General features: G+C 50.9%; 8 protein-coding genes across 10 annotated transcripts in view; 6 read left to right on the top strand and 2 right to left on the bottom strand.

Annotated features, from left to right (window-relative positions):
• The first annotated feature begins 12,855 nt into the window (after positions 1 to 12,855).
• LOC128273851 (uncharacterized) lies at positions 12,856 to 14,199 on the top strand. Its single transcript, XM_053011907.1, has one exon. The coding sequence runs from the start codon at positions 12,856 to 12,858 to the stop codon at positions 14,197 to 14,199; it is 1,344 nt and encodes a 447-aa protein (XP_052867867.1).
• A 939-nt stretch (positions 14,200 to 15,138) lies between these two features.
• On the top strand, positions 15,139 to 16,263 carry LOC128273700 (uncharacterized). The gene is made up of 3 exons (XM_053011726.1): positions 15,139 to 15,255; positions 15,328 to 15,739; positions 15,804 to 16,263. Exons 1-2 carry the CDS (start codon positions 15,155 to 15,157, stop codon positions 15,707 to 15,709), a joined length of 483 nt encoding a protein of 160 aa, XP_052867686.1. The 5' UTR covers positions 15,139 to 15,154; the 3' UTR covers positions 15,710 to 15,739; positions 15,804 to 16,263.
• Positions 16,264 to 16,375: 112 nt separating this feature from the next.
• Positions 16,376 to 26,078, bottom strand: LOC128274560 (DNA polymerase zeta catalytic subunit). Its single transcript, XM_053012790.1, has 9 exons — positions 25,723 to 26,078; positions 24,241 to 25,656; positions 24,072 to 24,182; positions 21,931 to 23,995; positions 19,193 to 20,244; positions 18,559 to 19,129; positions 17,159 to 17,463; positions 16,598 to 17,096; positions 16,376 to 16,521 (listed from the first exon to the last, which is right to left on the bottom strand). Exons 1-9 carry the CDS (start codon positions 26,076 to 26,078, stop codon positions 16,381 to 16,383), a joined length of 6,516 nt encoding a protein of 2,171 aa, XP_052868750.1. The 3' UTR covers positions 16,376 to 16,380.
• On the top strand, positions 17,610 to 18,525 carry LOC128273845 (chymotrypsin-like protease CTRL-1). Its single transcript, XM_053011901.1, has 3 exons — positions 17,610 to 17,973; positions 18,038 to 18,193; positions 18,249 to 18,525. The coding sequence occupies exons 1-3, from the start codon at positions 17,614 to 17,616 to the stop codon at positions 18,513 to 18,515; spliced, it is 783 nt and encodes a 260-aa protein (XP_052867861.1). The 5' UTR covers positions 17,610 to 17,613; the 3' UTR covers positions 18,516 to 18,525.
• Positions 20,755 to 21,734, top strand: LOC128273844 (trypsin-1-like). The gene is made up of 2 exons (XM_053011900.1): positions 20,755 to 21,314; positions 21,382 to 21,734. The coding sequence occupies exons 1-2, from the start codon at positions 20,787 to 20,789 to the stop codon at positions 21,664 to 21,666; spliced, it is 813 nt and encodes a 270-aa protein (XP_052867860.1). The 5' UTR covers positions 20,755 to 20,786; the 3' UTR covers positions 21,667 to 21,734.
• A 419-nt stretch (positions 26,079 to 26,497) lies between the features above and the next one.
• LOC128275560 (glycogen debranching enzyme) lies at positions 26,498 to 32,616 on the top strand. Of its 3 annotated transcripts, none has more exons than XM_053014107.1 (7): positions 26,498 to 26,550; positions 27,299 to 27,491; positions 27,558 to 29,216; positions 29,376 to 29,641; positions 29,716 to 30,565; positions 30,629 to 31,284; positions 31,346 to 32,616. In XM_053014107.1, exons 2-7 carry the CDS (start codon positions 27,332 to 27,334, stop codon positions 32,354 to 32,356), a joined length of 4,602 nt encoding a protein of 1,533 aa, XP_052870067.1. In that variant the 5' UTR covers positions 26,498 to 26,550; positions 27,299 to 27,331; the 3' UTR covers positions 32,357 to 32,616. The 3 variants fall into 3 exon arrangements, with proteins under 3 accessions (XP_052870067.1, XP_052870065.1, XP_052870066.1); XM_053014105.1 differs by lacking the exon at positions 26,498 to 26,550 and adding an exon at positions 27,173 to 27,217 and having other exon boundaries at positions 27,299 to 27,499; positions 27,569 to 29,216; XM_053014106.1 differs by lacking the exon at positions 26,498 to 26,550 and adding an exon at positions 27,181 to 27,217.
• A 7,102-nt stretch (positions 32,617 to 39,718) lies between these two features.
• LOC128274550 (uncharacterized) lies at positions 39,719 to 98,269 on the bottom strand. The gene is made up of 7 exons (XM_053012779.1): positions 97,978 to 98,269; positions 83,111 to 83,385; positions 58,539 to 58,749; positions 56,268 to 56,351; positions 40,568 to 40,685; positions 40,306 to 40,493; positions 39,719 to 40,086 (listed from the first exon to the last, which is right to left on the bottom strand). Exons 1-7 carry the CDS (start codon positions 98,267 to 98,269, stop codon positions 39,719 to 39,721), a joined length of 1,536 nt encoding a protein of 511 aa, XP_052868739.1.
• Positions 98,270 to 133,380: 35,111 nt separating this feature from the next.
• LOC128274545 (solute carrier family 22 member 4-like) overlaps positions 133,381 to 134,483 on the top strand; it is a 1,906-nt gene continuing 803 nt past the window's right edge. Inside the window, exons 1-3 of the mRNA XM_053012774.1 lie at positions 133,381 to 133,547; positions 133,615 to 133,870; positions 133,934 to 134,483. The exon at positions 133,934 to 134,483 is cut by the window's right edge and continues 336 nt beyond it. Coding sequence (XP_052868734.1) covers positions 133,381 to 133,547; positions 133,615 to 133,870; positions 133,934 to 134,483 — 973 coding nt within the window. The remainder of the gene's footprint in view (positions 133,548 to 133,614; positions 133,871 to 133,933) is intronic.

Below are 134,483 nucleotides of genomic sequence, written 5' to 3'. Positions count from 1 at the left end.
AATCTTTAGGTTAGATGACCGTGCGAACATTGATGAACAATAAGGACACTGATGCTGTTGTTCCTTATTGTGAATTATCGAATGAAGTGCCAGACTAGTTGATGAATAGAAGGCCTTGTCACAGACTTTACACTGGTATGGCCTTTCGCCAGTGTGAGTCCGAATGTGATTCTTTAGAGAAGCTAATTGTGCGAACATTGATGAACAATGAGGACACTGATGGTGTTGGTCCTTATTATGAATTTTCGAATGTTGTGTCAGCTTGCATGATGTCCTGAACGCTTTGTCACATATTTTACACTGGTATGGCTTTTCGCCAGTGTGATAACGGATGTGTACCTTCAGCGAGCTTAAAAATGGATATGTTGCCGAACAATGAGGGCAGTGGTGCTTGTGGTTTTTGGAATGGCTTTTACTATGGGCGTTCTGGGTTCCGGGCCTCAACACGTTTTGATTTGATTCTGCTGTTGATCCCTCACCACACGTATTGTCTGCCACGGTCACGGAATGATCTTTCTGATCCTGACAGATCGATTCCAAAGGATTTGTTTTTTGGTTATCCTGTGCATGATCGATAATATCATTCGTTGTTTGCAGCTGATGCTGCTCGTCGACCTCTTCGTCTTCTGATTTGATTGCAATTGGATTTTCCTCTGCCTCGAATAAATCATTGTCATAACATTCATATTTCCAGTTCGCTTCATGGACAGTACAACACCTCTGATTCAAGTTCAAATCCGTCGCTGAATCCGGTGAGGTAACTTCAGTTTTGATTAACAATTCTGTGCCATCTCCACAAATGTTATTCGATATAGAGTGATTTTCTCGATCCTGACAGTCCAATTCTAAAGGATTTGTTCGCAGGTCGTCCTGTTCATGATCCAGTATAGCATTCGTTTGCAGCCGATACAGCTCATCGACATCTACATACTCTAATTTGATTGGATTTTCTTCTGCTTCGAATGGTTCGTCCCCAGCTGTACAGTTCCTCTGAGTCAAATGCAAATCGTTCGCTGCATCCGGTGAGGCAACTTCGGTTTTAATTACCATTTCTGCGCCACACGGTTCGGCAGATTGATCAAGATGCTCTTGAGTGATTTCTGATTCGTTCTTCACTGTGGTCTGCCGTTTGATAAATTTATCGACCAAATCATTCTTTTCACTGCATCGCCAGCGAAACTGATCCATCTCTTTCAAACGCGATCCGCACATCGTACACAAATACGATGGAACTCCAGGAGAGAATTCAATCTGTAAAAGTAAAATACACATAGACCAGTTTTTATTGTGGAACAAAGTGAGATGTCTGTTGCTACAATTTTACTACCTGTAGACCGGTAAACTGTCCGGATTCGTCGCGCGTTAGAGCTTCCAAAGCATCATTAGTCGACATGCACCGTCTACATATGTTTGCGCTTCTGGAAAATAATTCGCTTTTATACCTGTTAATCCTTATTGAACACCAACTTACTCAACACCATCCTCTTGTTTAATCAAGGCCGAAGACTCCATTTTGACTGCAATCGTTTATTTAAGCGATTTTGTAAAAGCGTCCACTTTGCACTTGTTTGTTTATTAAACAGAGCTGGATTCTGCCTTTTGACAATCGATCGATTTTTGACAGCTTCGGAGCGTCGAATTTCGGCGCTCCTGTGAGTAGGGGTTTTTGAGTGGCACTGAGGGCACTCATTTCGGTTGGTTTATTTAAAACGCTTCTATGATTTGGGGTCAGGGTTGCTTTTAATTTGAATCGGATTCGGAGTCCTCCATTTATTAAAGAAAAGCCATCGTGGTCTACAATACCTGGTGCATCTGGTTCTAAAGCCTGTTCAATGCCTGGTAGTAACAGCCATTCACGATTGCGCCCGAGTTCGTTACTTTTACAGCTTCCGTTCCACTTCCGATCGTTTGTTAAGATTCTTCAGAAATATTGCATGAAAGTTCTACTTCGCTGATTTTCTTTGTCGCTTCGTTCCTGTTATTGTTTCAGGTTCTTCCTTTAGATAACTAGCTAACCCTTTTCAGAGAACGTAACTTTATGTGCGCCTTCAAATATCGTCGCTTACTTCGGTAATGGTTCGAAGTTTGTCTGATCTCCATCAAGCCTACAAAGGGATTGGGAAAGATGCGGACAATGTCATGAGCCATGGGAATGGCGAAAGTCCAGGTTATCCGCGTTTGAGATGGCAGGACTGCATCTACAGCTAAGCGAGAACGGCGAGGGTAACGAGTTGGTGGACGAAGGCGCTTAACCGCGAGTGGTGGTGGCTGTGATAAACTTGATAGTGATTTGTGTATACCAAAGTGTGAAAAGGACACATGGCACGCCATTGTCCACGGTTCAATTCCGGGCTTCGAATTCAAATTTCCGTTTCCATAGCAACACTAAAGCGCTATAAGTTACGATCACTAACCCCGCTCGGCGTCGTAACAGGTGTATGGGATGGATTTTCTGGGCCAAATAAAGCGATAAGCTTCCACGTGTCCCTGGTAGGATCCTTCCCTTGGCAAAACAATCCCGTCGTCGCAATCGGTTGCGTTGACAATATGTTTTCAACACAAACAGTGGTTTGTGCGTGGTTTGTGTATCGTCATCTGTGCTCTAAATTCTGCTTATTACCAAGATTCTGCCCCGTTCGATGGGAATCAAAGCAGGCCACAGGATAGGAGATGGAGCAACAAAAAATAAAACAGTCTCGTCCACACGTCAACAGTATCTCCCCAGGCGATGCTGGAAAATCCGTTCCGTTACTTCCGGGAAGAGGCGAAGGTGGGAAGCTGTTACCACGGATTATTTCAATTCATACAGTGAGCTACACAACACACGGAACCACTGCTGTAAGTCCTCACGCGTGTGTGTGTGTTTGTGCTAGCAAAGTAGGCGCCCCACTTGGTTTCCCTCGCGTTACCGTGGAGGTGCCACGGTACAATTGAAAACAGATGAAAATCGTAAGCCGGAGAACGGATTTGCTTTGGAAGGTTTTTTTATGTACGGGCACTGCGGAAAACTCGTCAACTCTCGTTCGTTTTTCGTTCCGTGGAAAAAAGAGACAATGCGCCGCGAGTGGAACTCCCGGCGCGGTGTGTTTACAGTGAAGCGTATGGGGAGAAGGATATAAAGGGTATTGAGTTTTTTGCGTCCTCCTTCGGCTCACCCTGGCTACACTTTTATCCGGATTCTATTCCATTAGCAATGCGTTTGTTTGATTTAATCCTCCGTATGGAAATGCCGTGTACTCAGGGAAAGAGAAAAAATTAAATCTAACTGAAAAAATATTTCCCACTTTTAGTGTCCTGCATTTGCGGTTATTTCAGGTACGACTATCGATTTCCTCACAACAAAGGAGGCCCCGATGCAATGGCGGTGCATCGGTTTCAATTTCTAATAACGCCCTGACGCAAGATCGATAGCAACGGCGATCGAATTAATGCCCGCCGGAACCGGCATGGTGAGTGACGATGAAGTTGTCATGGCAACAGGACAGGACATTCTTCCCAAGACTCGCCAAAACGGGATTGAATGGAAGGACGAAACTGCCGATGATGATGATGATGATGGCGCGGATACGATAATTGTCTCTGATTGAAGCGCGCACTCCGCGCGCCAACCCATGATAGGGAACGCACGTGGTCGCGCTGTGTGATTTATGATGGACATTTTGCGCCCATTTCTCCCCATCGGAGATGATCACCGTTTGCTTTCAGGATTCCGCCGGATTTCTCGCAAGCGGCTGTGTGGATGATGATGGCTTGTAGATTGATGAACGAATGGTACGCCTTTTTATGCGGTTTGTTTGAGTTTTCAGCGAATCTCCGCGAAAGGAAACGGGGCTTTTTTTCATCTTCACTTCTTCGAATTTTTTCGCTCCCGGTTTTCATGGAGAAGAAAAAAAAAACATGGAATCAATTTCAATCAAGCACTTTAAATTAATGGAAATGAGGCGCCTCTCGGGCTTCTTTTTTTCCCACCGCTTAGCCGTTCATCAACACGAAGGAATTTATGCGACGAGCGAAAATCTATTCCACATTTTGTCACCGTTTTATTTGTCCTTGTTCCACCCCCCCCGCCACTGCGAAGGTGCGTTGAATATTCATGATTTAGAGGCGAGTGCAGACAAAAAAGTTGACGCCAGCAGACACCAGCCGCCGCACTGCTCTAGGCCTTCGCAACGGGCGTGCAAAGTGTGGTGCAAAGTGACAGTTGTCGTCACGTGGATGGACAGCGGCGGTCCAATGGCAACCCGGGTGTCCTTTAAAAAAAAAAGTAATGAAAAGCGTGGCCACACCAGACCAAATGAGCGCCAGGACATTCGGAGGCACACGGTGCAAACCGCTGCTCGGTAGACCGCAATTGTCCCGTCGTCAGCCGCCGGGAGTCGCCTTCTGGGAACGCAAGAACTCCAATCACAGTACCGGGACGGATGGCGACGAATGCCGCTGGTGGAATCGGCAGAAACATATTTTCATCAACGAGAAACGGAGCCCCCGCGAGGGGTGGGTTTTATGCTCCAATTCAGAATCCTTTCCGCAGTCACGCTGGTGTGGGATTGTCAGATATGTTTTTTCTAAGCGCCCTGAACGTTTTATGGATAAATTTTCTATTTTAAATATCGTTAAGCTATTCGAATAAAGTTGTTCATAATAACACATTTTTCAAAGTAAGTTTCTAAATATTATATTTACAACATGTTTTCCAAGTTTCACTCAACAGAGCATAACCCTCGCACGCTCCATTAAATTCTCTATGCCACCGCCGCCAGCCGTAAGGACCCAAGGGAGGAAGTGACCATTTTTTTTTCGCGTCACTCTTGTGCTTCCGATGAACGATAATGGGAGATTTGTACCATGAAATTGTCCCCAAATTGGTTTTCGACGGAGTGTGGTGATTGTGGCATTTTGAATACTTCCGCCCTCTTTCTGTTTGGGTGCTGGAGCTTTCGCCGAAAATGGGTTCGCGGGGAAAGGCATGAAAAATTGTTCCACCGTGACGTTGCATCAATCAAGTTTAATTGATTTAAAATAGAATTTAGTCCCGTTTTGAAGAAGATTAATTGAATGCTAATTAAATTGAAGCAAACAAAAGGAAAAAAACGTGAGCCTTTTCGAGTAACTGAATGGCCACGCAATCGAATCGAATGCTGCTCGCCACAGTGGTTCTGCTTAATTTACTAGAAAACCTGCCTCCGTTGTAAATCGGAGCCCTGGGCCGCGTGTCTTCCCACGGGCGGGCTCTGAGTGCATCCGATCGGGATAAATCGTGCCTTCCATTCTTCCCGAAATTTATTTGCCCATTTTGTGTGCATCTCCGTGTAACGCTTGTTTTAAAAACAGCCACATCGATAGTTGTGTTGCACCGGGGACATAGCGGGACGAAGAGAGAGAGAGAGCGACTTTATGGCCTGCCGCCGAAGCAAACAGTGGCACAGTAATTAACGATTGAAAAAGGACACGGTTCTTTGGCTAGTGGTGCGCGCGCCCCGTCCAAACATTTCGCGTCACGTGCCATTGAGCAGAGAAGATTTATTGGCTTTTTTTCGGGGAAAAAGGCAACACCCGCCAAAGACTAGCAGCGCGCGGGCGTCACGGGCTCATAAATCATCGGTGGAGATGCTTGATTTACATTTCCCGTCCTGCGGCCGACGTGGGACGTAAAAAAGTGGACGAATTTCCGTTCGAAACTTGACCGGACCCCGCGCCTTTCCACTGATGAGCTCCGTTTTGGCGAATCAAGTTGCAGAAGTGACTTAAAATTAATGAAGCACCGTGCTCCTTCTGAGGAGCCAATCTTGGAGGATCACCGTGTTGTTGTGAGAAGATGAAAGCGGGGTGAAATATTACCATAGTTCTGCTGACTCCCAAACCATTGTTACAAATTTTAATATCAGCCCTTTTTTTCTCTAAATGTTTTTTAGATAAAACACACACCACGGCCCACGCAACCCACTCGGAAGGGATATTTTTCGTTTCATCATTATTCTCGAAGGAACGTTGCAATCACTGAAAGCATTCTCAGGGCGCCTTCGTCCTGCTCCCCGGAAGTTCGCTGACGTTCGCTGATGGATTCCTTTTATCCACTCCACTCCAAGCCCTATCTGCGCCACAATCCGTCCACTTTTTTCAAATTATGCACTCCGTCTTCGCCGTGCTCTCTCCGGAAGGACGGTCCGCGTCCGACAGGTACACCGGGGCCCTGACAATAAGCCGACCGGAAGGAAGAAACGATTGTCGATGCTGCTATCATCGCCGGCATCATCACCGCCGCCGTCACCGATATGCACCAGTCCGACGGCGTGTTCAGCGTAGCGGAAGCGGCTTAACAGTTTCCGAAAAGCCGTCCTTCGCCCGGCAACGTTGGCAGATTGTCGAACGCCGCTCACTCACGCCGTCGGTGAAGATATTTAGAACGGATCGGTTTCGGTCGGCATCCGTGCCGAGAACATTCTTTCAATCGGCCAACCGGCGGGGACACAAAAAAGCCTCACCAACCGAACCACTAATGCTTCCACTGGTCCTGCTGGGAGCTCAGCAGCGCGAAGTTTCGCTGCAACCCGGAACAGTGGTGGCAGAATAAACAGCAGCTTACGGGACAGTTTGTGATGTAATAACGAACTCAGTTATGGCATAAATAAATAAAAAAAAACATTTAAAAAAACACTAAATATTGAATTAAAATTGGAATTGAATAGTTTCTATCAAGAAATCGGTCGTCGTGTAATGGAGCTGCTCTCGTCGAGGTGCTTTGAATGCCATAGCAACCACTGTGGGCATTATCCCTTCTCACGGCATGCTGCGGTCGGGGCGGCTCACCAGTTGCTGCAGATCCTGCCGAAGGGGGGAACGCGCGCCACAATGACGTTATTCTGCTCCGGTTCGTCCTATTGTGCCGTCGTCGTCGTCTCGGGCGTCGCGCGTGTGGTTTGCAAATGCGCGCGCTATATTGACGGAAAATCTCTCCAAATCTCTGTCCTCCGGTGGTGGCCGCTCCGTTCGCTGTCTCACTCGCTCCCGCTGGGACCGAGCGAGAGAGCACTTGTGGCGTTTACTTTATTTTTCCATCCCTAGCAGGTTAGAACTGGCGGCGGCGGTGGCGCTCGGATTTTATAATGATTGGTCGGGAGCGCAAAGGACGTGTGGTGGTCTGTTGCCAGGATTTTTCCCCGGGCAAGCGGACGGAGGGAGGGAGCGCGAGTGCGGCGCGTTGCGGTTTGTTTGCCGGTGTGATTTTCCTTCTCGGAGCCGTCGCCGGAACGGATCTCGCCAATCGTCACCCTCCCATCCCACGTGGGCCGCGCTCTTGCGGCATTCATTTGTTCGGCCGCAGAGGGACTGCCGACGACGACGTGGTTTGGTCGATTTTGCGTAAGTGGCAGCTGGAGAGCTTCATTCCATTTTAAACCGCCCGACGGGTCGGTCGTAGTCCCGGTGGACGATCGCCTGTGCGCTGTTTCACGGTACACCGTCCGGTTCGGTGTGATTTGAACGGTGGTCCACCCGGCGAACGAACCGTTTGGTGGTGTGAAAGTGATCTTTTATTGAATCGCGCCGGAAGTCGAGCGAAGTGAGTGATTTTTATTCTACATCAAGAAACAAACCGGCAGCGGCCACGAGTGTCAAGTGTTGACTATTTTACGCAGCTACTCGAAGGTTTGTGCATTTTTCGTTTTATTTTTCAATAATTCCATTCGATGGCCCATAAATTAAAACATCATTCATGGTAAGAAATGTGAATATTACATCAAAATCCGTAATGCAGAAAAACGCTTATCAGTCGATTTTTTGAAACGCGCTCCAATTACCAGTCGAGCACAATGGGAACCGATAAGCGCGGGGACGCGCTTCCTAATCGCCAAATTTGTGCAACTTCAATGATTACATCAAACAGTTTCCCCCGGTACGCACGGGAACGGGGTGGCCTCCCTCGGCGATGGCCTGCCGCGGCCGCAACAGCGTGTAGCACTTGATTTATGAGGAAAACCACTAACACCGATACCCCCGCTAATGGAAGGGTTAACACATGAGCCTCTCCACCGTCATCGGGCGCTGATGGTGATGATGGTGATGATGATGGACGGGATTCAGGTTACACGGCCGTGGTGAAGAAGGATGGGTGGTGGCCTCGTGCCCTTGCTCCCATTAACTTCCCTTCACATGCTGCCCGCCATGTGCCATGTTGGCGTAACGGAACACGTGTGTGAGCAGGTTTTTTCAGGACACGACCATCGAATAAAACAGTAGGAGACCGACGGTACCGGGAATTCAAATCCTTTCCATGGGGGAAACTTCGCCATGGGAATTGGTGCTGAGGACGTTCGGTTTATTATTTTCTAATGATCCCGCAAGCCGCATTGTAAATATTTATTAGTTTACATTATTCGCGCTACTTTTGAAGGTTTAATATCTTTATTGGAAAGCAAGAACTTCTAAAATCATTTTTCGATTAATCTGTGGATTGTGAACCGTGTGTAAAATTGAGTTAGGCTGAGTGTTGCCCATCCGTGATCAATTAGCAAAAGGAAGTCCAAAGTTAGCAAAACATGAACCAACTTTTGAAAATTTTGTAGTAATAAGCAATATAACAAATCTGAATTAAAAAAGGATTGATGTAATTGAATTCCTTTAATTGAGTTCGTAGAAAGTAATATAATGTACTTCTTTCTGGACAGACAAATCATTAAAAAAGGCCGAACGGATCTTTATCTTGCCCATCGATTATCGGATTTTATTTGCGAAAAGAATAAAACAAGGCCCGACACTCCGACAGCCATCAATTGTTCATTACCCCGTCACTCGGAATCTGTGGCGCGCATCGGCAGGAATCGCACTCCGCAAAGGGAACGACATTTTCGGATGTAATTGAATTTCTCGCACGCATAAATTTACCATTTTGCTATCTGTGTGTGTGTCTGTGACCCTTGTATGTGTGCCGATGGGTGGTGTGTGTGCGCGTCAATCACTTGTTCGTGTCATCAGCCCGAGGGGGGCGCACAGGTAGCGGGCGAATATCGGGAACGAGCCGACAACATCCTGTGTGACAAATTTCGAATGTCCTCGCACCGCACCGGGGACAACAAAAAAGAAGCTAGGAACCGCCGTGCCAAGGGGTGTCCTCGGGCCGTCGGCAGGAGTTCATTTTTTTAATCATTATCTCTTGCCGTAGGAAGGGACGGATTGAAATCACTCACGCGGCCTAGGCGGACTTTTAAATTTGGTTGATAGCGATTTAAAAGAGTGCTTCGGTGGACGGGGCGCACGGGTTTTTTGTCCCTTGCCATCTTAGCTACCCCGGGGGGGAGAATCGACCACCGCGGAGGGCTCGGAACACAAGATGACGAAAAGGAATGGAGAGAATGTCAAATGTGAGGACCCTAATTGGGAATTGATTCGTCCTGCCGACGAAGACAAACAACCGACGGCGCGGTCCGCGGTTGCGAGGAACGGGTGAACCTTTCAGCGGGGTGATATTTTCAGCCGACAAGGCTGATTTATGGTCCGCTGGAATCGGGGAATTGAAACTTTCGTCTCAACAGAAAGGACAAATATGGTAATCCCGCCCGGGGAACAAAAATCCGCTTCCATTAAGGGAACCGCGTAGCGAAGTAAATTTATGGTGATTAAAAAGGATTTCTTTGTTTTTTACTTTTACAGCCCAGTCTCCTCGGTTGGCCAGAAACTTTCTTACGCCCGAGAGACTTCGGGAACCATCGGGCTGATACGTAAAACTAAGAAAATGAAAGATGCGTGGATTCGAGCGCAACGAATTCGCAGCTTTTTATTTGAGTTTTATTGCTGTTCCTTCGTCCGTTCGCGACATCCGCGGTTCGCGTGAGACCAACTTGTGCTTTTAATTGTGGAAAAGTGTTGAAAACTGCATCCCCAGTCCGCTCTATTTTTATGGCCACGTGATAAATCTTGCTCGGTTCGTGGTCGTGGTTCTGTGCATCGATTTTTGTGCCACAAACAAACGCCTCGCCTGTAATCTGTGGCAGCAGCTATAATTTCAAAATCACTCAAACTGACGGTGCCGGTAGGGATCAGAGGCGCAGTGCGAATGACTCCTTGTCAGCTTGTCGGCGGCAAACAAGGCCAATACTCCGATTTCGGAAGCCCACTAAATTAACACGTTTATAAGGACACACGATGGGAATGGTTTTGCTAACGGAATACTCAAGGAATACACCTTTCAGCCGAACGTGTCCTCGAGATCCCCATGAGCATCGGCACCATCGGGGGTGGAGAAACTAAATTTATTTTAAGACTCCCCCAAACCATCCGGCACCGAGAAGATGTCTTAAGTGTGAAGATAATGGGTCCTGGGTCTTCCCGGAAAGACAAACTATCTCCATTTTTGGTACGGTTCCAAGTTCCCATTGTGTTTCTTAGCCGCAGGGAACACTCTCTTCGGCCTTCTTCTGGTCGGTCGGCCACCGGAAACCCCTCGGCGATTCTAATCTGCTAAACAAATAATGACTTGCCGGGTGGACAATGGACACCGAATGCTGATTGTTTTTGCTGAGGTACTCGGCTATCATTTCCTCATCTTCGGACACACACACACCGGACATCATCGGATCTACGTATTGTGAATTAGTCATCCATCTTAATGCGCATTTCATAGACAACATTCCATTCCGTACGAATCCCTGCCGGAGGCAGAATGGCTGACCGAGTTTACGAGCCCGAGACAAGCATAAGTTTATGAGTCCCATCAAACGGAATCATAAAACGCGTGGCCCGCGCCCAGAGATTTATCTGGAGCCGTTAAGAGCGACTTTTAATTTCGTGGAAACACGCTCCGTGCTGGGAAAATCCTGGCAACACCAAGGAACGACGATCGAAGTGGTGATAAGAGAATCGCGTCACAAGCGCGAGGGTTACCGAACCGCGTGTTTGCCGAAACGCAGCCGAAGCGGAACTAATTAACTCCAAATTAACTTAGCATCTGCGTCCTTTGCCGTCGCGCGGGACGAGTGCCAATCGGCATCGACACGGATGCTCCACTAACTGGCAAACAATTGTGGAAGTTTTATTTTATCCCGTTCCCGTCCCGTCGAAAGCTGCTCCGCCACACACAAAGTAAAAGGACCATTTTTTGGAACAACCCCCGACCACGAACCAACAAAATTAAAATTAGCATTGCAAAACGCCATTTTCCATGTTGTGTCTCCCCGTCGACGAGCGTCGCCTACTGCGGTACAGGGTGGCTATGGTGGGCGATGAACAGGGTGTTTATTCTCCGCGCCCAACTCGGCGGCACGGGCGAAAGGGACAAGTTTCGGAATTTTATTTACAACGTGCGGTGTGGTGGTGTACCTCCACAACAAGGAGGAGGAGGACGAGGCAAACCACCAAACAACGGACACCTACTCCGCCTTCGCGGTGGAGATGCGCGAGCAGAAAATCCAAGGAGCCCGAGTCGAGTTTTTCCATTTTTCCGTGGAGCACCGAGCGGTTCGCAAAAAGTGGGAGGAGAATAGGTCCGTCTTTGGGCGCCTCCTACCCGGTGGCGTTGGAAAAGTGCAGATTCCTGTCCCTGGGGCCCGGCGGAAAACCGTTTTGTCCGTGCAAGTTTCTGGAGAACATATGCTTCGGTTCCATCCGCAGTGATGCCGAGGGATGAATCATACTTAAAATTGTTACCGCAAAATGTGAAACAATGTAAATATTACCCTTTTATTTGAGGCACTGGATCGATGGGGGATCAAATTTTCATTTTCAAATTAAAAGGCTTTTAAGATAACTATGCTATTTAGTTATGAGACTATTTAGTCGACTATGGACGTCGTACTATTTAGAGACTATGGACGAGCTACTACTCCGTATCAAATACGATAACTATATATATAGATAACTTGCTTCACCAATTCATCCCCGAACCGAACCCTGACAGTGAATTACCTTAAGTGTAAAACGTTAAGTTGGTGCTTACAGATTATTGTTACGCTAAAAAACCTTTAAATTAACCTAACTTTTCTTAACAAGGGTAGAAGATGTGTCCTGTAAATTAGATACAACTTATTAAGCTAATAAAGATAAACAGTGAAGTCAGAATCACGGACAGCTGTATGATAGTATTTCATCTTTTGATGTCATGTGCGATGCACTATAAGTTTGGAGTTTTCAGTTTTGATACACTTGAGTTTTCGGAATCAAACATGTTAATATTCTTTGACAACTGAATGAAACAATCTTTTCCAAAACCTTATCAATAGCAAAAAAGTTATAAAAGATTATATAAAATAAATAATAATCATTGTCTCTTGCTAGTACTACAACATTATTAATGAAGACCTAAAAGATGGGCAAAATATTGATTAATTAGTTTTGCATTACCGGAATAAATTTAAATTAAAACCTGTCCCTCGAAGCCTTCGAATGAGCAGAAAACTAATTTACTAACATTCATTTTAAACCCTCCATTTCGATTCAATCCTGGGTGGGGTCCCCTCTTCCTGTTGGTGTCAATCAAAACCGATGCAATTCCCGGCTGGAAGGAGCTGTCGCTACGAGGACCAACGAGAAGCCCTCGGTACTCGGTCATTGGTTTACGGTTTGTTTCGCTGGAAACGGCACTCATTCCAACTGCGGATTGTTGCATCCGGTCCCCCTATCATACGTGTGTGTTCGATTGTGAATGGATTGAAATGACATGTTAAGCGCGATAGCCCATCGTCACTTCCGTCCGGTCCGTCGGTCCGTTGCTATCTCATGTCGGTGAACAGCCATTTGATTGAATTTTATATTTTATTCAAATTATACAAAAACATCCACACGTCTGCCTGCGACCGTGCAGGTGTTGTAATTTGCTCCTCCATGTTGAATTGGCAATTTAATTCTGTTTTAGGAAAACCTTCCAAGATGACGGAAGAATTGCAAACGCAGCAGCAGCCGCAGCAGACCCCGATGCAGCAACCGCAGCCAAAGACCCGACTCGGACCGCAGGATTACCGCAACTCGGAGCTCGTCACTAAGTTTATGGCCGCCAATCCTCCCTATCTGTACTCTCCGGCCGTCGGGCCGCACAATTTTTTCTTCAGCGAAATGCTTCGCTCGTTGGTGGCCAATAAGCGCAACGAGAGTCTGCGAAACGCCACCGAGCAACTGCATCACCATCAGCAGCAACAGCACCAACAACAGGCACAAGCCCAATCACAACATCTTCAGCAGGGTCACCTGGCCCTGCAAGCTGCATCTACTCGGCGGCCCCGCAAGCGATCCTGGAGTCAGCACCGGTACTATCCGGAACTCGCCGCACCGAAGGAGGGCAAAGATGGCGAAGATCGACCGACCACACACCCAGAAAAGCCGCTCGAGTTGACCAACAAACTGTCCGCGTTCGGTGGTCGCAGCTTGCTGCCGTCCGGAATCGGCTCTGCAGGATCCAAGGTGTATGCTGAAGAACCTCGGGAAGGTTTTAAGACCCCTTCGTACCCGGAACGCAAACAGGAGCACCCATCGTCGGCGAGTGCGTCCGAGAAATCGATCATCAACCATCAGTCCTCCATGCTGCCGGAGCCACCGACCGGTTCGATGCCCCCTTCCGACCTGATTCTGCCGCCGCCACCGCCGGTCTGGTATCCACCGTTGTACCCGCCGTACGGTATCGATCCGCTGCATTTCTTCATCGATCTGCGTGTCTCGGGACACATATACGATCGCAAAAAGGACTCCAACTCACCCGGATCCGAGGGATCGCAATTGTCGGTAAAGAGCGAACACTCGAAGCTGATCGGTACCGGCGGTGATCGGCAGGGCTCGGCGTTCAGTGTGCCGAAGCCCCGCTCGGATGCGCCCCCGGTCGCGGCCGAGACGAGTTCGGCCATCAACCTGGCGGCCGCGATTGACGAGGGAAACTCCGTCACTGATGCTGATGGGGCACCGGAGCCATGTGGGGCTCCGCTTTTTGGAGACGACCCGAAGCTGGACGCGATCACGAAGAATACGCACTATGTGCTGCAAAATTTGCCCCGCATCTACGAGGATCTGAACGGGAACCACAAGATGACCGGCGATCGCTGCCTGACGGACGACGACACGAACGGGAACGTGAGTTGCGACGAGCAGGATACACCGGAACACGAACAGGACAGCAAATCGGTTGGTTCCGCGAGCGAGGATGTGGCGGGTGAGGAGAATAAATACAAAGATGCCGATTTGAACGTGATTTCGGATGAAGAATCGATCGCGGTCGATGAGAATTAGTGGTTTTCGTTTAATGGTGTTAACCTTTGAATCGAGTGAATAAAGAAAGTGAGTAAATGTGCAAACCATATTTCAATCTCGTTGTCGAGTTACTTACTAGGTAAACAAAAAAGTAGATACGTTAGTGCACGTTTGAGAGCAATCCGGTAATTACGTAAAGTACGGCGAATGTTGCCCAAATGGGCGACCTTCGAATCGTCTGGAGAAATGCGCTAAAGGTAATCTGCCTCAAACGTAGGGTTTGCACAGAGCATTGACAATTTAGTGGAATAAAAGAACACGAATTTCAAAAAACACCATGCGGCTCCATTTGAACGTTGGCCACGGATAGCATCGCTAAGCAACCCTGCTTCGTATGTTCAGTTTCCCGCGAGAGCGAAACAAATAGCTCACACGAAGTAAGCGAATGAAGCGAGATGGCAACATCACACTGGAGTAGTCAACCGCTTGCCATAAACGCCATCGCCGTGGAAAGTGGAAGTGTCATAGAAATGAAAATCCAAACAAATGTTCGAGGTGTGTTCAAAAAGTATCGCGACATTTGAATTTCCGCGGGCAACGTATATCCGATTTTCGATTTTCACATGCCAGTGGCTTATGATGAAAAGTTACGCCATTTTGAGTGATCAGTCAATTTTTGACAGCTGTTTTTCTGTTTTTTGTGTAGCAATCTAACGTCACCAAAAAATCGATACTCGAATATACGTAACCCGCGAAAATTCCAATGTCGCGATACTTTTAGAACACACCTCGTAGCAAGCGATGCAATGTGTACTACTTAGTTCCGCTTTAGTAGTTGTTAGTAGTAAGTTCGGTTGCCGCGTAACGCCTCGTGACGAGACGCGCGCGCGTGACTCCGTACAGTATTAAACGCCCGGTTGTGGCCATATTCCTGGAACCGTTTAACCTCGAGTAGCAGTGGTCACTCGTTGTGCCCGGCCAAGGACAGATTAAAATGGTGTCGCCTCCACACAAATTTGTAGCCCACTTTCCGCAGGAACCGGACGACTGGGACGAGGTGTCTTTAAGATGCAAGCTGCAAGATAATGCCCGCCAGTAAGTATCGGTTGAAGGTCGTGCGCGCCAATTCTGGGTACATTTTCCGCAATTGACCGTATGTTACGTCAGGTTTTCAGTTAATTTCTGCGTCAAGGCACCGGACGCGTGGCAGGCATCCAAGATCGACGCGATGCCCATAATGTACCAGTTCAAGATTGTCTTTCCGGACAAGCCGACCGGAAAGAGCGAGGTGGTGCAGAACTGGTGGCACTTGAACTGGATGAAGGAGAAGAAGGTGGACAATACCAAGCTCATGGACCGCACAAAACCCTTCACGCTCGTGTTTCGAATGTTCGAGGCCAAGATGAAGGTGTTTGTCGGTGCCATTAACCATCCGCCCGATTACGAGTACGACCTGACGCTACCGCTTCGAGATGTCCGCACGGTCGAAGTGTGGGAAGACTTTCAGCACGTGGAGGAGCTCTCCTTTCGCTATCCATGTAAGAAGTAGCCGCGGACACTTGAATTGAATTCAAGCAATGTAAGCATCTGACCGAAGATCGTTACCCAAACACAATTCTAAGAACGTGCCCTTCTATTTGTAGCAACGAGCGAACGCACGAACTTTACATCATGCGTGACTGCGGCACCGTGTTATGGCCGTGATCGTGATCGTTATTCCCCTGGCGTCGTTCCAGGAGACGTGCAATTATTGAACGTTCTCGATCACGCTCACGATTAAATGTTCTTCGTCTAGTCTTAATTTAAACTTGGGCAACATCTCGCCGAACTTTGGACCGCGCCCCACGTGGATAATCATTGATATCAATTTCGACGCACGCACAGAAGCCATCACAATCGACACTATTAAACCTATTCGATAAAACCCGACTAAACCCGACTTTTAAACCCATTCGATGGTAGTTTAGTACGTAAGACTCGTGTTTGTATCTTATCAGCAACAGGCAGCAGCAGCTGCTCACCTTCGCACAGGCCCCTGCACAGATAACGCTCTGAGTGGGGAGCAAAGCAAAATGCACCAATAACCTTTGCCGGTACCGTCCTCGTGCTTTTAAAGTGCCTTACACACCGAAGAGGAAGATGTTGTCAAACGATCGGTGACTAATAAAAACGCGCTTATTTAACTACTTATTTATTAGTGAAGTATTTTGAGTACTCCGTTCAGTACAACTTCTCCACAAGGTCGAGATAATGCCGTGTCTGCTTGTGTTCCACGTGGCGTCGGTTGAGAGAAAACATTACCGGACAGTCGAGCGATACGCAACCCGTCGCAAACGCCCGTTGGCAGCAGGACCGACACATCTGTTGGGTTGTGCAGAGAAAGAAAACGATTAAACGTGCGTCCGGCGCGGCGACATTGGGTCGCGGGTTCTGTTACCTTCTCGGTTAGTTCTAGTTTCCGTTCAAGTTTGTTCACCTTGTTCATGAGGTGAGCCACCGCGTACTGAGGCCGTTGGCAACACTCTTTGCACACTCCCTGGTGCGTTTGTCTCCCGCAATCCACGACGCAACTGGTCGTAGAGAAGTACTGCGAGATCGTGCTCTTCTTCGCGCCCTTTCGCTGCTCGGTGGTCACTGCCTTGCTGGCGCCATCAGCCGGTCCGGCCGTATTGTGGAGCATCAACGTTTTGCGTGGCAGTTCGTTGTACCAGCGATTTACATCGGCCCCGATCAACAGTAAGCACCGGTTGAGCGGTGGGATGATCGCTTTCACAATGTAGTAATTGGCGTTAATTTTAAGGCCCTCGTTCGCCAGCACTTCATCCGGACTGCGCACAAGCCGGATGAGCGGTACCAGTGGTGGGCCATTGACTATCACATACGGTACACGCTGACCCCGGCGAGGTTCCCTCCGAGGATCGGTTAATTTCCACTTCCTGCGCAGATAGGAAAGTAAATGAGCACGCTGAACACACCGCATCCGACAGCGGCAACGCACCTGGAGAGTTCGAGTGCCGGCACGCAGGCCCCCGGCTTGTAGCCATCCGCACCGCGGAACTCCTTGGCGAAGATGAAATCCTGCAGGTTGACGCGGCCTTCGAGAATTTTGGCAAACTGGCGGCACGTGTACTGTTTCACCTTCGACACGTCGCACGTTTCGAACAGAATGCGTAGCACCTTTTCGAGCATTTTCGACACCACCGGACAGCCATCGCGGCGCACCGTTTCGATGCCTTTCGCCTCGTACGTCGGCTGCTTCTGATCGGCCGATTCGTACATGAATCCCACGTACCGTTTCTTGGTCTGCAACAGATACACAACACGCAAGGATTACACACGCGCCGTTTGAGTGGCGAACACTTGAGAGATAAATAAATCGGCGGTTGGTCAATCGGTCCACTATAAATCGGGCGGGCTTCCGTGCGGTGGGACACAAAAGTCAAAGGTAGCGCCATGAAGAGATTACTTTTTATAGCAGCAACAATCATTGCGATCGTCCACGGGGGCCGAGTGCGCATTATCGAAGGGACGATCGCCACAGCCCACGAGTTCCCGTATCAGGTTTCGATCCAGTGGAACTACGCCAACGGCTCGCGGCCGGCACACTTCTGCTCCGGATCGATCCTCAACCGTCGCTGGATTCTAACGGCGGCCCATTGCGAGGGAAACTTCACCCCCGAAGGGTGGATGGAAGTCGTAGCGGGAGTGAACAATATTGCCACCGAAGAGACCGGAGCCCAGCGTCGGAACGTGTCCCGGTTTGTGGCGCACGAACGGTACAGCTCCGGCACCCTTCGGAACGATATCGCCGTAGTGAGTTCGTAGTGCGTACGTATTCGGTCCACAAGCCGATATTAACCTCCGCGTTTGTCTCAAGATTCGGCTATCGAAGCCACTACATTTCGGGTCCACGATTGCTACGATCCGTTTGGCGAACAACGACACCGTGATCGACCACACGGCGGCGGCCAAGTTTGCTGGCTGGGGTTCGATTTCTAAGACTTGGGACGACATTTTCCCCGATGAGCTGAGGGTAAGGAGCATCGAAAGTGATCGTTCACAGATTGACTAACAAATTCTATTCACAGAGAGTGGACCTGCCACTGCGCACGATGAAGGATTGCGAAAAAATGCGACCCTCCGTGGATAGCTCGGTCATTTGCGCCGGCGGCTACCGTAACGTGTCCGGCTGTACGGCGGACTCCGGTGGGCCGCTAGCCATCACCGTCAGCGATCGCACGGCACAGATCGGGCTCTTGTCGTACGGGGAAAAACCGTGCCGAGCCACCATGCCGGTCGTGTTTACGAGTGTGCCACACTTTCACGCGTGGATTCAGAGTAAAATTGCGAAATAAACTGTAAAATACTGAGACGGATCGGTGTCGCAGTCGCACTTACTTGCAGGATCGCCGGCTGGTAGACCTTCTCCAGCTTCAGCTTAACCGGTGGCGGATTATCGGCCGTCACGGTGGCCGCAATTTCTTCCCCAATCCGAAACGCCTCCTCCCGGGTGCGCCCCGGACACAGCACAAACAGTGAGTCCGTATCGCCGTAGACAACCTTCGCTCCCCACCGCTCCGTGCCTTCCACGAGCTTGATGGCCCGTTCCAGTGTTTCGCGGCCCTTCGCCACCACACTGTCGCCGATTTCGACACACGGCATGCGGCCACTAAAGTTGGCCGCCGTGTACCCGTACGTTACGTTGGCGATCAGCTTTAGGCCTAGCTGGCGCGAGTGAAGCACCCGCTGCAGGATACTGTCGTCTTTGTGCAGTTTCATCGATTTCTTCACCATCAGCCGGGTGTTGAGGATTTCGCTCAACATGCGCGGCAGGACGCCCTCCCGGACGGCCGATTTGACAAACGCCACCCCGCACGGGGAGCAAGTGATGAGGTTTCGGTCCAGCAAGCTCTGCACCATCTGGCGGGGTGCGCGCAAATGCGTGGCCCCAAACTCAAACTCGGACGACCTGCGCGGGAAGGGCGGGAATTAAAACGTGGACGACGCGGCGGTGACTTGTAACGGCACTTACTCTCCTCCCAAATGCTCGATACGTCCCAGGCACGTCGAGAAGCAGTAGTTGTACGCAATGATCACGCTCGGGTACAGGCTCTGGAAGTCCAACACGATCATCGGATCGGCGTAGAAGCGTGACTGTGGCTCCAGGATCAGCGGTAGGTACTCGGGGGCTCGCATATGCGCCCGCTGTTGGATGCTGGGCGATACGGACACAAGGTTGCGTGGTTTCGCGATCCGCAGCATCATACTTTCGACGCGGAACTGAGACCCACGCGACAGTACCTCGTAGAACTGGATACCGAACAGTTTGGCCAGCTCCGCCGTGCGACCGATCAGATCGAGCTGGTTGAGGATCGCAAAGTTTCCGTTCACCCGCTCGAGATAGTAATCCAGCACGATCCAACGGGTGTGCGGTTTGGTCCACAGGTCGGAGAGTTGCCGGTACGAGTGGCACGGTACGCGCCGGTGCAGGATGTGGTAGGCCACGTTCTCGAACGTGTACGAGGTGAGCGCGATTTCGTGACGCATCAGGCGCCAAATGTCCAGCAGAATGCGCCCGGGAATCTTCAGACCCGCACTGTAGTCGTGCATCTCGAGCAGCTCTTGCTGCTCTTCCTCCGAGACGACGTGCACCTTCTCGGAGGCGGTCGGCACGCGCGACAGCATCTTCATGAGGTTCATCTCCAGGGCGTACCCACGCTCGATGAGGTAGCCCCAGGAGACGCTTTCGATCTCGTAGCCGGCGAAAATGTCCGGATCCCAGAACGAAATGAGTAGCAGAAACTTCTCGTACAGATCGCGCTCACTCTGCACCACCAGCACGTCGGCCACGGTCGGGCACAGATTGTACCGGTACGAGCTTGCCGCCCGGCCGGCGGTCGGGTCGGCCGTTTGCTCCTGGTTCAAAATGATCCCGCACACCGACGATGCCCTCGGGTGGTCGGGCGGCACGTCGTTGTGGACGCGATAGAAGATCGCCGCCAGCGGATCCGTGCTCGGGTTCGGTCTCAGATCGCCCCGGGTTTGCACGTGCACCTCAAGCGACAGTATCGTGAGACAGTTGTACTGCAAAAATGACCAGAAAAATGAAATTCAAAAACATAGACCAGCGGCCGCGCCACGCTCCGCACGAAGGTTTAGGAAGGTTTTATTATGACGCAGATTACACCGAACCAGAACGAGAAGCAGAAGCAGGTAAAGCACACACAAAAGCAATAGTCCCAACAAAAGCGAATTACATGAAACCTGTGTTAGTTTTTTTGGCCATTTTACAACAAAAAAAACATCTCCGGGGGGGGGGTTAAGTGGCCAACAGTAGCCAAACACCACACGTGCCTAGCACATATTAATAGCGCAATGAATAATTCTTAAGCCATTCACCGGCTTATCTGCAGTGGTTTAAGCCACTTCTTGCGAAAGTCGGAGAGGCTTTCCATAAATTACTGCGCCTCGTGCTCAATGACCACTTGAGATGGCTTTCCCTCGGGGGAATACAGAAATCGTGACGTCCGGATCTTCAACTTGGCCGGTATAAAATGTAGTTCCACCGTCCGGCAAAGCATTCAGTCCACAGCTCGGTTCGCTTCGATTCGGAACGCACGCGCAAAATGGCAGGACAACTGGTCGCAATTCTTCTCGCCCTGGCCGCGCTGGCTGCGGCAAAGCCCTCCAGCTCCAACCGTATCGTTGGCGGCGAAGAAGCCATCCCGCACGAGTTCCCGTACCAAATTTCGCTGCAAATCAACTACAACAAACCGGGCCGTCGACCGTTTCACTTCTGCGGCGGTTCACTGATTGCCGCACGCTTCGTCCTGACGGCCGCTCACTGTGTTCCGGAAGATCTCGAGCATGGCTCGGTGCCGGAAGCCGTCGCGGGAGAGCATGACCTTCGCAAGGACGACGAGCAGGTCCAGCGCCGGAAAATCGTAAAGTTCTACGCCCACAAGGGATACACCGGAGGAATCGGTCCGAACGACATTGCCGTGTTCCGCGTTGACCGTCCGTTCCATCTGAACGAGAACGTGCAGCTGATCAACCTACCGGAAGCGGACGTCGTGCCGACCGGCATGTGCACCATCAGTGGCTGGGGATCAACGTCGTTCTCTCCGTTCCCCAGCTACCCCAACGCTCTGATGGTAAGTGACCTGCGGACCTCCTTTTACCGACCTGAGTTCGCTTACACGATTGTGTTCCCGTTTACAGAAAACCTCCATTCCGGTGATGGATCTGGACGAGTGCCGTGAGATCTACTACAACAGTGACATTGCCGACAGCAACCTGTGCGCCGGCACGATCGAGGGCCTGTCGAGTGTCTGCTCGGGCGATTCCGGTGGTCCGTTGGTGCAGATCGACGACGAGGACGGTTCGTTCGTACAGGTGGGCACCGTTTCCTGGGGAGGCATACCGTGCGGAGGCTTCCGGAATCCCGGAGTGTTTGTTCGGGTATCATCGTTTATTGATTGGATTAATGAGCAACTCGCCCACTAGAGAGCGTTTCGAACGATTACATGTGTCGGTTTCGAGTTAAGCGCCTACGAATAAACTTGTCAAGTACAGACAAACGACTGTTTCTGTGCGGATCGTGCGTCCCTCTAATCTCCTGACGGTTCTCGACGGTGTATCGACTAAAAGTACGGAGGTCACTGCAGACGATGGACAAACAGACGAAACAACAGAAGACACAACATAAATCTATTCTCCTGCGCCACAGCCCCGCGCTCTAACGGATCCTCCGGCTTAACATTAACTTACCTCGCATCCGGCTTTCGCTTTTTGTAAATTTTCAAAGTCCACCTTGAAGCCGTACGTGTTGTTGACCGGCGTCGCCATCGAAATGTTGGCGTTGCTGTGCTCCACAAAATCCGCCGTCGGTTCGATGGCTTCGTCATCAAGTGCGGTGCCCTGGTCCTGCGGTTCCGTGGGCAAGTTTTCCTGAAAGCGGAACGGATTAAGACCTGATCTGCGCCGCAATTGTCTCTCCCCACTTACGTTGACCGGGTCCGACGTTTCTGGTTCCGTTTCCTCTTCCTCGATGAGGCCCAATATTTGTTCGTGGAGCTGCGAGGTATCGACCATCTCCTCCGCGGGTTCCGGTGCCTCATCATCACCGTCTGGCTTTTCGGAAGTTTTGGGGCGAGCCTTAAAAAGACGACTCCGTACGAGACTGTTGTGCTGCTTACGAGCCTTGTAGCCGACGAACTGGCCCCCGGTGGCCGACGATTTATCCGCCGCGTCGTCCGCGGGCGAACCGGTGAAGGTATTCATGGTCATATTTTTCGTCACCAGAGACTGCAAACCGGGCGCTTCGCCGGCCACCAGGACACTCAGGTTGAACGTCGAATCGCTATCGATCTTTGGCGGTGCGGAAAGCAGAACTTCGCCGGAATCGCCGCCACCCTCGAGGTTTGCGGTCATGATTGTTCCGGCTTTCTTCACCTTCACCGGATGCACTTCGGGTGCATCGCCGATCGGTGCCGCTAGACGACCGCGACATCTGGCGTCAAGCCACGAGACCGCTTCCCGATGGGTTGGAGGAAGTTCGGCCGGCCGGATGCGAACGGTGGCATCCGAGGACAGCAGTTCCAGCATCCGATCGCTCCTCGGTACACCGGTGCCCAGCGCTTGGTGAATGCTGTCACCGTAGACACGCTGCAGATTGTCGTAGCGTAAGGTATTCAACGACCGCAACCCACCGATCGCACTCCGAAAGTCTTCCACATCGTTCAGACTGTTGCCGGGGATGTGCAACACCGTGTGGCCTACCTCTTTCTTGCCGGTCACATCGGCGGGGTCACCGTAGAAGGGGGTCCGATTGACGACGGCCGGAATTTCAAACGATTCAATCGCCCGGGAAGCATCCTCGTACGATGGTGCCGATGCAGTCGGTGTGATCGTGACGATTGGATCGTCCTCTTTCGGTGCGTAGACACACGAAAGGCTATCCGAGTCCGAGTCCGTTTGGATGTCGTCCAGTTCGCACACCAGAGTTCTCTCACAGAAGCTCACAATATTCGGGGAATCGTCCTCTTCCCCATTCTCCTCTGTCACCGCGGCCGGGCCGGAAACTAGAGGCTCATCGTCACTGGAAGCGCTCGTTCCGGCACCGCCATCGCCATCGACTTGATGGTCCATCAGAATCGGTGCCTCCGCGGCGTGCCCGCGGCCGGACACTAGAGGTTCATCGTCACTGGAAGCGCTCGTTCCTGTACCGCCATCGCCATCGATTTGATTCCGAGGGGACATTAGAGGTTCTTCGTCACTGGAAGCGCTCGTTCCTGTTCCGCCATCGCCATCCACTTGACGCCGAGGGGACATTAGAGGTTCATCGTCACTGGAAGCGCTCGATCCTGTACCGCCATCGCCATCGACTTGATGGTCCATCAGAGTCGGTGCCTCCGCTACGGCCACTTTATCGTCCTCCATTGTTTCTATCTGCTCGATAGCTTTCGGTGAACCTTGTCCCTCAACGTCCATCGTCTCGTTGTCCACGGATACGGTAGCAGTTTCGATCGATTGGTCCAAACTCTGCTCGATCTTTTCGAGCGGGGCCATCGTTGCGTTCCGTTTGACTGCCATCGAGAGTGGCTCAATGCGCACCTTCGGCGAGAGTCGGATGATGTTTTGGAACCGTTCCGACAAAATCAGCTCCACCTTTTGGGGTTCGTATTTCGGGCGCTTCGGTGTCGGTGTCCTCAAGGAAGCAAGTGCAAGCTTCCGGCCCCGTTTCCGATGAGAACAGCCCTCCATTGGATCGTACTCATCGGCGGACCCTTGCGGTGAGAAGCTCCGATATGTGTCCATTGACATTTTTTCTAACCTAAAAAATCGGGTTACGTCGGGTCAGTATTCCGAGTCGACAACCAAACGCCGGTTCCCACAGGAAGCAAACTTACTGAACAAACACATTCTTCAGTTTGAAATCTGGGCTTTTGACACTTGTGCTCCGGGTTGGAGTCGAAACGGGTGAATCGAGCGATGCGCTTGACACGTCCAGCTTGGGAATACTGAAAGAGAAGAGGACTGATTTTTGTGGGTCTTTTCAAATTTGCAAAACTAAGTTACCGGATGACACAAGTTTTGATCGATACCGGTGACGATGCTTGAAAACGCGTTATTAACGAGGTGCGTTTGGCAGATACCACATCGACCGAAATGGGATTGGCAAACGAAACTCGGCGCGGAGTAGACACTGGAGACGGGCAAGCACTACGCAGATCCCTGCGGGGCCGTTTGCATGGTGTCTCACAGATCGATTGTGTTTCTGATGCGTCCGCCGGTTCCTTGGTGCGCTTGGCCGACTTGGTACACGGAGTTGAGTCATCGCCACCGTCCAGCTGAGGAATCGTGAAGCTGCCATCGAGCGAATCGTCTTCACTGCTGCTGTCGCTAAGACACGTTTCTAGGTCGCGGTTCCCCAGTAGGCTTTGCTTTTGAGTTAAATCCAACAGAAACTCATCGTCCGAGTCGAAGCCTTCGGCATCGTGCTGCTGCTGCTGCTCGTTGGGTCCACTTTGCTCGTCCATCAAACAAACCGCTTCCAAGTCTCCGCACAACGACGCGTTCAGGCGTTTTTGGGCCTGGGAAGCGCTCAAAATGGTCCCGCTGCTTCTCTGTGTCAGCGGCGCCAGCACGCAGTCGCCCTCGTACTGCTGGTTCTCGTTTTCCTCCAGTTCGCGCATGATTTCGATCATCTGCATGTCCTCTTCGCAAAGCGTTACGTCCGAATTCCGGTTCTGCGACAGCAAGATAATTTTCTCCTCATCCACCACCGAACTGGGGCCGGCCAATTGAAAGCTGTGCTGCGACGAATACGACGGGCTATGGCTACTATGATGCGATATGAACGATGCGTCGGCCAGCGTCGATTCGCCTTCCGTTACCTCCGACGGGTAACTTGATGCTGGTGGTGGTTTGGTGTGACTTCCGACTTCGCCTACTGTGTTCGGCGGTTGGTCTTTCGAAAGTTTTGACGCAAGCAGTGCACGGTAAAAGCGATCGCTTTCTGTAACAACCTCGCACAGGCCACTGCTTTGAGAAAGATTCGAACTCTCCGGTTGCTCCAAACCGCACAGGCGTCGCCGGGCCTGTTCGTCTGCCCAGATGGACGCGATTCCAGGATTGGCAAACTCGGAGGAATCGTTTTTGTGCGGTTTACGATTCAAAATGGCACTTGCCAGCGCATCGATTTCGTACTCTGAGGTTGACATTTTCGGTGTACCGCCGGCGAGCTTGCTGGAAGACGACGCCTCCTGTCGTTGCCGCAATCCTTTCGATTCCAGGTGCATAAAGCTCATACCGTACAGGTTGTAGTCGATAAAGAACTGTAAAATGTACGGCACGTGGGTTTCGTGCACCTGGTACGTCGTTGAAAGGATCGTTCCGTTCATCAGCAACTGTGTGGCCTTTCGAATCAACATCGGGTTGTACATATGAACCTTGAGAAAGTGGTGCTCATACTTGTGGTAACCGTAGATGGGACTGAAATGGGGAACAAGCGGGATTAGGAAGCGACCAAAGAGATAATGAACCGGCCCCGGCACTTACGTTCCTTTCACCAGCGTTATGTTAAAAACATGCATCGCCCGCGAATTGGACTGCCCTAGCGAGATGTTGATGGCTTTGTCGAGGGCGGAAGCAAGTTGATAGATGCGTTGGTCTACCGCAAGCCGGTCCGCGGTAGATCCCTCGTAGGGGATGTAGAAATAAGGCAAAACACCATGAATGTGCACGCAACTGTGGGTGCCGGTTGCGCTGGACCCAAACAAACGCACCACCGGAACCTGTTTCACTTCCGAGCCGCGAAACTCCGAGTAGCAACTATCGAACTGCGGATCCGGTTTGCTCATGTAGTAATCGACGCTCACGATCCGGATGGATGTTTTATCGTCCTGGTGAGGCATTGTGTCGTGGTTTTTTCACCCTTTTTCACGTCGAGTGCAAATCGATTGACGTTGTACTTTCCGGCGTCCAATTACCGCGACCACAGCAAAGCAAAGCAAAAGGCGCGTCCGTTTGAAAGGAAAGTGACAGGAGAGTGCTGTCACGGTGAAAGCCTGCGTAACGCAACGCAAAAAAGCGCGAACCTCGCAGCTGGATTTCCAGAACTGATAACACAAAAGTTGTAGTATGATATAATAAGAAACAAGAATTCCGTACGATTTGGGCGACTTTTAATGTAAAAGAATCTTATTGGGAGAAAAAACATTTCTTCAAAACAGCCATTGGCACACCCCTCGGTTCAATGTTTTGATTTTGCAGCGTTACGGGTGTAACGCCAACATAAGGGTCACCTTGAGTTTTGAAAATTCTCTTTAGTTCGACCGATTCCGATACCGATTCTTGCGGAGTGGTCGGTTAAGTTAGCTGGAAAAGGTAAGTTTAAGTGAGTCGCAACGGTTTATTTACCACGATAAAAGTAAGTTATAACTCGCCGTAGTGCCTCAGATTGGTAATATTGACTCGCCATCGCCAACTTTGACCGGTTCAAGTAACTCGCTTCGAAGTGAACCTTTCGGAAGACCGAATCGGAATCGTTTGTAAATTGGCTCTTATTCGGTTAATTGTGCTTTTGCAAATTCTACGCGAAAAGTTCTTTCTTCCCAAAATAATCGGTCGACAAAGAATCATACGTTTGGGTGCTGATGCTGGCCTAACAAATTGTGTTTTGATGGACGGTGGTAGAGCACGTGAATTATATTTAGCCGACAGACGAGAAACACCTGTGTGTTGCAGGGAATGTGTAAGCGTGCATGTTTGTAATCAATCGGATCGTCCCAATGGCCGAGGTTGAGTTCAACACCATTGACACACTGGCGATCAGCTGAGCAGGCTGCGAACACGCTGGTGTTGGCGATCCTCGCCTTCTTTGATTTGTAAACATTCGCGATGGCGCCTCTCTGATAAGGGTGATCCGGCACAGCCGGCTATCAGCGTAACGGGCGCTGGCCACGGGCGGACCGGTCAGTAGTGTTGCATCCGTTGCCCGTTGCGTAGTATGTCCGCGGTACCCCGAAGACTCTCCAGTGCCTTCACTTCGCTGGTGATCCTCCGAGCCACCTAAGAGTGCAAAAGCCGCACGATCGTCTGATCGTCTGATTTACCACCGTCCTTCCCTTTCCAGAGCGTAATCGAGGAAGTGACCGAATTCAACGCAATGGCCGACGGAGTGCTCTCGATTAAGCTCGCCATTCATGACTCCAACCTCGGCGAGGGTGCCCTGTATCGGTTGAAAAAGAACTCGCTCGTCCATGTGCACCCCGGCGCCTCGCTGCTGGGCCGGCGCGTGGCTCTCTACTGCAATTACCCGGCCGATGGTAAGTGGGTTGGTGTGGCGAAGCGTGTGTGAAGCCTTTGAAGGTGACCCCGACGATTCGTTGCAGATAAGACCGAGTTCGATCGGAAGGCGTACCGACGGCTTGAATGGTGCTCGGCCACGGGATCACCGCTCGGCCCGCCAGCAGACGGTTCGAAGTATACGGCCATCAAGGACATCGATTATTACTGCAATGTGCACTTTACGCACTCCGGAGCGTACCATTTCTACGCCGTGTACGAGGACTGCCCGGACGCGGGTCCGCAGGCCGGTTTGTACGTACAAATCGAACCGCAGCTCACCGTTGGCAAGGGTGAAACGGCCACCAACTTACCGCTCGATGCAATCCGCTGTCAGACGGTAATCTCGAAGCTTCTGGGCCCTCTCGGCAGCTGGGAAGCGAAGTTGCGCGTGGCCAAGGAGTCGGGCTACAACATGGTGCACTTCACGCCGATTCAGGAGCTCGGTGGATCGCGATCGGCGTACTCGCTACGAAATCAGCTCAAGGTCAATCCGGAGTTTCACGACGCCCCGGGCAAGGAGGTTACGTACGATGATGTGGCTGCGGTGGTGCGCAAAATGCGCGAAGAATCACACGTGACCTCGATCTGCGATATCGTCCTGAACCACACGGCGAACGAGTCGATCTGGATCCGGGAGTATCCGGAGTGTAGCTACAATTCTTTCACCTGTCCGCATCTGCGGCCAGCGTTTTTGCTCGATGCGCTGCTGGCCCGAGTCAGCGATGACGTGAAGGATGGCATGTTGGCGCACGTCGGTGTGCCGGAAGTGGTGGAAACCGAGGACCATCTGCAGGCGATCCGTTGGCAGATTCACTCGAACTATCTGCCCCAGGTCAAGCTGCACGAACTGTTCCAGTGCGATGTGGATCGGTACGTGGGGCGCTTCAACGACGAGTGTGCCAAACGGAGTCCCAACGCGGCTCAGGACGTCCCGGAGGGAACGGTTAAGCTGCGCATGGACACGGAGTATCGGCGGCTCGGGGCCGAGATTGACTTTGAGCGGGCCATGCGCATCTACAACGTGTTCCGGCAGGACAGCTTCGACGAGGACAGTCGCAAGCGCAAGTGCACCGAAGCGTTCCGGGCTCGGTTGCAGCACCTGAACGAGGAGGTCCGGCAGGAGATTCAGGATCACCTCGATTACGCCATCGACAACTGTCTCGCCGGAACGCGGTACGAACGCGTCCAGGCGGATGGACCGCGCGTGAAGGGTGTCTCGCTGAAGTACCCGCTGTTCATGAAGTACTTTACGCACTACGGCTGTCAGGGCAAGTCGCTGAAGGACATCGAAGCCGCGATGTACGGGGGGGCCGGTAAGCTGTTCATGGCCCACAATGGGTGGGTCATCAACAGTGACCCGTTGAAGGACTTTGCCCGTCCGCAACCCGGCACCGGGAACGTGTATCTGCGGCGTGAACTGATCGCTTGGGGTGACAGCGTGAAGCTGCGGTACGGGGACAAGCCGGAGGACAGTCCGTACCTGTGGAAGCACATGCAGCAGTACGTCGACACGACGGCCCGTATCTTCGATGGCGTGCGGTTGGACAACTGCCACTCGACACCGCTGCACGTGGCCGAATATTTGCTGGACTCCGCGCGCAAGGTCAACCCGGAGCTGTACGTGGCGGCCGAGCTGTTTACCAACTCGGACCACACGGACAACATCTTCGTGAACCGTCTCGGCATTACGTCACTGATACGCGGTGAGTACGGATCGGATTTAATTGGCCGCCCCAGTGCCACGATCGGTGCTTTATCAGCTTAATTGCATCGAGCTGATTGTCGATCGCGAATTAATCACCACCGATCACCGTGTTCCGTGTTTATGCTTTGACTTGATCGCTCCCTGTCTCCCTTTTCAGAGGCCCTATCGGCGTGGGATTCGCACGAGGAAGGACGGCTGGTGTATCGGTACGGTGGGGCACCCGTTGGGGCCTTTTTCCCCTGTCCGAAGCGCATCCTCGCGCCAACGATCGCGCACGCCCTGTTCATGGACCTCACGCACGACAATCCGTCGCCGGTGGAGAAGCGATCGATCTTCGATCTCATCCCGTCGGCGGCCCTCGTGTCGATGGCATGCTGCGCCACGGGCAGCAACCGTGGCTACGACGAGTTTGTGCCACATCACGTGAGTACCGAGTGGCCACGGACAGCGAGTAGCGATTACGGTTTACGGTTACCGGTTTTGTTACGGTTCCACAGATTCACGTGGTCGATGAAGAGCGCCAGTACCAGGAGTGGGGCAAACAGGTGGACAAGAGCACCGGGCTGATCGCGGTGAAGGAAGCGCTGAACGTGCTGCACGGTGGACTGGCCACGCGCGGGTTCGATCAGGTGTTTGTCGATCAGATGAATCCGGAAATTGTGGCCGTAACGCGTCATTCGATCACGAACCATGAAACGGTCATTCTGGTGGCACACACGGCCTTTGGCTATCCGAACCCGTGGGCCGGACCGACCGGGGTCCGTGCACTGGAGTTCGAGGGCGAGTTCAAGGAGATCGTGCTGGAGGTGCAGATCTACAAGAAAACGGGTCAAACGTTCGAACGGCCCACGGAGTTTGTGAAGAACCAGGAGTACATCAACGGTGTCTGCGAGTACGTGGTGGATCTGAAGCGGAATCTCAAGCTGGAAGAATCGGACATCTTCAGCAAGGAGGCGGTGGTGAAGGGCAACGTAACGCAGCTACACTTTGCCAACCTCAAGCCTGGCTCGGTGGTGGCGGTTCGCGTGGCGCTCAAGGAATCGGTGAGGGCGCACTTCGACAACCTGCAGGCGTTGGTCCACGAGTTCCACCAGGACCGGGGCTCACGGTACGCCGAGTTGCAGCACATTCTCTCGAAGCTGGATCTGGTGGACTTTAACAAGCTGCTGTACTGCTGTGCCGAAGAGGAGCGCGACAATGGCGGTGGTCCGTACACGGTCGATGGTTACGGTGACCTCGTGTACTGTGGACTGCAGGGCGTGATGTCCATCCTGTCCGACATCGGACCGAACAACGATCTGGGCCACCCGTTGGCAAACAATCTTCGCAACGGCGACTGGTTGATCGGTAGGTTTGGAACTCGTGCCGCCCGGGTGGGGCCATTCTGATGCGCTGCTTTCCATTCGACAGATTATTGCTCTCAGCGGCTGTTGAAGTACGAGAAGCTGGTTCCGATGGCCAAGTGGTTGGAGGCGAACCTGCGCTCGGTGAAGGAAATCCCGCGCTACATGATTCCGAGCTACTTCGATGTGATCATCACGAACGTGCACCGGTTGGCGGTCAGTGCGGCCTGCAATCTGATGTCGGACTTTGTGCGCCACGGGTCCAACTTTGGCCGTCGCCTGGCGCTGGGGTCGGTGCAGTGTGTGAGCGTTTGCCCGTCGGCGAACCTTCCCAAGCTGAGTCCGCACGTAAACGATCCAAAACCACCGGGTCACTGCGCGACAATGGCCGCTGGGTTGCCTCACTTTGCGACGGGCTACATGCGGTGCTGGGGTCGCGACACGTTCATCGCAATCCGGGGTCTGACGTTGTTGACGGGCCGGCACGATGAGACACGTTACATGATACTCGGTTTCGGAGGGTGTTTGCGTCACGGATTGATCCCGAACTTGCTCGACGGTGGCCAGAATGCACGGTTCAACTGTCGCGATGCCGTTTGGTGGTGGCTGTACACGATAAAGCAGTACGCCGAAGAGGTTCCGAATGGGAAGAGCATCCTCAAGGACAAGGTGTCCCGGTTGTACCCGACGGATGACTCCGAAGCCAAGGCTCCCGGTGAATGCGTAAGTAACTGACGGTGGTGATGATCGCGTGTGATCGCTCACATTTCCTCTCCTTTTATAGGATCAACTGCTGTACGAAACGATCCAGGAAGCGTTGACGGTGCACTTCCAAGGCCTGGCGTACCGGGAGCGGAACGCCGGCACCCGGATCGATGCGCACATGAAGGACAAAGGGTTCAACAATCGCATCGGCGTTCGCCCGGAGACGGGCTTCGTGTTCGGGGGCAACAATGCCAACTGTGGCACGTGGATGGACAAAATGGGCTCATCGGATAAGGCCGGCAACCGAGGCGTTCCGTCGACTCCGCGCGATGGTTCGGCGGTCGAGCTGGTCGGGCTGCAGATGGCGGGTTTGCGCTTCATGCAGCAGATGGCCGAACAGAAGGTGATTCCGGTGGCGTCCGTTGAGCGAACGGCGTACAATGGCACCAAGACGGTGTGGACGTACAAGGAGTGGGCCAACCGGATTGCGGCCAGCTTTGATCGCGAGTTTTACGTGGACGAATCCACCGACAGCTCGTACGCGAACAAGCGGGGCATGTACAAGGATACGGTCGGATCGGAGATCCCGTGGACCGACTTTCAGTTGCGGTGCAACTTTCCGATCGCACTGGTGGCCGCACCGGAGCTGGCCGACCCGAAGCGGGCCTGGCGTGCGCTGGAGACTGCCAAGAAGTATCTCCTCGGCCCGCTGGGCATGAAGACGCTCGACTACGAGGACTGGGGCTACCGGGGAAACTACGATAATTCGATCGACTCCGACGACAAAACGGTGTCCCACGGCGCCAACTACCACAATGGCCCCGAGTGGGTGTGGCCCATCGGGTTTTACCTGCGCGCCCGGCTTATTTTCGCCAAAGCGAACGGGCTGCTGAAGGAAACGGTGGCCGAGACGTGGAAAATCCTGCAAACCCACCTGAACGAGCTGCAGCGTTCCCATTGGCGCGGATTGGCCGAGTTGACGAACGAAAACGGAGCGTTTTGCAGCGACTCATGCCGGACGCAGGCCTGGAGCATGGCCTGCGTGCTCGAGGTAGTGCACGATCTGGAAATGTACGAAAAGGAGCTCTAAGCACTGGCGCTAGCCACCTTATCCATACTGCCTCTGCCTCCGCTTTGCGAGCGAGCAGATTGTTTTTTGTTTTCGTTTCCGTGTCATATCGATGCCATATTTACTCAATCAGATGTTGTTTATTTTATAGCGATAGTTTTGTTTTGCTGTTTTGAGTAAACTGGACCGGCCCGTGAGATTATTAAATTAAAAGCGAAGCTATATATTGTTGAATTTGTGGGACATATGGTGTAGTAGTTGAAATAAAGCATCAATACTCAATTCGCCCCCCGGTTGGTTTATAGTTCACCATAGTAAGAAAAATCTAGTAATCATAGAGCGAACGTCAAACGATAATAATAAGGCGATAATTGGGTAAGTTAGAAAATATCCCGATCAAAGTAATCTATCAATTTCCTAAAACGTCTCTCTGTCATCGCTCTCACCAGGGATGCCTGTTTTCCCCATCACCCTTTTTTAAACAAATTCTTTTCAAATTTTCTGAGCGTTAACACGTTTTACTCCTTCTACGGAACGCACTTTTTCGGGGACTACTGGGATATTTCCTATTCGATGCCGCGTCCGTTCGAACGTGACAAAATTGCACCACGCCGAGGCACGCTGACGAGCACGATTACGACGTACACAAGAGAGGGATTTCGAAAAAGGGTCAGAGTGGCTTTGTCATGGCCACTGTGGAGGGTAGTCCCAGGAACCATCGGGAGATAAAAAAAAACCCGGCCACGATCCGCAACGCGAAGTGCATGTGACAATGTTAATTAAAACGAAATGCATCATCCCATCCGGCGGCCGCTGCGGCGGCGACGGCGGCCGGGAATCCGCTTGTGGGAAGGGCCTCGATAGGGCGCGGTTGAAGCGTGGTTTAAGCGGTGGTTTGCTTTGAGTAGGTCAATTTTTCGCACTGGCCACTGCTGCTGCTGCTGCAATAATCCAGCGAAAAGTGTGACGATAAATTATCACTTTCCAATTACTATTAACAAGCGAGCGGTGACCATCCCCCGGAAGGGGTCAGTACGGGCCCGGTTCGGTTCGATTTATAGAGTGCGCATCGAATTTCGATTTCGTTTTTCGGGTCGCCACTCCGGCCTGGAGTTCCCGGCGAAATAGGCGAATATTTATGCAGTGGCATGACACGCAGAAATAAAGCTTTATTAAAATGAGTGTAAAATGGTCAGTCCGTGTGGCCTCCTTGGTCACGGGCACCGGTGGCACCGGTTACTGTGCGAAGTTTATGTGTGCCCGAAAAGGGATTTATTTTGGTGCACATGTTACGAGAGCGTTGCATAGCGGCTTTCCATTTACATTTTTTCGGAACACCCCACCGGTTGGAGGTGTTCCCAGCAGTTGCCAATAAATAATAGTGATTTAAATAAACTAAAGATAAGAATGTGATGGAAAAACTGTGCCACGCTTCCACGGCTGGAAGCTAATTGGCATAAGACGGCAAATGATACGCACTTTCCGAACCACGGATTTCATTGGAACGTTTAATCGTTAAAACCTGAACTGTTTTTTGATATCGAAAACCAACGACGTTGGGTTGGCCACGGTTTCAATTTGCACCAGCATCAGCATACGATTACTGCGAACTGCAACTTCACGGCTCCCTTTCAGCCCTTTGCGGCTCTCGACGATTAACACAAACCGAGTACCGAACAAAAGCGACCGAAAGCTTCCCAACGTCCCATGCGCATTAAAATCTGGTGGCGTTCCGTGCCAGCGTGCCGAAAAACTGCACCCAAAAAGTTACATCATTTTCAAACTCAATTATCCTGGACTGCGATGGCTGCGGCGGCAGCCCCCTTCGCTGTGCTGGCCAACTTTTGGCCTCCACCCCGACGTGAGGAGCAAGAAATTAAATGTTGGCGCTGGAACTGGGGCGTGAGGCCGTTGGCTGATTTTTCGGCTCCTTTTTTGCGCTCGCCACTGTTGACAAAAGTTCCCGAAATCCTGCCTGCCCCATGTTCGCTCCGGCTACGAGGTTTGCGTGGCCGTGTTTGCCGTAGTGCGTTTCTTGGGCTGCTTCTTAGAAGGCCGGGATTTGACTGGCAAGGAACTGATTGGAGGGGCTAAAAAAAGACGTACACAACACAGCGCCCGGGGGCGTTGGATGGAAAAGTTCGCAGCTATTCAATAATTAATTCTAATTACGATGTAGCCACGGTCAAACGGTGACTTCAGGCGGCTTCCGGTGTCACGTTAGCTGTTGATTTCTAACTTCGAAGTTGCCGCCGGACTGGCGTCGGATCGTTTCCACAAGCTTAACCAATAATACAGGAACCTTTAATGGGAACCGAATGTCACGGGGCGCTTTTCAACTGTCCCCCTTCACTCACCGGAGACATGATGGGTTGTTGGACCGACCGACCAACAAATAGGGCCCCGGGCGCCAGCAGCCGACAATGAAAATAGAAAGGAAACAGTTGGGCCCGCCGGGAGCAAAGGGATTTTCCGGCGAATATTTTCGGATTCCGACGACGAGCGACGGAATTAAGGTGCAAATGGGACACATAATCAAATTATGTTCGAACGAACTCGCCAGAACATGAGCCACATAAAGTGGGACACAATACTAGAGAGCGCGCGCGTTCCCTGGGAACACAGCCCTGGAGAAAGTTTATTTTCCAACCCCGGGCCCCGCCGGCGCATGCTGCGATGGCAAATGGAGTAGCAAAAGGGACCTGCCTGCCGCTACCGAACGGTGCCGATTGTGTGCAGGTGTGCAGGCACTCCGCCGGTACTACGAAAACCTTTTTAGCATTCGTGTCGACCGGCGCCGTTTGCAAGGGCCTTGGAATCGGTATCCTTAATAAGTGAACCGCCCAAAAAATGATGTCCAAAATCAATTTCTTTAAACCACATTAGTACGGGTCGGTAGCAAACGACGATTATCGGTCTGTGCAGCTCCGTGCGGTAATTGACTTGGTTTTTAATGAAAGGTTGTTACTTTCGACGCAAAACAGTCAATTGGCCGATTGCACGTAAAAAACTCATCATCATCAAATAGTATAAAAATACATCAAGCTACTGTTTATGGACAGCGTGTCTATTTTGAAGTAAATTGAAAGTGAGTCTACTCAGAATGTGGCCAAAATTTAATAAAACCCTAGTGTTTTTCTAATACATCCAAGATGGCTTTAAAAATGTTGATGGGATTAATTTGGATTTTTAATTGTTTTTGAGAGTTTTGAACAATGGTTTTCAGTTCTTCCCAACTTTATTATGTAATACGAGAGAGAGAGAACTGAGAAGACTAGCTGGAAAGTAATGGCGGCTCAAGGCAGATCCCATTGATTAGTTCAATGCCTTATCCCTAAGGTTCTTTTCTTGTCTCTTTTGCATAAGAAACAGGTATCCCAGATACAAGCGATGGTCCAAGCGATTGTCCAGGAGATGAAGGTAGTATTGGCTCCTTCCTGAACAAAAAAAACAGGAACCTTATTTGAAAACGAAGCCATGCGATGTATCACGGAGTGACGATGTAGAGACGTCCGCTTTCGAACATCCTGGCAACCAGGAACATCCGGGGCCAGTGCAGGACCACCGACAGGATCCTGGAGCAAGAAATAGCGTACTTAGGGAACGGAGCAATAAACACTTGACGTACGTGCCGAGGCGACAACAAAGTGCAAATCTCGAGCCGGCTCTCCGGCAACGTCGGCAATGGACGCATCCAGCTTCCTGCCGCCGGATGATACCTGCACACGGATCAGATTCGTTCGCTGCTTCCGGCCTCCTCCAGGCCGATCCGGGTGTAACGGGCCAATTGCATTCACAGTCAGCAATCAGCAGCAAGCTCCCCGAAGAGGTGGCCAGGAGAGAATCGCAAAGGTGTCTGTGTGACCATGCTCCTGGTCGCCACGGGAAACGGATCGATGGCCTGGGTGGGGATTTAAATGAAAATTGATATGGAAATCGTTTGCACGTGCCATATTCTCATGGCGGTTTGGCATCCGGGCGCCCGTTTCGGGCATCGGGCCAATCGGGTAGCTTCAGGGTGGGATGAAAATGTGTTCCGGATGAAAGGCCGGCTCCGGGATTAAGCTGGCCGGTTGTCGAATGCGCTGACCAATCATTGCGTGCGGGCCGAAGGGACGACGACGATACACACCCGTAATGGAGTCGAGAAAAATGAGCTAACGCCTATTGACCTCACCGTTGAGTGGGCGGCCACACTTCCGGGTCTCGGCCACGGAAAACAAGCACACAGTGCGGTGGGAAGGTCAATCGTATCAGAACCGTTCTCATCTTCATCATTTTTGAGCCCATCCCCCCTGAGCCATTGAGTCAAGGATGAGCTTCGGCCAAGGAGCCAATTAGAGGCTCAAGAGGGAACGAGCGGGCTCGGCGCGTCCTTTCCGATCTTTGGGGCAGCCTGAAGCGTCAAGAAATGTATCTAGAACTGGGGCGCCGGATACTTTCTGGGAAGAAAAACGTCCGACCGTTCCCGATCGCGCCGTGAAAATGGAAATTTATTCAATCATCTTCGCATTGATATTCATGCGTAATGAACCTCTCGAAGGACGCCAATCCAGGAGCGGACAGGAATCGCCAAGGTGCCGAATGCAGTAGACGTTCGTTCAGTCGGAGACAGTGGCCGCGAAGGGGAAAACTATGGGCGATGCGAAACCTTCGCTGGGTGTGGTTGAAAAATCAAGGAATTAAATCAACGGAATTATGTAAGCAGATGAGGGCACCGGGCGGAGAAGGCTGCACGAGGTGCGCGCGTCCTGGCCTGATTCGGAATAAATTATGGGGCCACATCCTTCGTGTGGATACGTGTGTGTAGTCGGTTCCTTGATGAGGATTTTACAGAACCCGAACCCGGGTGTGGGCTTTGTTTGCCGGCATGAATTAAGGACTGTTAACGCGAGCGCGGAGAAGGGAGCGCCGACACACACACACACTCAGGGAACCGTATCGAATCCCGGTTGAGGCCCGTACACGGTTACGGTTTGTTTGAGTAACACAAGAGGGTCCAAGTTGACCCCGGGAAGCCGGAATGGCTACAAAGTTTGCGGGGCAAAAGGTACGATGTTTGAACTATGTTTCCTGCTTTGTAGTAGTTTGTAGTTTGTGTTTATCGAGAAAGCGTCGTCCCCGAAAGGATAAGGGACTCAAAGGTTGCCATTATTTTTGGAAAGTATTGCGTGACAAAAGTGAGTAATACTTTTTTCAACAGGTTCCGTCGCCGTTGCCCAGCAGATGTGGTTTCATCCGGAGGTCCTGTTTTGAGGTAGGACTGGAAAATTTAAGTTTAAAGCAAGAAAAAGTAATGCCGGCGAAGATTGTTTAAGAAAATATGGAACAGAAAAAGCAGAATTTCCATCATCAGGAGTGGGACAGTAAGTTGATTTAGTTTCAAGTGCGGCGCGGTTTGTTTGGCCTCGAACAGAAATTATTGATTGCCGCCCAGATATTGAATTGAGAAATGTGTTTTTCGTCGTCCTCGCCTTCTCGGCATTTTCGGTGCGGCACGCAGGGACCATGGCCACCGCCGGCAGCAGCAGATGGCATAATTCAGATGGATTGCAGCACAATTTTTATCATTAGAATAATGTTGTTTACCGTCCGGATTGCTGCTTATGCTCCAACGCAAACGCATGGCAGCTGCCAAAAATCTTCTCCAGGACTGCTTTTTGGCATCGACACAGCCTTCTGTGGTTCACACAAATCGCAAGAACAATAATCGAGTGATGCTTGGGGAAAAGTTGGGAGCCGGATCCGGAATGATATCGATCGTACGTTACATATTTACGTTGTTCGGTGGGCGGATGAGTACGGATTGATTCCGGCGCCCATTTTATGACCTTCCTCCCACACAACCGACTCGCGACATAAAAGACGAAACCCCCGGGTAGTTCAATTTCTCCTACGCATTAGTCGTTTATTTTCAATTTTTATGAACCTTCACACATGAATCATGCTGCCCTCTCAACGCCACCCTCTGCGCCACCCTCTGTGATGATAATGATTTTCGATTCCGAGCGATCCTGACCTTCGACCCCGAAGAAGACCTGGAAGCCCCATGCCCTTTGTCTTGTTCGGGTTTTCTCGACTCCTCACGCCGACTCCGACTCCACACAATGATTGTAGGTTTTGTTTTGTTAAATGTTTAGTTCCATTGTTTGTTTTTCTGTTTGGTTTCGCTCACTTTTGATTTATACAGAGATTATTTGATTTATTCATCCTGCTCTGCTCCTTCACCGGCACCGACACCGGTCGGGTTGCCGTTTTTGGGGCTAAAATATTTCAAAACAAACCGAACAGAGTTTCTCGTTGATCTAACGCTTACGATACGCGCATGTCTGCCGGGGTTGAACGACGCGAAGGAAGGTCGTTGCGCCGGGTGGATCCTTAACCTTAGTTGGTATCTGTGGGGAATTCGACACGACCGAGTTGAGTTCACTTCATGTTCACTGTTCATGTTTTGGTTTTTTATGAGATTTCCTGTATTGCCTACGATTTCGAACTAATCTTTAGCCTCTTTTCTTACAGCTTAACTCCGCTCCGCTATAGTGTCGTAGTTGCCTAACTCAATTCGTATGGATTCGCTAAAAGGGAAGGAAAACCGTGGGGCCACCGTGCTTTCTCGTTCCCTCGCTCTCAATAATTACACACCCTCCCCGTTCGTTTGTTTGATTCAATCATCAACCGCTCATCATGTTCATTTGAGTGGTTTTGTCACCCATTCTGTTTAATGTAAGAGTTTGCCAGCGTCCGGCTTTTACTAAAATTTATTACAGTACAAGCGTAACGCTTCATGGGTTTGCCGCTCTGGTTCAACTAATTACTTTACACACGCCACTCGTTCCGACTGGGAAATTCAATTCAAACGGTACCACCACGCTGTAGTGTCCTTCAGTCCTGCATTAGGACACACATTCGCTCGCTCGGAGCAGCATCCACCAGCATCCTAAAACGTATTCGCTGGGACTCTATGAATCCCGCCACTTTATATCATTGTCCGGTACAGCCGCACTCGCTCGTTCGGTCGCTCCGACGTGGCCCTCTTCGCCTATTAATTATTAATTTTATTTTATTTTATCTGTAGTTTTAGTACTATGAAGTAGAAACTTAACATTTATACATTTACAGTTTTTCGGAACGAAAAACACACAGCTCGGTGAGTGTCCGGTGTCCGGCAGGGACCTGCCTAAACCCTGCATCTCGCAACCATCCAGTGCCTACCTCAGTGCCCTCGAATTCTCACTAGACTTTTACGGGACACACTATCTGTCTCTCACTAGTCCAAAGGTCATTTGCTGGAGATTCGGCACTGGCTCCGTAGCCCCGACACAACAACAACGTTCAGCGGATTCAGTGAAAGTTAGCTCGCAGTTCGATCAACGCTGGCGCCGATCATCTCCTCTGAGTCCGACTCTGATCCGGATCCGACGGAGCGATCGGTGCGGCGGGTCGGTGTAGTGGTCCGAGTGGAACGAACTCGCTACTCGGTGCAAAGCGGATCGCACGATGCCAGGTGTTGGCAATGGAAGCTGCCACAGCCCGCGGCTGCCGCCCTTCCAGATTGGCTAACCTTCGCAGGTGGAGCAGTAGAGTGGTGGTCGTCGCAGCGAGCAGGAAACGGGCCGCTACGAGCAGGTTTGATATGAAGTAGATCAACTTACTTAGATTACAACTATTCAATGATACAAAGAGAAGGATAAGTGCTTGATGTGTCGGACACGGCACGCCGCTGCTCGTCTGCATGGCAGCTGGGTGTTCACCTGCGGATGAGGCCAGAAGAAAAGGAATTATTTGGAAAACCTTGCGAAGTAAGGATCGAAACGATAGATAGAGTCAGTTCAAATTTCTAGATGAGTAACTCGTTCCGTTGCCATGACGGTGACGGAGTCGGCACTTCTTTCTAGAATGTCAGCGCCTACTCGTGGCATGCTGTCAGTTGCTAACAACATCATAAAAGACCACAGTCTACGCTTACTTACCGTTCAGAACGTGAACCTGTACACTGGCGGATATTGCACCGGTCGGAACGCAGGTGTAGTTGCCGGAGTCGCGCAGGGTGGCCCGGGTAAGCATGAGCCGGCTGCTGGTACCCCCTTCGGTCTTCTCCGTCTCGAGGCTAATGCCACCGCGAGCGGAATCAAAGTCAACGATCGACGATCCATGGTACCTAGAGAGAGGGACGAGTCGAAGTTGAGGAGTTGCCATGCTGGGAGTCAGATTGTCGGTCGCCGCATCACCTACCATGAAATGGACGATGCGTGGACATTCACAACACATGATAAGGAGATGGTGCTGCCCTTCTTGACGTGCACCTCCTGGGAGCCGATTATCTTTGCACGGGCCGCTGTTGAGAGAAAGTCTATAAGTGACGTGCAGCCGTGCCATGTTGGGGCCATGTTTTCGAGGGGGGGGCAGGGAAAAGAACGGACTGTTACTATATATTGGTGGCAGTCAGTGTGATTTAGTGGTGTACAATTCAAGGAATAATTAGCATGGCGCGCTGGGAGAATGGAGTAAATAATAAAATGGAAAATTCGAACACCTAAACAACGGCGCGGTCGGTCACTTCTGGTCCTCTGACATCAAACGGACGGATCACAAATTTGGTTGTAATTACAAAAATTAATGCACTTCCACGGCTGCAGCCAGGTCCCAGCTGCTCCGAACGACGCCGGCGCATTTGGTGCTCCCTCACTGGTTGGTCACTGAATTCATTCATTTAATTGGTAATTCCGGAGAAGCGTCTGGGGAGGGTCGGCTCTTGCGAACCGATTGGTTCCGGACGCCGGAGCACGAAAAGTGTCAATCGCGAATCAATCCCAGACACCAGCTGCAGCATCCAGGGTCCAGCTGTGGCACTTTTCACCAGCAACTGGCCAGGCTTTGGCCCCGTCATGCGGAAATATGAATCGCTGCGCGTTTGCCGGAAAAGCTGCAAGCTTGATATTTATCGTCGATCCTCGTCGAACCACGGCATGTCGACAGCTAGCCTGCAGGGCCACTCTGGACTCGCGCGGCCACTGAGCCCGGTCAGTGGAGAGTGCGCGAAAACTCGAGGGTCGATGCCACTCAAGCGTCCACCCGGCTGGAAACTGAAGAACGATGAATCTGGAATTTCCCTTTGAATGGTTTCCCCGAATGCAGTGGTCGCCGCCGCCCGCGTGGACATCATCACCGGGCGCACGGTCCGTTGCGTCAGTTGAAAGCTGGCAGGATCAGCTTTCAGAAAACTGCAACTTTTTGCACATTGCGTTTTTTTGTCCCCTTTTTTGTTTTGCAAAATCTGTGGCCATCCAATCTGAAGAGGAAAGTTTGTGAGAACATCGCCCGGAACGGAGCGGCACGTTGGGTCGCAGTTGGCTGCAGTAATTTCGACACGTTTCACAATCCCCACAGCCGTTCGACTTTTGAACGACGACGACGACTGGAACAACTGGCACGGAACCGGATTGCGTCCGTTGCGTCTGGTCTGCGCTGCGATGGTGCTTGTCGCAAAGGACTTCCCCCTTTTGCGCACCGATCCCTGGTGTTGCGCAAGCAATTGACCATCAACGCCAACGTACGCGTCCATGTTCCGGGGGGGGGGGGGGGCTCTGATCCGGATTTGAAGCCGGGTCCTAGACACGCCAGACGGCGACGCCAGAGCCGGCCCCTGTATCCTGTATTGATGAGTCTGTTCATATGACAGATTTGTTACGGTGGTTTTGCTAATCGAACTACGGTGGACACGAAACTATGCTACACGGGCAGGCGCCGGGAATGGGTTGGGTTTTCTCGAAATTTTCATTACGACAAATGGACCAGAGCGGGCGCACTGTAACCGTCTGACCCTGACGGACCGGAGCCGGACTGATTGACCGGAACCGGGCGGACAAAGTTTCCCTGGAACAGCCGAGAAGAATGTTTAATCAATTGCCCGGCAGTGTGTTCGGCAGTGTTCGGTGCCGGAGCCGCATGATTAGCCCTCAACAAGTCCAACAAGTGCCCCTGGAATGCCAGTTAATATTCAATTGAGTTGGATTGAGTTCGCCTGTTGACCGGCCCCGAGTGCGGACCTTTAGACACAGCAAATAGTTGCCGTCGTGCCTGGCGCTGGTGAGCCGTAGCGAACTATTTGGGCACGGCAACTTTCGAAGCTATCGGATTGTGTGTTTATTGGAAAAATGGGGCCATGCAAATGGATGAATTCCGCATGAGAGGAGCATTGCGTAGGTTTTGCTGCTGCTGGCGATCCTTTGTGCAGAAATCAGTTTAGTGAGAACAATGAGCTTAACCATGATTTCTAAATCGTATTTATTCGGAATGCCCATACCTTTCTCATTTTGTTCGGGTCCTAATCGATCGAGGACACATAGCTTTGATATTTTTCGTATTCGAAAACCCTTGACTGAACCAGAGCCAGATCGTAGCCAATCAAAAGGGCCATCTCTCCAGCGCTACTCCAATCGAAGGCCAATAGAACACTGGTGTACGTGGTTAGCCCGAAAGAAAGAACACTCAAACCTAATAAAGATTACCGCACTTTGTTCGCCGCGGCGAATGCAGCTTATCGATCTGCAGAACGATGCTTATGGTGGCGTCGGCGTGGCTCACGTTCCTCATTAGAGAGTGGCACGCCACGAAATTTCCGATGTCACGCCAGAAGTGTGATAAAAGACGGATAATGGCAAGATAAAGCAGTGGTTGGCGCACCAAAGTGGAGGCGAAATGGGACGCTGCTGGCCCAGTCTGGCTAGGACAGTCGCTGTAACAATAATGGAGCGCATTAAAAGTTCCCCTGCGCGGGCGGTGCCGAGGAGCACTCCCGATTTGTCGCGCCCTTGTCGCCAATGGACCCATTGGCTGAGGCCATGCAACAGCAGAAGCAACATGCGTGCAGGACTCACTCGCCAGGACGACGTGCCGCTGTGGCGTGCAACCCGGCGGCGCGCACGGTCCTGATCGATGATCTTCGCCGGGATAACGATAGCGGTCCTGTGGGTTGTGGGGGGGCCACAGTCGGAACAAAAGATAGACACAAACGCCATCCAAAACGGCAACAACACTAACGACAGAGAGAGAGAGAGAGAGCGGGTAAAGCATGACTGAACATAAAAATGCTTATCCCTCGCCTCGGTTTGCGCTCTGGATTATGAGCTTTTATTTGGCCGCAGGACGCAAGGGTGCAGCAGCGCAGGGAGCTGGGGCCGGCGGTTGTACTTTTTATATCTTTTAATATATGATTTACGATTGTCGTTTGGTGGAGATAGCACAAACAATAAATGGTTTTAAAAGCTACCCCCTCGAGTCGGGTTGCGGCCCCGGCGGAGAGGGGTCCAAGGAACGAGTCCTCGTCGTCGGTGAATCGATGTCGTTGCTCGGTCTGCGACTACGGGGACGGTTTGCAAACAGACCCCACCCGTGGGGGGCGACTGGTGAAGAGAAATGAAAAATACTTCAACAATCCTGCCGGCCGGGTTGTGGCGTGGCGACGGGGGGTTCGTTGTGAATGATTCTAATGGAGTTATAAAGCCGGCACAGCATCGGAGTGGAAAGATTTCCGAGTTCGGATGCGATCGATTGGCGGCTTTATCCTTTTGCGTGTGGGACTTTTCTCGCCTCCGTCGGGGAGTGTTTATAAATCATGATTGGATTATGCTGCGAACGGTGCGTGCGTGGAAATACGTGAGCCGCCGATGGTTGGTCACAGATTTGTCTACGTTCATTCAACAAAGAACACCCCGGCCAGCCCCGGGGAGTTAGAATGATGGCAACTCCGCTTCCAACACCCGGGGACAGGACAGTAAATGAGTCAAGCTAAGCTTGGCATAGAAAACCGGGGTTGTCTACGGCTTGAGCCTTTGGTTATGGATTATTCTTCGAATGGATTCGGAGCTTTTGTTCTAAACATTCGCACGTTTGTTTGGGGTAGTTAATCCCCTGTTATTTTCACCCTTCACAGTGCTTGTTGATTGCTGCTTGAATCATAAAAAGTGATTGTTTATACATGAGCCAACGACACCAAATTTACTTTATATTTCATTAATTAATTCATTAATTAAGAAAGGCAAGAGTTGCACATAAAACAATTTTAAATAGTTTGATTGATTTTTGTTTCTAAGATGACAGTTCGAACCCTGACAGTGCATCAACTTGTAGTACAAAACTTTAGGCTAAACTAACAAACTACTAAAAAAAAGTAAGTAGTAACAAAACAAAAATTAACACCCATCAATAAACTGACTGCTTGAATTATTTGCTTTTTATTTCTTCCACAAAAACGCCCAAAAAGAGTTCATAATTGAAAAAAGAGTTTTTTGCTCCAAGAGTTGTTCCAATGGCCGATTAAATCCTGAATATAATTGAAAAAAATGCCTTCCTTTGTGTTTGACAACCAACTGACATTTGATTACTACCAACGCGTTTTTGAATCAAAGCAACCATCGACCGTTTTCAGCCATTTCACGTGAACCTTCTAGCGTTACCGAACAGCCCAATTAAATTTTTGTTAATTCCCACGAAACGGTTAACGGTGAGTTCGATTTTAATTAAAATTCCTCAAAAATATCTCCATTTCCGATGTCTACTTGTCTATGATTCGTTCCTGAACGCTATCATCATCATTGTACGGCTCCCGGAATCGACGGAACCAAATTGCAGCGTATCGTAGGGCTCGGTTGGGTTTTTGTTTATAGTCCATTACTACTAAACGAGTCCATCTGAGCACGCAGTTAGCCCGGCACGTGATGACTGCAATCTGCTCCGACTCCGCTCCGACGACCCCGAGTCCGAGGCCCCTAACCCGGGTTTTCCGGGAAAATTGCAAATGCATCCGTTTGCCCAAAAGTTGCTGATGTACGCCGGAAAGCAGAGCCCGACTCCGGGAGACGAGCGACTTTCGGGATTCGGAGTGTGTGTGTGTGCATCAAACCGAAATAAGCACCGGTATGAGCGGGATGCGGAATATTTTGCATAAAAGTGAAAAATTAAAGAAACAGCAAACCATCAATTTTCGTACACTAACTTTTTCCTTCGCCCGGGCCAGGGATAGGATTTTCCGGACTGGTTCGAGAATGGTACCGAGCTGAGTGCAGGCGCAACACTATCTGCGACCAGCACCCTGGCGTCCCTTCACCCTGCCGCCGCCGCCGCAAAAAACCTGGGGAGTTCTTATCCGGTGTTTCTTTTATTTGGCGTTCAATTGAAAGCTCTCTTCCGGAGGGTCGGCAGCCGGGGCCTTTTTCGCCCGGAGTTCGTATCTCCGGGGGGCTTGACTTTTCCATTCATTTTCCCCCACCCGCGGGTCGGGTTCCGTAACGTATCATTATGTTTTTAGCATTCATAGCTCATACATAAGGCAGCAGCGAGTCGGGACGTGGGGCGCGAAAACTTCGCGAACGAGGCCGTTCCGGCCCGGCGGGGGGGACCGGGGCGACCTACCGGCCCCTCCCGACCGTACGCTTAATCGCACGTCTTGGAAACAAATAAATCCTTTGCCAAGTATCGTATCATCACAACGCCTCGCCCGGGACCTCGTTCCTCGGCTCGCGTGTGTATCGCGTTGGCCGGAACACCGGAACAGCCCGGAAGTGCCCGAACCCGCGGGGTAGTTTTTATTTGCCTTTTGTTCGCAAATGGCGCGCTCACCCCGGGACCCCCAGCGGTGGAAGAAAGCGCCAACCGAACGTGAAAGGAAGCAATCGATACGGCCACAACGGCACTAAAAGCACCAGCGGCGCTGTTGACTTTGTAAGGGGCACAGCACGGCACGGAAAAAAAGTATGTTGCCGGCGCACGTAATCGAATGTTGACTGAGAGAACAACAACCGACCGGTCGGGTCGTCGTCGCGTGTGTGCACCAAAGCGGTCCGGGTACGGGTCCGGGACTCGGGCAAAAGTGTTGCTTTCTTCGGCTATCGGTGGCGGCGCCGGTGCCCCATCATTAATATCACTTCACGCTGCATAAATTAGAACCGACAGTGATAGTTCGGTCGGGCCCGGGCGCGGGCAGGGGCGCCGGCCTGTCCGGGAGGAAATATACTACTTTAATTTGAGTTTAATTTGCATGTCAACCTCTCAACCGGCCGCCGTCCCGTGTCTGTCGCAGAACGTTATTTATCGGAACGTTTGCCGTCGGCCGCTGTCGGTGTGTTCGGAAGGACCTCAAACCAATCGGCGTGTGGCGCACTGTGTGTGTGTGTGTGTGTGCGTAACTGTCCGGGGTAGACGGGTAGACCCGTCGGCATGTTGCTTTCTCGATTGACAATTTCAATTTTTATCAGCCAAGCGACGTTGTGTGTTGCGCTTTTTTCGCGCCCCCCCCTTCTATCGTCAGGCCACGCTGCAGCAAGGACCCTGTTTGGTTCCGGTGCACGGTTCCCACGGTCCGGTCGGTCTGTTGTGTTGTGTGTGTGGGGGCGAAAAGTGCCGAGCGCACTTTAATGATTATAAATTGAAAATGAATTTTAATGAAAACATGCAACGCGCTCTGACGCTGCAACAAATGAACGGCCGTGGAAAGCGGGACGCGGCGCGCGGGACGGGTTTTTATTTTTCCCTTCTCGAGTGGCGTTTTTGCTCCCGGACGTCCCGGTTCCCAGTGCGATTGCCACGGTTTGCTCATTTTCGTGTTTTTCCTCGTTAGTTTCCGCGACGACGGCGCGACTTCTCGGCTCGGCTCGGTCCGTCGGCTGCGTTTGATGTAGTTCCGTGGCGTGTGTTTTGATGTTTTGTGACGGCCCCGGGGCTGGGTGGCACGTATTATTTTTGAATCAACCGACACGATGAAAGGCGGTCGGTAGTGATAAAAAAAGGAACGGAGGACGAGGATGATAAGCATCTTAGGGCGCCGGACGGCCAGCGTTAAGCCTATCGCTAGTCTTTATTTGAGTTTTATGGTCTCTTTATACGGTTTGAATGTGTTGGTGTGAATAAATCAGTGTGTTCAGGAAACGGTTGCCAGGGTAACGGACACTCTCACTCACAGGTAGTCCACCTCACTATACAAATTTAGTAACTTTTTTAATTCTAATAAAATATTATTGATGCATTTATACAGCAAATAAAACTGATTTTAAATGCATCTCTACGTTACTGTTGAGTATTTTAATGCTTTCTTTTAGTTTAGGTTCTGCAATTGAACGAATAGTGCACGGTACTGAACGCGGTGAGAATCACCGCCTGCGCTCTCACTGGTGAGAAATCCCGTCTCACTATAGAAAACACTTGGATCGAATTACACAACTTTAATTAAAAAGAAATCCTTTCATTTTAGATACCGTGACCCACCGGCAACGTAATACAAGATCGTCAGACAGTCTTTTATAGAATTAGACAGCTAGCTCCGAATTCATTCACCACAAACAATACTTGCCAGCCAGCCTGTGGAGTGGTCAGCGACTGGAAGCCCGAATTGTGTGAAGTGGTTTATGTTGTGCTCATTAAAAATGCCATAAAGGAAGCCGAAAAAAAAACACACGCGAACTGCTAATGAATCGCTCCCAGAGGCAGTCGCAGCGAATCCGTAAAACCCACCGAGAACCGGCAGAAAATATAAACCCCCGTTGGTTGGGTGGCGCATGATGGATGCTCTCTCTCTGCTTCCTTTGCATAGGTCCCGAAAAGGCCAAACGCAGGGAAAGCCAGCAGCACAGGGTGGCGATTTTAATCTCGTTACGCTAGTCAAATTCCCCGTCGGTGTATGTGGAGCGGGCACAAAAAAATGTGAAACATTTTGATAGTGTTGTGTTCGTACTACTTTTTTTGTAATCACCCCGCGCTGCTTCTTCGGAACTCGCCTCCGCCACCGCTTCTGCAAGGTTTTCTCCGGTTTCGTAAGCTGATTCGTAAGCCGCCCGTGTACCCGGGCGTGGCAGTAACTCAATTTTGCGCTTTCCCCACAATGAAAAGCACTGCTGCGTTCCTTGTGTCCTTCTCCTTTGTCCGACTGTTTATCTTAATCATTGCCGAGTTTCGCCAACCGGAGTCGGAGTTTTCTCGCTCTCCCGGCTGGTTTCCGGGACCCAGGGCGACCGGCGGACCGATTGCTAACGATAATGAAATGTCGCTTTGCACCTGCAGCACCGGAAGCCGCGGGTCATAACTCAGGCGCAGAGCCAGGAGGCAAAGTTCCTCCTCCGGAAAACACGCTCCGCTGCAGGGTCCTGATCCACTGAGTGCGCACCCACGCCCGGTATCCTTATTGATGGGGCCACACAGTGGTGGACCACTTTTTGCCCGTTGGCCGATTGTTGGCCAATTTAAGAGAGAGAATGACAAAAACAGTCGAGCTATGCCTCAGAAAGTCAGTTCAGTTAATTCAACCACCGAAAGGCGGAAAGGTTTAATGGGTGGAAAATAAAGTTATGCAGTTCCCCCCGGTGTGTGTGTGTGATGATGGGTGTTATAATATCATTATAATTATCCCGGGGATAGTCCGGAACATGGCCACCAGGCCATGGCAGGCAGGCAGGCGAAGCTACACGAAATTCAGGATTTTGCATTGTGCATGTCGACCCCAAATTTCCACTTTTTTGTGCCGCTTTTCTAGCCACCCGAAGCCTGAATTGTCCCCACCGTTCTCGCCGTCGTCGTGGCCCCGGGAATTCGGATATCCGCCCGCTATCGACCGAGAAGCGGGTGGCAGCCGGATCACTGGGATTGGAGTTGATAAAGGTGAACTTTTCACTTCGCGCACGAGAACTTTTGGCCCCGGTGCGGTGCGCGCTGTACAAACAAATTGAATCACCGGAAGGTGAGCTCCGATCCAAAGGACCCCCCTCAATTTTCTAACTATTTTCAGGCCGGCGAGAGAGGGCCCACGTGAGCCGAAACAACAACAAACTACATCATCGTGACCCGAAACCGACCGGCGGATGGTTTGGTATTTGATAAATTGCTTAAGCAAATTTTAAAACGTACACCGGACCATAAATAATGCCATTAAAAATCACTTTCACATGCCCAGGACCAGTGGATCGCCCCCCTCGGGGAACGGCGGCCGGCTCTAACTCGTTCGGCGAAATAAACAAAAGCGAAACTTCAAAAACAACCCAACTACACGTGCACGCAGCAGGCTGTGGATGTAATCTATATATATAAAAGAGTACCGCGCTATTTTCTGTTTATTTATAACTCAAGAACGGCTGAACCGATTTGGCTGAAAATTGGGGTGAAGGTAGCTTAGATCCAAGGGCCCCAGATAGGATACTTTTTATAATCCGATCGCGTCACAATGAAGCCACAATACGCACAATGTGTTTTTTTTTCATATACTGCAACGGGACAGACAGAGCGAGCAACAGAAAACAATTGTTGGCTTCTCTTTCTCACTAATGAAGCGTTCCCCCACCCTCCTTTCCCCCTTCCAACAAATAAGGCCGTCGCGATCTCTCTCACTGAGGCGGCATCGACAAACGATAGACAGAGAGCGAAACAGCAAGCAATTGTCTCTCTCTTGCGTATGTTTACACTCTCTCTCGCAAACGCCGAATAGTTTGGCAAATTGTCAGCCAGTGAGAGAGCCTCCACTTATTCTCGCGATCCGCCACTGTGAGCAATTGTTTAACGACAAAGGCCAGAAAGACAGCGCAATACTTCTATTTCAAGCTTCCGCCCCGCTATTTAGCGACTATTCACATCTCATTTTATCATTCGCGTCGTAAAAAAATTAACGTGCGTGGAAATAATATTGAATACATTATTTTTAAGCACTTTCTTATTTCGATGAGTAATTTTAATCGTAGGGAAACATTTATCAGTAAGTATTTACTTAAAAATAGTTAAATTGTACCGTACAATGGTATACTACAATGGTCCATTGTACCGTACCGTGTCCAACCATTGTACCGTACCGTGTTTTATTTAAGATGCGTTCGAATGTTTGGATTTTTGTTTGTTTGGGAAAAGTGGTGAAGGGTTAAATTCGTGTCAATTCCAGAAATCCTGATCTTGAGATAAATGAGGAGATACCAGCTTACAGTTAAGAATGCCAGCGCCAAATCGTGAACTGAATGACGCATATAATCGAGATGTTTGGTGCATGTTGCGAGAAGTTTTGGAGGCGCAATGATTTTAGTGTCCTGAAATTTCCGCCAAACACTGCCAGTAATTCCAAGATCAGCTGACGAAATGAAGTTCTTCTCTTCTTATTGGACAATAACCGTTGAGCGGTCTTAGCCTGCACCAGAGACAATGTTAATCTCTGATACTCTTTCTAAACGTTCGTTTTTACGGGCCGGGTTGTTAGTCCCGCGCCAACCCCCCTGGAACGCCGGAATCGGGAATCGAACCCATGGCCAGCTGCGATACAGGGACGAGCGTTACCGACTGCTCCTATCACCGGGGGCCCATTGCCTCTGGGGCGAAACAGAGTTCGCCGGGCCTGCTAGTGCGTTTATAATGTCGGGGTTCACTGGGTAAAGGGTGTGCCCAGTGCCCAGCCATTAACGAACCGGGCTTTTGGGGATTTAGAAAAAGTTTGTCCATCACCGGTGGGCCCTCCGGAAAGCTCCCGTGAGGGAAGATAAGCCACCGACGGGCTACTCCGGGTCCGGAGATCACAGATCATAACCGGCCGGTGGCTGCAAATTAGTCCCACGAAGTGCTACGCGAAGCGCGATCGATTGTAATAAATGCGGCGTGATTAAGGTGGATTTGATTTATTGGCCCGACCGGCCCCTCGACCAATCGGAACCTAATCCGGCCCGGCGTGCTCCGTATGGTGCTCCGTTTTTATGTACCGCCGCTGGCCGGATGATAAGTTATTTTCCGGTTCGTGTTGCATCGACCCCGCAGGCTCTCTGGCCGACATGTCACAGCCCGGGACTGCCCCGGGAGCCGGGATTAAATGGGCAGTGTTCAATTAAACGGGTTATAGTTATTAACTGCACCGGTCGGGCGGTCGGCCGGCCTGCGCCTGCGAGAGTTTGTTGATGGTATTAAACAATTTATCGGTGAAAATCGAGTGCAGTTTGCTAAAGTCCCACCACCACCAGGTGGCCAGTTTTTTGTTTGTTGCACGCCCGCCCGGTCAGATAAATCCGTGAGTGAGTACGACGCTGGGGCTCACGGTGGGTAGATTTTAAGAGCATTAAATTAAGTGCAATGATCCCGTGCAGCTCGTGATCTCATAAATAGTGCATTCGGGCCGCTATTTTACATACCAACCAGGCGCGGGGGGCTCACTGGCGATTTATGCAAACGGCGCACGGAAGTCACGAGATATTTGTCAAAACGGCCTCGTCGGCCTCAGGGGCTCGAGAACGGAGAAACTGATGCGCCGGGTATGCGAGTGTTGCGCCTCCGAAGAAGGTTGGTTAGCATAAATCCTCTATTAGCGAGGTAAATTCTCGCCCTAATTGGGATCTCATCATCAGATGCGCCTTGGCCGGACCGACCGACCGGGGGCTTTGAAGTTGGCTCACCTGCTTCCGGGAGCGCCAAGGCGAAGATCGCACGGTACACGTGACACACGGGAGGGATTAGTTTCCGCCGGGCTCGGGCCCAACTAGCGACCGGGCTGGATTATTTATTCAAATTTATGATCGTTCCCGGGAGGATTGGCGCGCGCCCGCTGATGATGGTCGCACCTCACCAGAGCGCCGAGCGCACCATCATTAGAGCCGCGTGGGGACGAAGCGAAGCGCAACATATTTATGCACACGTGCCGTGGCCACGGGGTGGAACACGGTCGCTTATTTATCATTTGCCATTGTTTTGACGTTTAAGTAATTGCGATCTGCATTCGGTGAAGCGCGGCGCTAGGTTCCTAGCTGTTGGAGCTGTTGGAGTGCCATTTGTGGTGGCATCAATCCTTCCGCTAGTGTGGCAACTTTTGCCGTGCCTTTTTTTTCGCCGTCGTTCCCGGTCGCTGGGACTGCGAAGCGAACGTAAGCTCCACACGTCGTTTAGGTTTAGTGAAATATAAATGTATACTTAAGCCGCACCGGGGGACCGTGTGTTGGGGTGCTCCCTGTTGGACCCTGCTCCGTCCGTTACTTACAGGAGCCGCCGTAGCTCAACAGATGGCGAGTGGCGTTCGAGAACTGCCTTGATCCGCCAGTTGTAAAAAAAAATGGAACCCGCGAACACAATGGCAGAGCATAAAGAAAAAAAGACAAAACAAACCCTTTCCGAGATTCCCACATAAAACGAATGATTTATTGCACACACTGCAGCAGCAGCAGCAGCACGGATTATGTCGCCTGTTGTTGTTGCTGCCGCTGCTGCGAGGGATACGATTTCGCGTACGAAAAACTGAAGCCCACACTTCTTCTGGCCTCTGGCCGGGGTGGAAAGCAATAACAAACTGGCGGCTTTCGGTAATATGGTGTCCGCCTTTTAAACTAGCGGCTCCCATCGTGGCTCCCAAAGTTTCCTTCCCCGACGACTTACCGATTCGTGGACGGGAAGTTGCCAGCGCGAGACCAGTAGTTCTTGGTGCCCAAAATAAAAACTCTGTGTTCCGTGCCACTCACGGCACGGTCGCCCGATCCGGGGTCCGGAACATTTGCATAATAGATAAAGTTTCCCCACCGCCCGAGCCGTCCGGATTTTGTTGGGAACGCTGGTGCGTCTCGCTGTAAACGTCACGCATCCGACAGCGCGGCGCTCGAGGTTAAAAAGATTACGAATTATTCATATTTTCATGTCATCTTTTCGACTGACGGGTTCGCACTATCGCGGTTCCCCCAATCGCTGATCGCCGCACAGTTATTAAACACTTTTTCCTACAATCGACACAAATCGGCCACCGGGCGAAAGTGCAGGGAAAAATAGGAAATTGAAAACCGGGCGCGGGGCGGTTTCTTTCGTTTCACTTTTTGACGTGGACTAGTTTTTCCGTTCCGTCTTCCGTCCCCTAGTTTGGTGGCCGGCTGCGCGCGCCGTGGCGCCTGGCGTTGGCGATGAATTATGGCCATTATTGTTGCTGTCAGTGGTTCGGTTTCGAAAGCAGCGCACCGGACGACCGACGGAACGGACGGAACAAATTTGTAACTCGTTTGGCTATCGCACTCGGTTTGGAGTCGGCCACCGGGGCGGACCGGGCACCGGACGGCTGAGAGTTGGATGCAGGGCTGGGTGCAATGATTGTGAAGAATTACTTTTGCGAATATGAATAATGGTGCTCTGCATTCAAATGAATCATTCCGCCAAAGACCGACCCATAGGTTACCCCCCCCCTCACGGGAGGGCTCCATTTTTTCTGGGGACACGACGTCGGAAACTTTGTCCCCTCGAAGACTTGTCCGGATACTAGAAGTCCGAGTGTATCAAACCGGCGGGTTTACGGCCCGGCGAGTCGACCCGAACCGAATATTATTCGGTCCCCCACGGAAAAGTGTGTGTGTGTGTAATTTAAGGGCTGCCAACTTGCAGATAACCACACCAAATAACCTCATTTCCTGGTGTTTGGCAGCAAAAAATCGTTTATCGCGCTGCTTATCGCCACACAGAGGGTGTTTCGCAATCATTATTTAATCCTAGCTACGGAGGACCTCCGTTCTTGGGATGTCGATTGGGCCCGAGGCTCTTTCTAATTTTAAATTTTCACCACCACCATGTTTTGCGCCATGTTTTGCGGCCCCGAATGGCCCCGGCGGGGGGGCCATTGCACAGTAGGGAATTTGTATGGGAAAGGCGGACATATTTGATTTTAGGAAGAATCTATGGATTTTTGTCAACGTTTTTGTTTTCTTTGCATGTGTTTCGATTAGATTCAACTTTTTATGGTTTTTTGTTATTATAAGGTTTTAAAACGCCTGAGCTATGCAATTTGAATGACACTAAAATATTTCAAGGCACAATCTAAACGCCAGAGCTATGCAATCTGCATTACAACAAAATGTTTCAATGGTTCTTCTGGAACAAGAAACCAGGCGCCTCCTTTTTTAAAGGAATTGTTTTCTTAAAATAGGAATTTGCTAAATTTGTCGTAGGAATTTGCAAAAAAAAACTTACTGGAAATCGTTTAAAATTACCTTAATTTCTATTGTAATGCCTCGTTTAGGTGTCTGGTCGCGAAGAACTTTTTTGCTGCATTACCAAAGATGAAAAACTGCATTTTTTTCGTAGTTTTCTTCACAAAGTCCCGATAAAAATGTATTAACAATGCAAAACGTAAACGTTTGATTATTTCATATCAAAGAAGGATTCATTACCTTTCGAATGATTTATAATATAGGAACATTACCGTTGCAGAACTGTGCTAACGATCGCGTTAAAGTAGCTGATAATAATTGGTTTTAAAGAGCCATTTTTATCACTGTTTCGTCTTTGACAGATGATATCTCGGAATCTACACAACATGGAAGGCTAAAAATTCGGATTTGTCATAGATAACTTGTCTATTTTACGCCAATATGTATAAACCGCCTGTTTTTAAAGTGACTTAAGATCGTCTTTTCCCCATAGTGCCCATTGGCTGGTTACATTTTCACACCACGAGCCGATGGAGGCGCCGGGTAGCTCACCATAAAGTTGTTCAACTTGCCCTTCCTCGCCAGAGGGCGGCTTACAGAAGCCCTCCACCGATGTTGCGGATTTCTTTTCATCCTCCGGTTTGCCTTCGGTGCCAAGAATCGAGCCATGAGGAGGGCGGTGTGTCTTTCGATGTTTGAGCTGTTTAAAAACCTCCGTTTGCTTCGGTAACCCTTACGCGTACTGTGCGAATCTTGTTACCCGTGGCCTGCTTCGGTGGGCGTTGGCAACGCCACGACACGACATTGATGACAACGATCTGCACCATCGGTCGGTCGGCAGTGAAAACTAGAACGAAGAATCATGACCCGCCAACAACGACACTTCCAACAACGCTATTGACTTCCTTGGCAGAGCCACCTGAGATGGCGTTTGGCATGACGGAGCCGACCATCGCCCGTCGCGTGGAGGACATTTTCTGACCATTTCGACGGCGCCGGTTCGAATTACACTCCTTTCACCCTTGTTTTTTTTCTGGCCGTGACCAAAGTGTCCTGGTGCGTCTCTTTCGGGTGGCAGCTTTCTTAGCCGCTTAGCACTCGTCACGCCGTATGTGGTGCTAAATGAGTGTGACTTGGGGAAAAGAACCCGGGACCGAGGCGTCGTGGCGTGTGTTTGCAGTGGGAAAATTAAATGACAACGACACACAAAAGCAAACGACACACACACACGACGCAGCGCAGCATCGCAGCTTTCTTCCCGCTTGTTGGCGAAAAATCCGTCCGTGGGACGTCGTGTGTGTGTGGGGTGGCTTAAGGCTTAAGCACAAACAGCAAATGACTAATGAAAATAAATGGGCCCCTGATAAGGATGAATGGCGGGCGGGCGGGCGGTCGGCAGTGGTGTCGGAGTGGGCCGCATGGGTTGTGGGAAAAAAAGCGGGACGAGGCACGCACCGGCGAGGAAGATGTTATTTCAGCCGAGTTTTTGAAAGTCATCAACGCCACACGAGAGTGCCACGGCGGGGCCACTTGCTTAAAGCCAACATGATGTGCCAACTAAGGACCTCGGGGAAGGGAGACCGCCCGTGCCTTTTCGTGTAGTAAATGTGCCTGGCGGAAATCGATTCCGCCCGTCGTCGTGCCGGCGTTCCGGCGGTGTCGATGGGGCCGGAAAATTAATGCCATCTGCAAACAATTTGTAGCAATTGGAGGACATTTTATGGCCCCTTAAAAATGCGCTTCGGTTTCCGGCAAATGGGCACCCGGCAACGGAGGGGCCCCACTTGTTATCATAATTAAATTTTGCTTCACCCGGCGGAGTGGTGACAATTTATGACGCCGAGATGCGGCCGTATTTGGGCCAATTTTTTCGGAGTGAAAGTTTTTGCGGAGTGAACGAATCGACGGGAACGCGCTGTGTTAGGGGTTCGGGCTGTCACAATATCTGCGATTTCGGGCCAGAAGCAAGAAGCGAACAGGTGGGATAGGAAGGTGGGACGGACGAGGGCGAGGATTGAAGCTGAAAATATATGATCCATTACCTAGTCCACCACCGACACCGTTAAAGTGCTTTCCTCCGGAGCTTGGCCCATACTTTGAGAAATCTTGGGCAAACTCTCGTTCGTCTGTGTGGCATGCGGGCGAAAAAGAAAGAAAACAGATAGATAAACAGAGAGGCAGGTAGAGAGACAGGCAGAGAGAGAGAGAGACAGAATCAGAAAGAGAGCGGGGACAAATGTGGATCCTCAGGAAAAAACTCAGGAATTGGAGGAAAAATGAAAAATTACTTGTTTTGCTGGGTGCGCCGGGTCTACACACGGACACGGGTCCGGCAGGGACACGGAACGGAACCGGGACGGAACCGGGACGGTGTGAAACCCGGAAAGGTTGAACATAAAATCCTCGCCTCGCCTCGACACGCGTGTGGTGGAAGAACGGAACGGAACGGAATTGAGCCTTTAATGGATTTCGAGGAATGCCTAGTCCGGGTTGCGAAAGAGGAAAGATTTATTTCCCGCTCGGTGCGCTTTCTTCGACTGGCCGGGTTGGCCGGGATGTGAGACATTGTTTTTCAGGAAATTTATCTGTTATCGGAAGGTGTCAGTCGGTGTGGTTTGCAAAACTAATGTTTTAGTTTTGCTTCCCCCCCGGGGGTGGCGGTGCCAAAATAAATCAGATAGGGGGTGACTGATATAGTGTGCCCGAGATATGGCCGCGTATGTAAAATGAGAGCGGCACAGACTGAGGACGGATCAAACCGATCCGACGGTGATGCGGGACCTTCGGAGCAAAGGTTACGCAACTTCAACGCAGCGCAGAAATTCAGTGTATGTTAATCAATCGGTACGTGCCGTTTTGGGAAGGACATCGTCAGAGTATCGAACTCGAAAAGTTGATTATCAAGATTCAATTCTTCAATGGGTTCCGTCTCGTGGAAAGGAATACAGTCTTTTTGCCCCCCTCCCGGACTAATGCGCGTATTGTCCAGAGGCATCTTCATCCCGTTGTTAGGTGGCGTTCTTCGGTTGGTGCTAAAAGGAAAGCGGTCCGGCCCCGGGAACAGCCACCGACGGCAGCGGCAGGAGAAGGTCGGAATAGGAAGCCCCCAGGAAGCTCGGCAAAACGGAAAAGGTCACAAAGCTTTTATGCCGTCCACCGCCACGTTCCACTCTTTATCCTTGACCTTTGGCCGGCCTTCGGTCGACTTCCTTACGCGCGGCACGGGATGGCCCACGGTGGGATGCATCTCGGTGGGATTTTTCATTGTTGAAGATTTTTTAACGGAACTGTGGAACTTTCTTTTCGGACCACTAGACCAAAAATCGACCGGCCGCCATTGTGCTTTGGAAACGCCGGCGGGTGGGCCCTTTTATTCACTCACACACACACACACACCCGACAGTTCGAATGGCCCTGGCCATTGTTCGCCACTGTTTAAGTCCCTTTTGCGTTTGGTCAACACACTCTCTCTCTCCTGTGAGAAGTTCTGTGAAACGAAGCGGAATTAAACACAATTCGTTGGCAGATCAAATGTTCCGGGCCAAGCGGATCGTGCGGGAGTGTAGCAATATGTGCGCGCCGGGGGAGTGGACGGACGGGTGGTGGTAGTTTTTCAACTATTAGTATTTTGTTTGACTTCCGCGTCCTCGGAGTGCTCGGACTGGCTGGCTGGCTGGCTGGCTGGAGGTCAAAAATGCCAAATAGCTTTAGCCGTGGTCCGTTGAAGCCGGATGGACCGGATGGATGGACCGAGCTGAGAGCGAACGTATTTACATTTCCGTTTTATTGGAGTTTTTCCTCCGTCCCGATAAACATGCAACGTGGACGTGCAATTATGAAATAACAATTTTGCCGCGGCAGCGCTCTAGTGAAAGGTTTCTCAGAAATCGACATAAAAACTAGGATGGACTTTTTGGCGCAGATGCCCCTCGGTTGCTAAAAGAACGTGCTAGAAATAGGACTCTCCCTCAAAAAAAACGCTACTACAGTTCCGGGATAAAAGGGTCTTTAAATTAAAGCAATGCCAGCGCACTGGCATTCGGAATGAAGGTGGTTTCTCGGAGTCACATGAGTGGGCAAAACAGGAAAACCCAAAACTCGGACACGCACACCGGTGAAAGCGTGCGAAAAAAAAGCAGCGAGAAAATGCACGGCACAGAAACTAAATAGAAGAACTAGGACAACAGAAACACAGAAAGAGAGAGAGAGAGCGCGACAGAGAGCGGAGAAATATATAAGGAGAATAGAACAGAAGATAGGGCAAGGAAGGCGCACCGAGCTGGGGTGCCGAGGCCGCCGCCGCCGCTACTGACCTGTGACGTCCAGATAAACGGCAAGATTTATTTTCGGCTCCGTGTTCACCTGACACTCATAAATTCCGCTATCTTTCTGCTGTGCATACTCAATTTTCAGATCCCAGTCGTCGGAGTCCGGCGGGTGGATCACGGAGAAGCGCTGATCGCCGGTGTAGGTGTAGATGTTGGACGTCAATATGTGCAGATCCCGCTTGCGCATCCAGGACACCTGCAAGAGAGCGTGGACCGGGGTGGTGGTCCGTGGAACGGAAAGGAAAGTCATTAAGATTATGAGTCGGTTCGATGTGTTTTTGTGCCCTCCGGCGGGCCGCAAAGAGGCCTGGGCCTCTTAACATGGGCGAGGATTACGACTGGGTCTTTGGGGTTTTTTTTTCGAAGCACGCATTACGCTGTGTTAAGTGGAAAAAATATTCGACAGAACGGGAAAGGATTAAACGTGCCATTAAGCCGACCATTACCTAATTGCGGCCCGGACCCGGCCATCTCGTGGAAAGTGAATTGATATTTCTTGGCTTGGCCGATAAGCTGATTTGTTGGCGCTCAGGTTTGTGGCGCTCACAGCACCACTCGACTCGCCTAGAGCCTTCCGAAGGTTCCGTTGCCAATGTGCCAACCTCAAAAATGGTTTGATTGATGTCTTTAATTTATTAATTGTACGGTTCACCGAATCCTTTAATCTGGCCGGGCAGGGTAATTGATTATGGTCGACAACGAAGCGAATGCCACCGACCACACCGAGGCGTCGATGGCCTCGATTGATTATCCCGTGGCGTGCCTGTTATGTTAATAAACAGACACCTTGTCAATAGCCCCGTGAAACAAGTAAATCCGCTTCCGGTGGCTCGGGGAGCGAATTACCTTGACCAACACATGATGGCCATTCTGGTCCAGCCGTTCGGTAATTATCACCAGAGTTGGTTTAGCCGATGTCTACTTCAATCATATACATATTTTGCTGTCTAACAAGGGTCTACGAGAGGAGGGACATAATTCTTGGCTCTCGCCTCAGTAGGAAGTTGTGGAAGGATCACATTTTCATGATTTTTTCGTGATCAATTCGACACAAATTCGTTCCGGAACCATAACCTTAAAAGAAAATGACATAGTAAGTAGAATACATTTTCTCTAAGCGGGACGGGCGATCGAAGAATGCTTCGATTTTTAGCCACATGTCACCAACATTACTACTTGCACTCGCGCTGTCATTTAGTGGAGCGGTTATACATACGGGTTGAGCGCTGTCCCCTTTTGTTATGATTTATTCATTGCACTGATGTAACAAAATCATTATTTTCTGATTTCATTTGATTCATAACGAACAATGTTTTTATTTAGCGCCTTTAGATTTCAATCTCCTAAAACCACAAGGAACAAAATATTGACAGCTACGACGCGCGTTTGTTTACAAACATCGCTCTTGGATCGCTTCTTAAAGAAATCAACCTATTCTAGGTTCAAGCAATCCAAGCAATCATCATCGAAAAGTTTGCTTCTTAAGTTTGCGACTCCACCGACTACGGGTGCGCGCGGTGTAACAAAAGAAACCATCGTAAGGACATCAGTTCAAATGGAATGCTTCGAATGCCCTCAAATCATCCCGCTTGGGCGTGGGTTTGCTGTGCGGGTGCACTTAGTTATCCATTAAACACTCATCGGGCGCATTTATCTTATCGCTTTTCCTCTTTATTACCGGCAGAGAAAAGAACTGGAGGCCATTAGATATCGCAGAAACAAGCAGAAGAGCGCGTTCCCACCGATGGGGAGCGTTCCCGGACGGACGGACGGACGGCAAGTCTGCACGGATCCACCACGGGGTCCGCATCGCTACGTTCGCACGTTACACACGCCGATCAATTAATCATTTGTGCGTCATAAAAGTTCATGAAAAATATTTTCTCACTGGCACATGAAAAATTAGTGGCGAAACGGAATGGCGGACCGAAACTTCCGAAAGTGGTATCCGTATTGACCAGTGCCGGGGAAAGGATGAAAAAAGTAACGGCGGATCATACATCACATACGGCGACGGGACCCGATACAACTTGCATGAGGCAGTCCAGCAACGACGACGGCGGCCCCGTTGCAGTTCCGGTTGCATACATTTTTCGTGTCGCTAGATGCCCTGTTTTTTCTATCGGCCCCATAGACCGGCCGAAACAATAGGACCGTAGACCTGCTGGCTGCCTTTTGGCGCACGTGAATAAAGGATTGTAGTCCCGCCGTTGTTTTCTATTGGCCACAGCGTCGTCGTCCGGCCATCGCGTCAAGACTAGAGCCCTCGATCGAACAAACAACACGCTCGATGGGAACGCCAGTTTGGGTGTCCCTCCGTCGAGGCCGAGGCAACAAAAAACCTTCGCTCGGCTCGGGTGGGTAAGCTCTCGATGATACCACCAGGCAGCCGCGGCGGGTCCTGACGTGAACGTGCCGCGTTGGCCGTAAAATGTCGCTGGCATGACGAAAGGTGACATCGCGAACGTGAGGTCAGACCAACATGCGATGCTGCTGATGATGTGGGTGCCCTGGCCTGTCCCGTTCCGTCGCCGATACGGGGCGGCACAACACAGGAGCAACACGAATTGATGAATTATAGACTGAATATTTATTTCAAAATTTTCCATTCGCATCAAAAATGGCGCCCGTGTCCCGGGCGGCCCGTCCCGATTTTCGTTGGCCACGAAGATGCGCCCCCTTCACGAAAAAAACGGGGACACGAAAGTCGATGAAATGATGGGAAAAATGTCAGCTCAATTTGATTTTCCGGTGAAGTGACAATTCGGATTCCTGTTTTTCGTTTCTGAGTTCGCCACGCCGTCCGTTTCTCGTTACTCCGTCCGTGCGTCGGCCGGATTATATGCAATCCGCCACACAACGGACACAACGGAACCGATGTAACTGATGAGTTTCTCTGGAGCCAAACAAAAAAGGGCGGAAAATGCGTAAAAAATAGCAAATAAAAATGTTTGTCCATCACGTCAGGGTGACGAGTGGACAGGGTGATGGATAATTTGTTTATGAGTGGATCGAACCATAATGAAGTTTCCCGGCCCGGCTCGGGGTCCGCTACGTGACCGACCGGCAGTTGGCCGGGACGAGCTTTAAATTGCTTTAAGTGCCTGGGTGTGTGCCCAGAAATTGAATTAAGTGCATTCCGAATGGCCGTCCACGCCGTTTTCCGGGTGATTTGTGAATGTTTCACTCGACCGTGAACGAGGGGAACTCGGGTGAACGGGTGAAGTGTGCGTGTTTACACGATTTTTCAACGGCTGGGCATTTCCCCGTTGCACCCGACGGAAGGCTTTAAAGGCGAGGCCTTGAAGGTGCACCGGTGTGCGCTTTATGTGATTATAACGATTTTAATTTCATTAAACCCCTCATTATGGCCTCCTGTGGGCTGAGAGGCACACACATATAAATTCACTTTACGCCACGGACACGACGAGGGCCCCACGCAGTCCGTCAGCGCCACGTGTGTGATGATGACTTCCTTGGACAGGGCGCGAGCGCAAAAAATTAACTCAATTAATGTCAAGCCAAGGGGCCACGAAAGTTGTTTGCACCGCCGACGCCGACATCCGGCGGCCAGTAGTAGGTACATCGTGAGCGTCTAATTAATGCCGGTGGACGAGTTCGCTGGCAGGAGGAAGTTAACTTTACGTGACGTCGTTCCGAACCCAATCCCGACGGCGGATCCGACGATGTGGTGCACAAGAAACGGCCCCCCGCGCAAGTCCGGACGCTGGCAGCGATGGTCTTCAATCAGTCATTCGTTTATGCGAAAGATAAATATGGCCGCCCCGGTTCCCGGTTTGCTTGGTTTGGCTCCGAAAAATGCTGCCAAAAGGCACCACCGCATAAGCGGCAAACTTTTGCCGGCGGAACGAAATTACTGACGCGAGCCCGCGCTGGTGATTACTCTCCCATGGTGGCCACATAAGCAGCACTGGGGGCCATAAATTGGCGGCCAGGCCCGGGCCCGGACCAGATGAGGCTGCTTAGCCGGCTGTGGCACTGGATCGATCGCAAACCGTTGCTGAGGCGCTGAGACGCTCTGGCGTCGATTAGGAGGACGAGCGCTTGACGAGACGTGGCCCGCGGGAGAATATTTCTGCTTGGCCCCCCCGGGGGAGCCACAGACACACACAGGCACACACTCTGATGTATTATTTTTCAATTATCGGAGATTTATTTAATTAAGAAAATCATTTACGCTTTTATCATCTGGATTGCGCAATCGACGGGCGGTTGTCTCTCTGGTTTCCGGCCAGTGCGCACCCGGCCAGACACACCCAGACACGGTATGGCTTCAGCTCGCAATCCTTTTCAGGGGATGCTCCGGTTTCCGGCTTAAGCCGTGCTGACTGCTCCCCGGGCCCCGAAAGGCGACAGTTCTGACGGCCCGGCACGAAATCGATAATTAATTTCATCAATTTAATGGTTTGGCAGGACCCCTGTGTGTGTGTGTGCTGGGAAAAAGAAACCCAGCCCAGTCGGTGTCGGTGCGAACGGCCGATGGCCGACTTATTACCGGGACCGGGAGCAACCATGTCCTGGCAGTCGAAAGATGGTGTGTAAATAGGAAAAAGCTTTTCTCGGTTCTCGTCGAAAACTGCAGCTACTTTACTCGTTGGATGTTAGGGCCGAGGGGCCCCAGAAGGAACATGCACTGATTCTTAGCACAACTTTATTTCGCCAAAGAAAACCCGGCCGCGAAGCACCACGACAACGAAACTTATAAGATAAAGTAGTTGACCTTTACCATTCGGCTTCGGCACAAATTGGCTCGAGCCAATTTAAGTTTAATGTGGAACAAAAAACCGGCAAAAAAATTAAAGTAAAATAAAGCCAAAGTCCGTGGTGGTGGTGCTGGGCATTCTTGGGGTTTCGATCCTATCCTGTGCTGGCCGGCGGTCGGTTCCCGTTCGTGGTTTTGCGCCGGCTTTTTTTTGCTGTCTCTGCCCTGCCCTCCTGGCAGTGTTTTATGTTTGTGTGCTTTAGTTTTGTGTGCCCTTATTGCTGAGTGCTTCTGAGGGCTTGTTGATAGTAACTTGCCCACTGGGAACCCCTGCGCAACTGCACTGCCTGCGTTACTGTTTTCGGTCAGTTAAGTTTCTCTGGCGGCAATATAAGCTCAGTTCATTATAAAGCACCACGAGGCTAGTACTGCAATTTGTTGTTGGGCATTTATTGTTTCAAACTCAGAAATTAACCGTTAAGCGCCCGGGCGCTCGAAAGTTTGTGCAGAGAACAGAGATTAAACATCTGATTTTCGAGAGCCGGGCCCGGGGATTGGATTTGATTGGATTTTGAAATTCTTTTTTAATTATTCAGGCGGCAGCGCCGGAACTGTTGTGGCTGTAAATTTGTAACTTTTTTATGGAACCAAATACCGCCTCGCCTGTCCTTCGTAATAACGTATTTCCGGTTCCGAACACGCGAACCGAATCCCGCAGACGGGTCATGGGTGCCGTAAACAATTTTGAAGAAAATTTAACGACCATAAACTCGCACCACGCTCGCCGCCATATTGTTTCTCAGCAGGCGGCGCAATTTCGCAATTCGCAAAGCACACGTAACTATGCCGCGCGAAGGATTCCACGTGTGGCGCCCGTCACGGGCAACCGGGCGCCTCCTTCGATCAGAGGTAAAAGCTTGTGTCGTGAGTAATTAAGTTTTGCATCCTCCAGGCGAAATTCTTGTAAGCTCGTTCACGAATTTTTGACCCGGACGAGGTGCTTTATGTTGTGTGTCAGGAGCACCGGAACAGAGCTGAAGAATTCAATTAGTAGCCGGGGGCGGGGTTGGGCAAGAACATTTGGGGCCATGCAAACGAATTCTCCTATGAAATTATTGTCGACTCATGCCACACACAAGGAATGCGTCGTCGTCGTCGCCGTAAGATGCTGCCTTCTTAAAGGGAAACTCTCTCGAGGCCACATGTTGCCGGAAGCGTCCCATTCGGGTCGCTCGTCCGTCGAATCGAACCCGTCGAACCCGATCCCGGATCCCGATGCCCTGTGTGCCGGGCGACGGCAGCGCACTGATTGATTGGTTTAATCATCTGTTAAACCGTTTATATGCGAATAATTTAGCGCGCTTCGCGACCGAAGGCTAAGCTCGTCCCGACGCACCGCGATCCGGGCAACCGAATCGGGGGGGCAGAGAGAGGCCGGCCGTGGGTCATTGATGGATTATCGATTTTCCTGTCCCTCCTCCGGTTGGTAAGATGAGCCGGAAACGGCTATAATACCCGAGCTAATGATAGATTTAATGTCGTGACAGAATACGTTTGATGGGAGTTTTGCGATAAATTGAGTGAACGCTCGCACGTCACGCATAATTATTGGGGACCGGGGGGACATTAGGCGACCAAGGACTCAACGTTCAATTTGCAGATAACTTCAGGCATCAGGTCACTTGGCAGACACCACGAAACATGGCCAAACAAAGTGCATTCGTTCCGGATTGTAGAGGAAACGCTTACCGAAGCACTTCTCACTTACATCTTCCGGGGAGTCCCGGGACGAGGTTTTTGGCAGTACTTGGCAGCTTGTGTCGGGGCAGTTCTTACGATTCCATTATCACTTCGCTCGCTCGCTCGCGCTAGTTGAGTAACTTTCTAATGTATAAATTAGGTCCGGGGATTGGCTTTGGTGGCGTGCGCGTAAAATGAGGTTTAAGGCAGCAAAGCAGCGAATAAAAAACCGCCACCACCACGTCCTCAACATATCTTATGAGTTATGACATCGTTTGCTGGTCGTCGTCGTCGCAAATCCACTGCAGACCAGACCCCGGGGCGGACCCGGTTTCTAAGTTTTCCAAAGTTGCGCCGCCCCGTGCCGGGGATTGAAGATTTGGTTCGCCTCGTTCGTGCTTGTTTTGCAAGGGGTCGAAACAGCGCACCGCAGCAAACGGGAAGCCCAGGACACGCTGAAATAGCGGAGAACATAAATTTTGCTCGCCGATGTCTTTTTGGGACGCGAGCAGCGAGCGGCGCTACGTAGTCATTTGGTTTCGCGTTCGCTTTTTCCGTTCTTTGTTTGAGTTCGTGTTTGTTGAGATTCTTCAACCGACGGTGCTGGTGCTGGTGGTGGCCAATCACGACCCAAGGGGTGCGTCCGCACACACAGACACACGCGAACACGGCGAAGCGAGGTTCAACATGATTTATTTTAATGTATTTCCATTTAGACTATTTCCTTCTTTTCGGTTCGATTTCGTTGTTGGGCTGCGGTTGATTTGAACGCGCGCGCACACACACGTAACGGGGACACGACTCGTTTTAAAAGGCGAAAAACTTTTCTACGTCGGTGTCCGGGACGGCAAAAAAATGGCCGCAGAAAACGCAGTCCGCAGTCCGCGCCACTTTTTATGGTGCACCGTCATTTCGGGTGGGGGGAAGTTTTACAAGTCAACTTCCATCTAGTATGCTTAGAGAGACATGCTTTGTGCCAAGATTTTTTCACCCGCCCCTCCCGGTGGTCCTGCCGATAGTCCTGCTGCCAATTGACAATCGGTGTGTGTGCTCGGGTGCTGGTGGCCAAGTGAAATGTTGATCCGAAGGTCTCAATTTACGAGCATTCGGCACGCCACGCCGTTCAGGTCCCCAGAGGACCACGGCGCTCAGCGTGTGAAGGTGACGAGAATGCAATTTCCAACCCCATTGACCAACCGGCACCGGGACCAAACCGGTGACCACACACACACACACGTACAGCGTAATACACTGACGAGGAGCCGTTAAGATAAATCACTGGCGTGTCATTCGTGTTCAGCCAGAAACCGCTGACAGTGATGTATTATGGTGAGGAATTTATATCGACCATTCTTAAAATGTGGGCTTGCAATCGTCGAGTGGCACGCTGCATCCTGTCGAGCGCCATGCGTGCAGCAGCCCGGGGCCCTGGCCATAAACTGCGGCCCCTCAGAAATATGGCCCTGTGTTTCAAGCTGTTCCGTCCAGCAGCTAACATTTAAACTTGCACCGAACCCTGCAGAGTAACCTACGGTGGTTACCTAGCAACGCCTGGTCATGCTGAGCAAACAGCGTTCAGCATCGATACTTTTGTGCTGCTCTGTATTTCAATCACGATGGATGGGCTTGTTTATTTAAATTACACAGAAAAACAGCGCACTTGTTGACAGTAAAAAGGTTGTCGCAAAGCCACACGCCATTCACCGGAAAGCGAGAACTGTACAGTGAAAACATCAAACCAAATGTCACTCACACAATAGCTTAAAACATACCGAGCGATGTGAAATATCACTCCACACCAATCACCCAGCGCTCTATGATTATGACACCCGATGCGGTTTAGATTGACGCATAAATCCGCAGCGACGGCGCGGTGCTGTGACATGCTTTGATGGATTCAAATGAAATATGAATCAAAGCGTGCCTTTGTTTTGGTCATCGCAAAATAAAAGGCACACAGTTTGTTTTTATAACCATCAAAACCAATCTTATTGCAGCGCGGAATGAAACGTGGCGAAATGGCCAGTACCTGGGGCCATTACGGCGAGGACGACGAAGCAAGTAATGAGCTAGTTTTATGCCACAGGCGGCGACGAGAGTGGGCTCCCGCATTGTCTCCCTGTTTGCGTTGAAGAATCCAATAAAACGATAACACGCAGCATCGTCTGACCAGCTCCATCGTGCCGTCCTTCGCCCACCACTTCGCGGCAGTGCGAATGGTTTTATTTTCAATTAGGATTTACAGCACTTTAAACTCCTAATGACCGTAAAATTCACTGGGCTATGGGTATTACTGCCACTGTCCTTTCCGCAATTTCACGCTCTCGCGCCGGGCGCGTGTGGTCGAGTCGCGACAGGAAGTCGGCCACTCTCCTCGACGCTCGACGATAAAGCTGTCGCTGTCGTCGTTGCACCACCCAGCCGCCCATCCGCCCCAGCGTGTCCGAGCGACGAACAAACAAAACATTATGAAAAACATCTTCTCATTTGGCGAAAGTATACCTTCCCAGTGGCGGCCGGAAACAGCACGACCCGGCGCAGCAAAGATTTAATTTTTATCACCGTCTTGCTTTCGCCGCGACGGCGTCTGTGTCATTTTTAATATCCTGTGCTCTGCCCGCGCCACGTTTCCGGCGGCAGTCTGTCAAAGGTCGGAGGGACGGAAAGGGAGAAGGGAGCGGAACGATCATCACCGGAAGTGGCGCTAACGGAGAGGTGAGAGATTCGAGACATTTAATGGCGCTGCGCAAGCGGAAACGCGTTCGCCAAGCATCAGTCCTTGCGGCGTAAACAACCGGCGCCTTGGGGAGTGGAAGGAACCGCGGAGCGAAGCGGAGCTGGTTTATCGCACAACACGAGCCTGTCTCACCTTAATTGGCTTATTACGAGCGAACGATGAAATATGATTTATCAGCCAGTGGCGGTGGATTGACGGAACGGAACGGAAACCAACTCCAAGGCGACGAATCCCAAGATGGTAAGTTTCTTTTACACTAAAATTTTATTATCAACACACTCGGTGGGCGGACACGACCGCACGACGACGGCTTCAGGAGAAGAGGGCCCACCGAAAGCATAAAAGAAACGGGGGCGGCAGCCACCCCCACAAGCATCGTTATGATGCGTGGGTAAGATACTGGGCGGCGTTTCAATTTGCCAAAAAGATATTGTCACCGCAGCGAGCACGCTCGTAAATCGCGGCCGATGCCGATGCCAAGGATGTCTAATTATTTAAACAAAGCCAAACAGCCGACGGCGGATGGCCAAATTAGGGGGGACCGGTTCGCGGTTCGTTTAATCTTGTTTCGAGATTTCAGCGGCCTTTTTTTTTTACAGCACGCTGGTCGATTAAGATGAGTGAGTGTTGAAATGCCTTGAGCCTTAAAATTCTGTTACGGTTCCATGAAACTATTAAAACAGGGTAGGCGATCGGCAGCAGTGTAAGCAACCCTGCATCTTTGACATTAGCTGTCAGATTGACTAATGTCAAACCGCGTCGGAAACGTCATGAAACGTCAATACAATCAGACACACTTTTCGTTAAATGGAGGCGCCCAATAAATAAAATGGTCGGCTTTATGCTACCGAAAACTGTTAATGGTGAGCATTATTGGGCCATTTTATTGGCCAGGACGGTGCCACATGTTACATGAAAATCGCAAGGGAACAAGTCAAGGACTCTAGCTGGCCTTAAGAACAATATTCGCCTATACATCGGCGTCATATCCACCGAAACATTAACCAAAGTGTCGGAAAACGCAGAAAATGGGGCACATTTCGTTACCAATTCGAGAGGTGGCCTTTAAATTGATATAATTTTCATAAAGTGGTTCTAACAAATCTCCTTGGTCCAAACTAAAAGAAATTTTAAATGAACAACAAACAAATGATATTTTAATGTATTCTTTTAAACGAAACAAAGACTTCCACTTCCGAAGGCCCAATATCCTGTGGATATGAATAAGCTTTAACTTTTAACCTTGTGAGCCTGTTAAATGTCCTGTGTGGGATCGACGTACAGATCCCTAATCCGTCATGCCATGATGTTAATCGCATGTGAAGCAGAATTTGATCAAGATGCACCCATATCCGTCGTGATTGGGCACGTGCGCTTTAAAAGGCTTTGCTCGCAATTTACATTCCGCAACGGTGCGCTGCGCTTTAACAGATGCGCCACCCCAAATTGGCGGAGATCTAAACGAATTATCCCCGCACAAGACTTTCCATCAAGGAGCAACATTCTCACGACGTACGCCGTGGTTCTTCGTTCTTGTCGTTCGCTTCAATTTATCTTGATAAGAACTAGCGTCCCCCCAGTGTGGGAGCGCCACTAGGATCGTCACACCGAAAGGATCTCTTACCTTTTGCAAAAGCACATCTTCGCCAGCGGAGCACGGGAGCAATCCCTTTCGCGTCAGAACGAAACAAACGAAACGAATCGTCTCGCTTCAATTTGTTCTACATAATTACGCTAGATCGGGAGCCCCGCGTTCCGGTGAGCCGTAAAGGCACATTGCGAAAGCAGCTCCGTTCCGTAGTGTTTGTTTTAATAAACTTTTCCCTCCCGCCGGGGGATCAAAACACCCAAATGTTGATCGATCGTGCAGCTTAGCTCGGGCTGATAACTTGGCCGCGCCTAGGAAAGTTCTAGATGACTTTAAGAGAACCGGAATCGTAAACCACGGGGAGACCGCGGTCCTTGCAATGGGAGGAAGAGAGCCAGCTAAATTAATTACTTAAAATATGGCCCACGAAAGAAAATCCCCCCCCGGGCCAAAAAACAAGTGGACAACAGTCTGTCTTGTCAGTTGTCACGTGGCCAACCCGCCTGGGCCGCCTGGTTCTTAGACTGTCGCCCGGCCCGGCTCTCGGACGTTCCAATTTAACGGTTCACCTCACTTCAATTGAAACGATTCTTAACGTGGCGCCCGTTACTCTTCCCGACTTCGGTGTCGGATTTCGGAAACAGCATGTTTAGAGGACACCCCGGCGCCCGTTTAGGGGTGGAATGAACTGCGGGGGAAAAAAAATGGAACCGAACGGGCCGGAATGGCCAAAATAGATAATGGCGAACGCCGTGTTGCGTGGCGCCCGACGAACGAATCCGTGGCCGCCGTTCCGCCGTCGTTGTTTGGTGATGCAAATAAGCCCTGGGTCCCATTATTTGTGGCGGCCGGGCGGGGAGGCGAAACGATGCAGAAAGGAAGATGATTTTTGGTTGTTACGTGAACATGGGGACGCCACCGCTGTTTTTTATGCTTTCTGTCGGAACGGTCGGCGAGACGACGGACGGGACGCATTCTTCGCTTGACTGAACGATGACCACCACCACAGCAGCGTTCGGAGCTCCGGTCCTTAAGCCCCTCAAGCGGTTTATCTCGCGCTGCGACTCGCAGGGCCTCTGGTGGGGTCCTTTTTTATCCCACACACACACACGGCCCGATGGGACACCAATGTTTTCCATTTTCATAAATTCAAATTAATGCTCACCTCGGCGCAATGTGCATGCGCTTCGCGTGCATCCTGGCGTGTAGTTGACACCTGCCGCCCGCAGTCGAGGACGTGTCACCGGGGTCACCGGGGCCACCGGAGGTCTGCCGGTTCCGTCGTTATCGCCTTCCCGAAAGCATATCGAAAATTCGGTGACGGTGTTTGAATGAAATTGTCACCATTTCCGAAACGACCCTCACATTTACATTCCGAAGCGGGACGCCGGTCACTTATTAAGCAATTTTTCACCGCCACAAAACGGGGCCGGGTCGAGGCACCAGGAACACCGGGTCTCGGAACACGTGTTGTTTGTTCGGAGTTCGATCGGAGCAGGGCACCGGGGCCACCGAGTGTTGATTTCGCCAGCCAGCGGACGGACAATTTCGGAATTTCGCAATAAAAATGAAGCGATTACGGGACACGATATTGCCAAGGTGGGCTGCCGGAGGTGTGTCGCGGCGACAAATTGCGGTCGTTACAAAGTGAACCCCAATATTACTTTCTTGACAGCTTCCGGTTTGGTTCGGACCAGAGCTCGGATGGCAGCAGCCGTAGTAAGCCGCAAACCGAGCTGTCAGCATCCGTTACACACCCCGGACGAACCCGGGTGGTGGCCTGGATGGACCCCGGACCACCCCCCGTCCTTTCATCGATTTGTCGCCCCGGCGATTCCCCGACACCCCGGCATTGAAAAGTTCATTAGCAGATTGTGGAATGGCAGGCATTTTTTATGTGGCCGCTGCGGTCCGTTGTGTTTTTTTTTGCGTCCGTTTCGAGCGTGTAGCTGACGCATGGCCATTTGGTCGACCGATTTGTGTCGGAAAATGCTAAAATGGCCGTTTGGGATGGTTTTCGGACACGGACCCGCTCCGGGATCGTTTGCTGTAATATGTTTTCGGGCCAAAGCAAACCGAATTACTTAAAGCTTATTGGTTTTACTGCGTATTGATTTATCAAAAACAAGGTTTCTAAAGTCCCTTTGAGGGCCCTCGCTTTCGTCCCTTTCACCCCGGGGTCTTTTAATGCTTCCCAAAAAAAGGCACAACATTTAGAGTTTGGTTTTAGGAGTTTTTCCTCTCGGAGCTCTTGAAAGGCTTTCGGGCTTCTTTCGGTTCGGATGGTTACAGCTAATTTCGGTGCCTCGCCGGGGAGCTAAGTGGTTGGCCTCAGAGTGCCGGAGCTTCGATCGACTCACCGAAGCACTCGGCTCGCGCCACGCCACGGAATGTTTCGTAATTAAACAGTGGTAAAATTGGTAACACCTTCGGCCACCGCGCTCCACTCCGCTCCGGGGGATCCAAGTGCACCGTAGGGATTCGCCGAAAAGGCCACCGAAGCCCCACGCAAGGCATGCTGTGTGCTACCTGGCACCACTCGGTGGCCACCCCGCGCCACGCCCGAAAAGGAACACGAAAGTTGTGCTACTCGGGGAGCCAGCCAGCATAAACAAATGTCGGTCGGTCTCGGGGCCGGGCCCAGGCCGGGGAGTGTGAAAAAAGACGTGAGAAGTGGTAAATTGAACTTTCCATGTTTTCGCCGAAGTAAAAGTAAAAGTTTAAACACAGTTTCTGCCACCCTGGGCCCCAAAAGCCAACACCGAAGTGGTGGTGGCCAACCAACTTCACACAGCACACGCCGGGAGCTGCATCTGGAGGCAATAGCCCGGTCCGGTTGGTGTGGCCCACTCTTGTGGTTTCATACCCTCGGTGGCCACCTAAAGGCCACCGTCATGTGTCCATGTGCTCTCTCCCTCTGCCTAATGATATCATTATCCGCATTATCGGAGAAAGTGTTTTTGAAGGAGACCTCTGAAAAGTTGTTTGCCTTTTTTCCCCCTCATCGGCAATTCCGATGGCCAACCGATGAAACCCGAATCGAAACCCGAATCGGTGGCGGGGGAAAGTTGATTAATTACCCTTTAGCTCATCTTGAAAGTTTTCCCCTTACGTCATGGCCCGTCGCCACACACACAGCAACACCGGGCTATCATTCTTTGTTGTGCGATTTGTACTTTCAGCGAGCCAGCCTGTCTCGTATCGATCCGTGTGGAAGCAGATTTATTTGCTGCTCCCGTGGCCACCAAGTTTCGTAGCATAATTTGTTTACGCCAACCGCTTATTAGCACGACGATGGCTTAACTGCGGGTGCATTGTTTCGCTCGCCTGCGCTGCGGAATGATCGGATCCGTAGGTGAAGCTCATTTGTGGTGAATAATGGTGCGGAGTGGTGAGATTTATCGCAATCAACCACGAGTCACCACGTGCTGTTGTGGTGTTGTTCTGGTCGGTTTCCATAGCAACAACCATTCAACAAAGCGCGAATCGCCAGATCTTTGGTATCAACAACCTCGAAACAATGCGAATACTAGAATGTCTGCGAGGTCTGTTCAAAGAGTATCGCGACAAAAGTACGATCTATTCCTTGAGAATCGGACTGTTTAAAAAAAAATCAAATGTTGAAATGAACAATTCTATTTTATTCAAAGTATGTGCCATCGCTAGCTATACCTTTCTCCCATCTCTCTGCTAAATCGTGGATTCTTAGACCAAAGAATTTTTCGTCTTTTGAAGTAAACTAATGTAAGAAGAGGAATAGAATATAACACCCAATAGTTCCGTTTTCTAGGCTTTATTCTCTCGATCCACCTCAGGGCACTGCTAACACTCGATTGCTTTGAGCTACGGCTGTCAAACAGAACTGTCAGTTCTGTTTGCCCATATAAAAATGCTCCTATCATTTTCACACCTCGGCCTACTTTTCCACCTCACACTAATTATTCATCAAATTTCGACTTCCTCGTACAAAACGAAGTGCTGCTCAGTCAATACGTGTCCGATCGATGAAAATGAATGATATTCGGAAAGAGCCAAGTCTAGTGAATACAGCGGGGGTGGGAATAGCAGCTCCCATCCAAGTGATCTTCTGAACCAATTTTGCATTGCAGGTCATGGAGACGCCATGTTTAGTTATCATTGTGCCCCACCTGGCGTCTCCATTTCGGACAAGAGAAACGGTATTTTGATCGTTTTTCGATCAATGCATGGTTGAAATTGATCATTTGTTGTCAGTAACAATCTGAATTAACAGTCCGGCCGATAAGCAGTTGGTGCGATTCTGAAGCAGTTTTCTTCAAGAGATAGCAGAAAAATAATAATCCCCGCAAAACGTCATTTTCAGGCACAAAAGTTGATATGGTCTAAACCTTTCAAAAATCGGTTGCAAACAAAATTATTTTTTTTTTCGACCTGTAATCTTTTACCTGATCTGGGCTAATGTTGCCAAAAAAGCAAAACTGAAAGGTCCAAATCGGCAGGTAGAGCCATCTTCTTAACAGTCCGATTTTCAAGGAATACACGTCTCCATGTATTCGTCTCCTTAGGTTGTAGGGGCGTGGTGCATCATGAGTTCTTGTCACAGGGTAGAACGGTTAATGAGGAAAATTACCTGCAAGATATGCGCAATTAAAGCGAAGTAAACGCCAGGATTTGTGGAAAAATCCATAACGTGCCTGGCTCCTGTGATATTTACTTGGCCACGCTACGATTGAGGACATAAAAATGGCATCGAAGGAGGAACAAGATCTCAAAAAATGATTTCGAGAATTGAAAAAAAACGTTGGCACAAATGTCTAATATCTAATGGGGATTACTTTAAAGGGGACAAAATAGATATTCATGAATAAATAGATAAATTTTGACAATAAACAAAACTTAGCGATACTTTTTTCACCGACCAGACCGTAAATTAAGCAATAGGCTTAACGTTTCTCAAAATCCGCTCCAAGTTAGTTGTTCGTCCCCGAGCCGCTGCCAGAACTCGAATCAAACTTCGGATTGCAGGGCAACACATTTCTTTTCGGTTGTTTGTTCGGGGCAAAGACATTTCCACTTTATTGGACATCAAACGGCGCTCACTGCCATCGGAAAAAGACATCATAAGAGCGTAATAGAAATGTATTTTATTAGACTTACGGCCAAACAGGACTGCAGGACTCTTCGTGGAACCGTCTACTACAGGCGGGTGGCCAAAAGCTCTTAGCGACCCCCGGTGGAACCGACGGAATGCAGCAGACGGATGCGACTTCTTTCGCGCAACGGACCCCTCCTTGTGTTATTTATGCTCTCCCTAACGACCGTTGCTAGGTCCCGAGCAAATTATGCGCCGGGCGGCATCGGTCGTTGGCTTTTCATCAATTGGCCGCACTTCAATGAAGCCAATAAATGCCCGATGCTAATTTTAGGAGGCTCGTTACTTGGCAAAAATCGATCGAAGCGCCTCGACGACAGACTTACAAACGGTTTTAGAACGGGACTGCAATAATTAATTTTCATCACGCGTTCTATTGTTTTGTGGGCCACTGTTACGGGCTCGAAACAGGTCACCCGGACCGGGGGACACCGGCTGAACGCTTTCTCAACAGCATCAGCAATTGGGTCAAACGCTGTAACAAATCCCATGGCCATCGATCGTGTGCTGTGCGAATCTGCGTCACGTCCTGCCATTAGGAGGCTAACGAGCCTGCGTAGGCTCGCCGCGGTCATTAGCAACTCCGTTAATCGATTGACACGTCATCATCGTCGGGTCACGAGTTACAGATGACGCTACAAAGCGGAGGCCCCTAATGCGTGTGTCTTCTTAATTCCTTTGCGTGGCCTCTAAAAACTGAGGCCCAAACCCACCGAAAATCAATGTTCCCTGTTACTGCCCCCCGGCCAGCACCACAATGGGGCCGATCCGGTCCGGTCCGGTCGGGTCTGTCTGGCGGTAAAGGATGAATCTAATTAAGAGCCGAGCCGGACGTTTGACAGCCCAGCCCACCACCGACGATTTCCGGTGGTTCCGTTTCGCACCGAGCGGTGGACAAATGGCACCACACTCCGGACACCGGATGTGTTGTGTCTCTTGAGAAAGCACTCCAAACGCCCAAATCCCTCGATGCCCGATGCGTAAGGAGCACTCCGGATCCGCCACCCAGCAAATGGGTGACCCGAGGCGCACGATGGAATGCAGCAGTCATCGGGGCGTGTAATTAGAAGCGATTCGAATTCGGCCACTGGACGGTAATGGATCTTTGCCGTTGTGCCGCCCACGGAGCAACTGGGTTAGTCAGTCGACCAGTGACAGATACGCTTGCTGCGAACTATTGGGCTTCTTGTCCTGGTGTCCTGCCAGTTCCGTGATGGGCTTACACTCTTTTTCCTCCAGAACTCTGCGTCATACGACACCCGCCCGCCGGAATTGGCGGGAAGTTTGTAATTAAGTTTGCAGCACAAAAGTTCGCCCCGGGTCTGATTAGCACCTTCCGCCTTCTTGCGATCCGCTTATTAAACATGTTGGCCCGATCGCACTTGGAGCGCATATTAAGCGAGCGACATTTAAAAGAAGGCGTTCGCAATAACAAATTACACCCGATAAAACGATAAAAGCCCACCATGGGCCCCGTACTGTGACAACGGAAGTAGCAACGCCAGCCTCAGTCATTCGGGACCGCATTTCCGGCCTGCGGTACATCAAAAGAAGCTGCGCGTGGGCCACGATTTTCGGATTTCGGTGGCGAAAGTTTCGTCGGGCGCCTCGGATTTTTCGCGAGAACAAAACCGGTGCGGCGTAACCAAATTTGTTTACACGAACGCACGCGACTTGAAGCACCACACTGAAATGTGTTGAATAATAAAGCGAGTCAAATCTAATCATGTTAACGCGAGTCGCCTGCGCCAAGCACGCGAAAGCACGTGCCCATCTTTCGTCGCGAAGCTCGTCGCGTAATCAATTTTAAATTAGACACGTTCTCCTGACGTTCGCAGCCCCGTTTCTGCTTGAGGAAAATAAGAAAAGGCTCCCCGCTCCTTCCAGCGGGCCGGGGGTGGCCACGCCACCATCCAGTGTGGAGGCGAATGTATCTCAATCTAAGCGTATGTCTCGAGCGTGGCTTACGTTCTGTCACTGACTCGATAATTACCCAAAGAGCAGTCTCTCCGAAGGTCGGGCTCCGGTTCTAGAAAGGATCCTTACGGCACTACGGCAAGTACTACGGTTGCTTACGGACACACCAGGGAATCGATGTTTTGGCCCCGTCACCCCGCTCCCCGGGAAGATGTGTAATCTTCTTTTAAGTACCAGATTTAACGCAATTTAGTACACCTGGCTCCGACCGACCGACTCCGTGTGGGAGTCGGTCCCACGGGGACGACGCCCGCCCGATGTGGCCTTTCACCACACGTCACTACGCCGGGGGGGGAGGTGAAACAATAGGTGAAGCATTACACTTTAAGGACACCGATAAGCTTAGTTTGAATATTGTAAATGTCATTTTGTCACGTCGTTCACCTTACAGGGCGGGATCGTATTCGGATCGCCTCAGTTTCCCGGTCCCTGTGGCTGGCAAATGTGTTTCGAAAGTGGGCACCCATGCTTTAAGCTGCGCGTGACGGGTGGAATCGGCCCCCGGATTGGATGGGCCACACATGACACATTACTTTAAACGTTAATGTTCGGCTGAAAAATAATAAAATCACGTCCTCTCGGCGTTCGGAGGGCAATTTGCGGGCACACAGAATGGTTGTCTTTGAGACCACGGCTAACGTTCGCTCCCCCCGGGAGTGGCACTATATATTTTAATGGACTTTCTTCTTATTTGCGCCTCATTCGGTTCTATGTTGACCTCTAATTTCGAGCACCGGGGATTATTCAATTTTCCTGCCTCGGTCCGCAGCAGTTCGAGACGAGACGTAGCCATCTTTGATTCTCCCCAGCCGACAGCAAAGCAAACTCATAAATGTCACATTCGTACCAACCGGTAATAAAAACCGTTTCGGCAGTCTAGGAAGCCATTACTATTAATTTAATTAACCGAACGGCCCCAACCGGACGGCTCGACGGGACGATAACGGATGCTGTCGATGCCGGCGCCGACTTCCCGGCAACAACCAAAAGTTGACCAATTTTTTAACGAGTTATTTATTTTCGCCCAAGATTTACGGTGTGCCTTCCCGGGCCGGTGATAAGAGCAACAATCAACACCTCCCCACCCGGGGTCTCATCTGTCTTCGGTCCGGTGGGCCGCCGCCCCTTTTTCGCGCGTCGAAGGGGCGGCGAGCGAAATTTCCGGTCGTCTTGTGGCAATCCGATAATGGGCTGTTGATAATGGAATAAATGAACTGCGAAGGCGAAGTTTCGGTACCTTTTTTTTCTCGGTCCGCTCCGCCTGTGAATGGGACCTGGTGTTTGAATCGGTTGTGCTCAAGTCCCATCTGGGCATCGCCCCGTAGTGAGGTTAGTTCGCTTTAGCACCTCAACCCCGCGTTATAAACACTCTCCTCGGGTGCCGTGGAGTTGTTTCATTTCGATTTAGGATTTTGTTTTTCTTCGCGAATCGGAGGCCCCGGGGTTGAGTGGAAGAATTTTAATCCCAACGACACCACACACAGGACCAATAGAAGTGGCCAGCCCCACCAGCAAGCCAGCGAGCCACAGCAAGTGGCTTCGGCAGGATTACGCCCGATGGCGCTCACAGTTCGCTCGTAAAATCGTTAAGTCCCTACGGATAATGCCCATTTTCCGATTCCCTTTTCCCCTCACCGGGCCGGGACGGGCGATAAAAAAAAGAAAACAATAGGAAAGTTTGGGACGCGCCCCGATCCCGTTCCCGGTTCCCGGTGGCAGAATTGGGAAACTTTTCAATCGAAACGAATCACTCGTGGCCGCCGTCATCGCTGAGAGGGGGCGCTGCCAGTGTTTGTGGTCCATCGCCACGCCTTTCTTCCTCTTACTTTTTTTTTTTTCAATTAAACGATCTCGTCAATGGATCGATTTTAGCACCCCGCCTTTTTTAGAAACTTTCGGCGAACGATTCGGCCAACTATTTCGACTTTCGGTGCCGGCCGGCTGGGAACGGGACCAAGTGGCACCGGGGGGGGGATTAGTGGTGGCCGGGACGGGACGAGCACGAGTCAGCGTAATTCGTTCTGCATTAACATCCGATAAATTTAATCCTCTTTGAAAGTTTGCGCGCTCCTCACTCCGAGTGGCGTTCGATGTTTTTTATTTGAAGGTGTGGCCAGAAAGGAGTGGCACTCCAACCGACTACTAGTTATTGCCACGCGCCCGACTCATTGGTCACGGTGTCGGTGGGCACAAGAGAAACTTTTCATTATCCTCGTGCGGTGCGGGCCCGAAAGTTTCTATCCGCTCAGGCCCCGCCGAATGGCATTACACGACACGACACGGATCGAGAGATGATTCGGTGACGATGATTAACGGTGACGCGCGCACAAAAATGGAGGCCGCGGCCAACACGTTTGTGCCAATATTTTGATTTCCAATCTAGAAATAGACAAAATGGCGGCACAATATTGCGTTCAGGGCGCTACCGGAACCCGGGTGTGTCTCTCTGTCTCTCGAATCGTCCCGGTTTTGATTGTCCCGGTTCGCAACGGCAGCTTCCGACTCGAATTCCCCGCGGGTGATTGATTTCAATCAATTTCACCGTTCGTTACCGATTGCTTCGAGAAACACAGAGCGCAATCGAACGGGGAGTCCTTTTCGCCACTTCGTGCCACTTAATCGGGCGAGGAATGCGTGAATTAGAGACTCCCGCCGGTCGGAGCATCGTTGCTGGTCCAATACTCTCGTCTCGGAGACCTCGTTCCGGGCCTTGCGCTCCTTCGAAACGTGTAAAATAAATTTCCATTTTCAATTATGTTTACGCTTCGCACCGATCGATCGGAGAGCAGCATCGTCACGGAGTGTTCCGTCCGGGCTCTGCTGGATTCGTGGTGCACCCCGTGAGGAAGGTACTTCGCTACAATGTCCGACAGAGAGCATCGACCGGGTTTTTTCACTCCACTACAAATCCGATGAGCAATCGGAACACATCCCACTCGGGACAGCCGTGCCAGGCGTGACCAGTGATTGTTTGCTTGGTAAATGATTACCAAACAGAGTAGTAACCCGGCCGGGCGGCCAGGATCCGTCCCGCGATTAGGCTCGTATGATGGGCGGCCCATCCGGGGGCCGCGTAATCCGCAGAGGACCCGACCGAAAGAGGCCCCCACACATTATCGTGGCCACCGGGGAAGAAAAACAAGCCATCAGCGGACCCCGGCGGCCCGTGGACACTAATTAATTCCTTCACCTCGACGGGTTGCGGGATCGGGACCGGAGCCTGCTGCTAATTGGGCACCGCTTTTTGTTTGGTCCAGGGGTCCATAGTGAAAACTTTTCCCGCACGCAATCCCCGGGGTCTGGGGGTCCTTGGACGCATCATCATCATCAGCGTCATCGAAAGGCTCATTATTTTTGTTTTCGATTTCTTTGAAGGCTCCAGATCTCGTTTGTTGCGTTTGAAGGTTGCCCGTGGATCGCTCCGGAATCCCCGGGCCCGTCCGATGTCGATCGGAATCCCGGGTTTTCCGTTCGCTTCCGCGCACATTAACATAATCTCACCGAGAGCGGATTTGTATCGTGCCGTGTGTGTGTGTGTGTGTGTGGCCGGGAATTAGGCAGGTTTGGCAGCAACATTAGCCACCGGACTGGGCTGGCCCATTCCCAGAGAGGCTTGAGGCTTAAGTGCCGCTACAAATTGGTGCCCTCACACAGTTTTTCCGCAAAAGCGGCTTCCGTTTTTTAAAAGGGCCACTCTTTTGCATGATCATTAGCCGGAACGGACGAATTGGCAGCACCGAACCGACCCACGATGGGAGGTCTAACGAACGGATCGGATTGTGATTTGAATGATTCGATTTGTGTGTGGAGCAAATTGTTTTGGCCACCCGCCCGCCGTTGGGGACGAACCCGAGGGCTCATCAATCATCATCAGTCGTCGTCGGCAGCAGGAGGGCGACTGCTGTTCTGTCACTGATGGCCGGTCCGGACCCGAAATCCTCGGAAGTTTATAATTCCTCCGTCGGGGATATCATTTTTTTTAGTTTCGACTTTTCAGCACCGTAATGAGCCTAGAAACTATCCGGAAGGAATCGGAAATCCGAGTGCAACGGAGCCGTATTTATATGCAAATTAAAGTTTCGGCTTCCGTCTTCGGTGGATGATAATTTCTTTCCCCTCGCACGCTCTCTCTCTCACCTTAAGAATGATGAAGGACAGAGGCCACGGCTCGGCGGCGGACGATGCGTGATGTTTTATTCATCACGCAAAGCCGCTTCCTCGACGCTTCACACGCTCGGCTGGGTTCGTTTTGCCTTATATTAGCTCCTTCTCGCGGCCTGGAGAATTGATGAATATTTTACGCCCGAAATTGGGACTTCCGAGTTCTGCCTCTGACTCTGAGCGTGGCGCACAATTGATGGAAATGCATCAAAAAATTACAATTTCCCGGCTAGCTACTTTGCTCCGGGCCGGGGCCGAGATTTGCAATGCAACGCCCCCGGGGTCACAAGAAGAACCTCAACTTCTTGTGCCCTTGTGCCCGGCTCAGACGGAATACGTTAACAGTTTCGTCCCCCCCCACGGTGAGCCGTATTTGAGGAGCAAACTTTTGCGGACTTTTCAACCCCGCACCGCACCGCACCGCCGCAAGATCCGCGGCACTTTCGGTTTGAATAATGAACCCCGTTCGGCTGCGGCACACTGCGCCGCTCATTATCATGTCGCCTGGCCGGGGGTTTAATCCTTGCCGTGGTTTTTCTTCGCGCGCGCGCGTTATCTCCGTCGGAGGCCGAGAAAGTTGCCGTCCCAAGTCATCAATCAAAACCCGGGCCAGGGCCGGGTAATTGTGTTTGAAGTCTGTCCACCGACCGCGGGGCCACGCAAATCAGCGATCTTTATTTTTTGGCAACCACAGCTCGATGAACTTTCACGTTCTAATTACGCGCTCTGGGGACGGCATCGGGCTGCTCCTTATCGTGACCAGAGGCCAACCGCGCGCGGTTCGGTTACATCCGTCCCGGGGTCCTTCGGCAGCTCGGGCGTTCGGTCCGGTTGATAACGATGATCCTAATATCACGATGACACTTTGCGCGCGCCGGCCGGAAGTTGGCCAACGCGCTGTCGCGACGATAACGAACCGAACGTCCTAAAACGTCCCGCAAAACGGCGACACCACTAAACGGCCACATTACGGCACGGCACTGGGCAAGAGCGTGGTAATTCTGTTTGGTGGGGCCGGCGAAAATTTAATTTTCACCCGGCCGGCCGGCAAACCGAGTGCCGGGGAGTGCCGGGAGCCAAAAGATCAGCACCCCGCCGGGTGCTTTAATTGACAGATGTGGAAATTTCGGACTCATGCAATTCGATTATCCACCAGCGAGGACCTTCGAGGGCGATGACGCCGTGGCAGAGAGTTTATTTCGGTGAACGTTTCTTAGATCCAGGCGGGGTGCCCCAGGTGGGCCCTTCACGGCCATCGGTCTTGCTAACGACGTCTAATTGACAGGAAAATGAGCTCGAAATCGGTTATGCAAAGCACAGCACCGTGCGGCACGGCCAGCGTACGCAGCGTACATATTTTCCCAAGGATTGATTGCACAATCTTGCCGGCGCCGTCGTCGTGGAAAAGAAGGTACAATTTTGCGCGCTCTCTCAAGGATTTTGCCACCCGGAATGCCCATTTTGCGCAAATAATGGCGCCGACGTGCTCTTTTAATTCCTTCTCCGTTCGGCGTTCGGTGGCTGGTGCGTTTTAAAAGCGTAATGCCCGAACCCGCCCGGAGTCTGGCGCTTTTCGCCGTGTGGCCGACGGCCGGAATGGATCACGTTTCGCGCTTCCATCAATCCACCGGCCACCCCCCCGGTTTGATTCCTTTTCAGTTCGAATTCGGTGAACTTTCGGCCGTCCGGAGTTCCGACGGTGGCAGTGGTGGAAAATTGGTGAAAACACACCGCGCTCAGCCGGTAATTATATGCACTGCCCGTGGCCAAAGCGCACAATGCAACGCTCACTGCACTGCGCACTCTGGTGGTGGTGGAGGGAATTAATTATGCAAATCATTATTCATGGAAGTGAAATGAATTACGCCGCTTCGCACTATCCACACTGTGGACTGCGGCCAGGACGATGACACCCTCGGACGACGACGGCTACGACGATGACGATGATGATCTGGACTGCATCTTTTCCGAGGGCCCATGACCATTCCCTTTTTTGCGCTTCCTCCCTCCGGCGGTCGATGATGGAACGCTTCCTGGCGGCCGCTGGGATAGATCTCCGGAAGAGGCTAAAACACCGGATACGGCCCAGTGACCAGGGCCGACCACTTAACGGCGTTGGCGTTTTGCGTGCATGGCCACCGTTTGAGGTTAAATATTTATGTACAACCCATGTTTCTGCGGCTCCGTCGGTCGGTTGGTCCGTTGGTCCGTTGGTCGGTTGGCAAATAAAAGATACGCGCCAAGCGTGACGGAGCTCTCGCGATGGACGATCTCTAATGCAGTTCGCTTCGTTCGCTAATGGCCACGGAAAAGTCCGTTATCCCTGCGCCAGCATGGGGCAGCATTAAAAGTGGACAAAGGCTCGAGTGTTCCGTTGGCGCTTCGATTTCGTCCGCCGGCGGTGGTCGTTCGGTAACGCGACCAATTACCGCACGGACCACCGCCGGACAGGGTCGCCGGTGTCAGAAAATATAATTTATATCGTTATTTCATGACCTACCGTTCGGTCGCCTTTGTGCTTCACGCGGCATTTCAGGACGGCCGTGTCGTCCACGACGGTCGTGACGTTGCGCGAGTTGACGTCGTCGAAGTAGGGCTTTTCCGTCCCGGTCCCGGCGGTCCCGGAGAGCGACGAGAGCCCACCGGACCCCGACCCCCCCGGACCACCGGACACCAGCGCTGCGGCCGATGCTGACGATGCTGACGATGATGATGCTGCCGTTGATGTGCCACCGACATGATGTCCTGCCTGGCCCGAGCCGGTCGACGTAATTCCTGGCGGGAGGGAGAAGAAAAAGAAAGTGCACGGTGCATCAAACGTCAGTTGCAATTATGCGCAAATAGTCCGGGCAGAGCGTGCCGCAGTTTCGCAGGCAGCGCCCAGCGCCAGGATTATTTTTTCGGTGCCCAAAATTACATGTCCTCATTCCTGCGTGGCTGTACAAAAATGGTTTAAATTAATTTTATACAACTAATCTAATGGTGGACATATGGGGCCTTACCGCACCCAGATCGGGTTGATCGATTTGGCAACGTTCAAGCGTAAGTGATGAAGTGCAATCGGGAGTGATTTATCTGATTAGAGATGCGCCGGCGTAGCACAAGGACCATGGAGAGTTCTGACGTCCAGCGTCCACCGGTGATTAGATTTGCATTACATATTCGCAAAGAGAATGATTGCAAATGGACCTCCGTAATGGACGTTCGATGGCCGTGCCTGGCGAGGACAGATTTTATGAATTACACTGACGATTTGCGCAAAGGTTGTTTAATTGATTTGGCTCCAACGAGTCTGACTTTCGAAAAGTGGATGTAACGAGCTGTGTATAGTGTGGGGTTTGGGTTTTGACCGGGTTTTTCAATTAATTAAGCAAATTGATCAAACGGACCGCATAAACATAACAAATTTAAAGGGAACACGATCAAGCGATAGTGGTTAATGTACCAATAAACCACAATATCTATCTTTTATGAACAAATATATCTCTGAAATCTTAGATTGCAGGTTTATCGGGCTTATCGATTGCGTAACTTGTTTTTGTGCTATTGATTGGGATTTGCATTTCAATTTGTTATCTCCGAACCTCCCAAACAATGCAACTTTAGAGAGATGGCTTTCATAATAATTCTCCATAACATCTATGATGGCTTTATTATATAGGGAGAGAATATTATTTTCATTTCAACGCACGTATTTTTGAATTTTCCAAAAACCGAGTTTGATCAAAGTTTACTTCGATCCAATTCGCTCGGCCTGCGTTTTTGACAGTTGAAGCTGGAACGGTAGCGCCTCTAGCGGCCCATATGGCAACCATCGTTCGCCACGTTCGGGAAGGCACATAATACTAATAAAATTAATGTTTAAAATAATAGTTTCTCGTTGTGCTTCAAACAACAATTATTGGCTGTGACAATACGCCGCCGCACAATAATTGCTAACCGAGCCCGGTTGATCTCGCTCGTCAACTTTATAAGCCCTCCATCTGACGTTGCGTCGCAGAAGGGCTTCCTTTTGCCGTCGAAACATATGGCAAACTCCAGGCCAGTTTCCCTTTGATCGTACCGCGTGTTCGCCGCGAGGTGCCGAGATTTATTTAAGTGATTGTCCTGTAAAGGAGCTTCACCCGTAAAATATTAGCCATTTATTTTTAGCATCAAATCTGACGCAGCGTCAGAGAGAAAGCGAGGGTTTGCGGTGAACTTGATATTTTAATTAAGCCTAGCGGTGCCGGAACGGTACCTTCGGTCGGCTCGTTTCTTTTTTCAGGAACCCCCCCCCGCTCTGCGTTGGGGAGAGATTTTTGTACACATCACGCGCCCTAATGAATTAATTTGCATATGTGGCCGGATTTGGTTACGCGGCCGCGGCTTACAGGAAAGATGAGAACACCGAAAAAAGTGAAGCCGGGGCCCAGACCCCCTAAACGTGTCGAGTTGCAGGTTAATGTCACGTTGTTAACCGTACCGCAGACCGGGCCGGGCCGAGTGAAGTGGTCAGGCCGAGCAACTCGGCGACTGTTGTGTGCTGGATAATGTTTACCTTTTATGTGTCGGTGTCCTTGTACCGAGCGCCGGCTCTTGGTACGCAAATGTACACCTGGGAAAATTCATATCCTTGTTGTGTTGTCGGTTTTTCGACGTTACCAAGACGCCTGCGGTGCACCGGGCCGGCCCTTTTAAAGACGTAGCCCGGTTTGGGTTCCTGCACACGGTTTAAGAACCGTGCGGTCGGCGTCTTGGTGCGAGTAATGTGAGAAAGCTCATCAAAACCATGATCCTCATACGATACCCACCAACGGCCGCCGTAAAGCCACGCCACGAAACGACGCGGAAACCTCGAGGGAAATTAAACGCCAGCCAACCTTTGAACTTACGGGCCGATATTAAAATGCCGCCCATCCGAGTGTGCCGTGCTTCATTTGTCGGAGTAATTACATTGCAATTACGGCACGGCGAAAAGCTCGCGGCCGCTTACAGGGCCGGGGAACTGCATTCAAGGACCTCTCCACGGTTTGAAGAGATAATTATGGTCGAAGGGCCAGGTTTCGGGGGCTCGTAAATGTTGCCCACCGCGTGTTAATGAGACGGCCGATCGATCGGTAAAACTTTTATTGGCGTGAAAACAGCTGTGCGGCGGCGGCGGCGACGATGGTGATGGTGATTACTGCAGCCGTTTATGGGAAATTTTCATGTTTTACTATCCTGGCGTTATATTGCCGACGCCTCGTTCTCCCCAGGCGCCCCGAGATGGTCGTAAAGTGGTGAAAAGAAAATCGGGAACAGCTTCAATTAATCGACACTCCGGCACCACCATCACGGCTTTCGGGAGTCAAAACGGGATGCCTTGCCACAAAGTAGTTCTAGTAGCGGAAGGAACTACCGACGTCGGAACGGGCGTGGCTTCGGAGCAGTAAAAAGCCACAAGGCAAGAGGGAGAGTTTTGCTTGATTTATAACCCAAAATTGCCAACAACATGCTACTTATCGATCATTGGTGGTCCTAGAACACGGACTGGCCCACGGACCAATTTTACGATGCTGCAGCTCGCCGCTTCGATACGCTCGCGCTGGTCCCGGGGCTCGGCAATAACTGACATCCTGGCGCTCGCCGAGACCCGGCGCAGGGGGGTACATGTGTAATTTGGTTGCCGGTACATAGCAATTTCAGCTGCTGTCGTCAAACGGCGACGTTCATTGAATCCATAAATAAATATTGCCTCGTAATCAGAGTGCCGAGCTATGATGTCCTCTCTCGCTGTCTGGGGGGCCCCGGGTTCGCCAGAGCGTTTAAACTTAATTCGCCCATAAATAGGGAGGGCACACACCGGAGAAGGGATATTGGCTGCCGAAGGTTGTGTGTCCTCTCGCTCTCGACAGCTTCTTGGTCGACAGCGGGAGCCAAAATGGGTCCAACTTGGCAAGACGTAGGCCTCGGTGCGCAGTCCTCTCCACGCAGTGTCCACAGGGATGTGGATTTAATGTCACATAATTTAATGGCGGCCATAATTTACAGGCAGATTTTCCAGCCCATCGACGAGCCGGATCCGGAAGGAAGTGTAGCCCGTTTGCTTTGGCCCCTCCGGTGCTTCCGGTGAAAGGATATAAACCGTCACCCAACTCGCGCGCGTGGTGAGACAACAAATTTATGTGCAAAATTGCATACCCATCGTTGCAGTAAACGCCTCATCTTCGGTCGGTCAGTGTAGGGGGCCCTAAAAAGAAGCGCAAACAGGGCGTGAGGCCTTTCGGAACTGACTCACCAATTTCACTCCGTTTCCGGTTCGAGCAATAAGACTGCGAGCAATCAGCGCAGAAGCGAAGCGCGCCAAAGTTTGCTTAGATTTCGTTTTCAGACTTTTGACGTTGGGCAAGAAGTTTGACGTCTGTTTCGCCAGCACCGCCACCGCCACCGTCACCGCCGCCGCCTGCTTCGATTCGGCAACACGTCGGCATAATTAGCATGGAAATTATGGAAAGTTTCCGCACTTTTTCCGCTCTTTTGTTTCTCTTTTCTGTGCGGGTGTGGGTCCTCTTTTGGGTCCTCCGAAGGTGTGCCGTCGCCGTGTGCAGGAGGCCAACTGGGGCTTTTTTCTCCCCTTTTTTTCCCGGCTGCCGCCTATTGCTCTTCCAGAACAATATAAACTTTGCGGGCGCAATCAAATGGCTTCATTTGGCTTCCTTCGGCCTACGGGGAAGGAAACACTTTTCTATCCCTAATTGTGCCACGGGCGGGCAAATAGACTTAGTCTGGCTGCCTACCGAGGCAAGATGGCGGCTCGTCAAACAAGGTTCGGAAGGTTGAAAGATTATTGCCGACATCGCGTTATGCGCGTTTTGTGAAAAATAATGATTTCCAGCGAAGCGAGGCACCGATCGGCTGACGGTGCCGTTCAATCGGGACGCGTATCAAGCACAAAACTTGAAACAAAAAAGCCGCTTTCCAAACAAATTTAGCCTTCACAATTCATTAACTGTTTGTTTCCATGCGCTATGCGCGTTATAAAATTGCACATATTGTTTCAACCCCCGTCATGTTGTACCCGTGTTGCTGGCCATGTTTATACGAGGCTTTTAAAATTTTAATTGCACCCACAAGTGTCCGGGGGAACCGCCGGCCGGAAAGTTATTTCCGCCTTAAAACAGCACCCAAAACCGGTGCCTGTGTTTGGCGAAGAAAAGCCCAAACACATTGCGTTGTGCGCGCATTTTAAATGGCCTCGCCCGTCCGTGTTTGCTTTACTTCGAATTTCCCTTCTCAACTTTTCCGGCTGGCCCGGGTTGGCCGGTGGTGGTGGAGAAAAAACATGGACCCAAATTAGCCGCCGTGTCCGTGTCCGGACGGGGGCCAGGTGGGCTTCAAAATCGATCCACACCCGGACGCACCAACGGACCGTGCGCCGGGCTCGATACATTATTAAACGCACAAAAGTCCCCGCACTCTCCCCCCGCACCAGGAGGACCATCCGGGACCGTAACCGTAACGTACGGCCGGTCGCCGGCCACCCCATCGGTGTATGTTTATTTGATTATCTGTTCGGTGATTAACTTTTCCGCACGAAACAATCTAATGAACACCAACAACAATTGTTCGCTCTCGGCGCGGAACACAATGTTTGTCGGTTTGGTTTTCCCGGACCCGGACCCGGACGGAGGGTCGTGTGTGTGTGGTGGGTAATGAAAAATGGCCGATGCGCCACTGTCTGCCTAGTGCGTGTCCACCGGGGACTGCGGATTTGTGGCACGCAAATTGGCAAACCCACGGTGCCCGGTGCTCCTAGGTCAAGAAACGCCGGCCTTCCCGTGCTCTCGGAACGGCATCCGGCGGACTCCGGTGGCCGATCGAACCCTGCTCCGAACCCTCCCCGTATCATAAGAAATATTAATGATACGCTCGATGGCAGCGCAGATTATTCCGACCACCGGCCGTGCTCCGGCCGATGGCGAGGATTTGGTGAGGATTTTCGAGGGCCCAGCAAACTCAGGACAAACCACGGTGCCGGGACCGGAGCGAGGTGGATGAAAAATGTTTATTACGTTCCCGCTCCGCTTAATCGCACCCCGGGTCGAAAAACCCGAAAAGTTGCCAATCCCAGGACCACCGGGACCCTCGTTTTTGGTGGCCCCGATAACACGCCGCGGCACGGCACGAGCGCACAGTCCCGGTGGGAACCGTTTAATCGCCGGACGCTGTGCTGTCTGGCCAGGGCTGGGGCCCGGGCCACCGGAGAGTAGATTATTTCCGGCAGTAAATGAGATATTTTGAGAGCGCATAATTATTAATGAAACTCATGCGTGGCCCTCGCGAGCCCCTGTGTGTGTTTGAGGGAACCAACGATTTGACGCATGGCCGGAGCGAGCGAAGAAAATTGAATTGGAGCTCACTTACCCCGGCAATCCTGGTGCGGCCGGGGCTTAGGACTAAACCTGCCGGCGGTTACAACTATCAGTCCGCGAGCGAGACCGTGAATAATGAGATTTGGTATGCCGAAGTAGCACCAATGCAGTGTGAGGGCTCTCATCAATGTTTGCTAATTGTTTGCGAATCAATCTTCTTCGGCAAACCGTCGACTTGAATCTTGAATGTTGACCCCTCAGCCCACGGTTTCACAATAAATCGGAATCGTTCAAAACATGGTCGCACCAGACGACGGTTTATGGTATTAGGTTTGGGAAAAAGTAATCCATTATTTTTGCGTGAGTTTCAAAACTTTGTTGCCTTTTTAAAAATAATGCCTCTTTCGTAGAAGATTAAATCGTTATTGGCGAAAAACTCGAGAAATCCATTTTCACAATCCTTTTTTGATCTCAGTTTTCCATCACTCAGAAAATTTTGTAATGCGCGAAAAAGGTGTCAATCGCTTGGTGCAAGGTCCGGACTATACGGTGGATGCATTAAAACTTCCCAAACAAACTCCCGGACTTTCTGGTGAGTCACTAAAGATGTGCGTAGCATTTCGTTGTCCTGGTGGAACACAAAACCTCTTCCGTAGGCCGATTCTGGTCGTTTCTGGTCAATTGCTAGCTTCGAACGGTGCAGTTATTGATAGTTGAGATCGGAATTTAGTGTTTTGCCACACGGCAGCAGCTCACAATAAACGATTCCTTTCAAGTCACACCATATACCCATCACAATCTTCCTAGGCGTTTTTCCTGGTTTAGCCACCGGTTAAGCTGCTTCAGCTGTTTCAAGCACGCAGTTTCAAGCACGAGCACGCAGTTTCCACACAGTATTGTCGTATGTATCTCATTGCTCATCCCCAGTACCCATTCGTTTAAGAAATTGCGCTGTTTGGTATTCGAGCCATCCTGTTTTTTGTGTAAATAGGGTAGCGCGCAAACATCGAGCTTTTTTGTGAATCCAGCTTTACACAAATGGCTTAAAACGGCTTGATAGTTAATCTTTAGCTCCTGACCGTTGCACTGACTACTAACATACCGATCCACTTTGATTATTTGTGTGATTTTATCGACATTTTCGATGACGGGTTTGCCTGGGCGAAGTGCATCTTTAACATCGAAAATAACTTAAACGGCCCAACGAAACGAAACCAAAATTTATCGCAACTAGCTGTAAGACTATCTGCAGCATAAACACCAGTCACAAAGACAGTGTGGTAGCTAATCTTCGAAGGTGCGCAGAAAACTGTTCAATGAATACGTGATGATTGCTCGACCGTGCTGCTCGACGTTGCTGCTCGACTGCTCGAATTCGTATTCGCGGACTGTTTGAAAAGATATCGCTACGACGAGGTCGCTACAGTCATCTACCGAGAAATAATGGAATACTTTTTCCCCAACCTAATATTAACTCATCTGGAGACTTGACTTGAACTTGACTTTTAATCTGGCCGGACGATGGAACGGGAACGGGTTTTTTGCAGCCTTCCATCAGTGGATGACAAGCAAAACATAGACCATCTAATGCCTTCCGATACGAGACACTTGATAGAGTTGAAGTGGAGAAGCAAAAACAATTTAGCAGCAACCTATCAGGAGCTGACCATCTGGCAGCCTGAGCCTGATCCGAGCGAACGGACAAATTACCATGCTTTGTGATGGGTGAGAAACCCTGCCCCGTTCCGTAGTGCTATCGATAGAGCTATTTATGGAGCTATTTACTATCCCAAGCACATCACAAACTGCACGCAAGAACTATGCTGGGGATAGTAAAGTTTTGGTTTTAGTAAAAACATGTCCTGTCGATTGCAGTCGATCGAACGTCCATCTTGGTTCGCTTCTCGGAAGATCCTGCTCGGAGAGCCAGGAGCGACAAAGATTTCAAATATGCAAAAACGGACCACTCCAGGAGTGATTGCTCGTGTTCATTACGGTTCCAGAAGGCCGGCCGGTCGGAAGGATTGCTCTACACAATGTTGCGTGCGGTCACTTAAGCAAAACAACAATCACCTTGAAGGGGGCGTCACTCACTGGTTGTTGATAAATTTTTGCTCCTAATGATTTGCCAAGTTTTTCCGACACAGTTTCAAGCACGTCCTTCATCGAAAGGCCACAAACTTCCATCCTTGAGCGTACATTTTGTAATCTAATCCGAGTGCTGCGGCTGCCGATGATGGGCCATCGTTGAGACCACGATTATTTTCAAGGAATTTTGCCGATCACCCTCCTGGAGACTTGGACGGGCCCGGGCGGGTCCGTGTGTTTACCGTTGTTGGATGGATAAATTGAATTAGAAATTATCCATCCCTTTTCCGGTTCAAAAGCCGACGTCGTGAAAGATTCGGGCCCCCCCTTTGTTGGTCAGTGAGTCACGTATCGGGCGAGGCACTTTCGGGGAAGCGCAAATGCCTCGTGGGCCACATTGTTCTGTGTTGCTGGCTGGCTGGCTGGCTGGGAGTGAAATTATTTAATTATTTAATCACGCCACATGAACGGGGGGCCAAAACTTTCTCTTCTCGGAGGCCCATTGGTCCCGATCGGACACGAACAAAGTGGCACCGCTTCTCTCTCTCTCTCTCTCTGTCTCGCTGTGTCTGTTCTACTTTCTTGATAATTTAAATAAATTACACCCCAAAATCGCTCCAAAGATGCTGCGTCGAAACCTTTTCGGGGTCCATCGAGAGCCCTTAACCTGGCCCCGGTCAGGTTGGTCCTTTTTGGGTGGTGGTGGCGACTTGAAAACTTCCAACGGGCCAACATTCATCTTCTGCAGCCGGGGTTTCGCCGTCGGGAGCTTGTTTCGTCCCGAGTCGTCGTCATGCCCGCACCATACTCGGTAATATGATTCGCCCTCAGACCGGCCACAGACAAACTTTTCTTCAATTACACTCGCTCCCCTCGTACTCGGGGTCCTCGTACTCGACTACTGTGTCTCTTGTGTGGCGCACCGCGCGCGATATGGTGCATGCATAAGCTCTTGAGACGCTTACACACCTTTCGGGGACCGCCCGCCATAGTGACCCCGAAAGGATTACATCTTGCGCGGGGTTTTAAGGACAAAGTTTAGCCAGCACCCGGTGGGCATCCGGTGTTCACGAGAGTTAAATGGCGCTCGCTGCATGCTCATGGGACAAATTGCTCGGGCAAAAGCGGCAAGGATTTTGACAAAATGTGCATGCATTATGCATTCATCTTACGGCAAGCCACCGCAGCCATCACGGGGTTGTCCATCTCGAGAGATGATCGTTCGATCTGCCGCCACCGCCGCCGCCGTGCCGTGGTCGTAATGAATACTCTCTCTTGTGCTTGGAGGGAGCATTGTTCCGGATTAGGAGGACCGGGTCAGCCGCCGCTGGTTCGCTTTCGAAAGAGCAACTTTCGCTGTTGACATGCCTCGGACTCCAGACTCGGACAAAGGATCCTTTAGTCATCGTCACGAGGCGAGGAATGACGACGACGAGGAGCACACTCACCGGCCGCGGCGCTGTTATCACGTCTTTCGGCTATGAATTGATGGCAGATTAGCGATGAATGGCAGCGAAAGCGGCGATTAGTGCGGTACGGATTTAGCTAGCATCCCATTTCTGGAAGACGAGTCGAGCACGCCAAGCTCTGAGCTCGGAGTATAATAGAATTTTTCGGTCCAACAAGAAAAAAGAGCTTCCCCGAAGCTACGTGAAGCTGGCTGAAAGCGAAACTTTGACGGCGCAACTTTGTAATCGTGTTGTGTGCGGTACATTGATCCTTTGGCCGGTGAGATTTGTGGTTCGGAAGTTCGGCGTAATTCGTCAAACTATCGTCACGCGGGTGCATTGAAACCGGGCGAGCATTACCAATTTGGAGGTTGAAACTGGAACTTTGCAGTGTTGAGAGTTGTGCGGAATTACGAAGGCTTACACTACTTATTTGATCAGTTATTTAACTAATAAAAGCTTGCAAAATGATTATTATTGGTCTCATGTTTCGACTCGCCATATCCGCTAACAACCGTCCAAAGCCTGCTTCGATTGCGTCAAACCGTTGACACTTGTTTAAACTTTCAAATGGACCGTTAAAATGGACCGTTAGCAGCAAATGAAAATTAAATGAAACGAGCGAAACAGTTGTCACACTATTCTCGGGTGCAATGGCTGAAAATTTAGTGCAATTGATAAGTTTAAATCAGCCCGTGTGTGAAACGGACCACAGCTGTGGCCCGGAGAACCGGTTCCCATCATTATGCGCCAACATAATTATGGTCCGGGCTGGTGTCACCCGAACCTGAACCTCCCGGAACATCGTTTGCATCCCTTTTGTGTTACCCGGAGGCGCTGAAGCTGTGAAATGTTGCCGAATCGGCACATTCTGTGTGCCGCGTCATGGCAATGGCGTCCTGCACCTGAAACGAACCACACGCTGGGGAACACCTGGACCCTGGCCGCCATCCCTAGAGGGGGGGGGGGGGGTGATTGCAAAAATCCAAGAATTTCACCATCTCCAGCACAGACGGGGTAAAATTAAATTTTAATTACCCTCCCCGTCGCGAGGGTCGACCCGGGTCGGGGATTCCGGGAGGATATCCGTCGGCAAACCGGATCCCCGAAACCGGTCGGTGCTACCTGAGCTACGTGTGGGTGAAATAACCGTGGGACGACGACTGACTGTGAAGCCACAAATATGCGGTTCCCAGCTGCTGCTTCTGCTCCTGCTGCAGGGAATGCTGCAGCAAACCCCACGCAAATAATCCGCTGCCGAACGGTCTCGTTGGCGAAAATCGCAATCGCCTCCCTCCGCCTCTGATGAGGCCTAAAATGAAGGCCTGGGTGGTGCGAATCGATCCGAGAGACCCGTTGATGAAGTTGGCACCTTTTTTGCCGCTTTCCGAAGCGAGGGTATTATTTCAAGATGGCACGGGCAAGCTGTAAATTCCAGCGGGACCGAGCGCCCGCAGCACCCGGGCTTCCCGGGGAAAATATCGCCAACTTTCCCATCCCATGAATGTGGTCCTAACCTTCAAAGCCCGCCGGCCTCAGGGGAGTGGTTTTCGTATTTATGAGTTATCGTAACGGGCCGCCAGCCGGGGAAGGCCTTGAAGGAGATCGATAAGCAACCGGCAGATAAGGGTTTTAATTTTCTCTTCCCCCAAAGTGATCCCTTAGGAAGTGATCCTGGCCACCGATCGGAACCGGAAGCCCACACACGACGTCGGTCAATCGGTGCGGCCTGAATTATTGAGAAGATCATTATGGCCTCGGAGGGAAATTATTCTATGCGTCGGCCGGCCGGCATCCGAGGGATGTGGATTTTGCCGGCGAGTCCTGATAAGCGATAAGCTTAAGTCCGGTGGGAGGGGAGAACTTCCGATAGCCTAGTAGGCTATAAATAGAAAAAGGTGTTACTATCTTCTAGCCCACGGGACGGTCGAGATTTGGGACTTCCTGGGATTGGTCAGTAATCCTTTATTGTAGTGTGTACTGTGTAAAATGAATTACGCGCTTTTGTCTCTCGCAGATGGTACGGAAAGCCATAAACCACCCCGGAACCGTTCTCTGGTCCTCGGATTCATCTAAATGGAGTCTAAATAATTTGTATCAATATTTTATGTTCGTAAAAAATCCATCCTAAACAGTCCACGTCAGTCCGTTTGGTTCGAAATGCGATCCAGCCCCCAAAAATCCCCCGTGATCAGATTCGTATGGCCAAATCCGCCTCAGCATAATCCGCCGCCAAAACCGCGACGGCGATTGATACGAAATCAGATTTAATGTACACGCGAAAAACTTGCCGCCCAAAACCCGCGGCCCGGGAATAAACAACGCAACGCATTTTGGCCCGTATCGCGCCTTTTTGGGGGGGCGAGGAAAATAAAATACAAAAACACACGCACACACATACTGGCACCCCGGGAGATCCCTGGGCTCACCCGGGCCTTCCATTCGATTTGCAACAAAAACATATTCATTGCCACGTGACCTGCATATGGCGCGCGCGCTCCGGATGGGGTTTCCGTTGCCAAGCTTAGTTTTTATCGTCTAACGTTTCACGTGTGTCCCGGAATCGTCTGGCGTGCCTCGGGTGGTGGGTCCAAAATTGGCTTTTACTGAAACCGCGCCATCTTCCGGCCCGGCCGACCGATCGAAATGGAATAAATCAGATTTTTTGGAACGCCGAACCGAGGCCCGTGTATACTTTTTAGGCCCCCCCCAACAAAATTGTTGCTAATTTTTATTCCACCCGGCATTCCATCAATCGGGCGGCGGCGGCGGTGCCCGCGGGTTTGGCAGGCGTTCGTGCCGATCGGTGAAATTGATTACAGTAAATGAAATTGCTTACCGCGTGCGGCCCGCGGGGCGTTTGGATTGATCGAATCTAAATGTGTCCGGAGCCCGGTCCGGGGCGGGAAGGAGCACCACCAGCATCACAATAAATCGAAATCGACGACGCAATAGTTGGGGGCCAGGCGCTTGTCGATGCGAAGTCGCCGGCTTTTAACAAACCGCTCCCCAAAAACGGTCCGTTTGAGGTTCGGTGCCCGTAAGGCTCTTCTTCACCGTGGCATTTTCCATTTTCCGAACGCCAACCTGAGCAAAGTTCACATCAAAGTCGGCGTGGCGGTGAGCTCCGGATTGAGTTTTGGTCCTCAATCACGCCCTCGGAAGGCAAACATTTCTTTTCCGCACACACACACACAGACACACACAGAGACGGTTCTCCGGTTCGTGCGTTTGAAGGATATGTGGCCTCGGGGTTTTCGCTAAAAATGAGTTTTTCTTATGTGCTGACCATCGCCGGGCCACAGTGTTCGAAAGTGGGTCAGAGTATAATTAAGTAATCAAAGTTTCACCACACGGCATCCGCAGAGCCGGTTGGAAGGACTCCGGAGGTCTCTATTTGCAGAGGTTGAAGTCCCTGCGCCTGTTTCCAGCGCATCCAGTGTGAAAAGTGTGAAAAGTGTGTATTGAATAATTTACTTTTCGTTAACGGAAAGCTTGCATTTCAACTCAATTCAATTTATAGTTCTGGGAAAACCTTGATTGATTGTATAAGGATTTTGAATTATTTCGTGGCCTAACTAAAACAATAAAACATCTGACTGCTTTGATGAAAGTATAACCCATCGTTAGCTCTTTATCTTTTTTAGCGATCCAATCATAGGTCTATTTTTCAATAGTTTCATAAGAAGTGAATCGCTGTGTTCCCAAACATAGAACAATCAGCTTGCCGTGGTGAATATAGTAGTGGTGAAAATTGCGAATACTCAACAGTAATGACAGTAGCTGTCAAACACGTGTTTCATAGAAAGATTGACATTTGGTTTGTTTGTTTGTTTTTTGAATTATAGAGACTTTGAGTGTAATAAGTTTTTTAGTGGTCAAATTAGGAGGTCAGAGTTTGTATTGATTTCTTGAACTGCAGCAGAGATGAAATGTCCTAGCACTTAAGCATCTTACCGATTTACACAGACAGTTTACAAGGTTCATATCTTCTTCCGGTTCGGTAGTATATCTTCACCTCGGGCTCGGGCTCTACCTGGGGAACGTTTCCAACGGCCTTTCATCAACCAGCAATTGCTCATCCGGTTCCGTCTAAACACCGACGATGGCAGTTGATAGCACACACCCGGCGGCCATAGACATGTTGTTGAACGGTTCTATCAAAACGGCTTTTTGCTGCCTTTTACTGCATGCATGCGCAGAACCGATTCGCAGAAGGATCGGCGCAAATTGGTTGCTAAATTTTGCAAAAGTTTTTCTAGTGCCCCAAAACGGTAAAAAGAACGGAGGACACCAAACACTCGCCAGTCCTCGCTCCGAGGCAATGTATTTTCGTGGATTTATTTGTTTTATTTTCTCTTGCTCCTCTCCTTGCTGGTGGCGAGCCTGCCAACTCCGGACCAGAAGTTGGCTGGCTGGCCCGGCTGCTGCTGGCAGAATTTCGCACTCCACTCCGCACGGTCAGGCCGGCCAGGCCTCGAGCCGAGTGAACTGATGGACGCCCGATACCATTGGCACCGTGGCGCACTCGAAAAAAACGCACTCGACTGCTCACCCCAAACGGCTGCCGGTCCTTTGGCGACAGATAAACCATCTTTTACTGTTCTCTCGTACGCCGGAAGTCGATGAAAACCCCGACGGAACCCCGGCACCGGGTTCGCTCGGTACACAACGCGCACCACGCAAACGGAGAGCAAAGGAAAGAATTATTGTCGTACCGATTGAAATTGTTTCTGATCGCATCCATTTAATGTCACCCGGAGCGGCGAAGGACCGTGGCGCGGTGGCGCGGCTCGACGATCCACTCTTTCGCACTCGTGCGTGAGAGACCATGTTGTCTCGGTTTTATGTTTCAACGTTTTTTTTTGCTGTCTGCCAAATGGATGCCCTCCGTCCTGGATGGTCGGGAAACGCTGAAGGCAAACAGATTTGTCCGGAACCCGGATCTGTTTATCGCAATTCGAAACTCGCCGGGCTTTTTGTAGCGATTCCAGCGCTCGCATTCAATTACCTTTCCGGTGGTGCTCGCCTGGGTACCCGGGGGCCACGGGCTTGGGGAACATAAAATACTACGCGACAAATAGGCGCGGCTCGGATGTGGTGTTATGTGTTTGATACTTCCGGTGGCAGGCACTACCATTGATAGTGAGGCATTTATGTAACTCAATGGGCGAGAAAATTACGGAATAAGCCGGACGGCTGAGCCATGCATACTTCGCTTATCTGGGACATTGCGCACGATGCGTGAGCAACTGTCTCAAATCAATCACAAATGATTGGATCGGTTGAAAAACAAGTCAATCTGTCCGATGGAGGCGCCTAGTGCTGCTACCGATGGTGAGTGTAGTACAGATTGCCTACATTTAGGCGCATTCCTTTCAGAGCAAAATACCTTTAATTCTTTAAAGCAGTGTGAGCGGAAATACCGTCGTGGCCACCGTTTAACGGTTCACGTCGTAATAATGAAGGGTCTGTGGTTGCTATTTGGCAGTACTCACCATAATGGTGCTTTTTGAGCCCATCCGCTGGTCGGTCCAGCTCGGGAGGGCGGCGTTCAATTCCTCCGGTGCCGGCAGCTGCGGCCGCGGCGGATGCACTTGCACTGGCCGCCGCCTGCACCACCACCTGGCCCAAGTGCACGTTGAACGTCATCAGCAGGAAGGCAACGAGCAAAGTTCGCAAAAAAGTGGCGCTCGATGGCGTGGAAAGAAACGGATTACACTCGCCGGCCGTCATTTTGCCGCCGCCCATAAATGTGCCCGTGTCCTTAAGCGCCGCCGCCGGTACCATTAGCGTGATGGTGGCAAATCTGTTCCGCTCCGGGGTTTGTGTTCGGAACGACCTCTTCCGTCCAGACGCGGCTCGTCGTCGGCGTCGACGCGAATGGAAGCGACCAAAATTAAGCGCCGAAAGTTTCACGCCCAACGTCCGTATTTCTTGTGGCGCGTCCTTTTCGTGTTGTCCTCTGTCGACCTTCGAGCCTGCCGGGTCCTGGCCTGGCACCGGCCGCGAGGACACGGGGGGGTTCCTTAACCTTTTCACCTATTTTTCACTCCCCGTCCCGGGCGACGACGGCGGCGGTGGCGGCGGCCGTCTTCGACGAGGCCGCTAATTTTGACGCTTTTTCGCACCGTACACTGCACTCCATTTCCGTTTCCGAGTTCCGGTTCCGTTCCGTTAATTTGCCTCCCGAAAGGGGGCCGTGCCCAAACTTGTCTCGCCCGCCACCCCCCGCCCGAAGCAGGGAAGCAATTTTTTTTCAGCTTAATGTGGGCTCCCGGGCTTTGCCGTGTCCCATGATAAATGCTGGAAAATGTTGCAAAAATTACAGCTCTCCATTTGTCGCGCAATCCTCTCCACGTGCGCTGCGGTGGCGGTAACGACGGCGGCGGCCCAAGCCAGGCGCAGGGTAGATTTTATTAGATTCGTTCAAGTAAGTGTTATGGCGACGCTTTGTTTCGTCGTCCTTTATGTCCTTTCATTTGACGCTTTTCGGTTTTGTTGCTTCACACCAACCAGGAACACAGGAACTCACGCACACGAACGAAGGGGGGCCAGCTACGGGGCTTACCCTCGAGCCGGCGGCGGCACTCTTTCCATGGTCGAATTTATTACCTTCATTAAAGATATTTGTATTGTGTGTGTGTGTGTGTGTTTTATGTTCTATTTTTGCCTAACAATTTGCATGCCTCGGTGCCCTCTTATGGCGTGTTTGCGCCGAAAGCTGTTTTCTCCATCGTTTGCTTTCATTTTTAAATATTTTACGCGCGTATTCTTTTGTGTCTTACGTCAATGGACACTCACACACACCGACGTGAAAGTCCCGTCTCGCGTCCCGCTTTGTATTAATAATATATTCGTGCGCTTAAACCACCATTAAAACCGACCAAAGTTTGAAGCTTTTTTATAATAACTCAACACTACACTCGCTGCAAAAGAAAGGAAAACAAAACACGTGCACCGCTCATTATTTTGACAGCTTTGACAGGCGGAACAAAGGTTACTTTGTTTCGCACTGACAATACGTTGAATCGACGCAATTGGAGCTGCAAATGAAGGAACCTTTTCTTTCGCGGGACTCTCACGGGGTTTTTTTTTTCCAAACAAGCGAAACGAAGAAAGGTTCCAATTTCACCGAGGATTAAGACGCGGCCGTTCGGCATAAATAAAATAAATCACAATTTTCACTGAATTGACAACAGTTCACTCGCTCCGCCGCCGGTGCCGCTGTCTGTTCCGGTTCGAGCTCGGTTTTTATCCTGCCACAGGTCACACCTGCATCACACGGCCTCCGTTCTGCGTCCATTCCGGCTCCCTCTCTCGCTCGTTTGCTGCCACTTCCGGTGATTGTGACTAATGGGCAGAGATTTTTCGTTTGCACTCCCCCGTTCGTCCGATGCCGGAAGGGGATCGATTCCGCTTCCGTCCGTCTGTCCACGGCACGGCCTGCGATCTATTCACCGGTAAAGTGCCTCCGACGACCCGATTCGACCCTAATGGCCACTCACGCCGGGCCGGGCCCTTTTAACAGCGTTCAGCATCTTCAGCCAGCCCGGGCCCGGAGGCCGCACCGTGTTTCGATCGCTTAAAATACACTTAATTTAATTTCATGACCACTCCGCTGAACAACCCACGGTGCCACGGACACAGTGGAACCTTATTTTTTGGTGTTTATGCCCGGCGACTGCATCGCCAGACGGATTTCACGGGGGTCCTTATGGCGCACACTCGTTAACATAAAATCAATCAAAGTTTTTCCGGTTCATTTACTGCTCCAGCGTTACGAGCTGCCTGTAGGATTCCCGGCTGTAGCTGCAGAAAAAAAGGAAAGAGAAACAAGAAACAGAGTCAGAAATTATTGTGTACCAAAATCTGGGGCCAGAGGTTTAATATCAAACGCTTGAAGCGGAGAGCAAAAAAAAACTTTTTAATTAAACGCTTTCATCAAGATGGTGGTGGCCGCGAGTGGCGCTGCTACGCGGCCGCGGTGCGTTCTGTCGAAATTTTCATCAATTATTTCGTTTTAAAACGCTTTCCATGTTGGGACGCACGAGAAAAAGTTTGGCCCGCGCGTTGGAGCTAAGATCGCACCCGGGGAGCCGCCAGGCGTCCTCCGGCTGGATATGAGTTTGCAGTGAGTTTTTCTTTTTTTCCGGCCTCCGGGTGGGGCTTTGCTTTTGGACTCCCCGGACGAAAGTGAAAAAGGCCCGAGGAATTAAAGGCCCTCCCAGGAGCGTTACAAACAGCTGATGGAAACGCAAAATTAATCTCCATTCGTACGCGCCCCGTGCCGGGCGGTGCCCGGCCGAACCATCCATTTTGGGCTGTAATTAATCTGCAAAAGGATTAACGAAATGGATGGAGATCACGGCGGACGATGGAGGCGCAGGGAGCGAGGACGGGCGGGACGGAATGTTCAAAGGAGCGTCGAGTGTTGCTTGGCCGAACGGACACGTGCGGGTGCCTGCGGACAGATGTGCCTTTGGCCATCGCTCACAGCTACGCGCTGTGGCCATGGCTACGGAGCCTAAATTGTAGGTTTCAATGCTTAGCGCTTGTGGTTCAGCCGGAAAGAACAGTCGCCTTTTTTGGGCTGGCCGCTTTCGTTCCCGCGAAATGCGATGCGACCTGCAATTAGAGAAGGGTCTCTGTCACGGAAGAAAAGATAAATAACTGCAATGAAACATGATTCTGCGGAGGGTGAGAGTGGATCGGACTATTTTGCGCCGCATTCTGTCCGGATTGTTGCTTTAGACACAAAAGTATAAACGTTCCAAATTAGACCTCCAAACCGCCTAATAGTATGCAATACAAATTGCCGAATATGATCTAAGTCGGGCGTTCGACTCTGAATCTGATCTAAGCTTAGTTTAGAGCGATGCTTGCGGAAAATGTTCTTTAATGAATTCAATAAACGATAACTACACTATGTTAGTTGCATAATTTTGATGCACTGGGCATAACAGTTTCAGGTCAAATCGGCCAAACAATGTAGGCGGAAAGTTTCTTCCATTTGTATGGTAGAAAATAGAAAGTCGTCGGAAAGAAATAACAAATGCAAAAAAGCACTCAACCTAAGGCGGTGGCTGATAACACAATGGGATTATTTTCGCACCGTTCCGTGGAACGCAGGAAAACCGGCAAACGGATACGGCGTCGTCGATGCTGGAACTTTCACACCCTAACCTCCGGTGTAATGTCGCAGGAAATATGCTCATCGGCAGTGTGTTGACACGGTTCCTTCGTGGTGCACAAGGAATCGGATTACACCGCGACGGTGTACTCGCCGCACCGTGTCCGAAAAGTCCTTCTGGCTGCGGTGTGTAACGAGCAGGAAATGATTGGAAAAACATTGTTTTTCGATTACAGCCCGGGTGCAGCCTCGTTCCCGTTCGCCCGCTCGCTCCTTCAAAGCCCTGTCATGCACTTTCGTAACCGGAACGTTCGTTCGCTCACCGGCGGAGAAAAGAATGTCTGCAGGTTGTTTTTTTGTCGCCCACGAGTAAATCGATTTCTGCCGCAAAAGCACCGCTTCGATCGTCGGATCCCATCTCCGAGCGATCAACGGAGCTTTTGCTCCGCTTTGCCCGCCGGGGATCCGTGTAAATATCCGGGCGAAGGTTTTGAAAGATGTTACATTTACAAGTGTAATAAATGCAGCCGGGCTTCCGATTATTTGCTTTTGCTCATTGTTGGGTTTCCTTCCGAGAGACACGTGCCATTTGTGAGGCGGGATAATGTCCTTTCTCTGGAGCGAAAGCAACCCGGCGGGGGTTAAAAAAAAGGAGTTCCAGTTGGTTCAAAACGGACGGCCAACAACTCGTCCCCCCATTCGGTGCAGTTGTGAAGATAAACAAAATTTAAATGAAGCGCCGCCTTTAATGGTTACCAAAGGGGAGGGTATTAGAATCGAGAGTCGGACAGCCCAAAAAATGGCCGCTTCTTCGGTCGTCCACGCCCCGGACGCCTGAAGTCAGATTGATTGGGGAAGATTAAGTAGAAGAAATTGGATTTGTTTTCATCGCGGCGCGGTGGTGGCCACGGCGGCGGCGGCGTTTGAATTTTAGATTAGACTTTGATGAAGCGTATCATCCAAACATGTTACGGTCAATTTGCGTTCTTCCATCTGCGAATCTGCCCTCGCGCCGTCCGGCTGGGCGGCATAACTTTTTGCTTCGATTCCCTTCCCCGAAAGTCAACGACCGATACAATTACAGACCTTGAGGCAACTCTTGTGGACAACTCTTTCTTTGGGTCTCTCTCTCTCTCCCTTTCTCTATCTCTCGATTGATTGGCTCCTCGGGATCGGTGCGAACTGCCGTTGTTGATCTCATAATTCGGTAACTAATTTGAAAAGTTTCTGGCGATTTTACGACTTCTATTTTGTTATTTTAGTAGCGTTGCTTCGTAAACCGCGCTGCCTTTTCCGATTCCGACCGACGTTCTATGTTCGTCAACCGGACGGACTGGCTTTTGGAAACGACGAATTCTGGCCGGCGTCAGAAGAGGAAATAAAAATCGTCTCCATGATTTTCGGGTGGCAAAGAGGCTGGAAAATCTTGATAATAGTCTTTGCCACTCTACCATTACCGGTAGCCCTTCACACCTCTGCCGGGCCATTCAGAACCCCTGTCCCCCGTTACTGCTCCTGCTTATCGTAGTTAATGGTGCGTGCAGAAACGATCTCACAAATGAGGGTAATTTCGTGTGAAAAAGCTACTCTTCCACTAAAATTGATTCCATTCCGGTTTTCCGGGGGGCGTGGGGCGGTGGCATCCTTTCGGTGGGTTGGTGGGGACGGAAATGGCCACATCGCCACAATGATCATCCTGGGACCGTCGCGGCACAGGAAATGGCTAAAAAGGTAGCTAATCTTCTGAGTGATTTCACCGACGACGCCCAAATTACATCAGCATTCTAACGTGCCATAAAAACGACGAGCAGGGCACGAGAAGGGCCACGAGTTGGTCTAGCAGCAGTACCCAGATAGGACTCAATTAAGATAATTCTTGTTTATTAATTCGCCATCCGCGTACCGTGGCAGGTCTATCCAACAAATAACTCTAACCGATAGCCCCACGTCTGTACCCCTTTATGGGGTCTTCATGCCCCACGAGCGTGTGTGTCGGTCTGTTGGATCGGTCGGAGTTCATTATCCGGCGGTTCTTAGGCTGCTCGAAGTTCGGAACGGAACTATCGATTCAAATCGAATGCTCTTCCTGATTGTCCGTCCAAGGGCAAGCCAGAAACAGAGAACCGGAAAAGGGCTTGGTGAAATGGCCAACAATCTATTCAGTCGGACGGGCCCAGTCGGAACAGACAGACAGCAGCACAAGCAACTATCGAACGATAACGGATATTGTGATTACTTTGCCCTCGGCTCTAACCGGTGCAATTGTTTGGATGGTTAAGACTTCGGAATTAGTTGCTGTTCATGATAATAAATCTTCCTTAAAAAGGTCGATTCTTTCCGGTTCAAGTCGTCCTAGCCGAGGTTGCTTCGATTACGTAACGAATAGCCGATCAAGGCCATCTTCGATTACCTGTTGAACGGTGGTTGTGAGGACCGCAGACATTTTTATGCTCAATAATGACCCATTTGATTGACCAGAATCGGTCGAATCCATCGATAAAGCGTCGAAGTAAAATTTAAAAAGTTATGGCTCAACAATTAACGTGTCTTCCATCAAATTCCGATCAGATACAACGGAATTTCGAAAGGTGTACTTCTTGTTGCATACATTTAGGCGTATGTAACGACGGTCTAAAAAGCCACTGTTAAAATTATTTTCTCAATCTGGTGAGTAGCCAGAGTTCATTCAGATCGCTTCTCTCATATTTCCTGGGTTATATATTAAAAAATTGCCGCTTACTTAGTGCGGTTAGGGACCCTTGCTGCGCTGCGACAGCGGCCACCCTACGGGACCGGTATGTGCATTCAAGTACATCGGCCCCGCCGCGGCCTGATGACTGATGAAGATGGCGGTGGCACCCAATCCTAGTTAAGACTCCGGGCCGCCACTCGGTAAGCAACTGTGATTTTTATGATGATTTTCAGTGTCATAAATTCACGACGCTCGGGGGGGCGAGGCGGCGAGCGGCCTCGTTGAGATGCTCCACGGGCCGTCGTCGTCGTCGTCGGACGAGACCGGATTGCAAAGTGCCCCGGAGGGCCCGACAGCACGAGCAGGCTTACGGAGCGGTGAACTTTTCTGTGCACCCCAAAGTGCAAGTGGAAGCCGTCGTCGTCGTGTTCGACGGGCCCGGAGTCGCGCTCCGTGGGGTTGAAGAAGTTACTTCACCGGTACACTGGTTGCTTCACTGAGCCCTCCCATCCTTCCCACATCCTGGCCCAATCATATTTCCTACATGCCGCGTTGCATTATATCTAAATTATGTTTTCGTCGCTGATTTATGGTCGCACCACCGGCGGCGGCGGCGAAGACCGGGAAGAAATGTAATATTTTGCGTAAAGTAGCGCCGAGACAGGGCCCGGCAAGTATCGACTCCCGGGAGTTGGATGTGGGACGTGGCACGTAGCAAACGAGTCGTCGACTCACGCTTCGCGGCTTCGCAGCAACTTGCGTGGCTTCCGTGGCCAGGCCAGGCCAGGCTTTTATCGGCAAGTCTGTGCGCGGGCGAGACCATAAAATGTCACCGAAAGTAAGTAGGGCGTGGTGCCCGGCCGGAGAAAAAGAAACCACCACGCAGTAAGACCCGGACCCGGACTGACCACACCAAAGCGGCGAAAGGACACTTGGAACGGATCCTTGGCTTGGTTCTGGCCCCGAACGGTCCTTTGTCGTTGTGTCTTGCGGCTTTGATCTACGGCGGGGCTGCATTTTCTTGGCCCCGGACCACTTTCTCCACGGAGCAGCCGATCCTGAAACGTGATATGATGCGTCGTAGCCATGGCGACGGCTTGGAACGTCTCGTTCCACCGCACCACCGCACCACCGCACCGCCAACGCTGATGCCTATCTCGGCGAAGTGTATTTCCGGCGAGTGCGCAAGGACATGGTCCGGAGTGGATTGTGACAATGAGCTGGCTGACAGGCGCGCGCGCACGCGGGAAGTGGTTGCTGTTTAATATGCCTGGGGATTTCTTGTCGCTGGCCCCCGAAAGCCAGAAAAATCAACTCGCAAGTCGCATAAATAAACATGAACGCGAAGGCGGCCGCTGGCTCGAAGGCCACCCAACCGGGGGGGGGGGGGGGATCCAACTTTCCATTATTTTTCGTTCTTGCGAGCCGCCCCAACGCGCGTCGACCCGCGCGGGGGGGGGGGGCGGGGTGTCCTTTGCTCGGCCATTTGCTCCCTGCGCTCGGCAGAGAGCATTGTAATCGTTTCTGACCCGAACCGGCGTCGTCGTCGGCGTCGTTGTCGCCCAACTGAAAGCAAATTAAGAGGTGATGTAAACATAAATATTCATATTTCGAGAGCCACCCACCGAGACAGAGGGGCAGATGGGCCAAAAGGCTCAGATTTGTTATAGAAAATGGCCTGCCCGTCCGGTAGGAACCGGAAGAAAGACCGGCGTCTAGATTCGAACAGGAAGTGGCCCAAACAAAACAACGCAGAGACGGAGACAAATGGACCAGCGACCAGCAAAAAGTGCTTCCCAACATAAGGGCCGCTCTTTGCTTTATGAATAACCATCGTCCGTCAGTTCTTTTCGTGGCTACGTTGGCACAAACCCGGATCATCCGGATGTTGCCTTGGCGGGCACATCGGGAAGAAAGAGTTGGAATCGCGACCCACTGATGGATTACGGGGGCCACCGGGAAGGCTAATTGGAAAAGGAATCGCTTTTACGGCCACGGAGCGCACACACACACACACAGAGATCTGCGCACGCAACCGCCCCCGGGCGTGACACGCATTTTAGACGCTCGTTTGTGAGTAATGCTCGGAACGTGTTGATGTGTGCGTGATGTGTCCCCGGAAAACGCAAGAAGAAGGTATCCTCCGGCACCTGGACCCAGGAATGAAATAAACCCTGTAAATCCGCAAAACGGCCAGTGCGGGAATGTGAACCGGTGAGGAACCCTCCGTCGGAGAGGGAATGCAGGAAGAAAACATGATTTCTGTGCCACCGCCAACGACGGCAACATAAACGTCATAACGGCCCGGGAAGGCCAGGGCAAATAGAAGCCGAAAAAAAGGAGCTGTCGGAATGTCTAAATGAAATAAGAAAAAGACCAACACCGGAGGGGCCAACACAGTAATAAATTTTCATTTATAGCTTTATTATTCTTATTTTATTGCTGTTATCCTTTACTTCCACTGTAATCTATTATGTTGCCGCGTCCTTCGTCCTCTGTGCCGGTGCGGAGCACGGAGTAAAGCTGGTAATGGTGTGAAAAGACCATAACTCTTCCGCAGTCTTCCGTCGCTGCGGCGGCGGCTTCGTCTTGTGGCTCATCTTTCTCCGACTGCGACTCCGACCTCTCGGCGGATCATCCTGGTCGGCGATGCACTCCGTGCGCGTGCCACAGAAGGATTACAGATCACGGCCGGATCGTTGTCGGGAATGGATGAGAAAAAATCCGTATTTAATTGCTACCCAAAAGCCGCGCAGCGTCGCTCTGGCCTGGCGGTGTGGCATAAATCGGCGCCAAACTAAGCACATTTAACAAGTACCCCGAAGCGGTACTTGTCTGGCGCGGCGGACAAGATTTACGGCCCTCCCCGCCGGTACGCCGGTTTAGAACAAGCGATAAGATTTGCGGGCGGAATGTGTATTGTTTTAGCACACAAACATGAGCAATGGATCAAAGTTTGCTTTGCCGATCCAATCAAAGGGCCGTTCAAAGTTTGCCACTTAAGCTGAACCGGGAACCGATAGGAACCGTCGTTGCTGATGCTGGCGATTGATTTATGTATAAGTCGTCGTAATAACCCGTCACGCGCCTCTCTTAAGCTTAGCTATGGGCAGGTAAAACTATTTTCTGTGCGTCTTTATTCGTGGAAGCAATTAGAGAATTGATTCCGTAATGGCGGCGCCGGTGGCAGCATAAATTGTGATTCGAAATCAAACACTAATCTCAACCCAGGAGAGGTCCAGGTCCACCGGGTAGCCACCGGGACTTACCGACCGGCCATGGGGCCTAATGAAGTGTAAAGATGGCCATTATCGTAATTGCACCACGCGGCGGTGGCGGTGGCCAAGGATGTTAACGGGCTTCCGCTGCTACTCTAGACGGCACTCGTGACCCCTCGTGGCAGGAAGGGAACTCTCTCACTCTCGGGGAGAGTTTGCCACTCCGGACTTCCGGATAAGTGGTCGCGTGCTGACGGTAGGGAAATAATATCGTTAAGAAATAACATTCGCATTCTTCCGCGCCGCGTTTTGTTTGCGCCGCAACAACAACGCAGAAGAAAAAAACCATTAGAAATTGCAACAAACCCGGCCAGCGGCAGCTGTAGTAATGTGCAGCAATGTTGAGGGAGAAAAGCCGGGCAAAAAGGACACAATTAAATGCACGAACCATTTGCACGTGAGCGGCGAAGGAAGTGGGGCACCGTTCGTATACACAACCGGAAGGCGCACCCGTGGCGGTAGCTTATTAAAAACTTTTACCACAGCACGGCGTGCGCCCCTGGCCGAGCCCGCAACCGCGCCCCCGGGGCCCCCTGTTCTCGATATTAAAATTTTCTCACTCACTGCCAGGGCCGGCCGGCTCGTGGTGGGGCTCGGTGCGGCAAAGTAGAACACGACAAAGTTCCACTTCCTGTAAGCACAGCGTGGCTCTCGGAGCGTGGCTCTGGAACAACAAACAAGTATGTGAAGAAGGGTGGCCTTTTGTGTGTGGCTGGCAGGCTGGCTCCCCGACAGCACCCTCCCCAGCAGTGTTGCTAATGGCTTCTGTTAGCCAGCCGACTGACTGAGGCTCGGCTGTGACAACATCGCCCGTGTGACGCCCGCCAGTAAACGACGGATGCACCAACAACACGGCGCTGCGCTGCGCATTGCGCCGCGGAGCTTTGTGTCCGCCACTCTCCGCCGCAGCATGAATAATGCTGCGCCTGACGATGCTGGGGCGGAGTATCGTTTGCACGATTGCGAAAATGAAAAATTCGTCCACATCAATGCGATGAAAGGGCGATCGGAGCGTAAAATTATCTTCCTCGTCGCCGTTGCGAGGAGCGTTGCGATGCTTGCGCAACACCAATCAACACTTCATCAGCAAGTTTCCCTGAGCCTGAGAAAGGAACGAAGAATAACAAACTGATGGTTCCGAGGCGGACTCTTGATGCGGTTGTTAGGTACGCAGTGTCCTGGCACACGGATCCATGCTCTTTATCTGTAGCACAAAATGGTAGAAGTTAATCTTTTATCGAATCTTCTCTCATGGTTTTGTCCGAATGATTCAAATGAATTCAAGCGAAAGCAATCAAACGGCAGGGTTTGATAAGAGACGATCAATTTGAGTGTCGCACTGTGAGTCAACAGAAGTTGAGGACGGACAACCGAAGAAAACTCTTTCACAATATTCGATAAGAAGCTACTGAACATTTGAATAAAATGAGTATAGCTTCTTTTTGAATAACTCTTTTGAGACGTTGAATGTTAGTTTGGGGTTCTAAGAGGAAAACCTCTTGAATTTGAGCATCGTCAAAACAAATTTAGTTGAAGTTGGAAGCTTGAAGTTTTAAGTTTATTGACTCCAATTGCTTTCGTTTTGCTCGCAACTAGAGTAGATTCAGTTATTTATGAGTAATAATAGCTAGACTCTTTACTTGATTACACATTCAAAATGCAACATTAAGGCTGAGAAACTCATGCAAGATTACATAAGACATAACACTGTTTCTGAACCTGTTCTTTATCGATAAATAATTAAGGGTTACGAAAACGATTTCGGGTTCATTATACTAAAGCTATTGGAAGTAATAAAAATACCCCAACGAAATGATAAGCGTACGAGTGACCATTGCAACTACAAACCCTCGTCTATCTGTCAAAAATGTTCAACAAACACTTCAATCAAAGCAATCCTGGCACGTAGCAAACGAATTGCATACTTGAATGTGAGCAAGGCCAGCTTGAAAAAGAGTATAGCATTTTACTCTCGGAATGTTTTGAAACTTCCTTCGTTCTGGCCAAAAGTACTTTGAACTGTTGAGTCGGTTATAAGACTCAACTACAGTTATTGTCGAATATTGTGGTCTCTATTCTACTCTGTGGGAAAATCTGCTTGAACCTGATGGAAGAAGTGATCGTATCCGAAAGTCAAGATATTGATGTCGATTCTACCACATAGTCTAAACTGGTCCCCTTTCGAAAACTTGTTAGTGAAAAATCGAGTAGCTCAAAAGGCATCGCGTACTTTGATGGAATTAGGGTTGTTCTAAATAACGTGTGGTTGAAATGTTAAATTTCTATAAATGATTCCTAAATACAGCCAAAATTATCATTTGCACATGTTATATAACGTTCACTCCGAGATGCTACCAGATGTTTACCCCCCCGGCGGTAGTACCAACAAACTCCGCGTACTTACTGGCATAAAATTCAAAACGGATTTGTAGTCAATCGAGCTCTCCGTCCAGCACCCGGGGGCGCTGCATATGCAGCCATCATTTCGCAAATGGCCACGACGACGCCATTCGCTTTCATTTGTTATTTGTAGCAAGTGAAGAAATGGCCCTGAGTGGCAGCTGTTGTTGGCGGCTTTTTCCATTCCATTCCATGAACCCACACCGGACCGGAACAAAGGGCACCACTTTCGAGAACTGGCCATGGTAGCGGTGCTGGGGCACCGCGAAAGATGCCAAATATGCATACACCATATTGTGGCGTTATGTGGCCCCGAAGGAGCGAAGGATGCGCCGAGGGCCGAGGGCGGCCATTCCTCTCCCGCTCGGGTGGTAATGAAAGATCTAAACATGAATTCGCCCGGAACCATTTCGCCGGGTGGGTGCGGGAGCGACAATGCCCCACCTCGAGGCCACGTTGATGGTGATATTTGATCCACGGATGCTGTCGCCAACCCCCGGGGGAGGGGACTGTTTCATTTCTTGCCAGTTCCTAGGCACATTGAACTTTATTTCACTTTCACGACTCGAGACTTCCAGAATGGGGCCCGTAATTTGTTCCGAGAACACACGGAGAATGCGTCCCTCCCCAGACGCATTGCATTGTGGCTTCCGCGAAAGGGCCAAAGGAAGGTGCCGGCCGGGCCGGGCTGGGCGTGCGTACTCACGATCGTAATCATGTGCAAATTTATGATATTCATTTACTTACACACAAACGCGGCCACCAAGCGCGGCGAGCGCCACGGAGTGTATAATAATCCCACTCAGGCACGGGGCCACGGAACCATGAGTTGTGGTTCCGAATGCGTAACAATCGCCACAGGGGCGTTAGGAAATTTGGTGTTGCGTGAATAGCACTCATTAAGCTGTTCTACGCACACACACCAACGTTTCGGAATGTTGGCCCGATGCCAAGGCCGAACGGTGGCAGAGCTTCCTCCGGGTGCCGACCTCGGGCACCACAAGAAACAATTTCAAGGCAAAAACGTGAAGTCATTCCGATGAGGCAAGAAAATCTTAATTAGAGCACCCCGCAAAGGACTCACGGAAATCAGTGCTAATCAGCGACCCGTTATGTCCGCGGAAGTCCTCCGTTGATGCGGTGCTTTCTGTTTTAAAACCCCAGCAACTGGCCCCTGACTGGAACTGACGTAAAAGCTGCCCACTTACCAACAGAGCTTGATGTGATTCGCTCGCTTTAATCGCTAATTTCCGTCCTGCGCCAAGCTACATGGGGCGCCAGCTACGCTAAATAATTCAATCAAATCTAACGAAACTAGCACACTTGCGCTGGGCGCTTATGGCGCCCGCAGTGTCCATCGATACTTTATAATTAATTTATTTCAATTATAGCCGACACACTATCGGTGACCGGGACTGGTGGTGCAGAAGAACCAGAGGTACAGAGAGAGTGCTCCTGGGAGGGCCGCGAAACCAGAAAGTTCCTTTTAGCGATCGCTAAAACCACCCAACACGCGGGATGAGTTTTCCTCCCAGTAAAAGAAGAAATTATCCAACACACACACACACACACCTGCTCGGGGACTGCGCCGGCGGACGACCGGAAACGGAAGCGACGAGGAGCGAAAATTGCCAATGCGATTTAATATTTATTGTTAAACTTTGTCCGGGTGGCCATTTTGGTGGCGATTGTCTGTCCGGTTTTCGATATTCTTCTTCGTCGATCGTCTTTCTGGTGTCCCCTGCCGTCCTGTGACCGATTCCTGTGCGCCCCGGAATTGGGATAATGTCGTTAACAATTCCCCTTTCCAGGGCGAGGCGCCCGAAGGAATTTGAAACGTGTTGAAAGCGGACCGGCGACAGAGGTGGACAGAGAATAAGTTTCGCCACCGCCATCGCGGGCGGGGCGAAAATTGGAGCCCATTGCTCATTGCGCCCGACATTGGCGGATCGTGTTCATGAATTTTTGGCTTAAAATGTCGTGAGGAAATAATATCAATTATAGAAAAGTTTCTCGCGTCCCGGAATGGAACGGCGCCGGTCCCGGATCCCGGGACCAGCGTGACGTGAACGTGGTTTTAATTAGATTGATTTTGGGCCCCATTTTTGCGCGGATCGAATCCGAATCGAGGGGCCCGCCAGAAAGGGAAAAGTTATAATAAGGATATAACGCGGCAAAACCCGCCACAGGAACATGACACAGGGCCCAACTTTTCTGACAGTGAAGAAAAGCTTGGCGATCGTTTTGGCCCCAAAATTAAGAGCCGCTTTTTTCACCACCAAGGAAGCGCAGATATTAGCTTTCACTCGCTAATTCGGCAAAAACAAACGAACATGAGCTCGATAAGACCGGCCCCGCCGCCGCCGCCGGATCTATCAATCAACAGGCGATCAATCAATCAATCGGCACCCATAAATCAAGCGGAAAGTTATAAGCCACTTGAGCCCCACCGGGCCTCTGGGGTTGCAAGCGGGACCAGCATTGCCCGCCGGGACCCACATCATCGGCGTATCGATTTTGACTGGAAATTGTCGGAAATTTACTAAACTGACCCTGCCGAGACCGCCGAGGAATGCCTTAACCCGATTGACTCGTTGGCTTCACCAGACGCCGGGCGACCGGATGGAATTGGAATTTTCCTGCTATTAATCATGAGCCATTAGTTTGCCGGCGCACTGACCACTTCGTGACCTTCCCATTTTTTGGGCTTCGGGGTGCTGTCGGGGTTGGGAGTACAAAAATTTAACATCCCATCGCAACGGCCGTACGTGCTTTCGTCACCTTCTACCGATAGTCAAATATTCAAAATCAACTAAAACGTTGAACCATTAATCAAGGAAATACTAAGCATACCAGGCTGTTCAATACCAGGTTCACTGCGGTTCGATGAGAAAAACATCATTTTATTGCAAACAAAAATCCTTTCGCATCCCAAAAAACTGATGCCAACATCTTCTTAGCCGAACTCGTTTCGAAGCCGAAGAATCAGGTTCAGACCACTCGTTAGCCTCTTGTTTTGATTGTGGATCATGGTGATAGAAAAAAGTTTCATCCATAGTGTCCTTGAAGAGTCCTTAGATAATTTCAATATTCGTTCATAAATTTCCTTTCAAACCTTTCAACGATAAAAATTGAATCACTTTGACAGATCGATACTAAATGGCTTGTAAACAAAGAATGAAGTGACAGATTGAAGTTTGTTCATTTGAACAGTAGCAGCGCCCTCTGTTATTGAACCGCAAAACTATTGAAACAACTATGTTCAGGTTGGTTTTGACTATTTATAAATCTTTTAATCTGTATGATTCGGATGATTCGGTGATAAAATAAATTCAAGAATTTTCTAAAATGTCAACGCCACACACCTTGCGTGAATCAGCCACATGATAATGGAATCTGTTGCATATTTTCTTTGAAAGCTATTAAGTCGAGGTAAGGTTTAATTGCGCCCAGAGCTGTTGCTCGAATTATACGCCAAAGTTGCGGCCAAACAAGACCTCAACATGCAATCAGCTAAAAACCTCCCCGCACGAAGGTAAGTGATGTGTTGGATTGCTGTAAACTTCTTCGTTTGGGAACACGACGCCATGAGCGAAGCCATAAACTGCGAAGTTGCTTGGCGTTCAATCACGAGATTAATGCTTCATCAACTGTTTGCGGTTTAAAGAAGAGAAAAAAGAACGGTACTGCGAACGGCTAAATATATCTCGCGTATGAATCGGAAACGGTGAACCACGTGGTGCCTACCCGCCGATGCCTGTTTATTGATCGCATCAAAAGTGTTATCCTGGCTTCGGATCGCAAACAGCCACAATATGTAAATAAACTCTCTCTCTCTCACTCTCTGCGTTGAGAAAGGCATTCGTATCTGTTTTCTGCGAAACCAAACACCAACAAATGGATGGCGGCGTATGTTGGTGCGTATATTAGGTCACGGTAATCGATAACAAGCGCACGATATGTTTACGCCAACGCGGAACTGGCGCTGGCGGCTTGTGGGGCATCAATTTTTACGATACGCCGCCGCCACCGAACTTTGGCCGCCACGACATCAAACACTTTTATCGAACGGCAGTTAATGTGATTTGCGCGAAAATTTGTAACAACTGTTGGTGTCCTGGTGGTGGTTTGTTGTCCTGCGCGTGGGCGCAGCCCCAAACCGTCTGCTCTTGACGGCCCAGGCCCGGCTGCTTGAAAGAAATTGAATTTCCGTTCTTGGCGCGTTCTGCGAGTGGCACTTTGTGGCGCAAGAAGTTCCGTTTCGCATCACGTTCGCGTGTTCTAGTGACTGCCTCAGAGTGGAAGCTCCGAGTCCTGCGTGGAATGTTGAAGCAGCGCCGAGCAGCAGCAACAGCCGTGCCGATCAAATATTAACTCTTGAATTTCAAATCAGAGCCCCGCACCGGGAGAGGCCACTCGTCCTGGGCCGACGCTGGTCGCATCATCAGTAGAGATTACCGATGTGGTTTCGAGGCCGAGGCCGCGTGGTTCGCAACCGAATGGAGGTTGAATAATGTTTCCGATTTTATGCCAACGCCAGGTCCGCCGGGGCCCAAGTCCGCGTCCTGCGACGTATACGATGGCCACTTCACGACGTTGTTCTTGCGCCTGTTTAAAAATTAACATAACCCTCCGACGATCGCCGACCGATGGTGCGTCACCCCTTGAAAGAACTTGATGAATGACCGGCACCAAAAAAGGCGAATGAAAAATTCACCAACATTCCAAAGTATCACCTGAAAGGGAACCGGATGTCCCAATCGTTCCCGGGGTTCCATTCAATTCGATTTTCTTTGATGTTTCGCTCGATGGGTTCGATTTTAGCGTTTTCGATGCGACTGGCTTATGAGCGGTCGATTTTCTGGCCTACTCTTGGATGTTTAATGTAGTGACCTCGATGGGGAAGAACAGGAATGGATGAAGGAAACATTTAAAAACAACAAGCTCCGATTTTTCAAATCAATTATGCAGCTGCAGTCATTTATTATGTGAATGTACATCTGTTACTATTAACAAATGTCACCTAAAGCCACCGACCGATGCTTCCTTTGATTAACGGTGGAAGGCAAGCGATGTGAGTAGCACACTTTCTTTGATCAACGACGCCTTTGATTGGCGGAGCTCAATGCCAAATTTTATTCAATCCAATCTCCAATCTCACAAGCGAAAGGACTTTCCATGAATTGATGTGCAGATTGCCTACATTCAGGCTTCCATGTGTGAAGCTTTCTTGTTTGGAGTCATTTTACAGAACTCTGTCCACACAATTCGATTTTTATACTATGATGATGAACGCATGCAATAAAAAAAGTCTTATTTGTGACCAATTGGAACACAGACAACCTTTGGGTGAATTTATGCAAATATTCGAAACGGCTAATGAGATTACACTTGGCACGCAAACGAGCGCATCGCGCTTTATCATAACCGTCATCAAACTGTCACTCTCGTCACTGTTGTCAGTTAGCAACCCGCCTGTTGGGTTGGGCACCCTCTTTTTCCGTTTAACTTTTGACCCTTCTGGCAATCAAATTTCGTTGCCCCATCGAAGGTCACACCGAAAGCAGCGCCAGAGAGCCCGGCATTTTTAATAAGATCTAATCTAAAATGCCGCACCCCTGTCGGCGGGGTTGGGAAAAAAAGTGGAGCATATTTACTCAACAATTGACTTTGGCCCACCACAAACACTTCTTCGGGGCGAGGGGCGAGCAACCAAAAATCAACCCCGTTTTATGCGGGGGGAGCCTACGCCGCCGGAACCGCTCATCACTCATCCGAAAACCACGGGAGGATGTGCGAAGGCTGGGCGATGTTTTAAATTTCCGGTCCACATCGCGGTTTTGCTCCCGCCATGTTCCGTGGTTAAAATCACCACGAGCTGTTTAGCCTTTTTTCTGGGCCGCCCTGGGTGTTGATTTCCTTTTTTTGTTTCCCGTTTAGTTGCCGTGAAGGGGCGCCCAAAAATTCATCTCGAGCGAGAGCGGCTCGAAGACAAGTGCGCGCTTGAAATTTTTGTTTGAGCATTTCCTTCGTTAAGCCCATCAACACATTCCGGCCGCCGGCGTCGGCGCCATATTGGTACCCCTCAACAAACAATGGAGCACCAGGCGCCTCCATTCCGAATATGGAATGAAACCAGCCACCGGGGATTGGGCTCCGGGTTGCCAGTGATCCGAATCCCGCAACTCTTTTGCGATTCCACCCAAAATCTCCGCCTGCGAACGAGTCACCGCGCGGTGTCACCCCCGGGGGGTTCGTTTTGACGTTGGCGGATGTTGCGTGCCGAGGCTTTTTTTCGCAACCCGTCCGTGACGCGCACCGATTGTGCCGACACAGGTAAAACGGAAGAGCTACTTGATATGGGCCGTGGAATGCGAATGCGAGGCTTTTCAGCAGCCGGGAAAAAAACACTCCAAAAATTCCCGTGACCTGTGACAGGTTCCGGCTCACCACCCAAAATCGGGGCGGTCCGCAACAGGTTACCCGGGGGCAAACCCAGCGAGCCTGAGCTTTATTTTCTTTTTCTCCCTCCCGCTTTGTGTACCGTAGAAAGTAAGCAATCAGCTAAATGAATGCTGCTTAAAAGGATCTCTGATTGTAAATTGTGCCCCGAAGAGAGGTGGACCGCGCGCAGAAAGGATAGAAATAATTTCCGTTAAATTCCACCCCATCATAAGGACGTTGGGCGGGACGCGAGCCGTACGGAATCAAATTACACATTGACGGTTCCGGGCGTAGCGAGGCATTCTTGTCCGCGAAGAAAGCAACTTCCAGCACACGGTCCGGGGTCATCCCCGGGAACGGGTTGGTCGTGTTTTCAGTAATTACACCCTTTCTCTCTCTCCCACTCTGTGTAAGTATGTTATCAATTCAGCTGTCGCCGACAACCGAACAGCTTCAGTGCCCGTCGAGTCCGCTTCCGGTTCCAAGCCCGTTTGTGCGGTCCGCGGTGGTCCGTATTTTAATTCGTCATGTTACAAAGACTAATTAAGAGCTTCCCGGAGTTTAGTTGTGTTTTGTTGCGCCACAGACGACGACGAATCAAACACCCGGTCCGAAAGGGACCCGGTCCGGAGGACCCGGTGTCCCACGGACGGGGACATACGATGCGGCTCCGGTTCCGCTATGGTGGGTACATTGTGTGCCCCATCTCGGGGTTTATTTTTTGCCGATTCCGTGCGCTGCCTGCGAAAATTACTATTTCGTTTCGGTTGCCAAGGACGCCGGCCTGGCTCGGGGATTGCGCAAGAGGCGAGGCGGCCAGTGCAAGAATAAGCGCACAATCGTCGTAATAATGTACGCTTCAACACGAGCGGCAGAGGGAGCAAAAAACGGGCCGACCGTCTTGCCGTGACGTGACGCACTGTCCTGTTCCCGGTACCGGGAACAGCCATCAAAGGATAGCATTGCAGTGCAGGCGGTCCGGTCGGGGACTGTAATAAGGAAGCCGAGCCGAGTAGCTCCTGCCGGTGCTGCTGCCATTTACTCCCGGCTTGGCAGGGAAATAACAACAACATTCATCAAGCAGTGTTCTTTGGATTTTCCCGCTTTTCTTGCCACTTGGCCGCGCCCGAAGGAATCCGAAATAATACCTCCGCCTGCTCGCTCGGTTGTCTTTCGGATGCTTCGAATGTTTCGGCTGAATGTGAGAACCCGGGTGGTGCCGGGCACTGCTGCTTCCGGTACCGCGCAGATGGCTGATGCGGTTGTTTTTCCGTGCGCCAGCGATGGCGCACGGAAAGTATTTCTTTCGCGCAAGAAACCGAATCCTTCGGCGACATAAACAAGAAGGTGCGCGCTCACGGAACGGAACGCCCCCCGTTACAGGTAAGAGGCTTTCGGAGCAGCCAGCAATCCACTGGTCCCTTTGGTGCAGTGTCCTTTTTTTGCATTGCCGTTTTGTTTTCGTGCGCTTCCTCGCGGTGCAAGAAACGGTTTAATTAAAATGATGCTCACGCCGGGGACAGCTTTGTCCTTACAGCATCGGGCAGCAGAGTAGTGCGCCGTAGTTCGCCCGGGGATCGCTTCGAGTTTCCCGCTAATGTCTCCATTACCGAAAGCTAGCGCCCGAGCCCGAAAATGACAGTCAAATGAGCGGCGACCGAGCGGCCTTCTGTCACGGAACACCGGGCACTCTCTGTTCGGTCCATCGAGAGCAGAGCCTCCGTTTCGCTAAGAGGCCGCCGAATGTTTGCGCTAGATTTATTGCTGATTTTATCTGACATAGGGCCCGTGCGCTTATTTACTCTTCTGATTGGTGAGCACACAATCGAAAACTGCGAACCGAACTCGTCCCCGATGGCTCGTCGAATCCTAAAATGGTCCCTTCCTACCGTCCGCCCCGGAAAGCGTTTACCTTCCTGCGTCGATTTCTTCGGCACGCAGACTAGGCGACCTCTCGAGGAATTATGGACCTCTCGGTGAACTCGGCGGCGGCTTCTGAATTCTCTGATTGTCTGTGTACTTAAGCCACTGTGGCGTACTGGTGCGGCCACCGGCGGATCTTTCTGCGTTTCGCTTCTTCGGCTTCGGCTGTTGCCCTCTGCCGGAATCCTTGTTTGAGCAGCGATCGTTCATCAGTCATCATAAATCGACAAGCGAGAACGTAATCCAATCAACAATCGTTTTGGGCAAAGTTTCTCAATCCATCTGAAACCGACCGACAGACGGGACACAACACATTGGCAGACAACAATAGACATCCTGTCGTCGTCGTCGGCCGATCTCTTCTTCACAATATCTTGGGCCGAAAATAAAAGCAAACGAAATCGGTTTGTCGGTTTGTAGATATCTTTCTGCGCTGCGGACCAATCAAAGTCGACGTTGGTGTTCAAACCCCCTGTGCCTTTTAAAGCGATGGTGTTTAATATTTTGGATTTTGTTCGCAAGGCTTGCCGTGACATTTTAGGCAACTTCCTGCATTTGCCACAGCAGCGTCACAAAATGGTAGGACTATTTTTCATCCTTTCACTACTTGACCTAATAACCCACATTTCGGCAGGAAGCCATCCTCGAGGAGGCCTGCTTAGATCAGTCAAAGGCCACTGACACCAGGAGGCGGTAACTAGATTAACTTCGAGCTCGCGGGGAGCACGTTATATTTAGCTGTCAGACGCAACCACGGCTTTCATCGACTACTTTATGCGACTATTAATCACGCGGTGCTCTTGCTGACTGCGTCACCGGCAACGGTCTGCCTCGAGTGTCTGCCTCGGAGAAGAGCAAATGTCATGCGTCCTTAGGTTCTGACTGATTGACTCGTGTTCTTAAAGATGCTTTTGGGACGACGCAAAAGTTATCTTTTCTAAACATTAACTTTCTCAACGTTCAAGCGTAACAATATTCATTCAAAATCATGATTTCGAAGCTTCCCGGTACGAAAGTACTGTGCTTTGGCTCGAGCGAAGCCACTTTGGCTTTCGCCAAATGTGATTCTTTACCCACAGCAGCGTTCATAAATGTTTCATCAAATCGGATGATGCCAAACGGTAAAACAAATACCAAATTCGTATCGTCTACCGTTGATGCAGTCAGATAAATGTGCTTGGCTCGCCCAAAAGTACTGACGCGTGTTGCATAACACTCTCGGGTCACGGGGGTCGGGAGCCTGGGAAACCATGCAGGTGGCGCCCCGGTGATCCGGTGTGGCAGGAGTTTAGCTCCGGCTCCGGAGCAATATCGGTTGTCAGTGCGTGTGTGTCACGAAGCCGGCCGGGTGACAAAGGGTTCGAACGTTGCCGGAATAATTCACCAGCGAACCGCAACGTCGACGACGACGACGCACAAAACCTCAATATTTGAAACCTACAAAGTCATGTAAAATTCATGAGAAGAGCCGACTCACAGGGGGCCGACACTAGGCCGAGCCTAGCCCGTGACGGGCGAGACAACTCCCTGCCAAGCCTGCCTGCCAAGATGAAGTTGGCAACAAATGTGTGCCAAAAGTTTGCCACTTTCGCATAACATCATTATTTGCTAAACTCATCGATCGCCGCCTTCGTCGTTGTCGCCCATCGCTTGGCAACACTCTCGGAGGCTGATCAACTCGATGATCGTCTGCCGTCTCCATCGGTTGGCGTCGGAAAGTTATATTGAATGTCACCCGACTTGTGTGTGTGTGTGTCTGAGGACACATTTTGCGATGTTCAAGAATTACCTTCCTGGCCGTCGCACTTGAGACAACAACATCCACAACCCTTGGTTGCCTTGGCCGGTTGTCTTTGGAAAACTTTGACACTCGACGCAGGACGACCGACGTTGGACTCGGAATGTTGGACTCCGCTTTAGTGCTTATTGCTGGGCGATAGAAAGTTGACGGAAAAGGTTTCAAATTTTGTGACGCAACCGACAGGAACCAAGCGACTATCGGTCCGTAATCGTCTTTTCGCTAGAAAAACAATTAAGCAATTTACAAACAACTTAAGTGCATCTGTTATCAACATTTACTGTGAAGGCGCCCGGAAAATGGTGGCTCTTTCAATCCGGAAAAAACACTCACAGAACACGGTTGTGGTTGCACAATCATTTCAGATAATTGATTATCTTCAAAGACCGTTCTTCCATTGCGCACTCGGTGTGCGGTTTTATTTTGGTTATTTTCTATCGCAAGCGCTTCCTTTTTGGTCCGCTTTTTTCCCTGGACGTCAATCGTAAATCCGTGGCCGTGGCCGAGACCGAAACGGGGGCGATAAAAAGGCCGGCATCAAACACATCAACATCGCTCGAGCCAAGCGAAATCGAGTGATGAGTCCGAGTGCAGTGCAAAAACAGGAAACCCTCCTGCCGGAGAAAGAGCCGGCATCAAACAACGGTGGCCACTCGCCGGGACACTTCACTCGCCGGGATGCAACACGATGACAGCGCAGGCGAGCCCGACCCGGCCCGGACCACTTTGAAGCGAGGACGACGACGACGATGGCGCACAGTGCACAGTCTTGTTACGGATCACTTACGTCCACTTTTGAATTACCTTCTGCTCCGTTTAGTGCATAATTTAGAGCAGAAATTGGAGCATCGACACCGGCGTCCTGTCGGTGCCGGCGATGATCACGGAGCGCAGTCGGATAAACCGGCTGATAAACAACCGGGGCTGGCGGGATGCAGGTGAGAGCTTTACATTTTCCGAATCCGCAGCGCTCAAAGGGCTCCGTGATAATAACTGGGCGCAAACGAAGCCCCTTTCGCCAAGGGTTCAATTGGGCCTTACTTTGGCCAAGTGCCATAAACCGGAACTCCCGTTTTATGGGTCGGAAGATTCGAATGAAACGGCATAAAATTGAAATCGACCAATATTAACCACGGGCGACCCACGCGGGCTCAATCTGAAATCTCGCACTCGCTCTTTTGCACCCGGAACACCACCCGGGCAAAAAAGGGGACCTTTCAACCTGCGGGACTTGAGGGACTTCCGGTTGTTTGGGAAAGTTTGGGAGTCATAAAGAAACGAGACCGTCGGGCACCAGCTGTTGACAGTCGTCTCGTTGAAAATTAAAGTACGAACACGGAAAGCGGCCTCTGGCCGGACCGGGGACGAAAGAAACCGGAAGTTCGACGGCTTTACACGGCTGGCCCCGGGACGTCAAGCATTCACATATTTCTTTTGGCTGCTACCGTCCACTTCAACTGGCCGGTTTTTCGATCACCCAGCTGGCTCTCGCCGAACTTGCAGAACGAACTTTCTGCAACTTGGCCACCGACGCGGACTTGAGTGAAGTGCTGCAGAGAGAGAGATGCGCAAACATGTTGCAAAACCCCCCCGGTAGGGGGGTTCCGTTCCGAAGGGGTCGTAATTTTCATGCATTCGGTCCGTTTTTTTTTTTATGATCCGCTTTCCCGGTGATGCCAGTGGCGATCTTCGCCCTAACCTTCTTCTGCCCGCAGATTGATGAACATCTGGCCGCAGAAGTCAGAAGGCGGTGCTTCGGACGCCCACCCCCCAACCCACCACCCCTATGATGCCCTATAATCCGGAATATATTGAAATCCAAATTCCGGGTGAGTGAAAAGTTGCCAGGCTGGGAACGATTTACAGCTGCTGCTGCTGCTGCTGCGCTGGCCCGGACTATGGCCGGAAACGGCGATAAGCTTTTCGCCCTTCGCCGGGGCACCAGCTGTTTGGGCCGAATGCAGGCCAAGTTTCCCCGTTGACACTGTCCCACCCCGAGAGAAGGCCACGAAAGCAGATGCAAAAGATGATCCGAATCCGAAAAACTGACCAAAACCTTCCCCGAAGAAGGTAGACCCGCCGGTCCGCCGCCGGTCCGCCGCTGGTCCGCCGCCGGTTTCTTTCCGCGCCTTGGCCGATTCTTTTTCGACCGAACTTCCCGAGCGGAGTAAATCCAGCAGATGTTTGGCTTTTATGGGATTTAAACTAATGAAACTATTACGATTATTTTTATTATTATGGCACTCCGGATCGCCCGAGTTGGCCGGTGCGGTTTGGCCACATGTATTTCGGAACCACAGTGTCTATGATGGCTCGCGTCAAATTCCGACCTGCTGCTTTGACCCTTATCTTTCATCAACTCCGACGATCCGAGTGGATCCGGCCCTCGAAAGCACCACTCGGATCTGGCTTTGTGGTTCTTGCGAAGAGCACAAGATGGTGCCGTTTCGGTGCCGTTTTTTTCGAGCCCCAAAACTTAACCGAAGCAAATGAGTTTCACTTGATGCTGGGCCAGGGCGGGCTTATCGGAAGTTTCTCGTCAAAACATTTTCTCTACTCAACCTACCGCACCACCGAGTGCCGACCGCAACCTAATCCTTTCCAGTGCGGATGGAAAACAGGCCATTCGGATTCCGAATAGCCGTGCAGATGACGACCTTATACTCGGGGAAAAAGTACCCTCCGGGCCTCGTGCGACTTTGCCGTTGAGCAGCGTGCGGCTGCGGCTAAGTAATTCTTTCGTCGCTGAAAGCGAAGAAAAAAGGCCCCAACGATAAAGATTAGATCCTCGGCTCGGGTGCTTTTGTGTCTGATAATGAGGGTGGTGGTTAAAATTAGTTTTACTTGATTGAAAATGAACGCCCACGGGCTCACCGAGCGGCAGTAAGTACCCGCCCGGCCGGCCGGAACTCTCCGACAGCGCGCCGGGTGTTTGAAGGAATCGAACCCGCCGCGGGCGCCGGAAAGATATAAATTAGATTGCAGATAAGCGGAAGACTGTACGGCACGGGCCGCCGCCGATCCACTTCGACCGCACCATTGCATTAATCCATTTCACTCCTTCGCGCGCGCAAACGGCGATTACCGTTGGACTTATTTATGGACTCGATGGCGATGGCGCTCTGGCCGGGAAGTAGAGTAGATTGTGTTTTAATTTTATTCCCTCGCACACTCGGGCCACCGAGCGATTCTCCGAAGGATACAACCACCGTGTGGCCGTGTGTATCCCACAAATCTCGAACATTCCACGAAGGCTGACTTAATAAAGGGTACATTTTATTAATTCAAACAGACTCGCTGGGTAGCCGGGAATTGGCCTTGGGATCGGTAACTTTGTCTGTTTCCAACCTTCTGCCAACGCCAACTCTGACCCGGCTCTGCGTTGGTCGAATGAAAACCGGTTGCATCAGCACTTGAAACCGGGCGTATAAACAGTGCGTGAGATAGTAACCAAACCACACATATAAACAGCCGCCCGGTGCAATTCTATTCGGTGAAAAATTTCTCCTAACTCCGGAGTTCCATCGGGGCGTACCTAATCTTCCTTTGGGGCGGGCTTTTCACTTTTGTAATAAATTTTAAGCCGGCCCATTTCAATTAATCAACATTATCTAAATAAGTCTTCCGTTGCCCCGGTTGCGACACCAACCGGGTTGTGGATTTGTTAACCTTCGGAGACCTTCGGTGGGCGAAACGGGTTACCTTTGCCCCCGCGGCCCTCTTCCCTGTTTGCCCCCAACCCCGAGGGGTGCGGTTCCGGTGTGCGTTATTTTTCAGCGCGTTCTGTTTTCCGTCTTGTCTGTTGATTTATAATTCCCTATCAAACACTACAAACCGAGAACGAACGGTGGGCTGTACCGCTCGGCCAGGTACGGCCTCTACACCGGCCGGTCCCCACCCGCCGGTTCTCCGTACCGGACGGGGAAGTGGGCAGCAAATTGAAACAGTTTACACAATTAATTAATTTTACGACAGATTATCCTTCTGGATTGGTTCTGGTGCTTCTGAGCCCCGTGGCCCGCTCAGGTTCGGCCCGGTTTAGGAAATCGGTCTGCTCAACGCCTGTTTACCAATCCGTAACGGGGATTGCTCGAAACACGCATTTTATCTGTTTTAAATTCGCCTTCGAACCGAACCGGGATCAGATACCGGCACCGGTCTGCAAAGAACCGACTACGTTCGCTTCGCTTCCACCGGCAAGTTGTAAATTAATATCAAGGCAGTTACCCTGCCTGCACCCTGCCCACCCAGGACCACGACCGGACACCACACTCGAGGTTCGAGTGAATTGCTCGTCTCCCACGACGGCCTCGAAAGGACCCCGGTAACGGCGCGCTGAGCGGTGCGTTTGCGTTAAGCCGAACGAAAATTAATTTAGTCTTTATCAACCGCCGCCGCCTGGCCAACCAACCGGTGGCCATTACTCGGCCACCTCTCTCGGGGACGCGGCTTAGTGCGAGTATTGAGCGGCCCAAGATTTCAAGCCAGAAAGGATCATAATAATAAAAGCTTTGTTTATAGTAAGGACCAATATCGTCGCTTAATAAGCACTTTACCGGTTTACGGCTATTTGCAGTGCGCCAACGCAAACAAAACGCACGCCATCCTCTGGTCTGGCGCGAAGTGAGCCCCTCCAGGGCCCGGACCCTGTCGTAGGTAGCGACGCATGACCCCTGGAGTACGAAAAGCGCAGGATTACTAGCACGGTGCGGTTCGTCTTCATAATGAACTGGCCTGTCTCCGGCGGGCAGCGGTGCGCGGTTTCTCAATTGGGTTTGGCACCGCTCCGTGAAGGCCATTTGTCTCGGAGACCCGGCACCGAAGCTCACTGAACCGCGGAGGAAAACTCGCCCTTCTCGAGGCGGTCGTGGGAAACGCGTAAGGTGTGGCATTATTTTGTAAGATTCTTGGCCACATGACACATGGCCGGGGGCGAGTGGTTGAACCGTCAAAAGCCCAACCGAGTGAACCGAGTCGGACGGCAGGCCGGAACCGCCGCAGACATCGCTCTCTGCGACCACGAAGACGTCAACCGTCGGGCGAATCCGTCTGTCACGGTCTTCTCCGGCCTGCAGACGAGGTCGTTTGTAGGTTTTGTGGATCAAATTATAAGTTTTCATGCCATCCGCTGTAAGCTGTTTCGGTTAATGATCACAGTGAGCGCCAAAGCAGTTGCGCCATCGATATATTAAATTAATATTTATTCATTTTATGTATTAACAGGAAAGAGACATTGAATGGTCCATCCACAGCATGCCATGCTATACGGTGATCCATGAAGTGTTGTGGTTTTCAACTACCGATTACTTGACACTTAAAACGTCAAACTTCATTCTGGAAATTGTAAACATTTAGTACAAATTTTGACATTTACGAAATAGGACACTATTTCGAGTCATTCCATGCCGTTCGAGATCGAACACAGATTTGAATCTGATTCAAAATGTTTAATTTAAATTTTACTCTAACGAAGCATTTCGGAACCGCAAACTATCGTTCATGAAACTGCGTGTATCCTTTGCGAAACCCTGTTCAAACAGCTGTTCCACGGCATCGGTGCGTAGCAGGGGCCTCATTTGAGGCGTTCGTGTGTGACGGGTGACGACAAAAGGCCAAAGCGCCACACGGACGCGGGACCGAAAGGTTAGACACGAAGCATTACAAGTGATTAAATGAGTGCTTTTGATCTTCCGACGGTGACTTCCGACGGCCAGCGTTACAGCGAATCTAACACTTCACATGGCGCCCGTGTTTTGCGACGTCAACGAACGAAGACCCAGGACCCCGGGGGCGTTTGCCTAAGCCCCGGGAACGATGTGAGAACGCTTTTTAATTATGAATATTTCATTTCATGCCGGGCACCGTAACCGCCGCTGCTACGGTAGCGGCTGCCACGATCGGTCGCGAGAGATATTTGCGCCAGGACACGTCCAAGCGCACCATCGTCCTCGCGCGGGCCAGGCGTCTAGGCGTCAGCTTGGAACCCGCGGACTGCACCGGCAGTTCCCAGTGGAACACGCTGTAATGACTTACTTAGTGCACGGCTTTGGCCAAAAGCGGTACAAGATTTTTTTCTCCACAATCCGCGGAGGCGCGCGCGCGTTATGTACCTTATTTTCTGCCACCTCAGGTGAACCCCCCCCCGCAGTGCACAAGCAGCCCTGCTTACCGTGGCCACGGCCGAGCACTCGTGCTTTTCACGTAGGTTCGACGTGACGGTTTTATCCCCGGTTATTCAGCTCCCGGGATCTCACCGGGAGTTGTCTGCTGTAACGGCTTCCTGTACAAACTTTCCGCTTTTGCATAAGCACCAGCAGGGATTTCTGGGCTCGAGCTGTGGGCTCTGGTGCACCGTTTTTTTCCCTTCATTCTTTGCGCTCCCGTAGAATCCCCGTTTGACGTGTTTGACTTTGTTTCAACGAGACTTAAAGCAAACGTTGTTGGCGAAAGTTCGCCTCGTTACCGCCCGTGCTCGGGAAAAGGTTGCCCTACCGGAGTCCCGGAGTCCCAGAGTCCTTGTTCAATATTTGTGCACACGCTCGGCGGGGCTCGGCACCGGGGTTCGTTCCGCACAGCCCTTGGCGTGAGTTTTTCATCCCAACCCCCCTTTGTATGGTGCTCTTACAACACTGGACCGTTGTTTGGTTTCGTTAACGCGTTGCTGGACTTTATGCTCCACAACAACGGACCCTTGCACCGGCAGCGGTCCCGTTCGGTAGCGACCGTTCCTGTTGTTTTAAGGTTTTAGGACTCCATTTCGAAAAAAAAACAACAGACAAAGGAAGCCAAGTAAATGTGAATAAAACAAAAGGGTTGCTGAAACCTGCATTTAAATAAAAGCTAAAAAGTTAATTGAATTTGACATTTGCTCAATGGCGCCCTTTTGTTTACTAACAAAGCGACTCCACCACGTGCCAATGGTCACTAGATCCGTGCGATCTGTCAGCGCTCTCATTCAACAGAGCTTTCGCCAATGATCCTCCATAAATAACTCGCAACAAATGCCAGCAACACACTCAATGCACCGTTTATTAAAACTACAAATAAATGTTTGCCCTTCATCGCGCGCGCCGGCAAGAGTTCTAATTGACTTTCAAGCACCACACGATTGATTAATTTGAAAATGGTTTCAGCTAATTACCGGTCCTCGGTCGAGCACACGCACACATTTCAACACCATCTAAATGGCAGGCTCAGAGCAAAAGGACTCAGGGGCAAGGGCGGGCATTAATTGACGACCGGCAGCCATGAAATAATTATCGTTTGTTGGTAAAAAATGGAACGGATTGTTCAAAGAACTCCGGCTCCACTCGGCAGCAAAATATGGTAATGGCCGAACCGGGATGATCAGGATCAGGAGCAATTTGCCGTTTCACTGTTCCGCCCCGCCGTGGGGACGTGATCTTTTGGCAGATTAGCTTTGGCCGGGCCGGAGCGCGTGCTTTGGACAAATTTGGAGCGCAAATTTTGTTTCCCATTTGCAGTGCAAATACCCGCCGCCCCTTTGGTGGGGGACAGGAGCCCTTCACCGGTCAGCATTCGGGCGAGCGGGCAGCATACCAACATTTGATTTCTAAACTCGATTTTCAAACAAAACAATAAGCACCGATAATTATTGTGATCGTGGCCGAGGCGCAATCCGCACCCGTCGTCGGCCCTGATTTGGCTCATCATTATCATTAACGCTTATTTGGAAAATACTCCCCTCTCTCAGAGAATGGGGCTGGGGATATCATATCGAAATTACCAACTGTAGGCTTATTGGCTTTAATTGGGCCCTGTGTGGTGGATCCCTCGGGCTGATTAGGTGCATTTGGTGCGCCGGGTCGAAGATGAAAGAACTAATTTCGCCCACAGTCGTCGTCGGAGTCGACGGTCGTGGTCGGCATGTTTATATTTCACACACTCGACACACAAAGCGGTGATTGCCATCACTCATTAGCGGGAACGCCATTAGCGGGGGCACGCGGAATGTGGAATTAACATTTGCTCACTGATGGCATTTTCCATTTGCCGGGACCGAGTAAAAGTGTCCTGGAGGCGTTGCGTGTGACGCGAAAGCCATAAACCCCGGGGCCACTGGGCTGGGCTTATCTAGTCCGTCCGGGCAGGAAAATATAAAAACCACATTCGAGACTGTGGCCAACTGTGCGTTTTATCTGTCCATATTGGGCAAGTTGGGCTGCCCGTTACTGTACGCTATCGATCGACATTACTGTACAGTGATGATGAATTTATTTAAATGAACCCGGAACGGCCGGAACTTTCCGCATACGTGTTACTACGCGCGCAGGACCTGACCGGGAGGCATATGCGAAAGGTGACGGCTCGTGCACCTTTTGTGGCCGAGGAAGATGGAGCCTTCCGATAGCGCCTTCATAGCCACGCTTCGACGCTGAACGGATGGAGATTTAAACAATAAAACCAGCGTCTTACCAGCGGCTCGAAGGCTGTTTATCGAAGGGCCGGCCAAGCCGAGCAGAGCGGACCCCTGTCGAGGCGTCAGCCCCTCGTCGTCGTCGTCGTCGTCGTCGGCGAGTGACGAGGGACGCGATTCGGCCTGATAACGGATAACGGGACGCGCGGGCTCGCGCGCGGCCAAACGGCGAAAAGGGTCCGTTAAATAAATCATTGGAAAATAAAATTATACACACGCCATAAATATGTTTCGTTTGCATGTTTATCCTCGTTATTTATTGTGGTTGTTGAAGTATCGGATTGGGTGCCCACCCGGCTCCGGCTGTTTTATTTCCTTCTATTCGCCACCCCCCGCAAACAGGGGTCCCGGGGCACGTGCTGGACGTGTTTGACAAACTTGTTTGTCGCATCACTTGCCACGCCGTTCGGGGTGGGGCGTGAGAACGATATGGAACGAAATAAATCGTCCCGGGCGCGATATTAACTGCCATTTTGGTCCAAGCCAACATGACGGCCGTTTTGTACGAATTTCGAATTGCAGGTCACTCATTGCAGGAACGGTCGGAACCGGCAAACATTTATCATCCTCCGTTTTGCGTATTGAATTTCTGCAAAATTTATAAGAATTGTTACGTGCACTGCGCATTGCCTACCTTTAGGCGTTCGAGTCTTTGGAGCGCTTCGATGTTGTGCTGTTAATTTTACAGGGCTCTGAGATGGGCCGAATTCCCTTGCAAAACGTAATGAGGTAATTACCCGCTGCCTGTTGGCTGTTGTTGAAGTGAAAAAATAGGGACCTCGGGTGCAGGGTCTACGGCCGACGCGAAGCGTGTGGGTTTGGATACAGCAGCAACGGCTCAACGGATGCGGCTAAGCCAAGGTAGCTTTGTTCTGTTTCTCGAAACTTCGCCCACAATGGACTTTCCGTTTCAGAAGGTTCGTTCCGAACACCGAGAACAAAGAGGCAGAAGAGGCAGAAGAGGCAAAATGGAAATGTTTGAGTCGAACTTTGTTGCTACATGAAAGAAGTGCACTTCCAACGACGGAACAGCTTGACTGGACAGGCAAAGGAGGCAGGCTTTTCATTTTTCACAGCCCACCCGCCCGATGTTAATTACAGCAACCGGGGGTTTGGGTTGACTTTGTCCGACTGTCCGAAAGGATAACAATCGGGCCGCGCGGGCCCGGTCCGTGTGACCGTTTGTAAAGGCGCTCCGGTGGAGCGTGACGCGTCCTACGCTTGAAAGAAATCTTATTATTGCAAGATGACAGCAGAAAAAATGGCTCCACCATGTGACTCCGCTCGGCGAGCAAACTCCAATGGCAGATGTCTAACGACAACGGCTGGTGCGTAGCGGCCGAAAGTTAGCTTTCTAACTTTTCCGCTGACGAAGATTGATTGACAATTTGAACCGAACGCGCCGCGATGGGCTGGTCGTTATTTAATAGATTCATTAACTTGTCGTGCTCGTGCGCACATGTAACAAATTAAAACCACGTGGCTGACCGAAGCGTTGTTGTGTTCTAATAAAATCACTTCAATTAATGTCTCTCACTCGCTCGTTCGCGCTCTCTCTCTCCCTGGGGACGCGTTTGCGTAAAGTGTACCCGTAATTGACACCAATTCGTGTTAATGAGCCCCCGTTCTAGTTTTTGGACATTAAAAGTTATTGTCATGTGGGTGCGCCCGCTCGGTGGTGTGATAACAAGAATAAGTTAGCGTCGTGTGTGGAAAAATTAATGTTGGCCGCACGCGTTCGTTAACGGAATCCGGCATGTAAATTAAATATCCTCATCCAGCGCAGCACCGACATTTCCAAAGGCATTACGCGCGCGCCCCAAAATGTAACAAGATAATGCTGTCCCAACGAGCAACAACTTTTATCCCGTCGAGAGAAAGAAATGTCTGCCGCGGCCAGGACATGTACTTTTCGGCCCGCGTGTCCCGCGGGAATCGGGCGTATCTTTTACAACAATTATACATCCGTCCCCGTCTCAGGGTTGACAAAGTTTTTCGGAGAACCCGTCATCTGGTTCTTGCAACACAAAAAAGGGCGAGCACCACACGGCGAACGCAATATTTTATAACGCCCAATCCCTACAGAAGGTGCGTCGTCGTCGTCGTCGAGCAACATTTTTGCAACAATTATTCTCGCACCATTATGGAATGGCATTATTTATTTGCGACCCGACCCCGCGAGTTCCACGGCAAAGTTTTCCTGCGCCGCTCTAATTGAAAATGCTCATCCAAACGTGACTCTACGATGCTCGGCCTGCGAGCCCGCGGCTTCAAAGCGAGTTTGTTGATCATTTTTTCGCCGACGGCTGCACACGGGTTTTCTTTTTTTCCTAAAAATGGCACAAGAAACAATAATATTTTTACCTTGAAAATGAAGCTGGAAATGGAGTGACGCCACCGGCACGGCACGGCTTAACCTAACAACAGGAGACGTTTTGTGACGTACTGTGAGGTTGCAGAATAGAATGTCGTTTTCACTCGATCTCCGAATTAGGCGCTGAGCGGCGTTGTCCCTAAGGAGCGTCACGTCAACGCAAGCGTGAAGTCAACGTTCACGTAATGGAACAAGGAACTGCCGCCGCAAGTGAATGCACCGCAGCGGGAGGTCCTCGAATAATCAAACTCGTTTGTGCAGGGCTTCCACCATTTGCATAATGATTATTTTACACTTCAAAACGCGGCCACCGACCGCGGAAGCCGCGGCCCCCCAGACGAGCGGCTGGAGCCCGTCTCAATAAGCGCAAATAAATAAATGTAAATACAGAATGGAACAAAAATAAGTGAGGCCACGGCACCGAGGTGCCTTCTACAGGTTGTTTTGCAGCAGGCTGGCGCCGCTCGAGATTCCGTTCGAGAACAAATTCAACAAGCCATAAAGAAACCCATTATCTCGCCACTCCTTGTGCGCTTCACTCGAACGGTTTCAATAATTGCTTGCCGCGGCCGCCGCCGCTCCGTAACAAACCACAGAACGGTTTTTAAACCATTCCGACCGCGAGGGCTGGTGGGCCACGGCAAAAGAGGTTTGTTTAAATTATGCTACCTTCACGCGAGGTGTAATTGAACAACACCCGATTAAGTGGTTTTCCTTGTGCGTGTGTGTGATGAAACGTTGAGCCCGGAAACCTTTTGTTGATCGGCAAGAGCACTTAACGCGCCGGCCGGCTGGCTGGCTGGCTGGTGTCCTGCGCGACAGGTCCTCGATAGCTTTTCTTTTTGCCGGGCACCCGGCGGGTGGTAGCATCGACATTTCTAACCGGAACACGTCACTTTGCGGGACATAAATTCACACTTCTGTTTGAAGAGCGACCGGCCACAGGCAGGTGACTGGCCCAGGCGGTGGTGGCGAGTTTATCTGACATCGGCCCGGAGACGAATGTCCTGCCTCGGGCGAGGAGGGAGTCAAGAAAGAGTCCGGTACTTCCGGGCCACGCCCCGTCTGCGACAGAAAAGTGGAAAATCGTGCCTGGTTTGCCAATGCCGGGTGGCCATTCGCTTGAAATGGCCGCAAAAGCAAAAGGGAACACAATTTTTCTCTGTGGGCCGGACGAAAAATATAAACTTCTTCATGTTCGACCCGGCCGGCCCGACCGGATGGCAAAAAGGGCCCAAAGGACGCATCATTTTTGGGCCCCGACCTAACCGGCCTCAAATGCAAAGCGAGCGAAAACTTCGAGCGGCCCAGGGAATGATTTATTTCTTGTGGCCAAAGGTCGCTTCAATGGTTCGAGCTGAAAGAGAATTCGGAGAGAGACTGAGCGACATCATCGCACATGCGAGAGGACACGCGTCGATCTTTCGATACTTTCTTGCTCTGCGTTCCGCAGTTTGCATTGCGGCCAGAGCCAAGCGCAAGACACCCAACAAGATACGTAATCTAATTTCATACCAGAGACACATGTCCCCGACGGTTGCACGCACTTTGTCGCTGTATCTGTTCAATGTCACTTCCGATGGGATTTATTGCATGACTGTGCGGAAGACGACGACCAAGACAACGACGATTGGCTCCACGAACGATCCACGATAAACTTATCTCATGTCCCAACAAAACATAGTTCAGCGCCCCATCGGACAATGGCCATCTCACGAGCGCGCGATATTAAGTACGGCCCACTATGGGGAAAAGGCGGTCATAGGTCAACTTAAAAACTGAGGGTTTTAGTTCCATTAGCCTAAAATAGATAAGTTATCTATGACAAATCCGAATTTTTAGCCTTCCTTTGTAGCTTTTAAGAAAACAATTCGTGATGGATAAGGAGGCGCCTGGTCTCTTGTTGAAGAATATTTACGCATTTGCAGGGCATTATCCATTTTGGTGCAATACAGATTGCATAACCCAGGCGTTTAGATTGTGCATTGAAAGATTTTAGTGTCATTCAAATTGCATAGCTTTAGGCGTTTAACGACCGAACGACCGAGACCTTAAAATAACGATAAAAGCTAATTTAATATACTTGGACGCGTGCATTATACATAAAGTCCCTAGATTCTTCCTAAAAACCAATATGTCCGCCTTTCCCATACAAATTCCCTACTGTGCGGCCGCCCCACGTTGATTAGGCGGTGACAATCTTTGTCGTCAACGGATGAATGGGAGATTCTGTCACGTCACAATGGGACGCCAAGACGCCGCTTGCGCTTGCGTGTGACCATCGCAACAACAGCTGATAAGTAGTTAAATCCCTTGGCGTCACGGCGTGCGTCTGTGTCTGTGTGGTTTTATCAGGTGTTGACCATGTGGCCGTCTAGTTCGCGTCTCGCGCTCGATTGGAGTGGTGGTTCGGCACAGAGCGATGTCCGTATCGGCCAAACCGGCCACCGATCTGGACGATCTGCTCGGCGAGGTTGGCCGATTCGGACCATTTCAGCTGTGGCAGTGCACAGTTCTGTTACTCCCCGTCATCTTTAACGCGTTCTCGAATCTGTGCTACGTTTTCACTGCCGGAGATCTTCACTATCGGTAGGCACTATACCCCGAACCACGGGTCGCCTGCCGGGTCTCATTGTCAGCTCGGTCTCAATTACAGATGCCACATTGGGCAGTGTGAAAATGGAACCGCAAACGAACCGTACAGCCCGCCCTGGCTCCGTGCAGCGGTCCCATTCCGTGACTCGCCCGGAACGAGCGTTCCGGCAAAATGTGAGCGTTACCAAGCGTTAGACTCCCGGCAGGACACACCCGAGGGGTTTGTTTGTGATGCGAACCACTTCAACCGGAGCGCCATCGAACGGTGCAGTGAGCTGGTGTACGAGGACCCAACCGAGAGGACGATTGTTAATGACGTGTGTAGGCGAATACCGAGCGCTCCGTTGACTCGCGTCCCTAACGCCCTCCCTTCGTTACAGTTCCACCTAACCTGCGACGAGAACCGATGGAAGGTCACGATGGTCGGGACGGTCCACAACATCGGCCAAGTGGTAGCCCTGGCCCTTTCGGGGATCGTTTCCGATCGCTTCGGGCGCCGACTCACACTGCTCCTGAGCGTCGGTGTCGGATCGCTGCTCGGAGTGGCCCGATCGTTCACCACCGGCTACGGTTCCTTTATGGTGCTCGAGTTCCTGGAACCCATTTTCGGGTCCACCAGCTACACGACGGCGTTCGTGCTTAGCCAGGAGCTGGTGGAACCGCGGCTACGGGTCATCGTCAAAAGTACGGCCCTGGTCACTTACGCCCTGGCCGAAGCGGCTCTCGGGCTGCTGGCGATGCAGTTCCGTAACTGGCGCACCCTATCGCTGGCCGTGTTCGTGCCGGGGCTCCTTTCGATCCCACTCCTTTGGACCACCGTCGAAAGCCTAAGGTGGTTGCTAACGAAGGGACGCCACCGAGCCGCCATCCGCATTCTGCGCCGTGCGGCCAAAGCCAATAGGCGGCCGCCACCTTCGGAGCGCCTTTTGG

This window comes from Anopheles cruzii, chromosome 3 (genome assembly GCF_943734635.1).
Source record: "Anopheles cruzii chromosome 3, idAnoCruzAS_RS32_06, whole genome shotgun sequence".
In the NCBI taxonomy this organism is placed as follows: Eukaryota; Metazoa; Arthropoda; class Insecta; order Diptera; family Culicidae; genus Anopheles; species Anopheles cruzii.
The sequence above is the reverse complement of the archived record's forward strand: the minus strand, read 5'-3'. Positions and strand labels throughout refer to the sequence as shown.

What these genes read in the sequence shown, in the direction of transcription:
- LOC128275560 (XM_053014105.1), top strand. Translation starts at nt 27,173, where the DNA reads ATGTCCGCGGTACCCCGAAGACTCTCCAGTGCCTTCACTTCGCTG. An exon ending in CCAGTGCCTTCACTTCGCTG is followed by an intron (nt 27,218 to 27,298) that starts GTGATCCTCCGA and finishes TTCCCTTTCCAG; the next exon opens with AGCGTAATCGAGGAAGTGAC. An exon ending in CATTACGTCACTGATACGCG is followed by an intron (nt 29,217 to 29,375) that starts GTGAGTACGGAT and finishes CTCCCTTTTCAG; the next exon opens with AGGCCCTATCGGCGTGGGAT.
- LOC128273700 (XM_053011726.1), top strand. Translation starts at nt 15,155, where the DNA reads ATGGTGTCGCCTCCACACAAATTTGTAGCCCACTTTCCGCAGGAACCG. An exon ending in CTGCAAGATAATGCCCGCCA is followed by an intron (nt 15,256 to 15,327) that starts GTAAGTATCGGT and finishes ATGTTACGTCAG; the next exon opens with GTTTTCAGTTAATTTCTGCG.
- LOC128274550 (XM_053012779.1), bottom strand. Translation starts at nt 98,269, where the DNA reads ATGGTACCGGCGGCGGCGCTTAAGGACACGGGCACATTTATGGGCGGC. An exon ending in CGGTGTCGGTGGTGGACTAG is followed by an intron (nt 40,686 to 56,267) that starts GTAATGGATCAT and finishes CGTCACTTATAG; the next exon opens with ACTTTCTCTCAACAGCGGCC. An exon ending in ACAGGTTCACGTTCTGAACG is followed by an intron (nt 40,087 to 40,305) that starts GTAAGTAAGCGT and finishes CCTCATCCGCAG; the next exon opens with GTGAACACCCAGCTGCCATG.
- LOC128273845 (XM_053011901.1), top strand. Translation starts at nt 17,614, where the DNA reads ATGAAGAGATTACTTTTTATAGCAGCAACAATCATTGCGATCGTCCAC. An exon ending in TTCGGAACGATATCGCCGTA is followed by an intron (nt 17,974 to 18,037) that starts GTGAGTTCGTAG and finishes GTTTGTCTCAAG; the next exon opens with ATTCGGCTATCGAAGCCACT. An exon ending in TTTTCCCCGATGAGCTGAGG is followed by an intron (nt 18,194 to 18,248) that starts GTAAGGAGCATC and finishes TTCTATTCACAG; the next exon opens with AGAGTGGACCTGCCACTGCG.
- LOC128274560 (XM_053012790.1), bottom strand. Translation starts at nt 26,078, where the DNA reads ATGCCTCACCAGGACGATAAAACATCCATCCGGATCGTGAGCGTCGAT. An exon ending in ATCGAGCATTTGGGAGGAGA is followed by an intron (nt 19,130 to 19,192) that starts GTAAGTGCCGTT and finishes CTTCCCGCGCAG; the next exon opens with GTCGTCCGAGTTTGAGTTTG. An exon ending in AACTAGAACTAACCGAGAAG is followed by an intron (nt 16,522 to 16,597) that starts GTAACAGAACCC and finishes ACAACCCAACAG; the next exon opens with ATGTGTCGGTCCTGCTGCCA.
- LOC128273851 (XM_053011907.1), top strand. Translation starts at nt 12,856, where the DNA reads ATGACGGAAGAATTGCAAACGCAGCAGCAGCCGCAGCAGACCCCGATG.
- LOC128273844 (XM_053011900.1), top strand. Translation starts at nt 20,787, where the DNA reads ATGGCAGGACAACTGGTCGCAATTCTTCTCGCCCTGGCCGCGCTGGCT. An exon ending in GCTACCCCAACGCTCTGATG is followed by an intron (nt 21,315 to 21,381) that starts GTAAGTGACCTG and finishes TCCCGTTTACAG; the next exon opens with AAAACCTCCATTCCGGTGAT.